Below are 144179 nucleotides of genomic sequence, written 5' to 3' on the forward strand. Positions count from 1 at the left end.
AGCCTTAAGAGTGTGCATATCATGAATGCTTGGTCTTGTTAGATTTGTGAGAATCTACTGAATCTACTGGTACCTTGTTTCCCATGTAACAGTAAGAAATATACTCAAAACCTGGATTAATCTTTTTAGTCACATAGCACTACTATTATTCTGAACACTACTGTATGTGGAATACTTACAAGTTGGAATTACAACTTCAGGGGCCTTTCCTGGGGGGTGCAACTGTGAAACTCTGACTTTAAATAAATGGAATTCACCATAAGGAAACTTGTCCAAGCGATCTTTGTGATTTCCTGTCTGAAAGGGAATCAAACTGATGATCTTCTGGTCTCAAGCCCACTGCTTTAACCTTTAGACCTGTGAAAACAAACTTTAAAATAATTTTTTTTAAGTAAAGCTGTGGAGTTAGATGATTTTAGTTTTTATAATTTTAATTTCAACCACATTTAACAGACCTGCATCCAGAGCATAATTTTGTTTTGTTTTATCCCCCTCTAAAAAGCATTTCCTATAACAAGGAAAAACCCAAGAGGGTGAGAACTATTCGTGAACGCTATATTTTTTTCAGCTGGCCAAGTCATGCAGTGTCTTCTGGGAAACCGTCAGGGAACAACCTCAATCGACTTTGTTCAGTATAATTGATGCTTATTTTGAAGCTGAAATGCTACAGATCTTCAAATGGAGGTCTGTGACATGGAAAGGGGTGAAGCTGGAGGTCTTCATCGGAGATTCCAGTGAAACACAAACACTACACGTCTCAGTCAATGTACAGCAGATGTGATCTTTGCTCCACAACTAACAGAACCTCATTTGTTTCAAAGACTTTTCTAACGTTTCCATTCAAATGAACCTAAACAGCTTTGAGAAATTGGAACATGACCACCGACACTCCACCGTGGTGACTTTTGCTCTTCACCTACTTGGCATTTCTCCAAAAAGCTCAACTATAGTACGTCCTTGACCGCTGCCGGAGCTAATGTCCAAACGCGAGTGCAGCCCACAGTTCCACCTACTTCAGCTGTTTTGGTGATCAAGTCCAATCAGCTGCTATCGTCTCTTTCCTGTTATGAGAAAGTGTCCGTCTCATCTGGAAAAATCCCCACAAACACACACAAGTGGAGTCTTGATCGATGGCCAATGGGTGGGGAGGCCTTTGGGGACATGTTCATGATTCTGGCTCGTCAGTGGAGGTACAGCGGCCAGACAATGTGCAAAGAGAAATGTTTGACCTCTTGAAAAGGAAAGAGGATACATTTCCTCAGAGACCTCTCTGCATGATACTTCCAAGGAGTTCACCTTCCGGAAGGAGTTTCTGCAAACATTCTTGACTTCTGGGTAACAAATATGTTTGGACACTTGGCATAAGCCCCACAAGGCAAAAGCATTTGACAGAAATGGAGAATACTAACTAACATATACACACCTCAGAGCAGAGAGAATCTCACGTTAGGACTACTTTCAACAAAGTAACATTCAGTAACCTCACATTGACCCAGTTTGACAACAGCCTAAGCAGTGGGCCACCCCTCTGAACCTGGTCTGCTTGAGATTTCTTCCTCATTATCACCACAGGGAGTTTCTCCTTACCACTGTCGCCTGCGATTTGGTGCTATATAAATAAATTGAAATGGAACATTTTATTCAAATCACAACATTTATTTGAAATCAAGTGTTTAGGAAAACAGAGGCACACAAAAGGTTTATTCAGCCAACATGGTGAAGAATGGAATACGCCGACACTTCTAGTTTGGTTTTCGCTCATTGAACTGAGCCTGCTACCCAGCAGTTTGTGCAGAAAGCCGGCTGAAAAAGGGCTCCATCACGCCTCCTTCACGTACGTCCTCACTGCAACCACATCGCCCATGATGCATTTCTGCAGAAAGACAGATCAGGTGATGTTAAGGCTACTTGATCTGGATCCAAAACAAATCCGATGTTGGTTACTATTTCCAAGACATATGGCAAATTGTTTTGTTGCATCCATCATGCATAATCTATAATGTAACTGTTTATCATTCAAATTAAAGCTCTTGGAGCCCAAAACATCTCATTTAAAGGCAATAAAATATTAAAAATGTGCAGGTTTCATATGGATTTCAAACAGTAAGATGAAGACTGATTCATCAAATGTGAAAAGGTAACCAAAAAAATTGTACAAAATACAAGATCAACACATTTAAAAACTTCAGGAGACCACTCATATGAGCAATATTCTTTATAGTTATTGTTTAAAAAGAATAAAAATCCTTACCGCTATCAATTTTCCATCTGTGATCTCCCTCTCGATACTTGTTTCTTTGCCATCCCAGCTCTGTTTCTGCACAAGTTTTCCATTTTCCAGAGTCATAACAGTCTGTAGGTCAAAGAACAGACAAACACTCATTCCAGCACGTAAAGAATTAAAAAAATAAAATAAAAAAGTGCATTTTTCTGACTAACCCTCGTCTTCCTGTCATCTGCTGTAGTTTCTTCAAACGGCTCATTGAGCTTGAATTTGATTTCAGTTGTTTTGAACGTGCTGTGAGTCTTGATGCAAACAATCCCTTGATCATCCACGGCCACTATCAGGTTGGGCTTGGTTCGATTCCCCACCTGCCGTGTTGCAAAGCCAACACCTGCAAAGATGAAGGCAGAGTGATCAAAACTCATCAGATGCACTCAACAATGCAAGTATCACAAGTACCAAAAACACAGCAGCAACCACACACACACGCCTACCGATTGCTTTCATGTAGTCATCAAAATGCTCACTGGTCACCATCTTCCACGTCCCGACAAACTTCTCAACCATGTTTGTAGCGTCTGAAGTGAAATCCTCAACAGTGGGGCCACTCTGATTCTGCAGCTTCACAGGCAAAGCAGGCTCACACAGCTTTTAAAGGACCAGTGCTGCAACCTGAGCCAATCACAGCCTGGAACATCGCACAGTCCCGCCCTCCACTCTATGATGTGAGGATCGAATTTTAAATGACAATATTAGAGCATACTGATTTTGTATAGAATGTTGGTGGGGGCTCAGCACGAGTCATTGGCACAGGAAGAGTGAGTGGGTCAGAGGCTACAGGACGTCAGCTGTCTGGGTGAAAAGTTCTTCCCTCTCCTCACTGTAGCTGGATGTAAAAATGTGCTGTGCCAAAACTCACATATGCAATTGCTAAAAAAAAAAAAAGGTTCATTTTTCTAAAAGAACCTTGAAGTGGTTTGAAAATCTGCATTTTTATCTATTCCTATTTTTTAGTTTGCGAACAGGGAAAAACAACCTCTTAACCCTGTGTTATTTGATCTATTTTGCAATCAGTGCACAGCAGCTTTATAAATCAAAGGTCACACCACCACTAACTCAGTTCAATGTTTTATTATCAACGTCAATGAAAATATACAGATAAATACAACTACATTCAACATGAAGGTTATTTGTTTGCTTCCTCTTTCACCCGTGGGTCCTTGCTGATGCAGCGGGACTGAAAAGCGCTAAACATCTCTTTGCAGGTCAGATATGCTCCCTTCATCACCAGCCTCTCTCCGTCTTCTGCAGCAAGCAAACAAACAAACAAACACAATCGTACCTTAAACAAGCAACAGAATATAAATCCACTGGTGACCATGCACAAAGACTGAGCTTTACGTGTGGAAAAAATAAAGTGAAGTGTCACATAAGTCACAACCACACGTCGGCATTTCTGCTTTTTCGTAGGCACTGCTGAGAATTTTTGTTGATTGAGCATTTATTGCTAGTACGAAGTAACAGGAAGTCTGGACTCATTTTTTGGTTATAAATGGACTGCATTTCTATCACGCTTTTCCATTTGAAGCAAATGCTCAAAGCACTTTACAATGATGCCTCACATTCACCTATTCATACATCAGTGTGCTGCTATGCAAGGCGTTCATCTGCACATTTGGTCTCAAGCCCATCGCTTTAACCTCTAGACAAGTGTTTCTCAAACTTTTTCAGACCACTTCCACTTAACCAATTCACAAATAAATTTAAATATCTCGTGGACCATTAAGCGCTCCAAATATCCAGAAACAATAGGTCTGTTAAACACTCCAACAGTTTGAGAAACATATTGAAGTTACAATATGAAATTAATTTAAAATGTGATATTTTACAAGATACTCATGGGCCACTAGGGGTCACTCACGGACCACCAGTGGACCACTCTGAAAAAGGCTGCTCCAGATCATCAGCTCATCTCATACTTTTTATACCTGGGAAAAATACTCATCAACTTATCCATGAAAAGTTATGAATCAGACCAGTTTTACATTGAATTAATGAATGAAATAAATAAATGAATGAATGAATCAATCAAGATGAAAAGGAACCTGACTCCTGCTGTATTTAATGAAACTAAAAAAAAAAAACTTATGGAATATTCTAATCAATATAAATTAACCAGTAACACCTGTTGATACATACATTTAAAAAGTGCCATGACTTTGATATGAACCCAATGTTAAACAGGTGTGTATGGGGACATAACCAACCCTTCTTTTAAGTGCAATTTGGTGCATTCCTAGTGCAATTTTACCAGGTTATTAAGGCTTTTTGTTAGGCACACCTTTTAATAAAAGTGAAGAAGCTGAAGGAAATAGCATACTGTTTGAACGTCAAATGAGATGACAGAGTCTGACTGATATGTTTTTTTTTTTTTGGTGCCGATATGATACCATTATTAGGTAGTAAAAAATTTACAATATTAATGTATCTGCAGCTATATGTATACAAAAAGGCAACGATTCCTAACATTTCACTATCAAACCCTTATGACAAAGAAATGTAACTGAAGCTTGATGTTTTGCAGCTTAAACACGAACTTCAATATAAATCACTAAGTAACCAAAAATAAATGACCAAAGGCGGTATAATGGCAGTGAGATCTATGTTGATTAGTTGATTGATTGTTGGTTAAACTAAGTATAACCATCAACCAACCAACATACATCAAGCTGACGTCATACCACCTTCACTTGGATTGGCATATTGCATCGTTCAGGATTGGCATAAAACAGACTTCTCGTCTATTTTGGCCCCTGCGTAGCTGACCACATAACAACTACTTATGTAAAAATTCCCACTCTGATGGAAAATGAACGGCAACTGGTCCACTTCAGAATCAGAATCGCCTTTATTGTCATTGTAATTTGCATTACAGCAAGATTTGAGTGCAACTCCAAAAAGGTGCTTTCCGTGGTGCGAGTAATTTTTAGCCAATATGAAAGACAGTGAAATTTAACGGTAAATTATTCAGAGTATATGTACAACTAATATAAACATAAGGTAAAATAAAATAAAATGTGGACCAAGTAAAATATAAAAAGAGAATTATATACAACTGTGGAATCATAATGCACGGGAAAACTGCACATGGTTTACAGATATTGCACACTCTTGTAATTAATAGGACCAAGGGGTGATGGGGTCCCAGCCATGATTGACAGCTTTGTAAACAATGCGGTCAGAATACCCTCTGCAAAAACTACATAATGACACCATTTACAACAGCAAGAGCTTTTCTGCACTCTTTGATTTTGGTAAAATAGAAGTTTTCATATCTGCAAAAATAATGCTCTCACTCACCTCTTTGTGAAAGGCTCATATCAGCCAATATATCATTCGGGCTCTACATGGCATCATATGGGCTCATCAGGTTATAAGATAAAGCATATGTTCCTTTTTTACCTAACCCTACAATAAACCTTAATTAAAAATGCAAAGCACATGACACCCCCATGCTTTGTGATTTTTGCGCCCCCCCCCCCCCCCACCCCCACCCCTAGGGATTTTAGCATAAATAAGACCTCTGCTGAGTACAGTTCAACAACACAAATTAGTCTCCAAAATGACATGAAAACAAAACACCTTTCTCACACGCACACACATATGTTTGAAAAATCAGAACACTATCACCTTATAGGGTACACTGCACTACTGTATTATACTTCATTAGGTTTATCTAAGTGTACCTATAAAATTGGGAAGTGAGTGTAAAAAGAACTGTACAGAATTAAAATTCAGTGTTTAGCATTTCCAATGAACTTCTGCTTTTTGTGTTAACAGACAGTTAGTGAATTGCAAGTGTCTGTGGGCACATCCTGTTTCATATTTAAAAAACATAATTACAAGCATTTTAAAAAGAGCAGAATGTGACCACTAATCCACAGGAACAAAGGGGGATAATATGATCAGAACATTAATCATTTCATAGAAATAAGATTTGTGCTGTTATAAAACAGAAGCTGATACATTACGGTGTAACTTGTCCCCGCCACAGATCTTGTGTCACATTACGACCAGGTGGTACTTACGGTACATAACGTCCACTACAGGCTCAGAGCGGTCATGTTTCACCGTGGTGATCACTTCACACTTTGTGTTGGTCATCCTGACTTTTTCTGAGCCCACCAAGTATAGAAACTCCCTATGAGCAAAAGACCACTTTTTTACTGTATATTACAGCACAGATTATACCAGTCAGCAGCCATAAAATGAAGTATCTGTATAACGGATTAATTCAGGAAATTTAGCAATTAAACACAGGCAAACTCTGTTTCCAGCTTCTGAAATGTGAGAAACCACTCACTTTCATGCCACTGAAAAATGAAAAAATGTGTTTTTTAATCTTGGTTAGACAAAGCAAGACACACTTGACAGCTTCAACTTGCTCTCTGTGAAAGTGCACTGAAAGTTTCTCACTGTTTCTCACACACAGATACTATGCTAAAAATATTAATATTAGGGTTTTTTTCCCCACTTTATCACTAGTTTTTTTCACTTGATATAATAGTTTCACTTCAAGATTCTATTCCCCATATCTACAAATAGAGGAGTTAAAATTATTCTGAAATCAAATTATAAAATTGTTTTCACTCGGGGTCGGCACAGCAAATCTGCGGTGGGCCTGCATGTCGATTTGGCACAAGCTTTACACAGGATACCCTTCATAACGCAACTCCACATTACATGGAGAAATGTGGCAGGGGTGGTGTTTGAACCAGGAACCTTCCACACTGAAACCAAGTGCCCTAGCCACTTGGCCACCACCCCTACCTAACTTTTAAGATCGGCTAAACTTATTTTTATCAGGTTACTTTACGAATTATGAGTGCATGGGCTTGTACCCATGTCCAGTGCCCATCAAGCAGTGCAACAGACCCTTACTGCTCTCCTTGTGTGTGGTAGGTCCACATGGAGGCCACAAGATCTTGCTTCTTTGGGCTGAACCTGACCGAGCCCTGTGGAATAGGGCCTTCCACCATAATAAGGTGTTTCAGGGAGGCCCACGTTCAAGGCCTCCATGTTGGGGCAGCTGCTCCGAGTTGTAGCCAGACGGCTAATGGTGCGTGTCACTGAGGCACTTGTGATGAGGCTAGCCATCAGGCTGAAGAAGGAGGCCTAATTGTTTTTATTAATTAGCACAGCGATCTCCAGAATCAGCGTAGATCTGGCTAGAAGGGCTGCAACCTTAGTGGTTGCAGAGATAAAAGGTTGGGAGATTGATAGACGGATTGGTTCTGCGCCTGAGGTCCTGTAGATGTGGTACTGGAATGTTGTGGTGACGAAAGAGCTGAGTCAGAAGGCAAGGCTCTCGATTTACCAGTCTTAACCTCACCTACGGTCAGGAGCTTTGACAAAGTGACAAAGTGACAAAGTTTTTAAATTCGGCACACAAAATATTCAAATAGAAAAAAATGAACAATTCCACAAACAAACACAGACAAAACTAGTGAGTCCGAAAGGGTGTGGGCTGAAGCAAAGCTTATTAGCGCCCACCCCTGCTAGTACAAGTCCAACAATTCTAATCAGTCATATTTACATAAATATAAATTCACTACTACATGTCGACACACAGACATACACATCAATATACTATTCACTTATAATTATATTTATATAGTACCAGATCATAAGAAAGTCAAATCAAGGCACTTTACGCCAGTAAGGACTAACCTTACCAACCCCCAGAGCAAGCACTAGGCAACTGTGGTGAGGAAAAACTCCCTATAAGGAAGAAACCTCAAGCAGACCAGGCTCTTGGGGGTGACCCTCTGCTTGGGCTGTGCCACATATACCTATATAGATACGTATATACTTTACAAACATAAATATATACATACATATACACAGTCACTTATATACATATACACCTACCCATATCTATATATCTACATACGCATATACATACCCACACATTCAAATATACAATAAGTCCCACTTATAAATTGAACATTCCATATAAATCAAATTATATTTGCTTCTTTATGATACTTAGACATAATGTTCTTTTTGAGTAGTTTGGGAAGTAACTGAAAGAAAAAGAACGCAGATACAAGCAGCAGGAATGGGATTCCTCCATGGGGCGTCTGGATTTGCACTCAGAGACAGGGTGAGAAGTTAGGAAGGAGCCAAGATAGTTTTGTTCCTCTGATGACCCCAGTCATCTCCCCAGAGACATCATCCAGGTACGTCCAACCCAGGGGAAGGGATTATTTTCCCCAACTGTCTTGGGAATCCTAAGGGATTCCACAGGAGGAATTGGAGGGCCTGGCCGGGGATAGGGAAGTGTGGGTAGAGCTGCTTGCTCTGCCGCCACCACAACCCGGACCCAGACAGAATATAAATGAATGTATGAATGATAGCGGGATGAATAGCAAACTAACACAACTTGCTGTTAAACACATTTTAAAATTTTTGATTTCAACCAGCTAGTTTTGACTGGTTCTCAACAACCAAATAAATAACTTTGGATTTTGGCGTGAGGCTAAAACAGGTCAGAATGTATCATAAAAAACATTATCAAACAGGCAAACATCGTTATGAAGCAATGTGCGACCAACGTTCCTTTAAGAAAATAGTGACGATTATATTTCACAACATTAAGGTGGTAATTAATCAAATAAAACCTAAATAAAATAAAGCATCCCAGCCATCCAACTATGCGGCCGCTTTTATGGCACTCTGCAGTTTTTCCTCCACAATACAGTGGAGTAGCAGACAACAGGTGAATATTTCTTACCGTGTAGAACGAGCATTAGACTCAAAAGGACAAAAACAAATCGACATTTTCATCACAGTCTTCAACACGACCCCCGCTTTCTTGGGCGCCGCCATGTTTGTTCCCTCGCCCCGCCCCGTTTTGTTTTTATCCTCGGCAGTGACGTCTTTACGTTCGCCACAAGAGGGCGCCAGAGGACAGATTGAGGATAGCTGTTCTACATTTAAGTGTGAATTAAATTTTTATGGACAGGAACAAAATTACTAATAGGCACACAGTGTGGGTGCAATTCGTGACCACTGGGACAGGCTCCTTAACTGGAAACTAAGAAGTGAATGGATTCACCAATATATTCATCAGTATATGCCAACACTAAACTATAGTTTATGTAATTAATTTATTGATATGGTGCAATCCAACACTATTTTGGCGACTGTACAATACAAATATTTACAACGTTACCCCTGACTGACTGAACATATCTGAACTTATAAGGTTTGACGTGCCAGAATGTCCTGTTGGACCTACTGCAGGACCATTCTCGATTTATGAGGTCTAACTTGATTTGTTCCAGAGACTCATGGGGCCTTTCAGATAAAAACAGGCTCAAACCAGTTCAAAGAACGAAAGCTCAAAGCTGTTGCTATAGCAACAAAATTAAACCAGCAACTTTACATTTTGTTAATGTTTATGTGAAATGATGGTAAGTAGTAACTTTTTCATTCTTTAGACATGTCTTTGAATGGCGGACAGAAACTTATACTGGCACTCTCTAAAAGTAAAATGTGATGTCTGTCTGTTTCCAAGCGGAGGATATAAACATTATGTTCTTTACCTAATAAATGCTGATCTTAAACAATGATTTTATCAATGTATGATAGACAGGCCAACATGTAAAGAGAGTATTTATTGTTGTAAATACTCAGCTATCGCCCACTAAGCTAACAATGTCCCCAGCATAGCCTAGCTTCATCACCACAGTGTTAGCGATAGACTGTAGAGTAAAATATAGACTACAGTGCATCTGGAAAGTATTCACAGTGCCTTACTTTTTCCACATTTTATGTTACACCCTTATTCCAAAATGGAGTAAATTAATTTTTCTCTTCAAAATTCTACTCACAACACCCCATAATGACGTAAAAAAGTTTTTTTGTTGGTTTTTTTTTGTTGTTGTTGTTTTGCTAATTTATTAAAACTAAAAACTAAGAAATCACATGTAGATAAGTATTCACAACCTTTGCCATGAAGCTCAAAATTGAGCTCTGGTGCATCATGTTTCCACTGATCATCCTTGAGACGTGTCTACAGCTTAATTGGAATCCACCTGGGGTAAATTCAGTTGATTGGACATGACTTAGAAAGACACACACCTGACTACATATAAGGTCCCACAGTTGACATGAGGAAAAAAATGAGTTTCATCCATTTTGGAATAAGACTGCAACATAATAAAATGTGCAAAAAGTAAAGCGCTGTGAATACTTTTCGGATGCACTGTATACCCATAGAAATTTTAGTAACACCTGAAAGATAGAGGTGGGCGGATCAATCCTAATATCGATAATATCAATACCAACGCTGGTATTGATATTGAATGATCCTCGTGTAAAAAGATCGATACTCAAGCTTTTTTTCTCTCCCGCACATACTGACTGCTGCGCACGCAGATTCATCAAAGTCTGCTCTCTGTAAGAGCAGCGCTGCGCTGTGTCACACAGCAAGGAGCAGCGCACCCTCCCTCTTCTGGTCTTTTGTTGTTGTGCCGTCACGTGGCTCAGCGGCGCCAGCCAACAACCATGCAGGTAGGCTCAGCCTGGCCTGCCCATTCAGCGCTCTCCTCGAGTCAGCTCTCTGCCTCAGGAGATTTTGTTTTAAGTTGTGTTGAGTGATATTTTTTTAAACAAAAATGTTGATTGTGGTAATAAAGTATTTTATCGTCACATACAATGTTTGGCGAAATTCTATCTTAGGTCTTTTGGATCCTTTGCATCTATGAAGCTTAAATATGAAAATATCGGTATCGGTATCGATATTGGCGATACTGGGCCTGTATTTACTTGGTATCGGATCAATACCAAAATTCCCGGTATCGCCCACCTCTATTGAAAGATACATATTGTTATGTCACACAGTCTAAATGGAATGTTATTAACCAGTATTTCATTTGGTTTTAACTGGTTCAGGAATGATAATTTTACCATGGAACCCCAAACTGGAAATTTTAAAATGTTGATTCTCGTCGGAACAAACTAACTGAAGCAAATAGGAGTGTCTTCTGGTTGACAACGCAGACAAGAAATCAGCTTTTACCAAAAATTGAAAGAGCATTACAGTCAAAAAGTCAGGGCAGAATACAGACTAATGCCTGGACTACAACACAAACATGTAAACTATTTGGAAAATATGATGGTTGAACTAGACAGCATTTATTAATAGAGAAAAGGGCTGCAGGTGTGGAATCCAGGTGTGCAGTAACAGGAAAGCATAAGGATACTTAGTGAAGTGATAGTTTTGAAATAAACAGAAAATACAAAGGAAGTTTGATATAAAACACCATTTAAACACCCACAACAATAATCCAGTTCTGCCCCATATTACAGTTTTATATGAGCATTCATAAAAGCACTCATACTACATAATGTTTTTGTTTATTTTGCTTAATGCATGTAGTATTGTATGGTAAACTTCATGCAGGCTCACTTACAGGTAAATCCATTGTGGCAACTTTTTGCAGTAATCTGACGCTGCAGAGCAGAATTGCTTTGCAAAGGATGAATAGAAGAGGATGTCAAGAACTAAGTCAATAAAAGAGGTGAGGTTCTGAAAACAGACAATCAGACACATCTCATAATCAAACAGACAGAAGACAGGAAATAATCCTCAGTTGCTGCTGCCTCCTATACTCAGAATATGAAAAAGGTCCCAAGCCTGTCAGGTTATAAATATATATATATATATATATATATATATATATATATATATATATATATATATATATATATATATATCAGAAATGGAAATTAATATTTTGTATGTGTGAGCACTGGATTTTCTTACTGAATGAATGGGTTTTGTGGCGTATATCTATATATATATGGAAAACACTTTACAGTAAAGGTACATTAGCTGCAGTAATAAATACTAACGAGCAGTTAATTAAGAGTCAAGTAATCATTTATTAATTGTGTTCATGTCAGTTCCTGCAGTAATAAACATTAACTAACAGTTAATTGAGAGATAACTCATGTGTTTTGTCTTTAAATATTAATAGTGTTCAGTATAAATTATTAAATAATATATAAATTACTTACTACTATTAGTACTACTACTATTACTTACTAAGACAAATTTTGGATCTCTGATCTGACAATAAAGAATTATCTTATCTTAGGTAACACAAACTCCCTTAATAAATGATTATTAAACACAGTTGAGTCTTAATTCACTGTAAGTTAAATCTTATTACTGCATTAATTAATGTCCCCCAATTGTTGTAAAGTTTTACCAATATAACAGAGGGGTTTGCACCAAAAACACCAAGTAATTATTTGGAATATATATATATATATATATATATATATATATATATATTTTTTTTATTTTTTGTTGTTGTTTTTTTTTTGGGGGGGGGGGGGTTGTTTTGTTTTTTTGTTTGGTAATCTGAAAAATACAAGTGCATATCTTCTCCTGTATCATCATTAAAAAAATAATGATACTAATGAACTGGCTCTCAAGTCACACCTATCATCGCTATGATTGGCCAGTTTGAATTATGGTTGGGCTGTGATTGGCCTGTTCAATTTCAGGTTTTAGGTAAGCACAAATCTGCTCCCTTCTGGTTAGGGTCATCAAAAAAACAAAAAAAAACAAACACATTGTAAAGTGGAAATGAGATGTGACCAAAAGAAAACAATATTTTTGAGTCAGAACATTAGGTTGACATGTTTTTTCCCCTTTTACACCTTATCAGTTCTGTAGTAGAAAACTGTATGCTAATCATATCATATACACATTTAGCACAGAGCTATAGCACTTTTAGCGCAGATGGATATTTATAGCCACACTGTTTTACGATGTGGAAAAGAACAAACGTGTTGTTCTCCAGTTCTCACTTCAGCACATCTCAAGTCTCTTTCCTGAACGTCCAACAATGTGACCCGGCCTGTAACGGTTGTATAGTCAAGGCCTCTAAATTTAGACATGCTGCCACTGAGAAGCAAAAGCATTTCCTTTCCTCTCCCCACGCCCATTTTACTCACCACTCGCGAACGGCAAACAGACCAACATACACATAACCGTGCTGTACAGTGTGCACTATATTGTCCTATGCTCTGAAACTGTATAGGCTCAAGGGACTGTCTGAACTCAAAGAAAAATAGAGGTTTGTCTTGGTTCAGGATTCATCTATCAACGTCTGTGTTGGAGAACAATAATACATTTCCAAAGATCCTTGTCATTGTGAGATAAATAATATCCCAGATATATTTACTATTTGTGCTTTTAGCCATCAATAATTAGTTTATACATTAGAGTGCAATTATTCCGTTGTTAAAAATGTGCAATTTGCTGTAAAAAAAAAAAATCTGATTAATGTCTACACAAGTAATACACTAACTACCCATAAAACAAGTAAGTTTGTTGGTCTGCTCAATCGCGGTCTCCACCGCAGACCTTCGCTTGATCTGCATGTTGATTTTGCACAAGTTTGACAAAGGTTGCCTTTTCTGATGCAACTCCACATCTCTGAGTTGCACATGAGGAACTCCAGAGACGAGTATGAAGAACATTTAATAAAATAAAATGACATGTTACATTTCACATGCTTTCCTCAGTTTGGAGTAGGGTTTGAGTAGGGTATGCACATGCCCAAAACATAGGTCAGGTATCTTGTGTAGCAGTCCACACAAGTCAAGTATTTCACAGACAGCGGCCTACCTCTTGCCACCCCAGCAAGCACGTTAGACGTGATGAGGTATTTTGCAGAGATCAAGCATTTTGCCTGACACATGGTTTGCTTCCGATGTGGTCTTTCCTGTGTGGAGTTTGCACTGTGGGTTCCTCCCACTTTCCAAAGATACACAGGTTAGGTGAATTGGTGACTATAAATTGACAGCAGGTGTGAGTGTGTGAATAATTTGGGTACTTTGTTTATATGATCTCTGCCACTGTTAAAATGGCCTAAGCAGTGGGTCATGCCTCTGAGTCTGGTCTGCTTAAGGTTTCTTCCTCAAAAACAAACAAAAAAAAAACCAGATGGTTTTTCATTACTAATGTCACCTATGTGTTTGCTCAGGAGGTTGGTAAGCACCTTAGGGTGATTTACATTGTGATTTGGTGCAATATAAATAAATTTAACTGCACTGAATGTGTTTGTCTGAAGACATATGTTGACCCTGTGATAGAATAGCGGCCTGTCCAGGGTGTATCTCGACTTTGGCTCAGTAACCGCTGGGCTAGGCTCCAGCTGCCCACCCTTAACTGGAATAAGTGGGTTTAGAAAATGAATAGATAGATAGATAGATAGATAGATAGATAGATAGATAGATAGATAGATAGATAGATAGATAGATAGATAGATAGATAGATAGATAGATAGATAGATAGATAGATAGATAGATAGATAGATAGATAGATAGACAGTAGAGGTGGGCGGATTGATCCTAATATCGATAATATCGATACCAACGCTGGTATTGATATTGAACGATCCTCATGTAAAAAGATCGATACTCAAGCTTTTTTTTCTCTCCCGCACGCACTGACTGCTGCGCACTACTCTCTGTCTGTAAGAGCAGCGCTGCGCTGTGTCACACAACATGGAGAAGCGCACCATTGTATTGTGGTTTGTCAGCCCTCTACCTCAGGAGATTTTGTTTTAAGTTGTGTTGAGTGATATTTTTTAAACAAAAATGTTGATTGTGACAATAAAATATTTTGTTGTCACATACAATGTTTGGCGAAATTCTATCCTAGTTCTTTTGGATCCTTTGGATCTATGATGCTTAAATATGAAAAAGTATCAGTATCGGTATCGAAATCAGCAATATTGGGCCTGTATTTACTTGGTATCGGATCAATACCAAAATTCCCGGTATTGCTCACCTCTAATCTATAGTGGTTTGCATGATGGTAGGCACAGTCTTAGGTGGTTGACATCATTGTGGAGTGGCCAGGATGTGTTGCTGATTGCCTCCTCAACTAGTCTGGCACTAGCCATTGGGCATCTAAGCTGTGGTGGTTCAATGTTAGCCAGAACTGATAGCCCACTGTATTGGAGTTGATTGCAATGTGCCAGATATGAGTTGCATGGTGGAATTAAGTTGTACAGAGAGATAGATGTGCAGCTGCCGTTGCTGCAGCGGTTCATCTGAATGAATGACTACATATCCCATGGTGCATAGCGCGGCTGCTCTGTGTGGCACTCCTGCTGCTGCTGTCAGCGTCCTCCGGAGCGCAGATCTGGGCAGACCGAACAGAACACCTCCGTGTTTCGACTCTCGGGTCCAGATATGTGCGCAGGCTGAGACACGCTGTCTGTGCGCCCACTTTGGTGCGTTTAACGCAGCGCCGCATGGATAAAAAGCGCACAGACCGTCAGTTTAGTCGCCGCTGAATGCTGATTCTTGAATAAAGCTCTGCGGTAAGTGATCGTTTCATATTCTGCACATTAAAGTTTTGCTTGAACACACATACACATCTGTGCGTAAATCCTGAAACTCAATCTGGCAGTGAAATGAAATCTGAGTGGCGGTGAGTGTGTCCGAGAAGGACTTGTTGCCTTCCAGAAAACATGTTAATATGAATCTGCTGCTGATGCGTTTATTTTTCTCCTTTTCTAAACACAGCTGCAGAGGAACCGCAATCCTCTCTGATTTAGTTATGGAAAGAAAACATGACCCAGTCACTGAAATAGGTAATTGCTTGCTTTGATTATTTAAAAAAAAAAGACGGGGGATTTTAATTTGTTCCATCTTCTCAAATTTATTTTATTTTTTATTTTATTTATTTATTTATTTTGCTTTATTAATAATAAAGTGGTTTAGACTTTTTCCCTTGTTATAAACTGCATTACATTTAAATAATAATAATAATAATAAAAATTTAAGTATGCAGCAAACTATTATTTTCATAACCAATCATCCACCCTTTTTCTATACCCACTTATACCAACACCAGTGTGTCACAGGGCCACATATAGACATTTACACACACCTGAGGACAATTTAAAGTTTTCAATCCACCTATCCTGCATGTCTTTGGAAGCCGGCGCACCCGGATGGAACCCACGCAGACACGGGGAGAACATGCAAACGCCACACAGAAAGGCCACAGGTGTGAATCAATCCCATGACCTCCTTGCTGTGAGGTAGCAGTGCTAATCATTATGTCACCATGCTGCTGTAACCAATAACCAATCAATCAAATATTTTCTTGATTAACTGATTGTTAGTGAGGTTGATAAAATGTCAACAAATGGTGAAAAATCTCAGTCGTAGTTTTCCAGAACCCAAGATGATGCCTTCCAATGTCTCATTTTATCCACAACCCAGATATTCAGTTTGCTGCCAGAAAACTAGCAAAATAAACCAGAAAATACTCGCATTTAAGGAGCTGAAATCAGAATTTGAATATTAAAAAAAGTCTCAAAACAATGAATCAGTTATCAAAATGGTTGCTGATTAATTTACACACAGTAACTGAGTGTGTTAAAAACACACACTTCACGTACACTGAGGTAAACTTCATGTCTGTTTCTGCATCTGTGGCTTTAAATAGAAACGAGCGTCTGCTGCTTGCCACGCCCTCTTGTCAAGGGGAGGCGGAGCAGCAGCGATTGATTGCAGAGTGTGTGGGTGGGTGTGTCATACACAGCGCAGATCAACTCAGTGGGCGTGTTCCACAGATGAAGCGGGAGTTTAAATATGGGCTTCTGTGACTTACGTCACAGATGTTTTACACAAGCTGTTTTAGACAGAAAATTTTGCTGATGTTATCTAGTTGTTGCATGGACAAGCAAAAAGAGCATTTATCACAAAGAGCTGGCAACATTTAACTGTGAAATAAAGATAAAAACTGATTTTTGCACAGTAAGAACCTTTTAAACAGGTTTTACACCAGTTTGTGTGCTTGTTGTGAACAGATCTAAAATAATGGTAAACTAGTTTTAAACCAGTTATTTACCCTCTCTGTTTCTCTTTTCCTGGAATTGGCTGGTTATCAAATGCACCAAATTTGCCACTATTTTAAAATGTATTTATTTGTTTGTTTGTTTGTTTGTATATTGACAAAGAATATAATTTAAATATTTTTTTAAATAATTTTAGTTCACATTTGTTTTTTCAACCTGGGCCAAAGACACGCCATGAGAAATTAGCAAGTAGCTCACAGTTCTTGGCCTCGGATTTGCTTTATTTTCACATATTTTGTAGATTATGGGCCCACTGTGAAAAATCCAGTCATACTCCAAATAGTTTTCCTTCTAGAAGAATCAGAAAAAGGGGGTGTGGCACTCTTTTTGGCACAAATGATTTTGGCCCACAGGTAGATGATATCAGGATCTAATCAAATTCAAGGTTTCATCCAAATTAATGCCTTTCTTCATGTTCCTACCCCCCTCCCCCCCAAAAGGGTATTTTGGAGATCAGACCCAGTCAAATTTTCTCCACATTATAAATCATTAGGGAAACTTATTTCTCCATTAAAGTGATGTCATCATATGATACTTTCAAAAACACTCCTTTTATTTCAACACAGGCTTGATGTGTCAGGCAAGAGACTCAGAAAATAGATTTTTGTTAAAAAAAAACAAAAACCAAAACCCTGTTCTTTTAACATCCATTAATTGAAAACTATATCACCAAAGAACCTCATTACCTCCACCAACGAAGTTGTGTTATGTTTTCACCTCGTTTTTTGTTTATTTTTTTGTGACTAGCCTGTAACCCACAATTTTTCATATATTGTTATGAAATTTCTACAGAGGATTCATATCCTGATTTATTTATTTATTTATTTATTTGGAACCCCATTAGCTTCCACAAAGTGGTTGCTAGTCTTCCTGGGGTCCAAAAACTTAAAATCACAATACAATTACATTTCCATCCATCCATTTTCTTCCGCTTTATCCGGAGTCGGGTCGCGGGGGCAGCAGCTCAAGCAAAGCCGCCCAGACCTCCCGATCCACACACACCTCCTCCAGCTCCTCTGGGGGAACCCCAAGGCGTTCCCAAGCCAGCCGAGAGATGTAGTCCCTCCAGCATGTCCTAGGTCTTCCCTGGGGCCTCCTCCCAGTGGGACGTGCCCGGAACACCTCTCCAGCGAGGCGTCCAGGGGGCATCAGGAAAAGATGCCCGAGCCACCTCAACTGACTCCTTTCGACGTGGAGGAGCAGCAGCTCGACTCCGAGCTCCTCCCGAGTGACCGAGCTCCTCACCCTATGTCTAAGGGAGCGCCCAGCCACCCTGCGGAGGAAACTCATCTCGGCCGCTTGTACTCGCGATCTCGTTCTTTCGCTCATGAGCCAAATGTCATGACCATAGGTGAGGATCGGAACGTAGATCGATCGGTAAATCGAGAGCTTTGCCCCCCTACTCAGCTCTCTCTTCACCACGACGGTCGGATACAGCGACCGCATCACTGCAGATGCTGCACCAATCCGTCTATCGATCTCACGCTCCATCCGTCCCTCACTCGTGAACAAGACCCCGAGATACTTAAACTCCTCCACTTGAGGCAAGGACACTCCACCGACCTGAAGAGGGCAAAGCACCTTTTTCCGGTCGAGAACCATGGCCTCGGATTTGGAGGTGCTGATTTTCATCCCGGACGCTTCACACTCGGCTTCACTCCCCCTCTAGCTGCCACCTTATCGTGGTGGGGGAGTTTGCGTACCCGGATGATCCTAGGAGCTATGTTGTCGGGGGCTTTGTGCTCCCTGTAGGGTCTCCCAAGGCAAACAGGTCCTAGGTGACAGGTCAGACTAAGGGCAGTTCAGAACCTCCATGACCAGTAAAGGATCAAGGACCGAGATGTCGCCCAGTATGGCGGAGCCGGGGTCCCACCCTGGAGCCAGGCCTGGGGTTGGGGCTCGCGCGCGAGCGCCTGGTGGTTGGGCCTTAGCCCATGGGGCCCGGCTGGGCTCAGCCCGAAAGAGTGATGTGGGCCCACCCTCCTGTGGGTTCACCACCTGCAGAGGGGGCCATGGGGGTCGGGTGCAGAGAGGATTGGGTGGTGGTTGAGGGCAGGTGGCCCGGCGGCCCGGTCCATGCTCACACCCCTGGCTGTTGGGACGTGGAATGTCACCTCGCTAGGGGGGAAGGAGCCTGAGCTTGTGCGGGAGGTTGAGAGATACCGACTAGAGATAGTCGGGCTCACCTCCACGCACAGCTTGGGCTCTGGTACCCAACTCCTGGAGAGGGGCTGGACGCTTCAATTACATTTCAACAATTAATAATACATACAATTAAAGTCACAACTACATTTCAACAATAAATAACCCATTCAGTTAACATTCAATTCATGATCCTTTACATTAAACTCAGTCCAAAGTCTATGCTTTTTTTCAGTTCATTCATACAATTTTGTTTTAAAATCTTTTTAAAATAATATCTACAGTTTATTTGCTGTATGCCGCCAGACAAATGGTTCCATGCTTCTGAGGATCTAAATAACACTGTTCTCCTCATACAGTTGGACTTTGAGAAAGGTACGATTAAATGACCAAAGCCGACCTGCTGAGTAACATGCTGATGACAGTAGCCACTGTACACCAATTTATCTACAAAGAAAGTTGGATACCCTTTAAATATAGCAGTGTGCATATGACATAGTATTGTTATATTTAACTTATCCTGTACCTTTAACCACTCTAAGGTGGTGTGCATCTCATTCACACATGTTCTATAAGAACAACCAAGGGCTACCTATACCCTGATAGGCAATAACTGATTAAATTTTCAAGATCATAGGTCAAAGTCAGGAAAAATCTTGGAAACTTGGAAAAATCTCTATCCTTTAACAATGAATGAATTTTCAAAAATTAATAACTCTGTCAAAAAAGATCACATTTCTTTCATATTTGAGAGCCTTATGTAGAATGGTATCTTTGAAATTCTAATATTTGAAAGAGAGGTGCAGACTGACACTCATCCAGATTGTGGATTTTGTGGACATTTGAATTTAATATTGAAAAGCCAGTTTAATATACATTTTGCATTATATCTCCAAGTGCTTCAATCCAGGTGCCAACTGGCACTCTCAATGAATAGGGCTGCTGGGTAAATTCAACGGCGATCACAAACACAAGACGAACACACGAAAAAGAAATAAATAAAAATAAAATCCCAAGCACTGTCATCATCTTCATCAAAAGTACTAAATTGCAGTCTTAGAAGTCACAGCTTATCTCTATATTATATATTTATAAAGCGTTATCTGAGCTATTGGCTCACCCATATTGCATTCACAAACATAAAACAAATGCACGAAAAATAAATAAATAAAAATAATGACTTTTGAGCTGCTCACGTATCATTTTTGTCCACAGTGTAACATCTTGTCTTCTTACCAGCACTTGTGTGTTTTTGCCTGTCAACTGGAAGTGTTAGCTAGCTCTCTGCGTTCATAAACGGGAACTAATATGTATGATTTTAGGGTTCACAGACGGTTTTGACCGTTAAATTTACTCACTTTAACAGGACAAAAAAAGTTAGCGGAATGAAAATTAGCAAAACTAAATTTAGTGGGAAGCTGATGGTTTTCAAAGTTAGCTGAAAAGATAATCTGCTAATGAAAACTTTAGCTTTGCTAATTAGCAGTTAGTGGATTTGCAGAACTGTGTGTGTGTGTGTGTGTGTGTGTGTGTGTATATATATATATATATATATATGATTCTTTAACTACGGGCACTATTGGCCTTGTAAATGTAATTTCCACCACACCATTGTCTTACAATATAAAGCGCCTTGGGGCAACTGTTTGTTGTGATTTGGCGCTATATACATGTGCTCTGATGTCACTGTTTATCTCCATAGAAACTACCCAAACAATCTTTCATACAAACTGTTTAAAGGGACATTACAGTGTTGTGGTGGAAATTACGGCAATAGTGTGGGACGACTACATTTTGTTTAAAAAAAATCACAACAGTTGTATGACATTGAATACCCCAATTATGTTTTGATTATTTTACTGATATTTTATTCAGAGATATTTTAAAACATTAGAAAAAACGTTTCTTTACCATTCATTTTTATCATTGAAGATCAAAAGTCTGGGTCTGGGGCAAGCACAAAACGGCAATATTTGCATATAATGATGCTGAAAAAAGGTGAAAAAGTCATCATAGACTACTAGAACAAATTTCTTAACACACTTTCATTGTAAAGATAACTATAAAAGTGTGAAAGTTCCCCTTTTTTCTGTTTTTCATACAATATGATCAAAGGACATAATAAGTGCCCATAGTCTAAGAATCACCCACATATATATATATATATATATATATATATATATATATATATATATATATATATATATATATATATACATCTTAATTTTTTGAAGAAGCCATTCCATTATACTTGTTATGAAGCTGTGACTCCCCCCCTGACGTGGCAGCAGTCCTTGTTTCAACCATGCAGACTGCATATAGAACGTATAGATGGTTTTTCGTTGGTAACACTGTTGTCAGAGGTTACACACAGCATCGACATGTGCGTTGCTTGTGTTTCCAGCATGAACGACTCACAGATGCGGACGAACATACTCGTTACGTGCATACGTGTTGAGCAAGCGCTCACATGTATGCCTCAAATGCATTTCTGTGCAGCTGTCAAAAGGCTTCCCTCTGTTGACCTGTCAAAAAATACATAACCCATCCTTTTTCACACTTTGTCAGCTCTGCTCATGTTCCTGTTTTTCCTCCAATTTCCACTCTGTCTCGACTCTCTCACATGAACAGAGAGAAACACCATCAATAATAATCTTCAGTCCTTTTATCTGTAATGATGTTCTGCCCTGCAGACGGTTGCTTTCAAGAAGTCATTGTGCATAAATGTACAATTTCTTGTTTCTTTTGGCTTCCCGTTCCTCCATCACTGTATTTCCTCATACTGTATGCTAATCATTAATGAAACTGACATGAATGTTGTATTGTATTCAGTTCAATTTATTTCATTTATATCGCACCAAATCACAACAAAGCTGCCGCAAGGTGCTTCACATAAATAAGGTCTAACCTTACCAACCACCAGAGCAAGCACACAGGTGACGGTGGTAAGGAAAAACTCCCTCTGATGATTTGAGATTTGAGGAAGAAACCTCAAGCAGACCAGATTCAAAGAGGTGACCCTCTGCTTGGGCCATGCTACCAACACAATTGACAATACAAATATAGATTTTTTTTTAAAAGACAGTAAGTGCATAATGCAGGGTTTCAGATGTAATTTAAGGGTATTTGCATCCTTATCAGGTGACCAGTATAGAAATTGTTATTGTGGTTTTTGTATGTGCGCCATACAATTGCATAACAGGGCCATTTGCTGCTGAGCTGAACAGCAGCAATGACAAGTGCGGTGATGATGGAAAAAACTTTTACACCAGTTGACCAACTCAAAAATACCCTTCAGGGTGTAGAGGTTTCTATGGTGAAGCTAATAAGCAAGAGAAGAAGTGAAACAGGGAAAGAATAGAGTGATTGCCACAAAATTTAAACCTTAAAACAGGAACCATCCTATGGACAAATGAGACAAAACCATTTTAAAGGCAAGAAGTTATGTTCTAGCTGATCTAGCTGTATTTCATTTGATGTTGGCCAAACACCCAAAGAAAAAGCAGAAAGTGAAGACAGCTGCTGTCAAAGCTTGGCAGAGTGTGACATTCATGGATCTGAGAGGTGAAAGTAGCTTAAACACTGGGCCCAGATGTTAGTATTCAAAATGTTATGGAAATGGATAGCACTATCCAGCAGTTAGCTCTGATTGCCAACAAAAACATCTCCACATACATTACAAAATTTACCCTGCTTGGTTGTTTTAAATGTTCTTGAAGGATAAATTACTACGCTGCAGATAATGGGACTGTCACAGAAAATCTCCATCAGCTGTGTTATGTACGAATATGGTGCATCTAGAAAGTATTCACAGCCCTTCACTTTTTCCACATTTTGTTAGGTTTCAGCCTTATTCTAAAATGGAGTAAACTTTTTCCTTCAAAATTCTACTCACAACACCCCATAATGACGACATGAAAAAGTTTTTTTTTCTTTTTCAAATTTATTAAAAATAAAAACTATGACACCACATATACGAGGTCTATTAGATAATAAACCGACCCTTTTATATATTTTTTTAACTATATGGATTTGAATGACGTGCGATTACACCAATCATGCTTGAACCCTCGTGCGCATGCGTGAGTTTTTCCACGCGTGTCGGTGACGTCATTTCCCTGTGGGCAGGCCTTGAGTGAGATGTGGTCCTGCCCTCTCGGCTAAATTCCTTAACACGCTGCTCGAGACGGCGCGCGTTGCTTTATCAAAATTTTTTCTGGACCTGTGAGGAATATCCGAGTGGACACTATTCGAGAAATTAAGATGGTTTTTGGTGAAAAGTTTAATGGCTGATGAGAGATTATGGGGTGTTTCTGTCGCTGTAAGGACTTCCCATGCAGCAGAACGTCGTGCAGCGCTTCCAGGTGCCGTTGTCGGCCTGTTTCGACCTGAAAACATCCTAATTTAAGGCTTAATTTACCCAGGACGTCGTGAGAGAACAGAGAAGATTCAGAAGAGGCCGGCATGAGAACTTTATGCGGACATTCCACTGTTTAAGGACATTTTTTAATGAAAGACGTGCGCGCAAATTCGCCGAGTCGTTTCCGTGACGACTCGGCGAATCTGTGTGCGCCGCGACAGGAAAAACACCTCCGTGTTGAAAACCATTTGTAAAATTCAGGCGGCTTTTGATGGCTTTCAACAAGTGAGTAACTGAGAAATTGTTTAACAGCTTCGGCATGTTCCAACTTGCCCGTTAAGGTTTCCAACGGAGGTGTTTTTCCTGTCGCGACCCCCCGCGGTTGGGTCCAGCCCGACATGCGACTCTGCCTGCACGTTCTTTCATTACAAAATGTCCGTTAACAATGGAATGTCTGAATAAACTCCTCATGCCGACTTCTTCTGAAAGTTCTCTGTTCTCTGATGACTTCCTGGGTCAACAGAGCCTGAAATGTGGAAGTTTTCAACTTGAAACGGTGAGACGCTGCTGCCTCGAAGCGCAGATCACTGTCAGGCGCCGTGGGCCGTCCTTACGGTGACACTACCAGACCAAAATCTCTCATCAGCCGTTAAAATGTTTACTGAAAACCAGCTGAATTTATCAAATGGTGTCCACTCAGTTGTGCCTTACAGTTTTGAAAAAAATTTGATCAAACAAAGCAGCAGTCTCTGAGCCATTCCTAAACAATGAAAAAATCGACGAGAGGGTGGGCCACTCCTCACTCAAAGACTGCCCACCGGCGAATGACGTAACCGACAGGCGTGAAAAAACTCTCGCATGCCCATGAGGGTTCAAGCATGTCTAATATAATCACACGTGATTCAAATCCATATGGTTTTTGAAAAAAATAATGTCGGATACTTTTCTAATAGTCCTCGTACATAAGTATTCACACCCTTTGCTAAATACTTTGTTGATGCACCTTTGGCAGCAATTACAGCCTCAAGTCTTCTTGAATATGATGCCACAAGCTTGGTGCACCTATCTTTGGGCAGTTTTGTCTATTCCTCTTTGCAGCACCTCAAGCGCCATCAGGTCCGTTGGGGAGTGTCGGTGCACAGCCATTTTCAGATCTCTCCAGAGATGTTAAATCAGATTCAGGTCTGGGCTCTGGCTGGGCCACTCAAGGACATTCACAGAGTTGTCCTGAAGCCACTCCTTTGATATTTTGACTGTGTGTTTAGGGTCATTGTACTGCTGAAAGATGAACTGTCACCCCAGTCTGAGGTCAAGAGCACTCTGGAGCAGGTTTTCATCCAGGATGTCTCTGTACATTGCTGCATTCATCTTTCCCTCAATCCTGACTAGTCTCCCAGTTCCTACCGCTCAAAACATCCTCACAGCATGATGCTGCCACCACCATGCTTCACTGTAGGGGTGGTGCTTGGTTTCTAACAAACATGACACCTGGTATTCACGCCAAAGAGTTCAGTCTTTGTCTCATCAGGCCAGAGAATTTTGTTTCTCATGATCTGAGAGTCCTTCAGGTGCCTTTTGGCAAACTCCAGGTGGACTGCCAAGTGCCTTTTACTAAGGAGTGGTTTCCATCTGGTCACTGTACCATACAGGTCTGATTGATGGATTGCTGCAGGGATGGTTGTCCTTCTGGAAGGTTCTCCTCTCTCCACAGAGGAATGCTGGAGCTCTGGAAGAGTGACCATCAGGTTCTTGGTCACCTTCCTGACTAAGACCCTTCTCCCCTGATCGCTCAGTTTAGACGGGCGGTCAGCTCTTGGAAGAGTCCTGGTTGCTTTTGCTTTGTTGCTATACAAGATTATCAAGGGCTTCTTAGTCAGACGTTGCATTACAATGATCCCATATATTCATGCACAGCCCACGATCACCGTTCACCATTTTCCAACAAACACAAATTGTACTTTTCTACAAATTCCATATGTCATATAATGCTGTACGAATTTAGGTGGCTATCAGACTTCCAAAACTATGACTTAACTTTCATAATATATTTATTTGTGGTGGCCTTCATGCCAATTATGGGATGTGTCCAAGAAAACATCCTTTTTGAATCACCCTTGGCAGAGCATCTCTTCGGGTGTGGTGATATCTTTGGGTGCCAGAAAAGAACAATTTTCAGAAAATGGTAATCTAGTTCCTTTGGTTGAGTTGACACACAGCCTTTTGTTCATGACCCCTTAACTGTTCTGAATCTGGCTCAAGTGTCCAGACAGTGTTGACCATAGAAACCCATTTGCATTGAGGAACTGTTCACTATTTATTAGGAACGAGAAGAACAACTGTTTCCTGTTCTGAGTATCTAAATCTTGTTTGGTCTGGTGGAGAATATAGTGATGGTGTTGTTGCTCGAAAGATAAACATATTGTGTCTGGCTGCTGTGAAAGTCGACTTTGATCACAGCCTGTCAAAGTGTCACTAAGAAGACCACACGCATTTCACACTCAGTTAAGTTTGAACAAGCAGGATCCTCGTCCCTGTCACTGATAGGCAGACAATAATGTGTCTGGCTCCACAACACAGATTTTGCAATTATTGCAAATGAGCAGTTTGACGTCTTTGTCCATCTGAGTCTGATGTCTTGGGGAATTAAGGCCGGGTTGAGGAAACACGCTGCTGTGACAGCTACAGCTTATTATCAAGGTATGTACCTTGAAGATGGAAAACACTGTGCATGCTCATATTTTTCTTCTCTCCCTCAGTTCAATTCAGTTTATTGAATTGAAGCGAAATGAGGCAAAGTTATTGCTTTTTTGCTTTGCTGACTCATATGCAGTTACATAACAGTTTTTATTTTTTTTAAATCAATTCTGAGACTGATATGCATTTCTATTTCCATGGTGGTTTTCGTATTGGGTGCCACATTTATTAGCAAATTTTATCTTTGCATTTCAGGAAAAAGGGCAACACTTGAAGCTTAGTAACAAAAGGATTGGCTTCACATGACTTTCAGATGTTTCAGACATGTTATGTTTAACATGTATTAGCTTCCAAAAGACATGAGATTTTAACTTTCTGATGTGTTTCTAACTGAGAAAACAATTTAAGAGCCTCACCTTTGCCTAGTTAACACTATGAAAGTGTGGGCAAGGGACTACAAATGTTAATTTCTGGGTTTAATCACCTAATTAAGACTGAGATTCCACCAAAAGAGGTTAAAAACAACAGCTTCTTCATATCCTTCTTACACGTAATTGTAATTATTAAAATGTATTTCATATTCATGCCTAGAATAAACTAGAACTACAATTGAAGAGTTCACATGCAAAGCTCAGTATCTCCAAAACCATAAATTTTTAGTTGAGGCCAATATGTACTTGGCTGTCAAGGGAACCATCAGTGTGCAAAATAAGAAAGAATTTCAACAAACTGTTTTCATTTTATTGATGAAAGTCTGTGCATTTCTGAATATGGTTTCCTTTAAATCTTCATTTTTAACTGCATTTTTCTCCATTAAAAAAAAAAACACTTAGGAGGTTTTGCATCTGAACTCTTCAATAAGTGGACCATACCACTTTTTAATGTTAGTTGTAGTTTTAAGTCTAAAGACAGTGTAGTAGGTAAATGTCAGCAACTACCTAGCTTCTTTAATACACTTTACTTTCTTACATTCAGAGGTTCTGAATTAGATTGACAAGTGTTTCCCAATAAATGCTAACATTAGCTGCTTTCTAAATTTTTCCTTAAGTTCGTTTAACAAACAAAATTTAGCTAGATAATGCTAAGGTTTTTCTAATCTGGGAATAGCTCGTGCTAATACTTTCTTGCTTTCTTAGGTTTGAATTACATTATGTTGTCAATGGAGGAATGCCTACATTAGCTAGTTTCTAATGTTTGACTTAACAAACAAAAGCTAGCTTGCTAAAGCTAATGTTTGCATTACCTAAAATTAGCTAAATAAGGCCCAGTGTCCATAAAATGCTGTTTTTCTGGGCAGCAACATCTTTTCTTAATTGCTGTAATCGAGAATGAAGTGCATGCTACCTCGTGTAGCAACCTCCAGTAAAATGCTGTGTCTTTTGTGTTTTTGTATGAGATCGCTCTGAGCTCTTTTAAATTGAAAAATGTATCAAAAACATTCAGAACAGAAAAAAACCAAAGCTAATGCTCTGGATAGAATAAAGTGCATTAAACATGTTCAAAATGTAAAAAAAAAAGTGAATGAAATATAAAGCTCGAGAGGGAATAAAATGCTTCAAACGTGTTCAAAATGTAAAAAAATAAATCAAAGCTGAAGCTCGGAAAGGATTATTTTTGCCAATTTGTCACTCATCTGTGATAGCAGATTGGACAGATGCTTGTTTCTGGCTGTGTAATTCGCACTCTGCATATAACCATAATTTAAGGGTTAGTTCATCTGATGGATAATTTTGATTCAGCCCTTTCGTTTAAAGTGACTGCATGTGGTCATGCTCATTTGTCTGTCTTTAATCTCACTCTGTTATTTGGAGATTAGCTGCTGAGAAATAATCATGAACAGCAACTGCCCCTAATTTGTCTGGTTGCTGTAAATGTCTGTTTTGCTTGTAAAGACCAGATTAGATGATGCAGAGTGATAACTGGGCAGGAAAAAAAAGATTCAAAAGCACACTGGCGAGAACAAGTACAGAAATAAGATATTAGATAGTGGATATGACAAGCGACAGGACTACAGTATGAGTGAACTGTTCTAATAATATCATAAAATATCGATTTACAGAACAGGGGATGGATCATTACTGCTGCTCCCCTCAGTCTCCTCAACACTGCTGACCCTCGTACTATTGATTTTTCATTTGTTCTCTACAGCGTAAAGTGCACTTGTTATGATTTTTAAAATTACATTTGTGATAGATATTAGAGTACCCAAAGTGTCTCATGTTTTGTACTGTGTGATCTTCAGTGTGTCCTTCAATGAATTTAATAGTCCCTAACAGGTTTCAAGCTGCATTTTGCTCAGAAGTGCAAATTTCTAAAGTAAAATCAGCAAAAAACAAACAAACAAAAAAAACAACAACAACAAAACTGCACTTTCAATAATTGATCAAGCTGTAATAAAGTCTCTGGTTATAAAAAGCACCATACAGACACATAATCTATGATCTTATTATGAAGGACTAGGTACTGGCACCTGTGGGAATGAAGATAGAGAGGGCTTTGGCAACCTGCACCCCAATAACACTGACCTTCACCTAAATGATTGGTGTGTGGCAGGGAAGCCAAAAATGGGAGAATAAGGAGAAGGATTCTAGGGGCCCATGATTGACAGGGGCCCAGAGAGGCCCCTAATACAATTATAATACTGACAAAATAATATGGTGGAGGAGGGGTGGCCCATAAAGATTTCTTTTCATGGGGCCCAAAATCCCTGGCGATGACCCTGGTGTGTGGTTTACCTTGCGAAGGCCCTAGGTCATGGGGGGGGAGCCAAAAAAGGACCTCTAACGTCAAAATAACCTGCTTGAATAACTTGTCAAAAATGCATATTTGTAAAAGCGTTATATAACATTTGAAAGCAGGGGTGCCGAAAAGGGGAGAATAAGGAGAAAGATTCTAGAGGCCCAGAGAGGCCCCTAATACAATTATAATACTGACAAAATAATGTGGGGGGCAGCCCATAAAGATTTCTTTCCATGGGGCCCAAAATCCCTGGCGGCACCCCCGGTGTATGGTTTACCTTGCAAAGGCCCTGGGTCATGGGGGGTGAGTGGGGGCAAAAAAGGCCCTCTAACGTCAAAATAACCTGCTTGCATAACTTGTCAAAAATGCATATTTGTGAAGGCATTATATAACATTTAAAAGTAGGGGTGCCGAAAAGGGGATAATAAGGAGAAAGATTCTAGAGGCCCAGAGAGGCCCCTAATACAATTATAATACTGACAAAATAATGTGGGGGGCAGCCCATAAAGATTTCTTTCCATGGGGCCCAAAATCCCTGGCGGCACCCCCGGTGTATGGTTTACCTTGCAAAGGCCCTGGGTCATGGGGGGTGAGTGGGGGCAAAAAAGGCCCTCTAACGTCAAAATAACCTGCTTGCATAACTTGTCAAAAATGCATATTTGTGAAGGCATTATATAACATTTAAAATTAGGGGTGCCGAAAAGGGGATAATAAGGAGAAAGATTTTAGAAGCCCAGAGAGGCCCCTAATATAATTAAAATACTGACAAAATAATATGGGTGGTGGCCCATAAAGATTTCTTTTCATGGGGCCCAAAATCCTTGGCGGCACCCCTGTTTGAAAGTCACGTAAAAGTGATTACTTTGTACAACTTTACTTAACATAGTGGTTGAAAACACTCTCCCTTAAATGTTACTGTAAAGTTAAAGCAATCTGGTAACACTGGTTGACTTCTCACGGGCAGGAAGCTGGTGGAGATGATCTCACACGTGATTTCACACAGTTCCATTATTTGTTTTTGGGTTTTTTAAATCTAAACAATAAGTTAACAGTTAAGTGAATCTTTGTTAAGTTTCCTGCCTGAGTGTTTCTGGTATATAGTGTCTCTTTAATGAGTTACCTGCTCAGGTGTCCCCATGTAAAAGTGTAACAAATTAAACCAGTTTTCCTTGACACTGAGTTCTTGCAGTCTAATAGTATCGGTAAATGGCAACACCTTTGGGCCATGAAACAGCTGAGCTCATTACGTCAGCATACCGATGTCTGGAATGCCAAAGGCTCGTGTGAGTATGTGCTTGGAAACAAGGCGACACATTTTGTTACAACCAGACTCGTTTGTTCTGACATACGGTGGCTGGAATCCTGCCTGATCCTGCCCAGAAACACAGATTAACCTGAATGTACACACGTTCCCGTAACAAACACACAGAAAACAGACACGTACAGTATATATTCATACACATCACTCTCTGCTTTGACATATTTTATGCATTTTTATCTCTGCTGTACGTATGTGCAGACACACTGTTATCTATAGTCCCGATGGCATGTAGCAATTTTGTGAAGGATAATGAAGTGTTTCACCTTGTGATCCGCTGTTCTGCTGCAGAGAGTTTGGTGCGTTCTGACTCTTCTGTCTCTGATGCAGTGCCGATGTGTGGGAGCAAGAAGCGTGTCGCGTTCAAGGCAAATAAACACTGCAGCTGCGGCAAACTGAAATTGCTTTCAGGAGACTCTAATAAGACGTCCTTCATCCCAAGTGTCACTCATTTTTTTTCTATTAGAATCCATGTGAATGAGAGCAGGCAAGGTTGAACAATTTCAAATTACTTAATTTCTGGCACATTGTTATCATTGTGTGTATGAGTGCATGGAAATAATAAATCATCCATATTACAAAAAAAAAGCACTTTCTGGTATGGAATGTGAGGTAATGAAATGTTTTTAAGATAATAGCTATAGAGGAAATTTGTTTAATTTAAAATGTTTAAAATTATTGCTTTTGACAAAGACCACATAATTAAAACCATACATGGTTGCACGTAAGGGTATTTTTTTATCCTGTGTGTCTGTGTGTGAACAACAACTACAACAAAAAAACTTGAGTTTTGATTTGATGTGGACGAAATTTAGTGGAATGTTTTCCTTATAATAATATAGGCCTGGCAGGCCACCAGGCCAGGAATATATTCTTGATAATGGCAACGAAATATAACTTAAATCAAATGAAGAAAAATAATGCAAAATATCCAGTAACTTGGAAATCAAAAATCATTTCAGCGCATCCACAGCACTTGCGTCAAAAGCCTGCTGTCCAGCATCAATTAACATGAGCAGCAAAAGCATTCAATTGAAGGTATCAGACAGCGGAATCTTTCTACTCGACAGATTCTGGAATGCCTCCTGGAATATATGTGGAGCTGCAGACATTTTTCTTCATGAAATATTCACTCAACGCAGTCTGTTGTTGCCTCTGAACAGCTGTTTCACAACAGATAGCTACATCGCTGAAAGCAAAGTGTCGTGAAAAAAAGGTATAAACGTTGTGAATCTTTTATGTGATCCGCGTGATGGTTTTGTCAGAGTGGCTCGCTGTGCATTGCCTGATTGAGGGCTGCTGATTTGCAGCCCACAGGTCACATTTGGTACAATTTCAATTCAGTTTCAATTTATTTCATTTATATAGTGCCAAATCAGAACAAAGCTTCACATGAGTAAGGTCTAACCTTACCAACCCCTAGAGCAAGCACACAGGAGACAGTGGTAAGGAAAAACTCCCTCTGATGATTTGAGGAAGAAACCTCAAGCAGACCAGACTCAGAGGGGTGACCCACTGCTTAGGCCATAGGTGTTCCAGAAAGGGCCACGAGGGTGCAGGTTTTCTTTGTAGCCACCAACTCCAGCAGGTGATTTCACGGATGAACTCTTCCCATCTGCTTAAAGTGATGTTAATCGGTGAAATCACCTGCTGGAGTTGGTGGCTACAAAGAAAACCTGCACCCTCTTGGCCCTTTCTGGAATCAGTTTGACACCTATGGCTTAGGCCATTCTAACAGTTACAAGGTTTTGCAAAATTTTACACAGCTGAAGAAAGAGAAAACAGGAAATCAAACAACATATTAATATAAAGAAGATGAGAAGTCCATGCAGGTGTCAGCACCACAGGCAGGGGTCATCCAGCATTCCTCACGCCATCAGTGGGCCTGTTCCCGTTACAGGATCACTTTCAAATGCAGACTGCAACATGCAGCACCTGCTTCAGGCCTTGTATGTCACAATCAGTCCGGCCCCTTGTGGTTTGGATCCATAAATTCTGTAATCCTATGTGATGTTCTTTGTACCTCGGACAGAGAGAAAAAGAGCAGAATCAGTCAGCTGGAAAAAACTACACCTAAGGTATAATTCATCAACAGTAAGTTGACATGAAAACAGAGAAATTACTAAGGTGAACGCCGGCCGCTAGCCCTAAGCTTCACTAACAGACCCCGAATTTAGATAAAGTTTAGGCCGAGACCTGTTCCATTGCAAGTAAAGTCTTTTCCAAACTTTTCTTTTGACCTGCTTTACTATGGTGCCTGGAGCTAAACTTTCAAGAAAAAAAGTTGACCACAGGAGAATAAATCGAAAGGGGAGATATGAAGTGGGGCACCAAGGAGGAAGAGAAGAGGGAGGGGCTTTGAGTAGTGAACTTGAAGATAAAGAAACAGGTTGTGTGTGTGTGTGTGTGTGTGTGTGTGTGTGTGTGTGTGTGTGTGTGTGTGTGTGTGTGTGTGTGTGTGTGTGTGTGTGTGTGTGTGTGTGTGTGTGTGTGTGTGTGTGTGTGTGAGGTGAATTGAGGTGAAGCTCAGCACTGCATGGATGAGTGAACAGAGTGTATACAGTCTGTCCCTTCTCTTTGGTGTAAAGTGCTGCTGATGCAGCAGACACACACTCGTGCACACACACATGCACACTGCAGGGGACTCTGCTGATGTCAGCCGACGGGATCACGGGAGCAAACCTTTTTCCTCAGTCTCATTAGATGCATTGAATAGTTTCCCTCTCAGCCTTTCTCAAGTGTTCATTCTGTTTCGGTTCTTGAACATTAACCACAAAAAAGGGGGAAACTGATGAATATATTTTTATTTGAGAGTGGACACTGTGCTCCAGCCTCATGATCCTCAGAGTGAGGGGGTACTGGTAATGGCGTGCGCATTGTTCTTTTGTGGTCAAAGTGCTTATTGAACTGTTCTAAAATGAACATGTACTTTATTTTAAACTTAACTAGATGCAACAAGACCTTCAACATCATGAACCTCAAACCGTATGTTAGCAGGAGACTAACGAAGAACACCTTTTAGAGCGTGATGTCTTTCCACAGAATGTCATGTGACCGTCACATGTAGTTTCTTTGGCTGCATGGACACATACCGTGTAACTGTCATGTCCTACATTTTTACTGCATGAAGCAAAAATCCCATTTTTGGTGGTGGTTCCATAAGGACCCATACTCATTCCTGAACTGTGGGGATGTGTCGGTTAGAGGAGCACGTTTCCTTACGCTTTCTGCAACTGAAATCAGCCTAGTGGGGGAGCCATCAGGTGAACTTGAACCGGCGACCTTCTAACCACTAATGCACCACTTGCCATCTGTGATGGTTCCATAGCGTAAAAAAAACAACAACTCCATTTTACAATAGAGATGCAAGAACTCATTTGGATTAAGATTAGGGTGAGATTAAGGTTAAGACCTGTGTCATCTCTTCCATTAGTCACTGACAGTTCATGTCTGTCTGGATTGTAGAAGTCCAATATTCACATAGTAAGGTGACATCGTGTGACTTTCTCCCTATTACAACCTTGTGACCTTAAGATTTATAAACATTGTTGCTTGTGCTTTTCTTTGTAATGTTTGTAATGGGTTTTGTGAAATGTGTAGAGTAGATAACTCTGTTAGATAAGGATTTGAGTTACCAATATTTACACCTTGGTTTGATCCCTAATCTCAGTCTACCCGGCTATAATTGGGCACCAGTCATAGCTGCGGAAGAAACTTGCATTGGACTTGTGTCTCGTCCATGAGGGGTCATAGACTCTCGACAATCCAGGCACCAGTGGACCTCAGGACCTACTATATAGGATTTATGTATTTTTGGTAACAACCAATATTGCCACATTTACTTTGAAAAAGTAATCCAGTTGCTGATTACTCCTTGAAAAAGTAACTTAGTTACTTTACTGAGTAGTCAGTTTTAAAAGTAAATAAGTTAGATTACTAGTTACTTTATTAGTTACTTTCAGCAGCTGCCGACAACAACCCCCCCGCCACCTCAGCATTGAAAATAATAACCCGTTTTGCCAAAACTCATTTTATAGTCACCCTTTCTTGATGTCAATGAACATGAATACTTGTTTTATTAAAAAAATAAAATAAACAAATTACCTCATTTTTAACTGTTGACAGTGCTGTAATGGTACAACTTACAATTTCTAACCTACATTGTTTATAAATGTAAGTATTAAATTCTTTCTAACATTTTTCTAACATTTAAATTCTTTCCAAACATTTTAGTTGTTGAAATTATTATTATTATTATTATTATTATTATAAGTAGTATTAGTAGTAGTAATGGTATGAAAAAATGTCTTTGAAAGTGGACCTTTAATCTAGGGCTGTTGTGGGGAGCTGCACCCCCCCCCCCATGCCCCCTTCCTCTGTGGATTCACCCCTGACTTACTGTTTGAGCAGAAGAATGAATAATGTTTATTTATGCAGAAAACATGACCTAATTGACAGGTAAGTTTTATCAGTGTCTTTTATGTCATGTCATCCTCAAAAAAGACTAGGTGCATTTGTATGGAAAAAAGAGTTAGTTGTAATGCATCGTGGATCAGCTGTTTTTAGCAAGGAGACACACAGTGGCTCAGAGTTTTCAAGAAAAAAAGCATAAAAATGTCTTTGCAAAACAATAGTTATGAGCGTCACCGTGCTTTGAGAGACATCTGTTTTTCAACTCAGAGCTGCTGCACAGTGGACCCGGCTCTGTGTTCGCAGCTTGCTGAAAGTGGGTGAAGTGCGCAGTAACTGAATGCAGACCTCCCCCTGTCCATGGGCCGATGTCGCAGACCAAACGGTCCACCCCTCAAAATTGGTCCACTCTGCCTCCACTGCGCATGTGCCATTTCGGAGCTGAGCCGCTCATCTAACACAGAGTCTCTTCACCCAAAGCAATCAAATGGATTAATGGGATTATTAACCTTCAGATGACAAGGTAAAACCTCTTAAATCATTCGAAAGTCAGGTTTAAGCAGAAACGAGGCTGTTTTAAGCAGAAACAAGGCAAAACTCAGTGATGCTATGAAACAACCGATGTGCAGTGAATGCATCAGCTAGCAGCTCATGTAGCTGTGGCTCTCTGATCGCTTGCTCTGTCTTTTATAATAAAATAATGCTGAATTTATGTGGAAAGCTTTTGTTGTGCAAAAGCTTCAGATATCTGTCGCTGAGACAAGTGATGACTGGAGTGCGGTTTTAAGCAGACTCGAGGTAATAATCTGTGAACTGCGGCTGATGACGCATGCGCACTGAAGGCAGGGCAGATCCATCTTTACGGGGGAATGTTCGGTCTGCGACACCGGATTTAATGCTGCAGTCGACTCACAATACAAAAATAATAGTAACTATAACTCATTTGGAAAGATTAACACGTTAGATTACTCGTTACTGGTCAGATTAGAGTAAGGCATTACTAAGTAAAACCTAACCGGCATCACCCAGTAAAGTGGAATATCTCACAACGTTGACAAAAGTGAAATGGATCATCTTTGGCTTTGGATCATCACCAACATTTATTATTGTTATTATTATTTTTTTTTTTTTTCTCGTTTCATTCCCCACCCTTGCACCAAGTTTCATCACATTCAGTCCATGATTATGTGAACAAACAACAGACGTGGTTAAACCATAACCTCTGTGGTAGAGGAGTTGAAATGTTTTCTTTGTAGGAGTTGAGCAGACATCGAGGATCTACAGTCCCTTATTTATAGAATGGGGCTTTTCCACAGCACACTGAGTCAGTGTTTTGCTAATGAGGTCATTATGTGTTTGTGAAGTCAGGTGATCAGCATCATGTGTTTAGAGAGAAATGGATTATCTGTTGATAGAAAGTTCAGGGACCCACCGACAAACCCTTCTGTCTCTAGTTTTCCTGTAACTGTTTTTCTTCTGTTTGCACCATTTTCTCTGTAATCTCCTTTTGCCCTTCTGCCATCTTTACATTCTTTTTTCAGTCTCTTGGTGTCAGAAATGTGTGCGTGCCCTGGCAATGGCATTGATCCTGAGCGGAGGCAGTCAGACGCACAAAGACAGTCTGTCCTGCTTTTAATTTCAGTGTACCTCCCTCTTCCCTTTTCTCCAAGTAGGCTCATAATAGGAAATGCCCCCTTTATCTCTACGGGCAGCGACTTATTAATAAAAGCCGCAGACAAACAAGGTGTGGTGCACCGCTGAGCCTGGACTTTGATCAAATGCAGCAATACTACACTGTGATTTTCTGCCATTATTCTGTTTGAGTCCGTCAGTCAGGTTGAAGTATCACTGCTGTATTTCTGCTTCTGTAGTATTGTTCCTCTGTCGGTTACATACTGGTAGGTACTTATGTTGTTGCTCATCATGTGACCAAATAGCTGAAGCAACGCATGTTGAGATGAGGGATGGGTCAATAATAATAATGCATTGCTATGGCATCTACGGTTGGTTGAAGTAACTTTTTTCGACTACTCGATTTAAATTTCTGTTTTCAAAAAACCCTCTAAAATATATATCTGCCAACATAATAATTATGAAATGAATTTTCACACTTTATTTGCAGAGCGGGTCACACAGAACTCTGACTTTAATATGAACAGAGAAGAAATTGCTCTTCTTTGAGTTTATTGGTGCCACACAGTGCATGAAGCCTTTATCTAGCGGGTTATTGTTGTTCGTTTTTTCCTGATTCCCTTTTGTCAGTTTGTCTTTAGCCTGATTGCAAATGGCTGTTTACGGCAATGACCGTGTTTCTTAATGGAATATTTATGCCCCATGAGAGCGTATTTGTGTGGATGGAGTGCGGAAAAGATTGAACACAACGGTTTGCAACACGGGAATTGTAGAAAAGCAAGAGAAGCGCGCACTTATCGACATTCAGTCTCTTTGCTCATATTTTCTCTGAGGGACTTCTTACATCTGCAGATCGTGGAGGGAATTTACTCTCGATGTGTTTTCCCTCCTTTATTGTTCCGTGGGTTCATTGAATAGGCCGCTTGTTGGTCAGCTGGTTATTGTACGTCCCCATCAAAATGAGACAGTGGTTGGTCAAGATGGGGAGATGGGGGAGATGAAAAATGGAGAAAGACAAAGAGAAGCAGTGAGTCTCTGAATGAATGAGTAAATACATTTGGAGAAAAGATGTTTGAGCCAAGTGGAAGAACAAAGAGGTGATTGTTGAGGTCAATGAGGGACATTTCTTTTCCTGGACAGTTGGTCCTTGAAATTGTTTCATCAGGGTTCATGTTGAGTTCATCACTAATGAAAGAGAGAAAAATACTAATTAAGACAGTTATTATTATTTAGCAGAAACAATAGAACTATTATTGACCAGGGTTAAGTGGACATTTTGAAGATGACACTCAGGTAATACTGGCTGTTATCAACAGTTGTGGTTGATCTGCAGATTGTACTTGTGCTGGCTTTTTGCACAGTCACGACTCCATTCCAGCAGCCTCTAATTTAGCTAATTATGAGTATGTTATGTGATTGACCAGACCTTCACAGTAACTGCTCAATGACATTTATGGCATCAAGATCATCCATCTGATCAAAGACTACAGGTCAAAGTCAAAGGTAAATGATCAGGATCAAAGAAGAATTAGGAGGATAAATTGTCAGTAAAAAGATCAACAATCAAAGATGAGACTTCAGGATCAAAGCTCAGACCCAAATATCTCAATTCATGTGATCAGGGCTCAGAGGCGAACATAAATAGTCAAAGATCACTGATCAGGTTGAAAGGTGAAAGCTCAGGGTTTAAAGGAGGCTGCAGAGCCATGCCCTCTGTGAATACCTTTCCAGTTATTTTTTTTACTATTGTGTTTGTACATTTTGCTCATTACATAAATGGATGGATTGCAGGTGCTACACACGCCAAGGGTGTTTTGTGTTTTGCTGTTGTCTTAACTCAAGTCAGAAGCTTTTAGAAGCTTAACTTTTTCTGGATGTAGAGGGACTGAGGGGCAATTCTGTGGTAACGGAATTACAACAGCAGCAAAATCTGGACATATGGCATCTAACCATGACAGATTAGCTCAGATTGTAATTCCGTTACCGTAGAATTGCCCTGAGAGTTTCTCATGAAATTGGAAAAAGTGAGAGCTAGATGAAAACAGTTTACTTTCCAGCTTTTGAGAAAGGAGATGACAGATGGACCTTCTTAAAAGCAAGAAAAACAGCGGGGAGCTGAGCTGAGCTACAGAGAACGATGACATGAAAAGGTCTGGAGCCTGCACCACCCAGAGGAACCGCAGAAAAAATGGAAAGGAAGCGATAAGAGGAGTTAAAGAAATAAAGGATTTGATATGAGGTGAAGATAAAAAGAGGTTGATGGGAGACGATGATAAGCGAAAAGAAGAAAAGACAGTGGAAATGGGATCCCTGGGTTGTGAAGTGAAGAAAAGTGCTTTACCATCTTCATTCCAGTAGACGGTTTAGGATGAAGCTTTGAGGATCATGAATAATTTGTAATGCAGAGAGACTTTCCATGATAATAATCTGCAAACACAGGAGCCAAGAGACAGAAATTCCAACACAAAGCTTTCCTTTGACCACACGAGATGACACTTGAACTCATTAAAAACTCAGCATTTATTGCTGACCTGAAAGAGTGCAGGAAGTGACAGTGAAAAGTCCAGGTTGTAACCAAGGGGAAAGCGCCTGTGCTGAAAAATGAAGCAAATGCAGAATTGCCAAAACCTGCAGTTCCTCGAATGGCCACTTGAGGGTGGCTAAAAAGACCCTCATTAGACTTAGGTTTATACTCGTTTTGATTGTCATTCAGTAAAAACATCACAGATGGTCACAGAATGAAATATCGATGCACTTCACGAATAGATAAAAACACAGAGTAAAGCACAGAATATCAGTCCAAGGTGTGTGATAGTGATCATTCTTTTTTTAACCTATCAATAACTCTGCATCGGTGTATACACAACATGCAATAATAAATAAAGGACACAGGATACTGCACATATGAAGATGCCACAAGGATAAAGTTGCAACCAGATGCTACCGTGTATTCTATATCCTACATTCTGTATTGCACAGTTTTTTTTGTACCATTTTGTATTTAACTGTCTTATGGCAGTTGGGTAAAAGTTGTCCCTGAATCTGCATGTTTTGCAATTCAGGCTACGGTACCATCTACCTGAGGGCAGGAGGCAAAACAGATTAAAGGGATGTGAAGTACCCCTGATTATCCTTCTTGCCCTGGACAAACAGTACTGTTCTGCCAGTTCACTAATTGTTGGCAGCCTGACCCTAATACTCTTCTCTGCTGCATGGTAAAATATCCAATTTTACATCAGAAATAAACATGTTTATAATGTAGTACCAAAAAAAACATATTACTATTTCATTTGTAGGTGAGCAAAGTTGGCACTTGTTAGCAAGTATTGATAACTAAGTAACATTACCACAGATATTGAGGCAATATGCCTGGCATAGCATTTCATACCTGCACTTAAGCCACCCGCTATAAAAACCACTCCCCAGTTTGCAAAAATACATGTTAACGAACCACCTGGTTAATATAGATTGTGTTAGCTAGCTCAGTAGCTAAACTTTAAGATAGGTGGCCATATTTGGACTTAATTTGTCCTGACCAGGTCATGCCAGTCTTGCCCACACTAGATGGAGTGGGGCACCGCCAAGATGACAGCATTCAAAACCAACACAACTGAGCTTCAGTCCTGCTCTTCAGAAACCTGTGGGTGATGTCACAGAGGGTTTGTTCATTATATATAGGGCCATAACAGAAGATAGGCTTCAGTTCAACTAAAAATGATTCTTACTAAGCCAGTTTGGCAAATCCACCTTTTATTCTGCTCTGTTACCAGTATAAACCAGCACAGTAAGGTCATTGCTGTTAAAGACATTTATTCCCCGTTTGTGTGTCATGTTTGACAAAGAACAAGCTGCAGCGTTTCTGCAGCACTTATGCAAGATGCACAGAGGAGGTGCAAACTCCACGACAGCTTCTATTTGTCAATTTGCACGTCTCACATCCCCACAAATTCACCTTTCCCCAAAGTTGTGGTGACACATAATCATACCCAGACTTAAAACACACACCCGGTCATAAACTGGGAAATTAAAAGCCTGACTCACAGCTCAGAACAAACGAAGCAGGGGGATTAGCTTCTTTTAAACCATGTTATGAGAGTTATTTTTAGGCTTTAGTTAACAATGCCTCATAAAAACAAAGCTGGAAGTAGGGGTAGCTCTCAGTGGGATTTTGTACTGCACTGATTTTGAATTGTAATTTGGTTTGTATTTTTATTTTTTGCATTTTGTTTGATTTTTAAGAGGTTTCATGTGAAAAGTGATATATTGGACATTTACGTTATTTGGGGCTGTCTTGCAGGAGTGAATGCAAGTTATTAAGTATGACCCTAAGTAAGCCCTTAATGTGTGTCATCGACTGTATGTAATGACAGACACAGTGAGTTGTGATATTGGTTGGTGATCATGTTTGGTCAGATGGGGGTTGTTGACCCCAAAATGTGAATCTGCTGCAAATTGTGAATATCCGCAAACCATTAATGAAATTTATGCAAACCGCGAATATCCGCAAACCGTTAATAATTTTGCTGCAACCCGTGAATGAAATATCCCACAAAATGTGAACACAGGTCTCGTAAAATTTAAGTCACAAAACGTGAATATCATTCATAATATACAGTGCTCTCCAAAAGTATTGGAACACTTTGTATTTCACACATTTTAATTGTTTTATGCCATTTCAAATACACAAAAAAGTACAAAAAATAAACATTTCTAAAATTATCTTACTTAAACCCAAACTCAAAGCAAATCTGTGCACCTTATTATAAATTAATTAAAAATATAAAAGCCAAGATGGTGGGTTGCATAAGTAATGGAACACTTTGGTATACCTGTAAATAATCAGTTTTATTGCCAGTTTTCTTCAGACAAGTCAGAGGATGGATACATGAGCATTTCCAAGTTACTGAATATGTCTTGGACTTTATTTACATCAATTATGAAGAAATACAATCAGCATGGAACTCTATGGTAAATCTGTATGGAGTAGACAGTTCTCAAAAACCGAGTGACTGCAAGAAGGAGACGAGTGAGGAAAGACACCACGACACCCAGACAACCCAGAAGTTATAGGCTTCCGTGGCTGTGATTGGAAAAATTGTGCATAGTGCAAGTTTTGCATTTTGTATCCCCAGTTATACAGCTTCACCAAAACATCAAATCTCGGCTTGCATCTCAGATGTACCTTCTGGCAAATTGTAGCTGAAATTTCCGGTCTTCTTTTTAAGAAAATCCTAAGTTACCACTGGGTTAGACCTTGGGAGTTGAAATCCACATTGTGTTTACATTTTCTTCACCACTTGACTGCTATATACCATAAATAACGTGTCTTTTCATTACACGTTATTATTTGTACTACTGTCTTGTTTTTGGCACTGCCATGATGCCATAGTGTTGTTGACCATGTTGTCTATTCACTATAATGCTACTAACTGCATTATGACGATGTGATTAATCCTTTGAAATGAATAGTATTTAAATGAAAATTTAAACATTTGTGGTCATGTCAAGGTAAATATCATGCGTGACTATGTAATGTCACAAAAAAACAATAAACAATGTCAGTTGTTTTTAATTCAAACTGGAAAGGTGTTGTGGTGAACTCGCAGTTTAACGCCACATGCTGCTCGGCTAGTGACCTAGCTAATAAAAGTAGCTAACTCAGCCACAAACCAAAGTTGTTACATTGAATCAAAATGCATTCAGCATTGCAACAGCTATAAGTATTGTAAGTATTGTTTACTTTTCAAACTTTATTTTTTGCACTTTTTATTACTCTAAATGTGTAAATGTGCACTGTTACATTGTTTTGCACTGTTATATTGTTTTGGATGATGCAAATTTTCAATTGTTTTTTTGTTAATTTACACAATTTTAAGTTAAGCAATAGCACTACAGAGAAAGATTTATTTTTAAAGAATTTTTTTTATTTTATGCTTTATTATTTTATGCTTTGAAGCAGGACAGAATGCTCATATTGAAATTGAGAGTGAAAATTTATTTTGCACTAAAAATAAATTGCTAAATAATAATTTGTTTTCCACGTGTTCATATCAGAACAAATGCATGTATGCATCTACTTAAATTCAGGGTCAAGTCAACAGTCAAATGGTTAAAAATCATTTCACACAGACGCTGGGAAGGGTGAAGGCAATGGTCGGTCGGCCCTGGCGGTGAGGTGTCCCTTATTTATTTTTCAGAGTTGGTAATTAGCTACAAGTGACCAGCTGCCATTTATTTTCAATCAGGAAGGGCATTTTGCAGCAACAGGAGGCAATGGTTGTTATGCTGCCAGCCAAATGGGGCCAAAATAGACAAGACGTCTGTTTTATGCAAATACTGACCAACGTGACATGGCGACATCAAGTCAGAGTAAAAAGATAGTGTGACATCGGCCAGCTGCTCGCTTGAAAAAAATAATCCAAGATGGCAGAAAAATGCTACAGAATAGCTGTATTTCTGTAAAAATCTGATATATTTGGCATTTTCTCATATATTTTGCAAAGATTGGTGAGAAAGAAACACTTCTAGATCTAAAAATGCTGTTTCTGTAACCGGATAGCACCCCTGAAGTGATTTATAAGACATCTTATGGAGATGTTAGCATGCTAGCTAGCGAGACAAGAACATCACTGTGAAAGATGTGGGACTGAAACAAATCAAGCAGTCTGGTTCTGTTAAGCCATCAAGCATAGAGTTAAAACTCATAGTAACAGTGTCGGTTTTTTCCATACTTTATAATCTGTCATTAAAGATTGTGTACATTAATGTCAAGCAACCATGAACTGGCCACACCCAAACAAACGCCAGCTGCTTGTTTCCCGTGACTGTAGGGTTACATTCTGAGGTTTACTTTGGTTTCATTTTTGGTTTTGGCAGTGGATGGTAGCACGGCATCCATGTATACATCCATACACACGTGGATGATATATTTGTGTATGATCACAGTTCTTGCTGTATTACATCAACAAACAGAAGATAGTCTTGGACTGTAACATAACCCCTTCCTGTGGTGGTTTCCCAACAACACCGTCACTGTTCCAGAAACTTCACCTCCCATTAGTTATGATGTTGCCCTTTCCGATTTACTTTGAGTTTTTGTTCCTGGCGGTTATTTCTGCGCTGTCCTCTTGCATCTACTGTTAGTTGTGAGGACTGTAGCCTGGTCATCTCTTTGAGCATTGTTATCCTGCTTGTGCTTCACCAACCTGACGTCGTCATCCATGCATGCATTGATTTAATCACACTGAATTCACAGGAAGGCAGATTGCAGTGCTGCCGAATACACATCTGTTGAACATGGAGGCGTTATGCGCAACTGCTTTTGTGGCGATTTCAGCAAATATTAATTTGAGTTTGAAAAATAATACAGTTGATGCAGCTGTATTTGAATATACAGTAGCATTTGATATGCTATTGATATGTACTGTATGTCGTTGCCTCTGTTGATGCATTGCTGCAGCTCATAATCTGTTTTTGAGCTTTTGTTGGTACTCTGTGTTGAATTGTCTTGCTGTTATCTTATGAGAAATTGCCTCGATATTATAACGGCATCAATTTCCATTTCTCAATGCGAGGTAGCATGTTGACCATCCAAGTAACTCGAGCAGAAGAGCTGCAGAGTGTGTTGCTGTGAATTCTGATGCATTCAGGCTTGTTTTTACCTTTTAACTGACGTAAGATTGTGATTTTGTGTGCAAATTTGAGATGCCCATGAATTCTCTGAATATATATATATATATGCAGAAGGCATGCTGTCATCTTGTTTTAAAGACCGTGTACATTGAAAAGTCTGCTTTACTATACTCTTGGCAGCAAGTAAATGGAGAAGCACAGAGTTTTGTCCCATTTCGTCATCCTCAAGACCTCATCTCCCAGGGTTACAGGGTTGCTAGGGGATGGATGGATGGACTAGCATCACCAATGTGCTGAACAGGCATGTAGTTGCTCCACATCCTGATTACCTACTCTTCGTTTTTCCTTAGCTCCATCCCTTTTCAGTTGTTGGACTTACACAATAAATAAAAATATATTAATTTATTTCTAAACATAAAGCCATAGAGTTTTGTGCTCCAAATCTCTGCAGTTGCTTTTGTAAAGGCAAAAATTTATGGCACATACTTGAAGATTGAGAGAATTTGTATACATGTTTATTATGGCACATTGGGAAAGTATTCGCAGCGCTTCACTTTTTCCACATTTTGTTATGTTGCAGCCTTATTCCAAAATGCAGTAAATTCTTTTTTCCCCTCAATATTCTACTCACAACACCCCATAATGTTGTTGTTTTCCTTTCGGCTGCTCCTGTTTTGTTTGGGGTCGCCACAGTGGATACAGCCAAATCCGCATTGGTATTTGTCACAGGTTTTATGCCGGATGCCCTTTCTGACGCAACTCCAGTGTAACCTGGAGAAACACACACAGCCGCTGGTGTTCCAAAGAGGTCTCCCATCTAAGTACTAACCAGGTCACTCACTGCTTAGCTTCTGAGATCTGACTTGATCAGGCTGATACAGAGCAGATCGGCTGCGCACCACAACATCCCATAATGACATGAAAAAAGGTTTTGTTTTTTTTTGCAAATTTATTAAAAAAACTAAGAAATCACACGTACATAAGTATTCACACCCTTCACTAAATACTTTGTTGATGCACCTTTGGCAACAATTACAGCCTCACATCTTCTTGAATATGATGCCACAAGCTTGGCTCACCTATGGGTAGTTTTGTCCATTCCTTTTTGCAGCACCTCTCAGGTTGGATGGGGAGCGTTGTTGTACAGCCATTTTCAGATCTCCCCAGAGATGTTCAATCAGATTCAGGTCTGGGCTCTGGCTGGGACACTCAAGTACATTCACAGGGTTGTCCTGAAGCCACTCCTTTGATATCCTGGCTGTGTGTTTAGGGTCATTGTCCTGCTGAAAGATGAACCATCACCCCAATCTGAGGTCAAGAGCGCTCTGGAGCAGGTTTTCATCCAGGATGTCTCTGTACATTGCTGCATTCATCTTTCCCTCAATCCTGACTAGTCTCCCAGTTCCTACCGCTGAAAACATCCTCACAGCATGATGCTGCCACCGCCATGCTTCACTGTAGGGATGGTGCCTGGTTTCCTCCAAACATGATGCCTGGCATTCATGCCAAAGAGTTCAATCTTTGTCTCATCAGACCAGAGAATTTTGTTTCTCATGGTCTGAGAGTCCTTCACGTGCATACTGGTAAATTCCAGGTGGGCTGCCATGTGCCTTTTACTAAGGAGTTGCTTCCATCTGGCCACTTTACCATACAGTCCTGATTGGTGGATTGCTGCGGAGATGATTGTCCTTCTGGAAGGTTCTCCTGTCTCTCAGAGGAATGTAACTGTGGCAGAGTGACCATCGGGTTCTTGGTCACCTCCCTGACTAAGGCCCTTCTTCCACGATCACTCAGTTTAGATGGGCGGCCCGTTAGGAAGAGTCCTGGTGGATCCGAACTTCTTCCATTTACAGATGATGGAGACCACTGTGCTTATCGGGACCTTCAAAGCAGTAGAAATGTTTCTGTGTACTTCCCCAGATTTGTGCCTAGAGACAATCTTGTCTTAGAGGTCTACAGACAATTCCTTTGACTTCATGCTTGGTTTCTGCGCTGACATGCACTGTCAACTGTGGGACCTTATATGTAGACAGGTGTGTGTCTATCCAAATCATGTCCAACCAATTGTATTTGCCCCAGGTGGAGTCCAGTTAAGCTGTAGAAACATTTCAAGGATGATCAGTGGAAACAGGATGCACCTGAGCTCAATTTTGAGCTGCATAGCAACGGCTGTGAATATGTATATGTGATTTCTTAGTTTTTTATTTTTAATAAATTTGCAAAGCTCTAAAAAACAACAACAACAAAAAAAACCCAACTTGTTTCGCGTTGTCATTATGGGGTACTGCGTGTGGAATTTTAAGTAAAAAAAAAAAAGAATTTCATCCATTTTGAAATAAGGTTGTAACATAACAAAATGTGGAAAAAGTGAAGCGATGTGAATACTTTCTGGATGCACTGCATAGTAGATGTTACTCAGACAAGGAAAACAATTCTATGTACTGAGTTTAATGCCAAACAACATGTAATTAAAGTGTTGATATAGTGCAAACCAGCTTTTCATTTACCTTTAACACTTAAATATAGTTAGGGATTACATGTTAAACACTATCAAACTGTTACAATTCAGTGTCTTAGCAGGGACAATGTACCCTGTTATGACCAATGCATAGCCTAAAACAGTTGATTTTAGCTTCCTGCATTATATGTCAAGAGGGCCATGTCTGGATTTAGCTTGCAACCATCCATGCAGAGAACCGGTCCATCCCCACCTCACAAAAGAAACCATCTCTCTGTCACAGCCGGTTGAAACATTGGTCTGACAGTTGATATTCTCCAGCCGTTGGAGTCCCCAACATGGAGGCACCTGTGTGCTGGATCATGCCCAGAGAAATGTGCAACATGGACTAGATGCCGTAGCTGATAGTAAGTCCCTTCGGCTGCTCCCTTGTTTGCACTCGGGGTCGCCACAGCAAATCCAAGGTGGATCTGCATGTTGAATTGGCACAGGTTTTACGCCGGATGCCCTTCCTGACGCAACTCCACATTACATGGAGAGATGCTGTAGCTGATGTTCCCTCACAACTGCATATGATATGCTTCATCTGATTCTCCCTGACACAAAGTCCTTCCAGTGGTACCCAAGGATCCCCTGAAGAGACTTGGTACCAAAGACGGGTAGTCGCTGCATATAAGGTTACTGGGAAGACAAATCCAGTATAAAATGATCCATAATATTTCTGTGGTTGAGTTTGTCTTTTTGCTGCTGCACTAACAGGGTCTATTCTGTCAAGCACAATGTTTCATCTTCCTCCTGCTGCTTAACCCAGCCCGACCGTTTCAATTTGATTACAATTAGCAGACAATGAGTCACACAATACCAACACAGTTCCTCTTTGTTTCCAATTATTGGGTTTATCCTGATGGACAAATCTGTTTCTTCTCACTCAGCGGTGGATTCCATTTACTAAAAGCTCAAATAATCATAATGCACCATGAGGACGAATGTTGTTTTTACTGTGCCTCACAGTGAGGAGGAGGAGGTGGTGTGAGACGCCGGCACAGAGGGCATGTCTGGGAGCTGTATTACTCTGCGTAGTAAAGGATTATAAGAGAATGACAGCACATGTGCTTAAAGGCCAGTGTTTGTACGTGTACGTGTTTTCATGGGTCTGTGCCGTGTTCGTCACTGGTGCTCGCCGTGACTCGCTGTTGTGGCATTCAGAACAGCTGCTGCTGCTGCTTTAGTCACCGTCTACCTGCAGACGTATTGCGTAGAACAGAAAAATCAAAACACTGAATTTACTGTATGTTCACACCTACAGCACTGTTTAAGTGGGAAATATTTTCAAGAACATTATTTTCACACATAATGTAAATGAGCTGTCATAGTCATATATACGTACATGTATAAAATGGCATCCTTTCTGGCAGAAATTCAAAATTCCTGTTGTTTTTCATCTGCATGCAGCCACGATCAAATTTATCTCATTTTAAGGCTGTGAAGCAGTTGGCTGCGCTGTCAGCTGTTCTTCACGGGTCAGCGGGCTAATTAACGCCACATGTAACACGCGTTGCATCTCAGCCTTTTCCTGTCGCCACCTGCAGCTTGTAAAACTCAGATCAGTTTTGAAAAGCACAGTCAGTCAGACAGGTTCGTCAATCATACATAAATGCAGCATCTGAGTCAGTGATGACCGTCTCTGTGCTCACTCATGAATGCACGCTTGCATCAGTTCTTAAATCTGCTGCACTATTGCGCATCCTGCGTTCTGACGGGACTAAATAAGAGATGGCTTCAAAAATTTTAAATAAAACATAACATTTACAATACACCATGCACGCCCTGTCTGTGCTTTCAAAGACATTGTGTCACAGTGCAAAACCCACTCACATTTATAAACTGATTTCATTTTACCAGCGTTGCAGGTTGCAGTGTTTGTGGTTGTGTCTGTCCATATGTGGGCAAAATAACCCAAAGAGGTTTGATCTGATTTAAGACAAACTTGGTGAAATCTTTGATGGTCATCCAAGAACAGTGTCATTTGACTCGGAGAAAAATTGGTTAAAATTCAAAGGACAAAATTTTGGACCACTGCTTATATCAAATCTGGGGATAAGCACCAGCACAAATAGGCCTCAGGGCCTATACAGGACTTACTTATTATATCAAAAGGATATTTATTAGAATGGGTATTTCAAGGACTAGAATAAAGATCCAGCTATTATTACTATTAAACACTAATATGGAGTCATATCACCTTTCTACGGGGTCCATGACCTTTGTCCTTGGTGATCTAGAAAGGTCAACCTCTTCTAGAATGGCTATTTTTGGAAAATGGGCATGTGTTTACAATTAAACACAACTATGACGTGACATCCCACTTAATTTTTTTATGATCTGTGACCTTGAAAGGTCTACTGGTCACATGACCTTTCTGCTTTGGGAGACAATTCGGGGTTTTCACGTATCCCATAATCCCTTGCGCGCCACAGAGTCGCTGCAGTCAAAACAACATAAAGAATCCACATGATGACAATTGTAAATTAATATTATGCTACAAAAATGTAATTTTTTATGCTTTTCGTCACGTTAATATTAGACTGCTGCATGATACCCTGAAAACTTGCTAAAACAATTATAACAAATAATCTGTGTCTGTTACGTTTAATCTGCGTGGAATTTAATAAACGCAAACTGAATTTCAGACATATTATATATATATATATATATATATATTAGTCTGGAACAAAGAGGACAAACAGTGTTGTAAAGAACAATAATCAAGACGTTAAAGAGCAAACTTCACTTTCCCCCAGAACGACATGATCAGGAAGCGATTGAAGCTCACAGCAGCTCCCATTCAAAATAACGGAGAGACAGCCTGTGATTTTCACATGTTTACATAAAACAAACACAATAACAACGTCTAAAAACCCAGAGAATATATTCACGAGAGTTTTAGATACAATATAAAAATAGTTTTATGTTGCGATGTTAATGCTGTTGTCCGTGTGCAGCGGTTAAAGTGCAGCGTGATCAGAGCGCCTCAATGCAGTTCTCAATGTTACTGAGATCTCGCAGCGCAGCGACCTCTCCGAGATTTTGCGGGATTTGAAACCTGAAAAGCCTCAATAATGATTAAACATGGTGGAATAGTTGTGTGTTAGTCAAAGATAAAGTGTTTCCATTTTGGACAGAATTGATCAAATGTTGAAGCTACATGAAACCAGTCGGGTCCAAAGGTGTTTGGACATTGGCGGTTTTTGTAATTGTTGCGTCTGTTCACTACCACCCCGGATTTGAAATGAGACAATCAAAATGTGTTTGTTGTGCAGACTTTCAGGTTTAATTCAAAGGATTTAACAAAAAAATATCACATGAACCATTTAGGAATTCCAGCTATTTTTATGCACAGTCTTTCCATTTCCAGAGCAAAGACGTAATTGGGCAAATTAAATGTAAGAATTATTGTTCGCACAAATTGTCACTTTTACAGCCAGTTTTGTACTGACTAGTTCCACAAATCTTTAAGACATACACACTGCATGGTAAAGCGTTCTGGAGTTGGTATAGTTCCCCAAAACTGGTGTCCGTGCAAGAAGGCGACTTGTGAGGAAAACCGCCAAGGCACCCGTGACAACTCTGACATCACAACAGTTACATTTTTCTACCACAAGACATTTATAGGCTTTTGTGGCTAATTGACGAAACTGTGCATGGTGCAATTTATTTATTTATTTATTTTTGGCTGTTGTACCACATCACAGCTTCATGGTGGCGTGGAACACAGTACAGACTAGAGACGTGATTACTGGCTTAAATTAGGCACTCAAACTTTCTGTTTCCTCCCAGTTAAACATTTTTATATAGCGGCTGAGTGGATCCTTTCATTTGATTGGTGTTTTGTATCTCACGTGACATGGATTATTCGTCCTATTTGTGTTGCATTGCATTTAGTGTGCAGTTTGGTTCCATTTACCGTGCAAATTTGGTTCCATACGTTTTGTACCCTTGTACGCTGCCTTTAGCTAAATATGATGGAGTTTGCTTTGCTGACGGACAGTGATTTGAAAGGGCTAATTGATGGTCCTAATTCACTAAAAAACAAAACAAAACCAAAAAAAAAACAAATCCACTATGCCGTAAGCCGTCTGGAAGCATTAAGAGCTGTTAGGGTGATGAGAATGAAGTTAGGGTGAAAAGATGGACTAACTTCTGACGTGATTTTTCGCTGGATTGAAGTCTTCTTTTTTTGGAAGTGCACAAAGTCAGTGCACGGCATCACGGACTACATCGTCTGAATTATTTTTGAACTATCTAACTGTTTTTCCAAGTTGACTGGGAACAATTTTGGACTCCTATTTAAAGTTCGTGTTGGTCTGTTGATGTCAGAGGACCAGTGAAGTACATAAAAATGTAAGTCCCTTTTCTGTTGTTTATAAGTTAATATAATATCAAATGACACACATCTATTTTAGCCATTATATAAAACAAATAATGAATGTTGACTAGAACATTCCAACTTTCACCTCATGAACTATTTGTACCATTGAGCTCATAAACATTCATTATTTGTATAATACTAGAAATGCATGGAAATTCCTGCTTTGACCTTTAACCTCGCTGAAATGACTCCTCTGTATCAATCTAACACAATGTAAAGAAAGAATTTTGTTCATCTGATGGTGATGTAATGCAGCAAAGAAATGTGTTTTGGTCATAATATGAAGAGGGTAAAAAAATCAACATGATACAACTAGTCCACAGTTATCTTTGTGTGTGTCATCAGATAGTGCACATGGTGAACAGATTTGCATAGTTAGGGCATTTTTTTAGTTCTACCCTTTTTTTCAGGAGGTTAAATCAATTCTCCCTCTCCGTTCAGTTCACACCTCCTGCTTCCTTTTCTTTGTATTGCTTTCATTTTTTTATGTAAATCTATAACCAAGAGATGGGGAAGTGGGGGGGGGGGGGGGGGGGTGAGGGGGTTGCACCAGCTTCAAACATCTGTTATAAACTTCCTGTACTGTTTTTGGAGGGGTCTTTACATGAACGTTTGTCAGTTTGAAACTTTATTTTATTGGTGTCTGGCAAGTTTAACAGCCCATCATATATCATACGGTGAGTTATGGGACCAAACTCTGGAATGTAGTAACATGAGAAAGCGTTTAATGTCATCACTTTGACTGTCTTAGTGCTTTCGTTTAAGGTTGGAAAAATCAATATGGAACCAAGTAATAAAACTAATGAGACAAGCTGTAAGCAATCTACTTGTATCAGCTTTCGGGCTGAGCTTAGTGCTGTCCTTCACATCATCAAACAGTTTGTTCCACTGTGTCCGCATTTTATTGGATTTTAGATTTGTGAGTCGCTTGTGTTTCTGCATTAAAATTTGTCAAGGCTGGTGATGGTTTGATACAAGAAACAGTAGGAGACCAATGCAAACTCGCAGACATGGTTGATTGTGGAGGATAAATAGCTTTATCTGATGACCAGGCAGTGGGTTTGGTACACGTGAAGTCAGACATACAGGCAGAGGTATCAGACATGGAACAGGCAGGGTCAGTGGCGGTCCTAGCGTGATTTACTCCCCGGGCGAAACCCCCTGCGTCCCCCCCACACACACACACACATACTAACATGGCCACCACCTCCGCCCCACCACCCATGAAAACACTAACTTCGTCCAGAACACCCACAATCCCACAAATTAACTCACAACAGCTATTTTCAAGAACAAATTTCCGGTTTTAATGACTACTGCAATAACAAACACAAAGATAAACAATAATTACTTCAATAAAGTTTTTGAACATAAAAAAAACAAAAACTCAACTATGTACACTACAGGTATTTAAGAAAGCACAACTGCACTACAGCACCACCCGATGGTCAAAATATTGCACGTCATTCAGTTTTACCAACAGAGTGCACTTTGCATTATCATAGAGTACCATTCACCATAATGAACAAGACTTAAACCTCCATTAAAGTCGCACCATATAAATAACAAAAGAAATTAAACAATCTGTATATTACAGAATACCATGAAATGACAAAAAAATGTACAAAAAACCCCTATACATTAAAGTGGCAAAAATGGTAAAGTGCAATCATGTATCATAAATAAATGAACTAACGACAGAGGTAAATTCTGTACCCACTACTGTACACATAAGAAGAAATAACAAACACTATTGTGTATCATAAGTAACAGGAAGCAACAAGTGAAGAAGTTAACACTCTTTAAAGGCAAAAATGGCAAACCACAATAATTTGTCATAAATAACAAGAAGTGCAAAAGAAGTAAGAGGAAAACAGTCTATATACAAAAGTTTGCAGAAGGGCATCATAATTGTTTGCCCCAGTGCTCACTATCTGTGATGTGAAATTCCATCGAGTAGCAGCATTTCTGGGCAACCTTGAGCAGCCTGCAGACTCAAGAAAAGACATCCTCTTTGTGGATTTTGAGAAAAATAGAAATAGAAAGCCTTTATTGTCATTATACACAGCAAACACAGTCTGCATAGTACAACAAGATTAGGGGGGCTGCTCCTTAAAAAGTGCACGCAGTGCAATACCAGACAATATAACATGAATAAACAACAATATCACATCAGGAAACACGTGAAGTCCTTTGCTGAAAAGTAAAATTGTGTAACATGTGGACAGTGTAAACTGTGTAGCAATTGAGAGAGTGCAAAAGGAAATGTAAAACTGTATGACAACTATAGGCAATATAATAAACAATGGAACAACTGAAAAATGTGCAAAAGTCCTGTGCTACAAATGAGATAGATATGGTGCGACTCAGTACCTAATATAGTCCATTTTGAGTGCTGATTATTGGGAACTGGGATGACAGTAGCGGATTTTAAGCAGGCTGGGATGAGGGCATGTTCTAGTGACAGGTTGAAAATGACAGTGAAGGCCTGTGCTAGCTGGTCAGCACATGCCTTGAGCACCTTCCCTGGTACTCCATCCGGGCCTGAAGCCTTCCTGGGGTTCACAGCCCGGAGCACTCGTCTCATGTCCTCATCCGCTAGGGTAAGTGGGGGGGGACTGGAGGCTGGAATGGGTTGTAGTGGGGGTTGGGGTGTTGTGGTTGAGTGCCGTGCCTGAGACTCAAAATGGGCATAGAAGCTGTTCAGTTCCTCTGCTAGTGCCAGATCTGAGTTCCCTGGTGTTGCATCACAGCCTCTGTAATTGGTGATCGACTGCATGCCCTGCCACACCTGTCGGGGGTTGTTAAGCTGGTCCTCTATCCTCCTCTTATGCTCCGCTTTGGCGGTCTTGATGCCTCTTCTCAGGTCAGCACGGGTGGCGTTGTATAGTGCTCTGTCTCTCAATCTGAAGGCTGCGTCCCGGTCCCGGAGGAGCGTGCGGACCTGGCTAGTCATCCATGGTTTTTGGTTTGGAAACACCAGAATGTTCGTTTCCTCAGTAACCATTTCAATGCAGTAGTTGATGTAGGACAGTACTGTGTCTGTGAATGTAGCCAAGTCTTCATGGTAAAAGACTACCCACTGTGTCTGGTCAAAGCAGTCCTGCAGACGGGTGAGGGCAGCATCAGGCCAGGTGTTAATGGTCAGCCGTTTAGGCAAACCCAGAGAGTGATGCAAAAAATATTCTGCACTCAGATAAGCATTTAGCCCCCTGAGACAGAACCAAATTCAGTCTGTGTGCATAGCAATGCACAAACATTGCACTGGGGGCTATTGCTTTAACTTTGGCCTGCAAACCATTGAGAGCTGAAGCCATGACAGCAGCCATGGCTTCTTCGTAAGGAAGACTATCAAATGGCTTCGCCAAAATCCGGTCCACAACATTCAAATTGTGTGCCATTATGTGCAGCTTGCTACCTAGCTAGCTCGCTGTCTGGGACTGGCGCGAGGCTAGTGTGAAGTTTGTCCGCCTGTGAGTGCTTTGTGACGGTGGAGGAGCTCAGCAGCACCCGCTGCTCGGTAGGGACAGAAACTGCGATAGAAGTCAGAGTGATAGAAATCAGTCTTCAAACACAAGGAGCTACAAAAAAAGAAAAACACCAGAAATAGAAGCTCGATTTGTTGCTAGTCGTTTTTAACAAAGAAAATGCCGCTAAGAGGATTAGGAAAGTCTCCGGTTCAACTCAAAACAGAATGAAAATTAAAAAATGCTCCCACGGATGTTTATACCAAAAGATCGCTGATTCGCTCATTTTGCTGTCAATCAAAAAGGGATTCAGCCTCAGACAAATCATCCAATCATCATGCAGTAGCTGAGCGTCCGGGCCAGCCGAGGCCAGCCCACTGCTCCATAGACCCCCAGACACGCTGAGCGTCCGATGGGCGGGACAAAGCCCAGCATTTATCCAATGACTCGTCTCGTTTTGCTGCACTCTTTGCTTCGCTATTGAACTCTGTGGACGCTCAGCGTCCACACTGTTTAAAGCACTGTGAAGCTGCGGGAATACATAAATCAATACATACCTTTTTCCTTTGCTCGTTTCTCCTCTTCTTCTTTCTTTTTCTTTCGAAATTGGGCACCTGATGGCTTTGATCGTTTCCTATCCATGATTATGTCTTACTCCGTTTCGACCACCTCCTCGACCAAACATTGAATGATTCCTCCCTCCCCCTGCACAAACTCTGCACTGTGCAGCGTTGCTCACCTAACGCGAGAGGTGAGACTGTTGCTGAACCATTTCAACTTGACCATTTGACCACCACGACCACCATAATCTTGGGAATTCCTTCGGTTCATCATACACAACACAGAATCAAACCTAATGGGAATGTAGAGAATTTTGAAACATTTATTTGAAATATTATACAATAATAGAGCAGAGTGTGATGACAGATGATGATGTGATCTGAGGACAGTGGATTGTACAGGTGCCAGATGCGCGCCTCCCACGATGGGACGGGGGGGGGGGGGGGAGATGGGGGCGCCGCTCTACCGTAACATAACCACGAATCCCCCCCCCCACCCCGTTTTTTTTTTTTTTTTTCCACACGGTCGTGCCGCTCCCCCGCGATGCCGCCCTGGGCAGCTGCCCGGTCGGCCTGCCTCCAGGACCGCCCCTGGGCAGGGTTGTATCCAAGAAACGAGCAGGGTTCGTACCAACGGCGTCAAGGAGTATAGCAGGCAGAGCGAAGGCAGAGTAAAAAAAAACGGGCAGAGTTCAGGGCTACGGCGAGGCAGAGGACGGAGTACACAAGCAAGGTCAAAAATACTAGAGAGCAAACTGGACAAGATGAGAGGCAAGAAAGTGATCAAAGTCAACAATCAGGCAGTGAGCTGTGGAACTGTGAGGGTTTTAAAGAGGAGCAAACTAATCAGGTTGATGTGACGCAGGTGTGTGGAAAGTTCAGGAAAGAGGCATGGTGAAGTGAACAAAGAAGAGAGAAGAAAGGCAAGAGAGTGCGAGAGGGCAAAACGTTCATTCATTCATTCATCTTCTACCGCTTAGTCCATTTAAGGGTCACGGGGGGCTGGAGCCTATCCCAGCAGCCATAGAGCGCAAGGCGGGGTACACCCAGGACAGGACACCAGTCTGTCGCAAGGCCACAAACAGACAAACAAACACAGACACACCCACACACACACACCTACGGACAATTTAAAGATCCCAATCCACCTAACCCGCATGTCTTTGGATGTGGGAGGAAACCGGAGCACCCGGAGGAAACCCACGCAAACATGGGGAGAACATGCAAACTCCACACAGAAAAGCCACGGGAATTGAACCCATGACCTTCTAGCTGTGAGGCAACAGTGCTAACCACTAAGCCACCGTGCTGCCCGAGGGCAAAACAAAGCAGTGCAAAACAAGAGAAGAGAGTGACAGAAAACTAACTGTGAGAAATATGACGTGCAAAAAAATGAATGTGAGCAAACCAAAAGGGGAAAATCTAAGCACTACCGTAACAAGAGGAAAACCAGAAAACTACTGCTTAAAACTAAAACTGGAATGGAACTGGTCCAATAAAAATGGCAGAACAAACTATGGAATGAACAAAAAAACAAAACAGGTGACAACTGAATAATACAATAAACAACAAATGGAAAGTAAACTGATAAGCAACATCAAAGATAAATAACAAAAACCTGTGACCGAGCATATACAATAAATGTGATAAACAAAACAAAACTAAAGAAACCTAAAGGACCATGACAAAACAAAACCAAAAAATGAACTATAGAATAAATAAATGTGAAACAAAATGATAATAAAGAATGTAACCAGTGACTACCTAGAAAGCAAAGCAAAGCATTAAACAACCACACTGAGATTTACAAGAGAAAGAATAAACAAATGAAAACAAAACTATAAAACCATAAAGGACATAGTGCCAAAATCAGGACCTAAACCTTGAGCCGGGGCCAAGCATGACAAAATTTGTAGTGACTATTGAAAATATCTTTTCCTGGAGTTGTCATAAAATTTGATACCATCTCTTTTGACTTTCATGTTGTTTCCTACACTCTTTCCTTCATTCATTTTTTTGGGGGGGAGCGTGGCCTATGAGGTCGAAAGGTGTCCAAGAAGAGATGATTGAGTAATGAGATTATTGGAGAGACGTTTTTGGTGATGCCGATGCCTTTGCAAGAGAGCGAAGGACCAGTCTTCAGGGTCCTCGTGCTTCCACTTTTATTGTAAGGTTGTGATATCTGAACTCTCACCAAACACCTCAGGTTAAGGTGAAAGTCCGACCCATAATATTGGCTAATATGAGTCTTTAATAAAGACATCGGCATCAACATTATTTAAACAATGCAGAAGAACACTTTGGCTGTTGGAAATGGTGTAATTATGTAGATGGTCCAGCAGTTGATAATCTGGTGACATTATTTTCAATGCTGTCAAGCATAGCTGGGACCCCATCACCCCTTGGTCACATTAGCTACAGGTGACAGAGGCAAAGTGACCTACCTGCCATTCATTTTCTATCAGAGTGGGCATTTTACAGCAACAAGGGACAAGTGGACACTATGCTGCCAGCTAGGCAAGGTCAAAATGGACGAGAATTCAGTTTGATGCAAATGTGATACGGCGATGAGCCGAATTAATGCAGCATGACGTATGTTAGGTATATTTGTAGGTATTTTGCAAAAACAATGTCGGACTCTGTAGTTTTCTCTGGGCCCCTCCCCAATCGGACCGGGAGTGACATGTTTAGCCGCATGTTCTCCTTGAATTGCTGGCTGTCTGAGTGGTGTCCAAAAAATGAGGTGGGTTTCATAGATAACTGGCAAAGCTTCTGGGGAAAACCTGGTCTTGTTAGGAGAGACGGCATCCATCCCACTTTGGATGGAGCAGCTCTCATTTCTAGAAATCTGGCCAATTTTCTTAAATCCTCCAAACCGTGACTATCCAGGGTTGGGACCAGGAAGCAGAGCTGTAGTCTTACACACACCTCTGCAGCTTCTCTCCCCCTGCCATCCCTCATTACCCCATCCCCGTAGAGACGGTGCCTGCTCCCAGACCACCAATAACCAGTAAAAATCTATTTAAGCATAAAAATTCAAAAAGAAAAAATAATATAGCACCTTCAGCTGCACCACAGACTAAAACAGTTAAATGTGGTCTATTAAACATTAGGTCTCTCTCTTCTAAGTCCCTGTTAGTAAATGATATAATAATTGATCAACATATTGATTTATTCTGCCTTACAGAAACCTGGTTACAGCAGGATGAATATGTTAGTTTAAATGAGTCAACACCCCCGAGTCACACTAACTGCCTGAACGCTCGTAGCACGGGCCGAGGCGGAGGATTAGCAGCAATCTTCCATTCCAGCTTATTAATTCATCAAAAACCCAGACAGAGCTTTAATTCATTTGAAAGCTTGACTCTTAGTCTTGTCCATCCAAATTGGAAGTCCCAAAAACCAGTTTTATTTGACTGAGTTGGCTTTGCTCAAAATGTAAATGAGTCCACCCACCACTTTAATCATATCTTAGATCTTGTTCTGACTTATGGTAAGGAAATTGAAGACTTAACAGTATTCTCTGAAAACTCCCTTCTGTCTGATCATTTCTTAATAACATTTACATTTACTCTGATGGACTACCCAGCAGTGGGGAATAAGTTTCATTACACTAGAAGTCTTTCAGAAAGCGCTGTAACTAGGTTTAAGGATATGATTCCTTCTTTATGTTCTCTAATGCCATATACCAACACAGTGCAGAGTAGCTACCTAAACTCTGTAAGTGAGATAGATTATCTCGTCAATAGTTTTATATCCTCATTGAGGACAACTTTGGATGCTGTAGCTCCTCTGAAAAAGAGAGCCTTAAATCAGAAGTGCCTGACTCCGTGGTGTAACTCACAAACTCGCAGCTTAAAGCAGATAACCCGTAAGTTGGAGAGGAAATGGCATCTTATTAATTTAGAAGATCTTCACTTAGCCTGGAAAAAGAGTCTGTTGCTCTATAAAAAAGCCCTCCGTAAAGCTAGGACATCTTACTACTCATCACTAATTGAAGAAAATAAGAACAACCCCAGGTTTCTTTTCAGCACTGTAGCCAGGCTGACAAAGAGTCAGAGCTCTATTGAGCCAAGTATTCCTTTAACTTTAACTAGTAATGACTTCATGACTTTCTTTGCTAATAAAATTTTAACTATTAGAGAAAAAAATTACTTATAACCATCCCAAACACGTATTGTTATCTTTGGCTGCTTTCAGTGATGCCAGTATTTGGTTAGACTCTTTGTCTCCGATTGTTCTGTCTGAGTTATTTTCATTAGTTACTTCCTTCAAATCATCAACATGTCTATTAGACCCCATTCCTACCAGGCTGCTCAAGGAAGCCCTACCATTAATTAATGCTTCGATCTTAAATATGATCAATCTATCTTTATTAGTTGGCTATGTACCACAGGCTTTTAAGGTGGCAGTAATTAAACCATTACATAAAAAGCCATCACTTGACCCAGCTATCTTAGCTAATTATAGGCCAATCTCCAACCTTCCTTTTCTCTCAAAAATTCTTGAAAGGGTAGTTGTAAAACACCTAACTGATCATCTGCAGAGGAATGGTCTATTTGAAGAGTTTCAGTCAGGTTTTAGAATTCATCATAGTACAGAAACAGCATTAGTGAAGGTTACAAATGATCTTCTTATGGCCTCAGACAGTGGACTCATCTCTGTGCTTGTTCTGTTAGACCTCAGTGCTGCTTTTGATACTGTTGACCATAAAATTTTATTACAGAGATTAGAGCATGCCATAGGTATTAAAGGCACTGCGCTGCGGTGGTTTGAATCATATTTATCTAATAGATTACAATTTGTTCATGTAAATGGGGAATCTTCTTCACAGACTAAGGTTAATTATGGAGTTCCACAAGGTTCTGTGCTAGGACCAATTTTATTCACTTTATACATGTTTCCCTTAGGCAGTATTATTAGACGGCATTGCTTAAATTTTCATTGTTACGCAGATGATACCCAGCTTTATCTATCCATGAAGCCAGAGGGGACACACCAATTAGCTAAACTGCAGGATTGTCTTACAGACATAAAGACATGGATGACCTCTAATTTCCTGCTTTTAAACTCAGATAAAACTGAAGTTATTGTACTTGGCCGCACAAATCGTAGAAACATGGTGTCTAACCAGATCCTTACTTTGGATGGCATTACCCTGATCTCTAGTAATACTGTGAGAAATCTTGGAGTCATTTTTGATCAGGATATGTCATTCAATGCACATATTAAACAAATATGTAGGACTGCTTTTTTGCATTTGCGCAATATCTCTAAAATTAGAAAGGTCTTGTCTCAGAGTGATGCTGAAAAACTAATTCATGCATTTATTTCCTCTAGGCTGGACTATTGTAATTCATTATTATCAGGTTGTCCTAAAAGTTCCCTGAAAAGCCTTCAGTTAATTCAAAATGCTGCAGCTAGAGTGCTAACAGGGACTAGAAGGAGAGAGCATATCTCACCCATATTGGCCTCTCTTCATTGGCTTCCTGTTAATTCTAGAATAGAATTTAAAATTTTTCTTCTTACTTATAAGGTTTTGAATAATCAGGTCCCATCTTATCTTAGGGACCTCATAGTACCATATCACCCCAATAGAGCGCTTCGCTCTCAGACTGCAGGCTTACTTGTAGTTCCTAGGGTTTGTAAGAGTAGAATGGGAGGCAGAGCCTTCAGCTTTCAGGCTCCTCTCCTGTGGAACCAGCTCCCAATTCAGATCAGGGAGACAGACACCCTCTCTACTTTTAAGATTAGGCTTAAAACTTTCCTTTTTGCTAAAGCTTATAGTTAGGGCTGGATCAGGTGACCCTGAACCATCCCTTAGTTATGCTGCTATAGACTTAGACTGCTGGGGGGTTCCCATGATGCACTGAGTGTTTCTTTCTTTTTTTGCTCTGTATGCACCACTCTGCATTTAATAATTAGTGATCGATCTCTGCTCTCTTCCACAGCATGTCTTTTTCCTGGTTCTCTCCCTCAGCCCCAACCAGTCCCAGCAGAAGACTGCCCCTCCCTGAGCCTGGTTCTGCTGGAGGTTTCTTCCTGTTAAAAGGGAGTTTTTCCTTCCCACTGTTGCCAGGTGCTTGCACACAGGGGGTCGTTTTGACCGTTGGGGTTTTTCCGTAATTATTGTATGGCCTTGCCTTACAATATAAGGCGCCTTGGGGCAACTGTTTGTTGTGATTTGGCGCTATATAAATAAAATTGATTTTGATTTGATTTATTTATTTTATATATATATATATATAATGGTCATTTTTTTTATCTCCCCAATATATGATTCGTATGGGCCCCTCAATGCTTCCATATTGATCGGGCTCTCATCATGATTGTGTGTCTTTGGTGTTAGGTTATGCTTGACCATGTGGCATGCTTAGCTGAGCATGTTCAATTAAGCGCATCACTGTTTTGGAACCCAACGACTGACAAAGGCCAAGACAGTGCCCACATTTCATTTTGCTGGTAGTCAGGAGGTTGGGACGAAGGTTCCAAAGTATAGTGGATGCTGTGACACATGGCACCAGCACATGCTCTCTGACCTGAACCTTAAGAGCTTTTCAGCAATTGTGCAGCCCATTTTGGAGACAAAACAGCCTATAAACAGGTTGAAAGCTTGTAAAAATAGCCCGTTCCACTGCTAAAGGAAAACTCTCTAACAATGGGAGTTTAACCGTTTAAATGAGGAAAAACTTCAAACGACTGTGGGCCATGTTTGTGGTTTGCTGCTCCACTGCAACCAACGGTTTATTAGTGACCTGTCAGTAAACAATAGCTGCAGGAGCCACATGCTGCATGAAGACAAACACTGCTAAGCTAAGCATCAAGGCCGACCGCAGGACAAGGCCAGGAGAAGCCAAAACACAGGAAACTCACTGCTGTTTACATTTGCGTGTCTAGACACATCCCTCATAATTAAGAGCTCTTGTGGGTTTTGGATCTGAAGGAGCCAAGCTGCAAAAGATGCCGCGTGTTTGCCCTGCTGTTGAGACAGAGCAGTTTCTGACCCATTTGTGCCCCCACCCCGGACACAGTGTTGCCACTTCAGTAATCCCCCCGCGACCCAGAAAGTCACTGCTAGAGCAGGTGTTTATGTGGGCCGCACGCCTCCAAACAATCCAGCCATCATATGGACGTGAAAGTGTGAATACCAGCAGGGTGTTGCTGTCATGATTTACATTATTGAAGTTATTATACTATAAATTTTTCATAAGTGGATGACATTTAGCCCACTCTGATTACCACCAAATCTGGCACACATATCTAGGTGGGTTCTAGAATTGTCCAGACAACATCAAATTTACCAAAAGTCAATCACTGAGGTCATGGTCATTGGGGTCAAAGGACAACATTTAAGTTTTTTTCACTCTAATTGCCATCATACTTGACACACATATTAAAGTGGGTTCTGGAATTGCCCCAAAATATCACATTTGCCAAAGGTCAGTCATTGGGGTCTTGGACATATCTGTTCATTGACCTATTACTCCTCCAATGTGCTTGTGCTGATTTCTACCAAGGTGCGTATGTTGATGAAGTTTGACCCAAAAATTGTCCTTAAAATATTAATGTTGGCAACCCAATTTGGACCAAGTGCGGTACAGACTTACATGGATTCCATCATTTCCCTGGAAAGGTAAACCAGATGTCAATCATTTTTGGTCAAGGTCAACGTCATTGGAGTTAAGTGTCACATTGATGTAGCCCCGACTGTCTTCATGCCAAAGGGCCTTATGGGGCAGCGCAGTCTCGTTTGAACTCCTGCATTATTGCGGGATTTGACCACGTCCGGGGACAGCCTGCCAGCGTGCAACACAAACACAGCATCACTTCACAAGGAAAGACGGTGTACTGTTTAGTTTTTTGGTTGCAATCACAAAAGCAGTCACAAAAACTGCAGGTTTTTTTCGGTTCTCAGTGGAGAAGGGAAGACAAGGCAAATGGGAGAGGTTGTGTCGGTAAGTTTAAATGAGATTTAATGTGAATAATGATAATGGGGCGTTCCTGAGAGTACAGTTTTTGCATCATATGCGCTTTCATTTAACCCCTTTATCGCCCATCCTCAAATGAGACTACGGTGCCCAATTACCTAGTTTCCCATTTTTGCTGTGGAGCATGCCGTTTCCCCACAAACTTTGAAGTGCTTGACTAGTTTTCATCCTCATCTTGCCTGGAAATGTGCATGTGTGGTATTTATAGACTCCTCTGGAGTAGAGGTGACCAGATTCATCTCCCAAACATGCACATCCTGATGGACTCTTTAACCTTGAAGAGGTGTTTGTAGCAGAATGGAAGTGAGAGTACAATGCACACGTGTTGCATAGCGTTCAGGTTAAAAATGACAAGCGCCTAAACTCATCCAGGTCCTCGGAGGTGTCTGTGCACCAATGGAACATTTGCTCAGCTCTGCTGTCACTGCGTGCACCACAAATATTTATGTGTGGCCATTCCTCAGCTTCTCCAATTTCCTCTCAGGATGATTTCGAGGAATACGTACCCAACGAATTTATCTTAGGGGATTGCAAATCTCATGTCGTGCCTAAGCGACTTAGATCAAAATCTCTAATCTCTTCTGTGGCTTGTTTAACGCTGAAGAGATATTTTTCACCCCCTTCCTTAGTTCTTTCATAATCTTCAAAAGCAACAACCACAGAAGGAACAGAAAGCCTTTATGTTGCTTTGGTAGTGAGAGAGAATGACTGAAAGGACAGCTGATGGAACTGAGAACTTCTCACAAAGATCAAGAGGCGGTTTTCTTCTCCCAACACATTCATTCTTTTTTAATTGGCTTTTTCCGCTGAAAATCCTTTGAGCTACACTGAACATCCTGTCTGACATGTGATACGTCACAAATCATTTTTAAGTCGGCGGGTTTTGTCCTTTTCCCCGTAATATGCTGTCATACATCGTATTAACGGGAAGAATCAGCATCAGCTCAACTCAGCATGCAAACAGTTGTTCGTACTCTGTAGATGATGAATCATTCTTTTGTAGGGAATAAAATGACTTGCTTTTCCAACCACCCACATTAATACCTGGTTTAAAACCCCTCTAAGGAGGAATTAAATTTAATTTTAAACATTATATCTTTAGTATAATTAAGATGCAAAGCTATTACCATCATGTGCACAAAAAAGAGAGCCACCACACAATGAAATCCTTTATTTTGCAGTCTTTTCAGAATATCCCCATATTAATAATGACTTAAGAACAACCATAAATATTTACAGTTCTGACTGTCTGTCAAAAATTTAAAAATATTCTGTAGAATAATGAATAGGTTCTTTGCCTTTAAAACTGAATATTTACTCTGAACTATTTTGTGATCTGTTTACTTTTCATTGTTTATTAGCCCCTCTTTGCGTCGTGAGCGCTAGGGGTAGTGCGTGGCATTTTAATTGCTCGAAGTGTGTGCCATAAATAACCCTGAAATACACAATCAGATTTTCAACCAACTTGGTTGGATTATTATTTGGGTGAGTTTCTCCAAATGATGAACTTTTGGAGCAGATGGATTCAAGGTCATCAAAAATGTAATCATAAAAACATTTTCCAGGATATCGCCACAACCAATAGGGCTAGAGAGATGATGTCAAGCTTATATGAATCAGTAATTTATTTGTGGTCAAATGCTATGAGTGATGATTTAATAACATAAAGACATCATTGAATTATGCCATAATTGTCTGAACAAATACACATTTTCCTGGCTATTGCTTCGACCAATAAGGTTAGAGGGATGACATCATTTAGCAAATCATCAAATTATGTCATTGTAGTTAGAAAAACATGTCAGTTAGATGCACACACCTGTAACATCTCTCCTCCAATGTGTTTTAATGTATTTGTGGAATTATGTGTTCTGCTGTATTAAGAATTCAGTTTATTTATGCAATGCCAAATCGCAACATAACAAGTAAGGTCAAACTTTCACCCCCTGAATAAGCACACTGGCAACAGTGATTGGAGAATGGGGGGGGGGGGGGGGGGTCTCAGGTATTTTTAGTTTTTTATTATTTTTTGTTTCTTGTTTTGTTTTTTTAACTCAAGTTCGAAATGTCAAGCAGACCAGGCTCAGTGGTGTGACTATCTGCTTTGGCCATATTAACAACAAAATAGCAAACAAAATAAAGCACAACAAAGAATTTTCACACATGCACAGACAGAAATGTTGCAGCTAAGCAACCATACACATATACAGTGGATCCAGAAAGTATTCACAGCACTTTACTTTTTCCACATTTTCTTATGTTACAGCCTTATTTCAAAACAGATTAAATAAATTTTTCCCTCTCAAATTTTTACACATAATACCCCATAATGACAATGTGAAAAAGTTTTGTTTTTTATATTTTTTGCAAATTTATTACAAATAAAAACAGAAATCACGTGTACGTAAGTATTCACAGCCTTTGCCATGAAGCTCAGAATTGAGCTCAGGTCCATTCTGTTTCCACTGATCTTCCTTCAGATGTTTCTTCAGCTTAACTGGAGTCCACCTGGGGTAAATTAAGTAGGTTGGACATGATTATATATGTAGTACTTAAAATAAATTGAATACTCTACAACAGGGGTGGGCAACTTGTTCCAGAAAGGGCCAAGAGGGTGCAGGTTTTCTTTGCAGCCCCTGGCTCCACCAGGTGATTTCACTAATTAACTGATTCCATCTGCTCAATGTGATATTAATCAGTGAAATCACCTGGTGGAGTCGGTGGCTGCAAAGAAAACCTGCACCCTCTTGGCCCTTTCTGGAACAAGTTGCCCACCCTTGCTCTGCAACATTAGAGTTTGTATTTATAGTGACAGCTGTTTGAGATTGTTTAAAACCGTTTTAAAGATTTTTTAAAGATAGTTTTTTTTGTTGTTTTTTTTTACCCAAAAACTCATTAACTGGTTTAAGCCAGTTTAAAACTGTTCAGAGTGTTCACAGGCTATTTGAACCCATTAAAAACAATTTATATAAAAAAAAAAACATTAAATGATCTGCTAGTCAGAATGTGTCAGTTTTTCTTGACAGCTGTTGATTTATCAATTGGTGTGAATGTACAGATCTTTGCTAGTGGGCTGATATGCATCAGCACGGTGGCGCAAGGTGCCGGTGCGATTGCAATGCCTCATTCTGGTTCTTGTATGTCTGGAGTTGCGTCAGGAAGGGCATCTGGTGCAAAACCTGTGCCAAATCAACATGCAGATTCAGACCGAATCTGCTGTAGTAAAACCAGGAGAAGCCAAAATAAATTACTTTATGTGCCAAAGCTGATTTAAATGGATTAGTTTAACCTCTACCAGAGAGTTCTGCTTCCTTTGGATGAGCCTGTGTTTGTACGTTTGCCTGCACGTGTGTGTCTGATGGCCACCAACAGGCATTCTGTTTGCTGCTCTGGTGCGCATTCATTTGCTTCATTTGGTTCACAGCTTCTCTCTTGGGACACTCTGAGCCACTCTCTCATTAACTGATTTGCAAGCCGCCTTTGCCTCTTTGAAAGTACAGATTCTGCTGTGTTCACTTTGTAACAGAATCAGAACTGAAATTTGGGCTGGAAGGAAAGAATGTGACCAAAAAGAAAGCAGAACTATATGAATGTAGTGGTTTTCCCATAGAGTGTGTGTGTGTATGTATGTATGTATGTATGCATTTATTTATTTCAGGATTTTCTTATAAAAACCTGAAAGTTCAGATACAGTTTGCCAGAAGGTACATCTGAAATGCAAGCCTAGATTTGATGTTTTGATGAAAAAAATCCTCCTTTGTACCACTTCATCATGAAGCTGTGTAACTGGGGATACAAAATGCAAAACATGTACTATGCACAATTTCTCCAATCACAGCCACAGAAGCCTATAACTTCTTCTGGGTTGCCTGGGTGTCTTGGTGGCTTCCCTCATTCTTCTCTTTCTTCCATAGTCACTCAGTTTTTGAGAACTGTCTAGTCCATACAGATTTACCATAGAGTGCCATACCGTTTGTATTTCTTCATAACTGGTGTAAATAAAGTCCAATAGATAGTCAGTGACTTGGGAATATTTATGTATCCATCCCCTGATTGGTCTGAAGAAAACTGGCAATAAAACTGATTATTTACAGGTATTATACCAAAGGGGCCCATTACTTATGCAACCCATCATCTTGGCTGTTATAGTTTTATTTCATTTATATCAAGTTGTAGAGATTTACTTTGATTTTGAGTTTAAGGAAGATAATTTTAGAAATGTATATGCTGTATTGAGAAGCCTGATTTACTTGTTGTGTTTGAAATGGCATAAACAAATTAAAATGCGTGTAATACAAACGGGCTGAATACTTTTGCAAGTCTCTCTCTCTCTCTCTCTCTCTCTCTCTCTCTCTCTCTCTATATATATATATATATATATATGCTGGACAAAACCCCTACATTCATACAGTTCAGCTTTGTTTTTGGTCACATTCCTTGTCCAGAGTGTTTTCAATCATGTTTAGTTGGATCAAATAATAATTTGGGTTCTGTGAGTCGTTTGAGCTCCAAATCTGCTCAAAATGTTTCCCACTCAAGCCTATACAAGCTTATAACTTAAGCCTGGACAACCAACGATTCCAGAATTTTGACAGATATGGACGGACTGGCGGTGCGCGACTTGTATTTAATTTACGTGTTAAATTATTTTCATTTTTGAATCCGTCCTTTTACTTTGTGGGGTTGGTGAATGAATCTGTTTTCTAAGATAAGACATTCCTTTATTAGTCGTGCGTGGTGAAATTTGAAAGGTCACAGTAGCTGTGGCAACAGTAATTGTGCAACAGTAGGGCAGAGCAAAACGCTGCACGAGTCGTACATCTTTTAGCTTCAGCTTTTGAAATTAAGGAAGAGGCAGAGTCGTGTCTGTTCAGGCATGCACCAGACAGATTTACCCAGAAATGTGCAGATTGTTGCTACAGCTTGCAGCATCGCTCCCCCTGACACCCCTTCTATGGCTCTCGAGTTTATCATGTTTGACTGCCTTTTTCCCTGTAGCCACCTCACACCATCCACCTCCCCCCAAAGTTGCAGGCTCTGATTGTAGATGTGCCCTTTGATTCCCTCCAGGCTTCCATATTTTACCATATGTTAGGGTCGAACATGCTTTGGTCTGGAGAGGGACGAGGCTGGAGGGAGTTCTGAGAGCGGAAGATGGAAATGAAAAAAAGCAATGAGAGGTCAATATGAAGGGACTGAGATTATAGAGGACAGATGTGGAAGCAAGGAAAGGACACCGGCTGGGCTAAATTGTTGGGAAGATGCAACAGAAAAGTGGTGGTTAATGACAAAGTGAGAGGCGGAGTGCCACGTGATGTCACACCGTTCCGGTCAGTGCAGGTCAGTCTGATAAATGATCGCAGGCTGAATGATCAGAGACCACAGCGGCACATCATCTCAGCCACCTCCTCTGCTTTGGCACTTCCCCCATTTCCTCCTCTCAAACATGCATGCACACAATCGAGTTCCTCACGATAGCCAAAAGTGTATCATAGCCCGACGATTCACATGGCGAAAGGGTCCGACCCCCTGCCAGTCGTCCTGTCTGCACTTTTCTAATAAACCCACCCCGTGCTGGGGCAAAGCCAATAAACACAGAGCACATCTCCATTTCACTTGCTGCTTTTGTCTGGAGCCTATCCCAGCAGGCATAGGGTGCAAGGTGGTGTACACCCTGGACAAGATGCCAGTCTGCCACAGGGCCACATACAGACAGACAAACACATTCACACCCGCACACACACCTACGGACAGTTTTAAAATTTCCACTCCACCTAACCTGCATGTCTTTGGAGGTGGGAGGAAGCCAGAGTACCTGGACGGAACCCACGCAAATACGGGGAGAACATACAGAAAGTCCAGAGGTGGGAATCAATCCCATGACCTTCTTGCTCTGAGGCAACAGTGCTAATCACTAAGCCACCATGCTGCCCTCAACGTGCTCCTGTTAGAATTAACAAAGTGCTGCGTGGCAGTTTTCTGTGATGTCTGGCATGAGTAAGCCTGGAAAGATGAGGGTGTTAAATTGGTGCCCGGCGATGCACAGAAAAAGAGTGTCACCTGTTTCATGCACAATGCCGCCTCACATCTCCAGGCATCTGTTGCATCTCATTAGCTGCTAGTAGAATAATTTGTCACAAATTTTCACATCCTTCACCCTATTCCATCCACCCTCATAATCCCTTTATCATGGCGACTATTCATCACATAAATGCCTCCGCCACTGAATAATGATGCTGTGTTATCCGTTTCTCCGCTGCTTATAATGCAAATTCTCATTTTTAGGTGACAATGATTGAGAAATTTTATGCATGCAGTCGTTCGATGCAAAATAAGTATGTGGTTAGCTTTTCAAGAACGTGTATCCATGTGGAGGAGGGAGACTTTAGTATCGGATGATCTGGAGATCACAAATCAAAATCATGCTTCAAATGTCCAAACAAGATGTGGATACTCAGTTCTGCACATATAAACACCCCTTTTGTTCACCAACCAGATACGGCTCCAGAGACTTTTTCTTGGTGGGGCTTGCTGGCAGTATGTTTATTTTTTAACGGATCATAGTTGATCCGTGATCCAGCCATTTCCCTGTGCCATCTTGTGCTTACTGGGCCAAGCGTGCGAGTTCACTGAGCTCCCTAATATAACTTTTATTTTAATTTAGTGTTTATTTAACCAGGTTAGTCCTGTTGAGATCGAGATCTCTTTTGCAAGGTAGACGTGGACAGTTATAAAGTATCCAATTTACCAAACCTGCATGTCTTTAAATGTGGGAAGAAACCAGAGCACCCGGAGGAAACTCATGCAAACAAGGGGAGAACATGCAAACTCCGCACAGGAAAGCCACAAGTGGGAATCGAACCCATGACCTTGCTGTGAGGCAACAGTGCTAACCACTAAGCCATGTTTAAAATGTTTAACAGTTACTCTTCTGACTGAACACCTGTGCAAAATTTTGATAATTTCAGCAAAACTACAAAACAAAAACGGAACAAAAGCAAAGCCACACAGCTAACGATAACACAAATGACACCATCAGGATGGAGGCTGCTCTCCTTTAGGTGGCGCTATTTCCTTTCACTCTTTCTGAATATTGAACTGCCATTTTCTCATTTCTCAGTTGCAACAGGTTCCTGATGTTGGGTGGAAATGGTTCATTTTTATTCATGCTAGCATGCAAAAACAAAGGAACTCCATCCATCCATTAATTTTGATTTTCTATACCCGTTTATCCCAGCAGCCACAGGGTTTGAGGTGGGGTACACCCTAGACAGGATGCCAGCCTATCACAGAGCAACAAAGGAAATGATTTTTAAAAAATTAGATATTGATCCCAATGCAGTGTGGAAACAATATATCTGGAGTGTGATGGAAACTTGGGGGGCTGTTGGACCAAATCATTTGGAGAATAGTGGTGAGAAAGTGAGACTGAAAGAGATTTTTGAGTGGCAAATGTCAGGTTTCGGGTGAGGTTATTTTTGAACTACTGAAATTCTTGTTGGTGGGGGGGGTTGACCCCACAATCAACTCAGCTCCACACCCCCCTCCTTGTAGACCCGCCTGTGTCACTGACACAAGTTTCAGCCCTGTCATGCATTTCGCCTCCAAACTCCCAGAGTTCAACAGTTTCATGGCCTCAAACTCCCTTATCGTTTATTAAGAAGGGCACATCCGACGTAACCGACAATCGCTGAAATCATGAGTGCAATCCAGCTATTTTCCTTCACGCTTTGTGCTTCCATTTACATATCTGAATGACATGCCTGGCCGGCTCGTTTAATTAGAAGAAATTGTTCGCCTGCACATTTAGCTCAAGTCTGTTGTGTTTTAACATTTTTTTTAGCTGAAGTGCAGCGTGGTCACAGAGTTAACCGCTTTTCCACATTGTTTGTTTGTACTGAGGAAAATAAAAGTGCTTTCACATGATGTGGTAACTAAAAATATATCCTGGACCTCAGTTTCAGATGTTTAAATTTCAATCGAACAGGTTAACCGTTAACACTGAGATGTTCAGCTGTGGTTTTGGGAGATGTCGTTTTTAAATCATTTAACGTTGTAACATCGACAATACCCAAATATACACTTAATCAGCACAGTTTGAATGTGTGACCAGCGTTTAATCATGTGCAAAAAAGACACAAATAAGGGAGCCTGAGAAATCACATTTTACATGAGAAAAAGAGTATGAAATAGGAAGAAGAGTGGAAGTGAAATATGCGGCTGTGGGAGGGAGAGGGAGCGCTTGTTTGGTTAAACCCTTTTTGCTGCACACAGATGCACACTGTTGAGCTGAGAATGAAGCCCTAATGATTTAAATGCAGAGCAGCAGCAGCCGTAAGCCTCGGCTTAAAGGCAGCGAGGAGGAGGAAGAAGGAAACCTGAAATAAAATAAAAATAAAAACCCAGGCATGTATTTCAGTTCATGTCACAAACCGGGTTTTAGATTGAATGCATGCATCAAAACCAGATGTGGTTTCAATGTTGGTGTCAAATTATTCCCAACATATAAACATCTGCAGTCGATCACTATGAGGTGAAATATTCAACTGTTGTTCTTTACATTCAGATAACCTCATATAAAAGTAATGTTTGATTACTGGCCCTGTTACTGAAATACACTGAAGGAGATCTTGGGTCAAACCAGGTATTTTTGTCCTTTTTTCGGTGGGGGGATATTGGACTAAAAATTAAACTATGGGTCAGTGAATATTTTAACCCCATGATCTGCTTTCTAACATCAGTGTCTCCTGAAATGTGGAAATGGTCCACTGGATCACATTGAAACTTTGGGTATTTTAGTGATTTAAGCCCAAGTTGGGCCAGATTCTGCTCTTTAGCCTCAGTAATTTTTGATATGGGTGGTTTCATTGGGGTCAAAGGTCTTCTTGCCAAAGGAATTGGTTAGGTCACATAGAAACCTGGGCACACTGTGTAATAGAAGTCTACAACCTGCTCTCTAGCATCAGTAGCTACTGAAATATAACAATGGCCGTTATGTGGGAGTTGATGTTCAAATCAGAAATTTTAGGGAAGATGCTCATTGGATCAAATATAAACTGGGGGTCTCTAAGTATACTCAACAAAAATATAAACGCAACACTTTTGGTTTTGCTCCCATTTTGTATGAGATGAACTCAAAGATCTAAAACTTTTTTCACATACACAATATCACCATTTCCCTCAAATATTGTTCACAAACCAGTCTAAATCTGTGATAGTGAGCACTTCTCCTTTGCTGAGATAATCCATCCCACCTCACAGGTGTGCCATACCAAGATGCTGATTAGACACCATGATTAGTGCACAGGTGTGCCTTAGACTGCCCACAATAAAAGGCCACTCTGAAAGGTGCAGTTTTATCACACAGCACAATGCCACAGATGTCGCAAGATTTGAGGGAGCGTGCAATTGGCATGCTGACAGCAGGAATGTCAACCAGAGCTGTTGCTTGTGTATTGAATGTTCATGTCTCTACCATAAGCCGTCTCCAAAGGCGTTTCAGAGAATTTGGCAGTACATCCAACCAGCCTCATAACCGCAGACCACGTGTAACCACACCAGCCCAGGACCTCCACATCCAGCATGTTCACCTCCAAGATCGTCTGAGACCAGCCACTCGGACAGCTGCTGAAACAATCGGTTTGCATAACCAAAGAATTTCTGCACAAACTGTCAGAAACCGTCTCAGGGAAGCTCGTCTGCATGCTCGACGTCCTCATCTGGGTCTCGACCTGACTCCAGTTCGTCGTCGTAACCGACTTGAGTGGGCAAATGCTCACATTCGCTGGCGTTTGGCACGTTGGAGAGGTGTTCTCTTCAACTTTATGCGAAAGAGATGTGTTGCACTGCATGAGGCAAATGGTGGTCACACCAGATACTGACTGGTATCCCCCCCCAATAAAACAAAACTGCACCTTTCAGAGTGGCCTTTTATTGTGGGCAGTCTAAGGCACACCTGTGCACTAATCATGGTGTCTAATCAGCATCTTGATATGGCACACCTGTGAGGTGGGATGGATTATCTCAGCAAAGGAGAAGTGCTCACTATCACAGATTTAGACTGGTTTGTGAACAATATTTGAGGGAAATGGTGATATTGTGTATGTGAAAAAAGTTTTAGATCTTTGAGTTCATCTCATACAAAATGGGAGCAAAACCAAAAGTGTTGCATTTATATTTTTGTTGAGTGTAATTTAAACCATAAATCTGCTCTCCAGCCTCAGTGGTTATTGATATACAGCAATGGACCATTTTGTGGGGGTCAGTGATCAAATCAAACATCTAAGGATAGTGTTCTACTGGGTCAAATATAAACGTTGGGTAACTGAATAATTTAAAGCCTATGACCTGCTTTCTAACAACAGTGGCTCTTGAATTGCAGCAGTAGGCCATTGGATCCAAGTTAAACTTTGGGTATTTTAGTAATATATAAGCCCAAGTTGTGCCCAAATCTGCTCTTCGCCTCTGTGATTACTGACATACAGTGATGGTGGGTGGGTTCATTGGGGTCAGAGGTCTTGTGTGCACAAAATGTTTGGTTGGATCAAACATTTTTCATTAAATGGGGGGTGGGGGTGTCAGTCAAATCAGACATTGAGAGATGATGTTCATTTGAATCAAATTGAAACTTGTGATGTTTGAGTAATTTAAGCTATAAATCTGATCTCTAGCATCAGTGGTTACTGAAATACAACAGTCATTGTGTCAGGGTCAAGGGTCAAGTCAGACATTTGGGGTAAATTAAAGGATTTTTTTTATTGTGTGTGATTGCCATCCTCTGCTGAAAGGGAACCAGCTTAAATTCAGTTCCAGCTTTGTGTTGATCCAATTCCAGTTGTGTGGCTTCATCCTTGTGAAAGAGTTCATGGTCACAAAGTCCTCAGAGACAGAGACAGGAAACACTTATTTCCCATGGTGCTGTGTGACATTAACTCGGGGCGGACACACATGAACACAGAGCATGTGGGCCGTAAGGGATTAAAGAGGTCAGTGCGGGACACGGAAGCGGTGTGGGAGTGTTTGTCATTATAACATAAGACACATGTTGCTGTTTCTGCAGCGCTGCAGCTGCGACAGATTCAGCAGCAGCGGAGATAATTAGTGTTTTTTTTTTTTTAAACCAGACCCTCTGGTTGACGTTGGGCCAGCTAATGCAGCGGATAACTGAAAAAACTTTCAAATGGTAATACCAGCACCGAATTTGGCACAAATACACCTTAGATGTTACCCTTTTGAAAAGGCAGAGTGGCCACTTGAATTTTCAATAGGCAGCCAGGTAGGGGTCAATTGAAAAATTACACAGGGGTCAGAAATAAAAGATGCTCTGGTCATATTGAAAACTATACCACATTATTTGTGTGATCACAGAGATTTCAAAAAGGTATAATTTGCACTATCTGTGACTGAATGTTTTGGAGTTATGGAGTAAAAACAGCAAGAATGGTGACAAAGGTAAGTTTCAGTTTGTACAGAAGTCACAAGTTAAGTTGCTCTAAAGCTAGAGAAAATTAATGCAAATTATTGGTTGAGTTAATAGGGTTTTAAAAAGGAATAGTTTGCATCATGTATCATGCTTAGTTATCATGTTACGGGGTAGCATACGTCACATGTCATAGAATCCAATGGACGCCAACATTGTTTGACCTTTACTTTGGAGACCAGACATTCAACACAGTTAAAACTATTCCATTTATTAATCCTATTAGCTCAACCAATAATTTGCACCACTTTCTACCAAGAGTGGAGCAACTTTAACTTTTGACCCCTGTACAAACTGAAATTGACCTTTGTCACCATTTTTTTGCTATTTTACCCCATAACTCCATAGAATTCAGTCACAGATAGTCCAAACTATACCTTTTTGGAATATTTATGATCAGACACATAATGTGGAATACCTTTCAATATGATTGGAGCATTTTTAGATTTTGATCCCAGTGTAATTGACTCCTACCTGGCTTCCTCTTAAAAATTCAAGTGGATACTCTGCTTTTTCAGAAGAGTAATGTCTAAGGAGTATTTGTGCCAAATTCAGTGCTTGCATCACCATTTGAAGGATTCCTCTAAATATTCTCTTATCTGCCGCACTAATCCGCTGTCCTGCAGAAAGCGTTTGGCTTGAACTGTAAAGGTTTTGGTGGGGATGTTGTTCACAGTTTACACAATCCTTTCATGGGTGGACAAAGCTGGGCTAAAAAAATGTGCAGTCATCCTGCACAGTGCGAATTTGAATGGTTGATTTTATCTCTTTAAAGCTACAGTGTGTAGGATTTAGGCTTTTATTTTTTAATTAACAGGCATGTAATATATCATTCATAACCATCTGTGCATTACTGTGTAATTTTCTTGCAACAAATTATTGTGCTCACATGAGCTTAGAATGAGCCTTTGATTTCTACATGGTAGCGGTGCTCCTTAAAGAGGCCGCTATATTGATACAGCAGCCCAGAAGGGACATATTTTACAACCCCAATTCCAATGAAGTTGGGACATTGTGTAAAATGTAAATAAAAACAGAATACAATGATTTGCAAATCCTCTTCAACCTATATTTGATTGAATACACCACAAAGACAAGATATTTAATGTTCAAACCTCAAATGGATGCCTGCAACACATTTAAAAAAAACTGGGACAGTGGTATCTGTTATGTTTCGGACGCGGTCGGAGCACCGACCCAGCGTTTGAAAGGACCCAGCATAAAATAAGCAGAGCACGGTTCAAAAGGTAACAGAATTGAATAAACATAACAGTGAGTGAAGTGCTAAACAACTAAAAAGTCCGCGGTCTGGTGAGGTGGAAACACGGCGCGCTCTCAACAGCGCAAACGGTCCGGAGCCACAACAGTTCGGACCCAGGGACCCCGCCGACACCCCCCAGGTGGCCGCGACAAACCAAGTCTGTGAAGAAAGAAAACATGGAGGTGAGTCCAACTCCACACAGAGAGACACAACTCAAAGGTGCACGCAATCAGCAAACACTTCCTGGCTTAAATCTATACATCAGCTTCTCACCCTGCAGGCACGGAACAATTCAGTTCAAATCTCCACCGCAGCAGAAGCTGATTAGACAATTAGCATAACGTGACAGCCCAATAACACAAGGTGTGAGGGACACCAAATCCACTGTCATTACTTCATAAAAGTCACCAAAACCAAATTACCTCAGGAAGTGTGCTGAAGAGCATGAGACCTCACCCAATCCTCCTTCACAGACTGTGGCATCAAACCTGGAGCGGTCTCTGCGTCCGTGATGGTGAGATTGTTCTCCTGACGTCGACCTCACACGTCTGCTCACAAGGTCGAGTCTCTGGCAATCACACACTGTGCATTCAAGGTTTAAATGCAACAATCTCTGATCAAGACAGAATACACCACAGCTGTGAGTCCTGATGACCTGCACATGAAAACAAGCCTCAGGTGTTCAGGGTGAGGTCCTAATGCTCAGCCACTCAGTCCTGAATGCATACCTGGTGGGAGAAACAGAAAACAAAAACCAAGCCAGCCAAACACCCCGGCCCACAACAGTATGTTTACCACTGTGTTACATCACCTTTCCTTCTAACAACACTCAATAAGTGTTTGGGAACTGAGGACACTAATTGTTGAAGCTTTGTTGTTCAACAGTCCGGGGTCTCTGTTGTCGTATTTTGCGCTTCATAATGCGCCACACATTTTCAATGGGCGACAGGTCTGGACTGCAGGCAGGCCAGTCTAGTACCCGCACTTTTTTACTACGAAGCCACGGTGTTGTAACACGTGCAGAATGTGGCTTGGCATTGTCTTGCTGAAATAAGCAGGGACGTCCCTGAAAAAGATGTTGCTTGGATGGCAGCATGTGTTGCTCCAAAACCTGGATATACCTTTCAGCATTGATTGTGCCATCACAGATGTGTAAGTTGCCCATGCCATGGGCACTAACACACCCCCATACCATCACAGATGCTGGCTTTTGAACTTAGCGCTGGTAAAAATCTGGATGGTCTTTTTCCTCTTTTGTCCAGAGGACACGACGGCCATGATTTCCAAAAACAATTTGAAATGTGGACTCATCAAACCACAGCACACTTTTCCACTTTGCGTCTGTCCATTTCAAATGAGCTTGGGCCCAGAGAAGGTGGCAGCATTTCTGGATGTTGTTGATGTATGGCTTTCGCTTTGCATGGTAGAGTTTTAACTTGCACTTGTAGATGTAGCGACAAACTGTGTTAACTGAGAATGGTCTTCTGAAGTGTTCCTGAGCCCACGCGGCAAGACCCTTTACACAATGATGTTGGTTTTAAATGCAGTGCCGCCTGAGGGATCGATGGCCATGGGCATTCAGTGTTAGTTTTCGGCCTTGCCGCTTACGTGTAGAAAGTTCTCCAGATTCTCTGAATCTTCTGATTATATTATGGACTGTAGATGATGGAATCCCTAAATTCCTTGCAATTGAATGTTGAGAAACATAGTTCTTAAACTGTTGGACTATTTTCTTATGCAGTTGTTCACAAAGTGGTGATCCTCGCCCCATCTTTGCTTGTGAATGGCTGAGACTTTTGGGGATGTTCCTTTTATACCCTATCATGACACTCACCTGTTTCCAATTAGGTGTTCTTTGAGCGTTCATCAACTTTCCCAGGCTTTTGTTGCCCCGTCCCAGCTTTTTTGAAATGTGTTGCAGGCATCCATTTAAAAATGAGCAAATATTTGCACAAAAACAATAAAGTTTATCAGTTTGAACATTAAATATCTTGTCTTTGTGGTGTATTCAATTGAATATAAGTTGAAGAGGATTTGCAAATCATTGCATTCTGCTTTTATTTACATTTTACACAACGTCCCAACTTCACTGGAATTGGGGTTGTACTCTGTCTTTTGCATTTTGCATCACGCTGAGAAATCTGAAGAAAACCAAAGAGGAATCAGCAGTTGCTTCCACACACATGCTGTGCAGGTTGCCAGTGCAGGCTAACAAGTTTGACAAGCTGCATTTCGAGGTTCACACATAATTGTTTATCACAAGAGAAGGCCAAGGAGCATGAATCTCTGTCAGCACAGAAGCGAAAATGTGAAGGGAAACAAAATCATGGCCAATGACGGAATGATGCAGTGTGCAACCTCACCAATAGATGACACTAAATCCTGCACACTGTAGCTTTAAATGATACTCTCTCTGAGTTTAATGTAAAGGTGCAAGCAGTGCACTGTCATTTATTTAGATTTTGATGAATCATGAAACATTTCGGTGACATAACTGTTGATCTGCCTGTCCAAAATGCTCCATATTCATATATAGATTTTCTGTGTCGGGGAATAAATGAGAACTCCGGCTGAATAATGCATTTTCAATTTCCTCATTTAAACTCGACAGATCAATTTCTCATACTGACACCATTAACCCGTAGGATGGGCAGTGTTACCATGGAAACACGGATCGTGTTCCTTCATCAGAAGCACCTGTTTTCATGCACATACTCGTAAACGACACAATGGGAAGATCGGCAGGATGAGATCTGCCTTCCTTCTTTGTCTCTTGCTGTCTTTTGCTGTCCTCCTTTTTCTGTACATCTTGATTGTCGTGCACACACACTTGCAGCCTCTGCACCATTCTTCCATCTCTCTTCACCCCTCCCCCATTTAACCCCCCCCCAACATCCAAATGGCCCTCCGGCCAGGACACAAGATGGCCAGTGCTGTGTGTTTTTTATGTGCATGTGGCTTTTATTTGCAAGCACTAAAGGTTTTCACAAAGGACACTTATGGTGAAAATCCTCCAAAAGCCTTTCAAGCTGCAGGGGGTTGAGTAGTTGTTCAGTGTCACAGAGCAATTAAAAATATACATGTGCACATCTCTGGTATCTAATCTGTGTGTCTGTAGGAATGCATGTCTTCTTATTCTGCGTGATTTGTGTGCGTTTGTTCATGTTTGCATCCACATTTCTGCATGTGCACCTCACCTGGAGCACTGATTGGCTTTGACCCCTAAAATAAAATAATACAGCGTTCCGATCAGCTGCCGGGCTGCATGTTGACTAAACGATGTTCTGTGGGAATAGAAAGTGACAGAAAGGAATAGAGAGCAGGAGAGGTGTGCATGTGAATGAGTGGATTCAACCCCCACGGTGGGGGAATTCTCCAGAAGGAAGGAACTAAAGCGAGCATTAGGAGGTGCCTGGTACACAGAGGATGCTCTAAGAGAAACAGGGGACTTGCTGCACAGTGACTAAGTATTTTACATAAGTTCTCCCCTCCTGTGGCAGGTCACTCCCAGTGATTAGTTGTCTGTAGATGCACATAGTGCCCTCCTGAGTTGGAAGTGGGCACTGCAACATATGAAAGAGCACGCTCACTGCTTTAAGTTGATCATCCGATTTGGTCCACGAGGTTGAAAGCATCGAAGTCCTGGGGTTGTGCTTGTAAATACACAATTTGGTGATATACTGTGCGAATAAAAGCCAAAAAAAATAAATAAATAAACCCATCCCATGATCTCTAGTCATGGGATTTTGTCAGATTTTTGAAGTGTTATGCAGCGCTCACCCACAGGATGACATCTTAGAGCTTCTGTGTGCTAAAAATGGATTATTTGTTTTTGTGGAAATGCCTCTGGCTCTGCTATGAGAAGCTTCATGAGAGTGAGTTCCCAGCCACCATGGGTCCCCTCGGTGCACCCTTACGCCCCTGCAGATGGAAGCGCCACAGAAGCATCTGCACAAAGTGAAACACTTCCCCAGACACACATGCACGTGTGATTGTGACTTGCTGGAGCGCTTCACTGCAGTGGCATGCAGGGTCTCTGGCAGGAAGGATTAGATTGGACTCCTTCATTCTTTGGCTTTAGGTTTTGTTGTTTCTCCAAAACATTTTGATTGAAACGTCTATTCCTGATTCATTTCCATGGCACAGTTGCTGGTGTCATTTTATGATCTTCTGTCTTCATTCCTCAAAGAAAGCACAAAGAACGGGAGGTCCATGTGCAGTTTTCCCACTGTTAAAAACACAGAGCTTTTAATTGTGTGGTTTATTTCGAAGTGACGAGATCTCACAGGGAGGAATATGTGGTTCACTTCTTTTTGATGCACTCAGCAGGGAAGAATGTCAGAAATGTTTCCCACAGCTGCCTCTGTGTACTTTACAGGTTCTTCATACTATTATTACCATGACAGTTTAGATGATGAGCATAAAATGTGCCACAAGGAAATTTTTGCAAAGAGCAGCCATCATACGAGACAACATGCATGTCGTGTTTCCAGAATAAACAATGAAATGTCAAGCGTTTTTTTGTTTTGTTTTGTTTTGTGGCAGTCTGTGACACCTCATAATTATGTGTAAATACCACAGTTGCACTGCTGCAATAATAACATATCAAACTATTAGAATAAGTAAACCCTGTATTTCCCCCTTTTTATTTCAAAATGGGCAAAATCCTAACATCCTTGATGGAAGCAATTACTATATATTACATTAAGGAAAAACAAAAATGTGGGGCATGGTTGCACCAAAAAGTCCTCAAATATACTGAAAAAAGAGAATAGTTGAACCAACTTAAAAAAGCGTTACAGTTGGTAAAACCTGAATGAATTAAGTTGTTTGAACTTAAGTTAGCACGTTAGATCCTCTAACTTACAAACTTAAATTCAAACAATTGTGTATGAAGTGTATGAAGACAAAAAGGTCAGACTTATTGCAGCTGACCTGTCATAAAAATAAACCAGGAAAACTGGCCCAACCTTATGTGACATCAAGGCTGCCATTGTGGTACCTGCAGGCTGCCACTGTGATGCCACAACCTGGCAGTGCCACCAGAAGGATCCTGGTGTCTCTCTCGTTTGGTTCAAAGTTTCAAGAAGTCTTTTTTCTCCCATCACTGTGTGGAATATTTTAGGTGGGCTTTAAACAATAGCAACACCTTTGCTGGGATGGGAATAGATTCCATTACTTGTTGACAGTGTGGTGGGAAAGTGTTTCATGTATTGACTCTACTCTACTGCCTCTACTGGTGGTTGGCTCTCACTGCGGTATTATATCACTTCCTGTTCCGGAGCACAGCGGTGTTTTGCTGTATCTGTTAGCTGTTTAATCTGCGCAGTTAGATTGATCTAGTTAACTAAATAATGATTTGTTTCACAGTGTAATCTTCACGTACCTTAACTAAAGCATGAATCTAAATTATTTACACATTATTCACTTTGTGTGTTTTTAGGAATCCGCTAGCTTAGCGCAGCTACTAGCTCTTAGCCGGTTTAGCATGGCGGCTTCTCCTGTCTCTCCCGCACTTTTCTGCTCTGGGTGTGAAATGTTTAGTTATTCCTCGGCCTCCTTTAGCAGTAATGGTACTTGTAATAAGTGTAGCTTATTCGTAGCTTTGGAGGCCAGGCTGGGCAAATTGGAGACTCGGCTCTGCACCTTGGAAAATCCTACAGCTAGCCAGGCCCCTGTAGTCTGTGCGGACCAAGGTAGCTTAGCCGCCGTTAGTTCCCCTCCAGCAGATCCCGAGCAGCCGGGAAAGCAGGCCGACTGGGTGACTGTGAGGAGGAAGCGTAGTCCTAAACAGAAGCCCCGTGTACACCGCCAACCCGTTCACATCTCTAACCGTTTTTCCCCACTCGGCGACACACCCGCCAAGGAACAAACTCTGGTTATTGGCAACTCTGTTTTGAGAAATGTGAAGTTAGCGACACCAGCAACCATAGTCAAATGTCTTCCGGGGGCCAGAGCAGGCGACATTGAAGGAAATTTGAAACTGCTGGCTAAGGCTAAGCGTAAATTTGGTAAGATTGTAATTCACGTCGGCAGTAATGACACCCAGGTACGCCAATCGGAGGTCACTAAAATTAATATTGAATCGGTGTGTAACTTTGCAAAAACAATGTCAGACTCTGTAGTTTTCTCTGGGCCCCTCCCCAATCGGACCGGGAGTGACATGTTTAGCCGCATGTTCTCCCTGAATTGCTGGCTGTCTGAGTGGTGTCCAAAAAATGAGGTGGGCTTCATAGATAATTGGCAAAGCTTCTGGGGAAAACCTGGTCTTGTTAGGAGAGACGGCATCCATCCCACTTTGGATGGAGCAGCTCTCATTTCTAGAAATCTGGCCAATTTTCTTAAATCCTCCAAATCGTGACTATCCAGGGTTGGGACCAGGAAGCAGAGTTGTAGTCTTACACACCTCTCTGCAGCTTCTCTCCCCCTGCCATCCCCTCATTACCCCATCCCCGTAGAGACGGTGCCTGCTCCCAGACCACCAGTAACCAGAAAAATCTATTTAAGCATAAAAATTCAAAAAGAAAAAATAATATAGCACCTTCAACTGCACCACAGACTAAAACAGTTAAATGTGGTCTATTAAACATTAGATCTCTCTCTTCTAAGTCCCTGTTAGTAAATGATATAATAATTGATCAACATTTTGATTTATTCTGCCTTACAGAAACCTGGTTACAGCAGGATGAATATGTTAGTTTAAATGAGTCAACACCCCCGAGTCACACTAACTGCCAGAACGCTCGTAGCACGGGCCGAGGTGGAGGATTAGCAGCAATCTTCCACTCCAGCTTATTAATTAATCAAAAACCCAGACAGAGCTTTAATTCATTTGAAAGCTTGACTCTTAGTCTTGTCCATCCAAATTGGAAGTCCCAAAAACCAGTTTTATTTGTTGTTATCTATCGTCCACCTGGTCGTTACTGTGAGTTTCTCTGTGAATTTTCGGACCTTTTGTCTGACTTAGTGCTTAGCTCAGATAAGATAATTATAGTGGGCGATTTTAACAACCACACAGATGCTGAGAATGACAGCCTCAACGCTGCATTTAATCTATTGTTAGACTCGATTGGCTTTGCTCAAAATGTAAATGAGTCCACCCACCACTTTAATCATACCTTAGATCTTGTTCTGACTTATGGTATGGAATTTGAAGACTTAACAGTATTCCCTGAAAACCCCCTTCTGTCTGATCATTTCTTAATAACATTTACATTTACTCTGATGGACTACCCAGCAGTGGGGAATAAGTTTCATTACAGTAGAAGTCTTTCAGAAAGTGCTGTAACTAGGTTTAAGGATATGATTCCTTCTTTATGTTCTCTAATGCCATATACCAACACAGGGCAGAGTAGCTACCTAAACTCTGTGAGTGAGATAGATTATCTCGTCAATAGTTTTATATCCTCATTGAGGACAACTTTGGATGCTGTAGCTCCTCTGAAAAAGAGAGCCTTAAATCAGAAGTGCCTGACTCCGTGGTGTAACTCACAAACTCGCAGCTTAAAGCAGATAACCCGTAAGTTGGAGAGGAAATGGCGTCTCACTAATTTAGAAGATCTTCACTTAGCCTGGAAAAAGAGTCTGTTGCTCTATAAAAAAGCCCTCCGTAAAGCTAGGACATCTTACTACTCATCACTAATTGAAGAAAATAAGAACAACCCCAGGTTTCTTTTCAGCACTGTAGCCAGGCTGACAAAGAGTCAGAGCTCTATTGAGCCAAGTATTCCTTTAACTTTAACTAGTAATGACTTCATGACTTTCTTTGCTAATAAAATTTTAACTATTAGAGAAAAAATTACTCATAACCATCCCAAAGACATATCATTCTCCTTGGCTGCTTTCAGTCAATCAATCAATCAACTTTTTTTCTTATATAGCACCAAATCACAACAAACAGTTGCCCCAAGGCGCTCCACATTGTAAGGCAAGGCCATACAATAATTATGAAAAACCCCAACGGTCAAAACGACCCCTATGAGCAAGCACTTGGCCACAGTGGGAAGGAAAAACTCCCTTTTAACAGGAAGAAACCTCCAGCAGAACCAAGCTCAGGGAGGGGCAGTCTTCTGCTGAGACTGGTTGGGGCTGAGGGAAAGAACCAGGAAAAAGACATGCCGAGAAGGGGGGCAGAGATCGATCACTAATGATTAAATGCAGAGTGATGCATACGGAGCAAAAAGAGAAAGAAACAGTGCATCATGGGAACCCCCCACAGTCTACGTCTAAAGCAACATAACCAAGGGATGGTCCAGGGTCACCCGATCCAGCCCTAACTATAAGCCTTAGCGAAAAGGAAAGTTTTAAGCCTAATCTTAAAAGTAGAGAGGGTATCTGTCTCCCTGATCTGAATTGGGAGCTGGTTCCACAGGAGAGGAGCCTGAAAGCTGAAGGCTCTGCCTCCCATTCTACTCTTACAAACCCTAGGAACCACAAGTAAGCCCGCAGTCTGAGAGCGAAGCGCTCTAATGGGGTAATATGGTACTACGAGGTCCCTAAGATAAGATGGGACCTGATTATTCAAAACCTTATAAGTAAGAAGAAGAATTTTAAATTCTATTCTAGAATTAACAGGAAGCCAATGAAGAGAGGCCAACACGGGTGAGATATGCTCTCTCCTGCTAGTCCCCGTCAGTACTCTAGCTGCAGCATTCTGAACCAACTGAAGGCTTTTTAGGGAACTTTTAGGACAACCTGATAATAATGAATTACAATAGTCCAGCCTAGAGGAAATAAATGCATGAATTAGTTTTTCAGCATCACTCTGAGACAAGACCTTTCTGATTTTAGAGATATTGCGTAAATGCAAAAGGCAGTCCTACATATTTGTTTAATATGCGCTTTGAATGACATATCCTGATCAAAAATGACTCCAAGATTTCTCACAGTATTACTAGAGATCAGGGAAATGCCATCCAGAGTAACGATCTGGTTAGACACCATGCTTCTAAGATTTGTGGGGCCAAGTACAATAACTTCAGTTTTATCTGAGTTTAAAAGCAGGAAATTAGAGGTCATCCATGTCTTTATGTCTGTAAGACAATCCTGCAGTTTAGCTAATTGGTGTGTATCCTCTGGCTTCATGGATAGATAAAACTGGGTATCATCTGCGTAACAATGAAAATTTAAGCAATACCGTCTAATAATACTGCCCAAGGGAAGCATGTACAAAGTGAACAAAATTGGTCCTAGCACAGAACCTTGTGGAACTCCATAATTAACTTCAGTCTGTGAAGAAGATTCCCCATTTACATGAACAAACTGTAATCTATTAGACAAATATGATTCAAACCACCGCAGCGCAGTGCCCTTAATACCTATGACATGCTCTAATCTCTGTAATAAAATTTTATGGTCAACAGTATCAAAAGCAGCACTGAGGTCTAACAGAACAAGCACAGAGATAAGTCCACTGTCCGAAGCCATAAGAAGATCATTTGTAACCTTCACTAATGCTGTTTCTGTACTATGATGAATTCTAAAACCTGACTGAAACTCTTCAAATAGACCATTCCTCTGCAGGTGATCAGTTAGCTGTTTTACAACTACCCTCTCAAGAATCTTTGAGAGAAAAGGAAGGTTGGAGATTGGCCTATAATTAGCTAAGATAGCTGGGTCAAGTGATGGCTTTTTAAGTAATGGTTTAATTACTGCCACCTTAAAGGCCTGTGGTACATAACCAACTAACAAAGATAGATTGATCATATTTAAGATTGAAGCATTAAATAATGGTAGGACTTCCTTGAGCAGCCTGGCAGGAATGGGGTCTAATAAACATGTTGATGGTTTGGATGAAGTAACTAATGAAAATAACTCAGACAGAACAATCGGAGAGAAAGAGTCTAACCAAATACCGGCATCACTGAAAGCAGCCAAAGATAACGATACATCTTTGGGATGGTTATGAGTATTTTTTTCTCTAATAGTCAAAATTTTGTTAGCAAAGAAAGTCATGAAGTCATTACTAGTTAAAGTTAATGGAATACTCAGCTCAATAGAGCTCTGACTCTTTGTCAGCCTGGCTACAGTGCTGAAAAGAAACCTGGGGTTGTTCTTATTTTCTTCAATTAGTGATGAGTAGAAAGATGTCCTAGCTTTATGGAGGGCTTTTTTATAGAGCAACAAACTCTTTTCCAGGCTAAGTGAAGATCTTCTAAATTAGTGAGACGCCATTTCCTCTCCAACTTACGGGTTATCTGCTTTAAGCTACGAGTTTGTGAGTTATACCACGGAGTCAGACACTTCTGATTTAAAGCTCTCTTTTTCAGAGGAGCTACAGCATCCAAAGTTGTCTTCAATGAGGATGTAAAACTATTGACGAGATACTCTAACTCCCTTACAGAGTTTAGGTAGCTACTCTGCTCTGTGTTGGTATATGACATTAGAGAACATAAAGAAGGAATCATATCCTTAAACCTAGTTACAGCGCTTTCTGAAAGACTTCTAGTGTAATGAAACTTATTCCCCACTGCAGGGTAGTCCAACAGGGTAAATGTAAATGTTATTAAAAAATGATCAGACAGAAGGGAGTTTTCAGGGAATACTGTTAAGTCTTCTATTTCCATACCATAAGTCAGAACAAGATCTAAAATATGATTAAAGTGGTGGGTGGACTCATTTACTTTTTGAGCAAAGCCGATAGAGTCTAATAATAGATTAATGCAGTGTTGAGGCTGTCATTCTCAGCATCTGTGTGGATGTTAAAATCGCCCACTATAATTATCTTATCTGAGCTAAGCACTAAGTCAGACAAAAGGTCTGAAAATTCACAGAGAAACTCACAGTAACAACCAGGTGGACGATAGATAATAACAAATAAAACTGGTTTTTGGGACTTCCAATTTGGATGGACAAGACTAAGAGACAAGCTTTCAAATGAATTAAAGCTCTGTCTAGGTTTTTGATTAATTAATAGGCTGGAATGGAAGATTGCTGCTAATCCTCCACCCCGGCCCGTGCTACGAGCATTCTGACAGTTAGTGTGACTCGGGGGTGTTGACTCATTTAAACTAACATATTCATCCTGCTGTAACCAGGTTTCTGTTAGGCAGAATAAATCAATACGTTGATCAATTATTATATCATTTACCAACAGGGACTTAGAAGAGAGAGACCTAATGTTTAATAAACCACATTTAACTGTTTTAGTCTGTGGTGCAATTGAAGGTGCTATATTATTTTTTCTTTTTGAATTTTTATGCTTAAATAGATTTTTGCTGGTTATTGGTGGTCTGGGAGCAGGCACCGTCTCTACGGGGATGGGGTAATGAGGGGATGGCAGGGGGAGAGAAGCTGCAGAGAGGTGTATAAGACCACAGCTCTGCCTCCTGGTCCCAACGCTAGACAGTCACAGTTTGGAGGATCCCAAAAAATTGGCCAGATTTCTAGAAATGAGAGCTGCTCCCTCTAAAGTGGGATGGATGTTGTCTCTCCTAACAAGACCAGGTTTTCCCCAGAAGCTTTGCCAGTTATCAATGAAGCCCACCTCATTTTTTGGACACCACTCAGACAGCCAGCAATTCAAGGAGAACATGCGGCTAAACATGTCACTCCCGGTCTGATTGGGGAGGGGCACAGAGAAAACAACAGAGTCCGACATTGTGGTGATGCCGGTATTTGGTTAGACTCTTTCTCTCCAATTGTTCTGAGTTATTTTCATTAGTTACTTCCTCCAAACCGTCAACATGTCTATTAGACCCCATTCCTACCAGGCTGCTCAAGGAAGCCCTACCATTAATTAATGCTTCAATCTTAAATATGATCAATCTATCTTTATTAGTTGGCTATGTACCACAGGTTTTTAAGGTGGCAGTAATTAAACCATTACTTAAAAAGACATCACTTGACCCAGCTATCTTAGCTAATTATAGGCCAATCTCCAACCTTCCTTTTCTCTCAAAAAGTCTTGAAAGGGTAGTTGTAAAACAGCTAACTGATCATCTGCAGAGGAATGGTCTATTTGAAGAGTTTCAGTCAGGGTTTAGAATTCATCATAGTACAGAAACAGCATTAGTGAAGGTTACAAATGATCTTCTTATGGCCTCAGACAGTGGACTCATCTCTGTGCTTGTTCTGTTAGACCTCAGTGCTGCTTTTGATACTGTTGACCATAAAATTTTATTACAGAGATTAGAGTTTGCCATGGGTATTAAAGGCACTGCGCTGCGGTGGTTTGAATCATATTTATCTAATAGATTACAATTTGTTCATGTAAATGGGGAATCTTCTTCACAGACTGAGGTTAATTATGGAGTTCCACAAGGTTCTATGCTAGGACCAATTTTATTCACTTTATACATGCTTCCCTTAGGCAGTATTATTAGACAGCATTGCTTAAATTTTCATTGTTACGCAGATGATACCCAGCTTTATCTATCCATGAAGCCAGAGGACACACACCAATTAGCTAAACTGCAGGATTGTCTTACAGACATAAAGAAATGGATGACCTCTAATTTCCTGCTTTTAAACTCAGATAAAACTGAAGTTATTGTACTTGGCCCCACAAATCTTAGAAACATGGTGTCTAACCAGATCCTTACTCTGGATGGCATTACCCTGACCTCTAGTAATACTGTGAGAAATCTTGGAGTCATTTTTGATCAGGATGTGTCATTCAATGTGCATATTAAACAAATATGTAGGACTGCTTTTTTGCATTTGCGCAATATCTCTAAAATTAGAAAGGTCTTTTCTCAGAGTGATGCTGAAAAACTAATTCATGCATTTATTTCCTCTAGGCTGGACTATTGTAATTCATTATTATCAGGTTGTCCTAAAAGGTCCCTGAAAAGCCTTCAGTTAATTCAAAATGCTGCAGCTAGAGTGCTGACAGGCACTAGAAGGAGAGAGCATATCTCACCCATATTGGCCTCTCTTCATCAGCTTCCTGTTAATTCTAGAATAGAATTTAAAATTCTTCTTCTTACTTATAAGGTTTTGAATAATCAGGTCCCATCTTATCTTAGGGACCTCATAGTACCATATCACCCCAATAGAGCACTTCGCTCTCAGACTGCAGGCTTACTTGTAGTTCCTAGGGTTTGTAAGAGTAGAATGGGAGGCAGAGCCTTCAGCTTTCAGGCTCCTCTCCTGTGGAACCAGCTCCCAATTCAGATCAGGGAGACAGACACCCTCTCTACTTTTAAGATTAGGCTTAAAACTTTCCTTTTTGCTAAAGCTTATAGTTAGGGCTGGATCAGGTGACCCTGAACCATCCCTTAGTTATGCTGCTATAGACTTAGACTGCTGGGGGGTTCCCATGATGCACTGAGTGTTTCTTTCTCTTTTTGCTCTGTATGCACCACTCTGCATTTAATCATTAGTGATTGATCTCTGCTCCCCTCCACAGCATGTCTTTTTCCTAGTTCTCTCCCTCAGCCCCAACCAGTCCCAGCAGGAGACTGCCCCTCCCTGAGCCTGGTTCTGCTGGAGGTTTCTTCCTGTTAAAAGAGAGTGTTTCCTTCCCACTGTCACCAAGTGCTTGCTCACAGGGGGTTGTTTTGACCGTTGGGGTTTTTCTGTAATTATTGTATGGCTTTGCCTTACAATATAAAGCGCCTTGGGGCAACTGTTTGTTGTGATTTGGCGCTATATAAATAAAATTGATTTGATTTGATTTGTTTGGTGCCCTTGCTTCTAAAGCAGAAGGTTCCTGGTTCAAGACCACCCGTACATGTAATGTGGAGTTGCATCTGGCAGCGTATCTGATGTAAAACTTGTGCCAAATCAATATGTAGATCTATATCACATCTGGTGTGGTGACCCAGAGTGAAAAAGGGAGAAGCCAGAAGAACTCAGTACTTAAAACAGATCCATGTAGTATATTCAGATTTTTAAGGAGCAGCCTGTTTCTGTGCTTGTTGATTTAAATGTAAAGAAGCTGTTGCTCACATGCTCTTTTGCTGCTGGGTAAGTGGGTGTGTCTCAGAGACACCCTACTCAAGAATTCAAAATATGGATTTCTATGACCTGTGTTACACAAGTCTAAAAATCTAGTGCAATGCTAAAATACCCTCTGCTGTATGAGAATTATTTCCTTTATAATTTGCAGTTGTTTAATTAATTATTAAGATCCTATTGTCTTACGTACAATGTTTATATGTTCAATAAAACCCCTCTGTCAATGAGCTTTTGACAAGAGCAGAAATTAGCTTTGACTTAGCGGACGTTAACGTGACGTCCACGAAATGTCTTGAAAATGACTCCAAAGGTGTTACTTGGTTCTAAAAACAGCGTTTTCAGTTTTATAAGTGTTTATTTCTTGCTAACATTTACATAATATATGAGAAAGATGTTATGTTTACACACAAACGAAACAGGGTTTTGCAGCTATCTAGACCAGCCACTGATGTTACCACGCTAACCTCCACAAAATGTCTTGTAAATAAGTTCAGAGGTGTTATTTGGATCTAAAAACAGCATTTTCAGTTTTATAAGTGTTTATTTCTTGCTAACATTTACATAATATATGAGAAAGATGTTATGTTTACACACAAACGAAACAGGGTTTTGCAGCTAGCTAGACCAGCCACTGATGTTACCATGCTAACCTCCGCAAAATGTCTTGTAAATAAGTTCAGAGGTGTTACTTGGTTCTAAAAACAGCGTTTTCAGTTTTATGTGTTTATTTCTTGCTATCATTTACATAATATATGAGAAAGATGTTATGTTTACACACAAACGAAACAGGGTTTTGCAGCTAGCTAGACCAGCCACTGATGTTAACCACGCTAACCTCCGCAAAATGTCTTGTAAATAAGTTCAGAGGTGTTACTTGGTTCTAAAAACAGCGTTTTCAGTTTTATAAGTGTTTATTTCTTGCTATCATTTACATAATATATGAGAAAGATGTTATGTTTACACACAAACGAAACAGGGTTCTGCAGCTAGCTAGACCAGCCACTGATGTTAACCACGCTAACCTCCGCAAAATGTCTTGTAAATAAGTTCAGAGGTGTTACTTGGTTCTAAAAACAGCGTTTTCAGTTTTATAAGTGTTTATTTCTTGCTAACGTTTACATAATATATGAGAAAGATGTTATGTTTACACACAAACGAAACAGGGTTTTGCAGCTAGCTAGACCAGCCACTGACGCCGCAAAATGTCTTGTAAATAAGTTCAGAGGTGTTACTTGGTTCTAAAAACAGCGTTTTCAGTTTTATAAGTGTTTATTTCTTGCTATCATTTACATAATATATGAGAAAGATGTTATGTTTACACACAAACGAAACAGGGTTTTGCAGCTAGCTAGACCAGCCACTGATGTTAACCACGCTAACCTCCGCAAAATGTCTTGTAAATAAGTTCAGAGGTGTTATTAGGTTCTAAAAACAGTGTTTTCAGTTTTATAAATGTTTATTTCTTGCTAGCATATATATATTTATATATATATATATAGAGACAAAGCCTTCGCAATACCTGATGGCCATATTTGATAGCCTCCGGTTATGATCCATTTCAGGCTGAACTTTCGCTTATATTAGAAGAATTTCTACAAGTACCATCATAGAATTGTGAGACTGTGAAGCTGTTTCACGTATTTGACTGTAAACCCCTTTAATGCAGTAATTCACCAAACGAACACAGCTGCCAGTGCAGGTTAATAATCCTCCATGTTTAAAAGATTTCTGTGGATTGTTTTCCCCCACTGTAAATAGTGCTGGCGAGCGGAGATGATGTTGCTATGGTGACACAGTGCTGTGGCAGCTGGTAATTATTCGGGTATAAGTGCCAGCAGAGAGACCGAGACGCTTGCTGGCACACAGTAGGAGGAACAGTGACATCTTGACACCAACCTTTCAGACGACGCTGCTGTCGGACCTGAGAGGGAATTCATAGGACGTTAATTAAGTGAAGGATGGATGACCTGATCGCATTGTGATGACACAAAGCCTTTGCGGTCAAGTGTTTTCATAATAAAACAGGAGCTCAACCATGGTGTCGCAAGGCGATACGCCACAGGTGATTTTTACAAATGTTATGGATGATGATGATGTCGGTGTGGAGGTTGCAGCACGTGTTGTTAGATGATGAGATTAAGAGGTGGTGAAATCCAGTTGTTAACCACTGTTGCACAAACAGAATGGTGAGAGAGAGAGAGAGAGAGAGAGAGAGAGAGAGAGAGAGAGAGAGAGAGAGAGAGAGCGAGCACCTCAGAGGGCTGAAGGTGTATGTGAATACACCAGTTATGTGCATCATAATACACAAATATACACACAATTCCCCTGACTGCCTCTCTCTCTCTCTCTCTCTCTCTCTCTCTCTCTCACACACACACACACATCCAGTAGATGGCAGTGTTCTATGCATTGTGACCCAAAATGCTTAGAACACATAAAAACAAAAGTGTTAAGAAATAATGTTTATGAATAAGTATTGAAACGATTATTGAAGTACAGGTCCAATACAGTACAGCAGCTTGTCACTTAGAGCTGTCAAAGTTGCTAAGCAACAGGGGAAGACAAGCTGCTGATGCAATTGCAAAATGTTCCTTGGATGAGACCATTTCATTTCAGAACAGGTGTTTTGGCCTCTGTTGATTCGAAAGGCCATATATTCGTAAAACACAACCCACAAAGGATACAGCCCCTCAACTGAGACACAGCCATTGCCTTCAGCCTGCTGCTTTTTTTGTGAAATGTAAATGACTATGAATATTGAAAATTCCTAAAAGGAAGGAGCACACTGTTGAGCTCAAGAAAATTAAAAGGCCTGAAAACCCAGAAATAAGTGCAGTGGATGACGGAGGCACTTTCCACCTTTTTGTAAGATCAAGAACACCCTGCAGGATGAAGGTCAACATCAACAACCAATTTAGTTATTCAATAACTTTGAAGCAGTCTGCACAGTTCTGAAAGCACATTGATGGATACGTGAGACAAAGAAGAATTAGTGCCTGATTTTTGACCATCTGAAGCAGGCCACTTCATTTAGACAGACTGCAAAAAAAAAAAAAAACTAGAACCTCGGCCAGGGCCATGGGGTCACTGAAGCCATAACATCTACACGCCGTGGAATCATTGAACCTAAAAAAGTCTAACAATGATGTTTGCTCAGTAGTAAAAAAAAGTTTCATCTGCTGTGACTGGATAGCATGTATCCTTAGCGCTTGGCATCACAGTTTATTGCAACTTGCACCTTTCCCAGAAGCTACTGTCATCTGAGCACTGATATTGATATTGCATGTGCTTATAGACAAAAACATATAAGAGACAAAATTCAATGTATTATTCAACTAAACTGCAAATATATGAATTTTTTAACATTTATGAAACACTTCTCTAAACAAGGCCATAGGGTCACTGACCCTAAAGAGATTCCCTCCTTGGCACAGTGATCTATTTCTTTTTGTCTTTCTCTAAAATTGTATATAATAATCATTAAATTATTAATATATAAACAAAACTAAATTTAAGAAATATTACAATTTGAAAACAAATGCACCCGAACGTGATCACAGCTGCAACTGCTTAATGCTAACTTTTAACATTGAAAATGCCGTAGACATGCTAACACGTTAGCATCGGGATCCGGATCGTGATCCGGATCACCACTAAAATTTAATCACTTGTTCCTCTTGTCATTTCCAACCACTCCACAAAATTTCAACAAAAATAAATTTAAGAAATATTACAATTTGAAAACAAATGCACCCGAACGTGATGACAGCTGCAACTGCTTAATGCTAACTTTTAACATTGAAAATGCCATAGACATGGTAATGTGTTAGCATTGGGATCCGGATCGTGATCCGGATCACCACTAAAATTTAATCACTTGTTCCTCTTGTCATTTCCAACCACTCCACAAAATTTCATCAAAATCGGTTCAAAACTTTTTGAGTTATCCTGCTGACAGACAGACAGACAAACAAACAAACGCGACCGAAAACATAACCTCCTTGGCGGAGGTAATAATGAACCTGAACATTCATCCAGGAATTCAAACGGATGAAGTATATTGTTTAACCATCTGATTTTCTGCAAAACTCTTCTTTCCATTATGCTTGGAGAAGACAAGCTGCTTTTCCAGCTCCCACACTCCCCAGTCACATGAGCATCACCGAGATGAGAGACACAGTAGAGTTTTTCATCACCAGCACAAAACACACATCTTCTGTATATACACACACATGCACACACCCGTGCGTGCACAATGCTCCAGAAAGGAGTTTGGCTGTTGCACACACTCCCAGTCATTACTGAGTCTGCTGCAGCAGGCTGTTGAGCTGACTGAAAGGAGGAACAAGATGCAAAAGAAGGGAGAGACACGGACAGGCGGAAAGAAAATACCCTCCTCACTCTGTGTATGTGTGTGTGTGTGTGTTTGAATCGTTGGCTGACACTTTCACTCCGGCCTTTATTCTCCACCTGATTATCTACCCTTGCTTGTCATTGCAGTGCTGGTTTGGGGGGGGGGCTCTCTAAGATGATCTGTGGATCTCCGGCATCATAAATCACCTTCATTTGCATCAGGAGGTTTCATCAGTTCAGTCAAACACAACTTTGGCTGTTAGAGAGGGACGTGATCAGATTACTTAGATTGTGCGCAGAGTCCTCACATCAGTTTTAGAGGCTTCAGTGTGTGTGTGTGTGTGTGTGTGTTTTGGGGGAACAACTGCAGCAGACTGATGCACAGTGCTGCAGTCTGATGTTGCTCTGTGCTGCCACCTGCTGGATAATAATAATTGAAAGCCCATAATATCCTCAGTGTGAAATGGTAAATGGACTGCATTTATATAGCGCTTTGTCCATCTGCATCAGATGCTCAAAGTGCTTTACAATAATGCCTCATATTCACCCCGATGTCAGGGTGCTGCCATACAAGGCGCTCACTACACAGCGGGAGCTACTAGGGGATCAAGGACCTTGCCCAAGGGCCCTTAATGATTTTCCATTCAAACTGGGATTTGAACCAAGGATCCTCTGGTCTCAAGCCCAATGCTTAACCACTAGATCATCACCCCCCATCATGCAAAATGCATGATGACAGTAATATGTGTCAAAAAACAAGTTTCCTTTAGTACTTTTTATGAATTATTGCTATCTGCACTTGCAGGTGGACAAACAATATATAGACAACTTTGGTGTCTGTTGGACATTTGATCTCCTTCGTCCCAGTCCATCCAGCTGTAACTGGTTACCAGTCTTCACTGTGGGACTAACTTGTGATGGACTGTCCTGGGAAGAGTTTTAGACTCTTATTTGCTTCACGCTGCAGTATCCATGGATACCATACGTTCCGACCCCATGGACCTCAGTGCCTGTATATGACTTTCTTTTACTTGGTGAGCTAAAATTGGCATTTTGAGATGTTAATGTTCAGTTTGGATGAAAATCAGTATATTTGTCTGACAGATCACGTCAGGTCCAGATGACAACAGGTCTGACTGTATCTATGAATAAACTGTTCATCCTCAGCAACAGTATCAGTAATTTATAGAGCCGGGGAGTGAAAACACGCACACAGTTATCCTGTGCATATTTAATTTCACTGCTAGAAGAAATAGTCCCATATAGGCTCTGAGGGCAGGTGCTTTTCCTCGCATCTCGTAGCGTGAAGCGTGTGAGAATCTAAAATCTCCCTGGATGGGACCCCAGTCCATCACATGTTACTTCTCCAGCCAAGGCTGGTACCCACTTATAGCCGGTTGGACTGAGATGGAGCAGATGAAATGGCTGTGGACAAAATACACCGGGAATCAAACATAGGCCTACATATTGGTAACCCAACTCCTATCCCACAGACCTACTTGCTCTGCAGTGTTTGGTAACACATACCTGCCAACATTTGAATTTACCTGTGTGGTACACCCACACATGGCCGCGAGCACCAAGGGCGTAAAGCGTAACTATGGGGTCCGGGGGCATGCCTGGACCCACACAAATGTGGGACTAATGGGCGTCCTGAACACATTCATGCAGGATGTGGGACACGGGGGTAAGTACTGGGACTGTCCCGCCCAATGTGGGACAGTTGGCAGCACTGGTAACGTATGATATCATATCAAACTGTGGTGTTTGTTCAAAGCTGGTCTGTTTTTTCAGTTTCTTCTCAGTAATTGCAAATTGATTGTTTTCTTTTTGTATATCCGCAGCGTGTACCTGTCCGATGGCGTCCCCTCACGCAGTGTGACACATCATGGCTCCGTTGCTGAGTGGAGTGTGGTGGGGGCCGGAGGCGGGCATCGCAGGCTCAAAGGTGGCCGCTGCTGGAGGCGCGGCGTCATGGGTGAACGGCGGGCAGTTGATCCTGGTTGGCACCCTCAGTGCCTTCACCGCTGTGCTGTTACTGTCTGTGGTGCTGCTGCTGTGCGCCAGCTGTCAGGGGTGAGAACTCACACCAAACCCTCAAGTATGTGGTAGACAGCTGTGCACAATGACACCCTTAAAAGCGCTGCAAAAGCACATCGTGTCAGAGAAGTGGTCAGCAATGCAGAATACACACAGCTACATAAAGGGAAATAAATATATAAAAGATTTCATTCATTAAATATGCATTTTCTGTAAAAGCTTGCACTGCAAATAAAAAAGCAGATTATAAGAACAATGCACCATCCTTTGATCATTTTCCCAGAACAGAGTGAAACTAAAGACACTTTAAAAGAAAACAAAATGTTATTTTAAAAATGTCTCAAATTAAAAACAAATAATAGAATTTTTTTAAGTATTTCCTATTTAATTATAATTCTATCTTTTTATTTAAATTTAACTATTTTTTTTAGTCTGAATTGATTTTAAATAGAAGTAAAGACACGTAAACCTATTCCAAATCTATTAATATTTTATACTGACCACATAATGGAACAATTTGATATAATCTCACTCACTCATCTTTAACCACTTACTCCAGTTAAGGGTCACAGCGCGGGGGGGGAACACATGCACACACAGGGAGAACATGCAAACTCCACACAGAAAGGCCACATGCAGGAATCGAACCCATGACCTTCTTGCTGTGAGGCAACAGTGCTAACCACTAAGCTACCTTGCTGCCCATGTGACATAAGCTAACAAATAAAATCAGAATGGTAATAATAAATCTAATGCCTAACTCATCATGATAATAAATGATTGAGCCAGTAAATTCATCATAATAATAATTAGTCAAACCAATCATTTCAGTAAAAAAATAAATAAAAATTATACCAATAATTTCAGTAAAAAATAGATAAAAATTATATATATATATATATATATATATATATATATATATATATATATGAATGTAAATTTCAGCAGGAACTGTATCTTATACAGCTTTTATTACAATATAAGTAATTATTCACCTTAATCATGTTTCTCTTCTCCAGATTTATCATTTTAAATTTAAAATGCAAACTGCCCGCTCTAATCTAAGGGCATTTAACCATATACATGTATAAAGGGTGTTTTCCTCCAAATATCAGAAAATGTTAAAAATGATGCATTATTATTATTATTATTATTATTATTCAGCCAATATGTATGTAAGCACCTCAAAACACCTTTACATCACAGCTACTATGGAGGTGTGTAGAAAACTGTCCAAATACTTATGATCTGAGCTTCTCTGAAACTGTTTCCTTTGGTTTTGAGCACGAGGCGGCACTTTTAGTTGAGCTTGAGGCTGATGATATGAAATTGCTGAGTCGAGGCTGACGCTCTCGACATCCCGCTCCATCATTCATCCTCACTGCTGACTCATCTCTCCATTCTGCTGTTTCCAGGCAGAAAAAAGCCGGCAGTGGACACCCAGCAGCAGACCACGAGAACCTCGTGAACGGAGTGAGTTGAAGTTTTCATCAGAATTACTATATTTTTATTTAATTGTGAAAAAAATGTTTCCAGATTTCGCTGCGTGAAGTGGATGAGAGTGTGACGTCTCCTGGGCGGGGCACCCGTTGAAAGCACGCAAAGATTTATTTCCTTTTTTTTCTTTCTTTGCCTCAAATGGAAGCAAGACTTGTTACGAAAGAAAAAAAAATTACATTCAGTTTTCCTCGTCCACTGAGAGATGCACTGTTTAGTGACGGATGTCAGAGGTCAGAGGTCAGCAGCATCAGGGATTAAAGGTCACTGATGAATTCAAATAAAACACCCACAGACTGTGACAAGTGTACGTACAGGAAGTTGCAAACAGTGCTGCTGCAAGTCGACAGCAAGCGGAGCCGCTAATAGCGCACATGCACACGCCTCTCTCCACCTTAATCACACACGTGCACGTCCTGTGACATTTGTTACTACACACATATTCAGCAAACCCGGCTGATTGAACCTCCCCTCATTAACTCAGTTGTTAGTTAGCTGGTAAAAGTCACTAGTTTCTGGTCATAAGAACTGGTGCTGCAGTCACGCCATGTGTGTTGTTATACTCACGTTGTTGCCAGATTAGAGAGACTCCTGATTCGTGGTCCCGCTGCACGGCTCCAATCAAACAGGGTCATTTTCGTTTATTAATGAGGAATGCGCTTTGGGTTTGTTTCTTCTCTTGTACAAGTAGTTAATCTTTTTTCAGCTGTTGCTTTTATAATTGATGTTCTCCCCGTGGCCTGTTTTACTGCTTATAACCTGCAGCGATGTGAGATACAGTGTCGTACTGAAGAACACTTCCACAGACAGTCAGGGATTGATCGGCTCACCTTTTGTTTAATGGACAATCCACTCTGTCACCTGGGCCGTGGTTGCACACAAAGTGCAAACGCACGCAGATTGATCATAACCAGATCTTTTTGTGACCATATTGTCCATATTGTTTTTTCCCTTGATTTTTATTATTATTATTGTTGTTGTTGTTGTTAATAGAGTAGTAATCTTATTATAGTATTTTAATATTCCTCAATGGTGTAGAAACATAAAAAAGGAAGTCTAGAATCAATATTTGAGTCTCTACCAAAATGGAATCACTTGTTCCCACTCATGAAGGTAGTAATTTGCAGTTGATAAGTTTATTATGCACTGCTTATTTTTGCCGTCTGCTGTTTTTTGTGGAGAACGTAATCGTGTATTTTCATCTGAAATTCATGTTCTAATATCTTGCTTTCTTGAAGAAAATATACAAAATCCTATGTATCCTTTGATTGATTTATTTGTTTTAAAAAATATGAAAAGAAACTGCATTTCTGCAGAAACAATAATACGTTCACTGTCGTACAGTATGTTTAAGAAAGTTAGAAAAAAAAACATGAGGAGGAGGCACTGCCAAGCATGCATTTATTTGTTTAGTGTTTATTGACATTAAAATTCTACATGCCTGCATTAGCTTTTAAAAAAACTATGTGAGATTAATGGATGATGTAAAAAAAAAAAATCTGCATTAAAATTTAACTTTTTTTCAAGGTCCAAGTTTCATTTAAAACGATCCATATGTTTTTGACAAACAAACATATCCTCCTTGGTGGAGGTAAATAATTCAGGAGATTAGTTTAACTGGCTTGCAAAGCAATTTTCAGAGGTCCATCGCAGCAGCCGGTGTTATGAGGTTTGATGGCCACTAGATGGAGGTGTAGAGCTTTTTCAAACTTGCACCACAGTGCAGCAGGAAGAAAAACAACAAACCTAAACAAAGAACATCCTGAGGGTGTCACTGCTGTGGATTATATATTTATCGATGGAAAAATGCTCACTAATTCATCCTTTATGCACGCTCTGTGTTAATTAGTGTTGATATTTAGTTATTTGTCGTTAACAAGTGCTGATTATTGGTAATCGAAGGCGCGCTCTCTTTAATTGGTGTTGATGTTGCCATGTGATGTAACAAAAAGGAAACCAGAACTCATTTGGAAAGCGCTCTTGAGCAAGGCTGAACTCCAGCCCGCTTCCTGCATGGGGGTGAAATGTAATGTTTAACATACTGTATGTTATTATCAGAATAAAGAGAACTGAATTATTTCTCCTTATAGAAATTCATTTCTTTAGTAATTATTTTAATAGATTTTTTTAAAGGCTCTATTTAATTCCAGATATACAGTTGTGTGCATACATATCAGTACTCATGGAAAAAAATTAAGAAATGTTTTTTTTTAATAATATGAAAATAAAATTTTAAATTCAAGCTTCTGTACAAAAACATAAGCGCCAACATGATCTAAATTAAATACGTTTTTTTTTTCAGTTTGAGATAAAAGAGCTTTTGCCAAAAGACACCATATTTATTTTCAAATTTCTGATTGCACCAACACAGTTATGAGATATTGCAAAGAGTGCTGTTCACCCAAGTGCTTACCATCATGATGGTGACCTTGATGTTATCAATAACAAAATTACACAACATGGAATGAACAAATACAAATTTTTACCATCAAAATGCAATGATTTTGATTGGCTAACACTTGTTGGTTTGTTAGTGTCTGACCTAAATGTGTCACTGATAAGCGTCTGTGTTGGGCAGATGTCAGAAAGAGAGACCATCAGCCAATCAGCAGACAGTCCAGGTACTGACATGGCTGTTAGCAGCTCTCACAACGGACCTCTAACCAGCGGTACAGGTCAGACAACCTTTACATGACATTTAAAGGACACGTTCCCTTGTTTCAACTTTTATTGTCCCTCCTCTGTACATCTCCAAACCATCTCAATCTCACCTCTCTGACTTTGTCTCCAAACCGTCCCACCTGAGCTGTCCCTCTGATATGTTCATTCCGAATCCTGTCCATTCTCGTCACTCCCAAAGAGAATTGCAACATCTTCAGCTCTGCGTTTGTCTTTTTGTTAGTGCCACTCACTGTCTCACTACTGTCTTGCAGACTTTCCCCTTCACTCTTGCAGATATTCTTTGGTCACAAATCACTCCTTCTCCACCCACTCCACCCTGCCTGCCCTCTCTTCTTTACCTCTCTACCAAACTCTCCATAAATTTGTAATGCACAACCTTGCTAATGCTGTAAAAAATTACAAGGTTTGTTAAAAAAAAGAACTAGTTTATCTTCCTTGTCAACTACATGATAATGAATTTCTTCTTTCTGGTAAAATATCTCATCTCCCCACTATGTTTATTTATTTATATTTCCATAGCTGCTGATTAGCTGTATTTTTTTTTTACATCAGTTATAAAATATTCAGTGTTGCCGAGTGTCATGGTTTGAGGTGGCTTGACCCTGTAGGTTGTAGGAGGCAAATGCAGACTCACAGACACAGGAGTTGGATTAAGAAAAATAGCTTTATCTGGTAAGCAGGCAATAGGTTCGGTACACAGGAAATCAGTCAACGAAGTGGAGGGACAGGCAGGTAGCGAGCTGAGGCAGAGTCCAAAAACAAGCACAGTTCTCAATACACGGCAACAGGAGTTCACAGGACTGAGGCAGAGGCAAAGTCAAAAAACGAGCAGAGTTCAGGGATAAGACGAGGTGGAGGTCGATAACGCAGGCAAGGTCAGAAATATTACAAGGCAAAACAAGACAAAGGTGCGAGGCTGGAAAGTGCAAAATGCAACAATCTGGCGAGGGACTGTAAGACTGTGAGGGCTTAAATACCAGTGGAAGAATCAGGGAGTGAAATGATGATCAGGTGTGCAGAAAGTGCTGGAAGGGGGCGTGACCGGGGAAGACAAAGGTGAGTGCAAGAGAGTGCTGTAAGACAAAAGCAAAGTGCACTGGGGCAACATAATTAAGTGACAGAAAACCCAATGGTGCAAAATGTGACGTGCTTGACTAGCCATAATAAAAACAAACAAGACAGAGGGGGCGAAACTAAAACTAAGGTGGCAATTCGAGGAGTGGAAAACCAGTGATAATAACTAAAGAGAGGACATGACACAGGAAAGTGAATACACTAAATATGACAAAACAAACTATTGACAGAATAGGAAATAAATGATGAACAAATCAAAACCAGGGACTAGGTAATGCAATGAATGACTAAACCATAAATAAATGATACACAGAAGAACACCAGTAACAAAAGCATTACACAAAGTAAAGAAACAAACAGAACCAAACCAAGACTTACATGACAACATATAATAATATGAAAAGTAAAACTGTAAAATCCTCAGTGGAAGCCTAGACCAAAATAGGGGGAAAACCCAGACATGAACCCTGGGCCAGAGCAGATCCTGACACCTAGTGCCACAAAAGGTTAGATGGCTTGGAAAACTTAAATTGTCCATAGGTGTGTCTGTGTGTGGGTGTGAATGTGTCTGTTTGTTGTCCATTTGCGTCCACTACACTGTTGCGTGGTTGAAGATGGGTGAGAGTGTAAAAAAAATAAAAGTGCTTAAAAAAGTACTGTGCAGGAAGTGAAAAATAAATATTGTGTCTTTTACCCCACTAGTTCTTACAGACACACAGGACATCAGTCCACAACCTTCAGAGGACATGCTGTCCAGCCAGTCAGAGCTCAGATCCTCAAAATGTCCTCAGGACCGCGAGCTGCCCAGCATCCCCGCCAACAATGGCCTCATCGTGGACGGGCCCCCGCCTTCAGGGGACAGCACATACGAGGTCAAAACTTTATGATGTTACAAGGATCTATTTTAAAAACAGTATGATTTCACTATTTACAGATCTGTCTCTGTATGTGATGCCAAGGTGGTGAAGGAGATCGCGGTGGCGTCCCGTGATGTCAGCGTTGAGGACTCACTGTATGAGACGGTCAAAGAGCTCAAAGAGCTGCCCGTGCAGCACAATGTCCCCAAAGGCTTTGTGCAGCTGAGCCCCGATGACCGGCCCCATCATCATCCTCCTGCCCTCCTCAACGGCCACCTGAGCCCCTGCACCCCTGAGCGCCTGCCCCTGAGTGCCGCGGTGGAGTATGCCTCTGTGGATCTGAATAAAAAGAGCCGCCACAGCGCTGACATGGAGGCCAAAAGGCACACAGATGGTGCCAGTGTTTCTTCTGACAGGCCTATGGAGGAATGTGAGGAGGACCTACCTCCGCCGGTACCAGAGAAGGTTATGGATGAAAGTGACAACCAGCCAGTGGTGATGAATGGGCTGGCGGGGGCCAGCCTTCACAATGGAGAGGTGAGGGCACACATTTTTATATTTTACATGCTTAAAGGGGAATTTTGTCATTTTTACACCTGAGGTCTATTTTGTATATTGTATGGAGAAAGCTAGAAACACCACTCGGAGTAAACCAGTTGTTTTTGCAACTGAACAAGTGAAAATGTCATTAGAAGAGGCTGGTAGCATGGAGAAGATCCCTACGGAGGTAAGCACAGGCATTTACCTCAATAAATGGAAATAAACTTTTTAAGACGATTGATTATACAGTTAGCCGCTTACCTTACCCTCCAGTCCATTTGGTGGTGCTGCGTTCCACTGAAGCATTTTTGCCTGTTCAGTGTTTTTAACTTGTCTCGTACATTAACATTATGGAGCTGGTTAGTCTGTGACTGTAAAATCAGTATGTAATGCACCGATTAAGTTCCTCAGTGAAATATCTCAAATGATTGGTGGTCCGTATTGAAGAAAATACTGACTATGGACACACTTATCATTGGTGACACTAATGATTAACTTTATTCATCTGTCGTTAATTTCATCACCAAACTTGACAATGTGGTAATTCACAGAATCCACTGGTCTTATAATGAGTATTGATAACAGAAACCTGTAACACTGACTTAAAATCATATGTATTCAGATCCTCAGCAAGTATCCTCTTTATTCTCCGTATTGACTGCATTTGTATTTTTGGGGAACCAAAATTGCTCTTAATATAAACCAATATTTTAATTGCAATAGTTTTTAATCATTAGTGATGATTAATGAATCATCTCCAGGACTTTTCTTCTATTCTGGTCCTTAGGCGCCACCAGTTACGGATGGGCCAAAGGCAAAAGTGCCTGTGACTTATACTTTGAGTTAGTTTGCCTGTTTCATAACTAGAGCTGGTTTCTTAGAGATGCTATTGAACCAAATTTAAGATTGTGGTGGCCCAACAGAAGTCGCTTAGTATTTATTAAGTGAATTCATTGTTCGTCTGCCTTTTGTCTTCTAGGGTACCAGGCAGGTAACAACATCTACGTAGACAACTTGAACTGGAACCATTGCTGGGTATTTTAATGGTCACTTTGGGTGTCATCTGGAATACCTGGACTGAAGACAGCTTTTAATTTTTGGGAACATGTGTTTTTGGAGTTGTCTCAGGAACCTCAAAAAGTTGGTTTGGCTTAGTACTACAAGAGGTGCAAAGGGGGTGGTCCGAGCTCCTCTACTACATGCACCAGTCGCTTGTATGTTGCTGTAAATGAGTCAAAGTCACATGCGATAAAACAATCTCTTCTGTCTGAGGATCAGTAGTTTGCATTCCTCACCCAGGCTGCAGGAAAGCAAGGAAGAAGAAGGTGACAAAACAGGGTCAAAGGAAGAGAATAGCAGCTTGAGTGTCAACCGCAGGAGATGGCAACAGATAGATGACAAAGGGAAAAAGAGACGATGGGAGGGTAACACTCAAAAAACACTGGCTGGATGAGCAAGCGTAGAGGACAGAGATGCCGAAGGACGAAAGAATCCCCGTGGCATACAAATGAAGCACCTGTAGGGGAGAGGAGCAAGGTAGGAGATGAGAATGGGATGGCAGAGGGGAGTGAGAGAGGAGAACAGGAATAGAAGAAGGGAGCAAGCAAGTAGATGAGAACAGGGTGGCAGAGGGAAGACAGGCTGTAAAATGTAACTAAAGGGAGAGTGATGTGGAGTTCTGCTCTCTGTGTGTGTTGTCTTCCACATGATCATTCAGAGAAGCACAAAACAAACAACACACAGCTCTGGAAAGGATTACATCAGATGTTTAGTAGCTGACGTAATAGGATGGAAAGGTTAGACCTTACCCATGTGAAGCACCTTCAGGCAACTTTGTTGAGATTTGCTGCTTTATAAATAAACTGAATTGAACTGGATTGATAACATCACAAACATTACAGTCAGTCAGCGGATCTGTATCACTTTACATTATACCTCGTTAATTCCTCTTCATATCACTTTTGTTTTATGTTATTACATACCTATCCGCATTTTTAACACACGGAAAAAAAACACAGCTTCCTTGTTGTTCTTTCTGTCCCCCGCTCTGCAGATGGGGGGACAGTAAAATGCTTACGTGCATACATCAAACCCCTTGTCGATTATGAGGATGCTGAGGAAACTGCTCAGCATCCTGGACAACACCTTCCACCCCCTGCATGCCACACTGACGTCCTCATAGACTGAGACCACTGAGGTGCACCACAGAATGCCACAGGAGGTCTTTCCTACCTGTGGAAATCCGACTGTATAATTCCTCCCCCTTCTGCAGGATGAATACATAATGATCAGAGTTATTCAGTTACTCAGAATTATGTGCAATATTATTGAACATGTTGTGCAAATGTCTTCCAGTCATTTCATATAAACTGGTTGTACTTATTGTAAAAAAACAAACATTGCTCACTATTTACTGTTTCGGTAAGCTGACAAAATAATTTCCTTCGGGATAAATAAAGTTTATCTTATCTTATCTTATAATTCATAAACACTTCCAGGTCACATTTATAACAGGTTCACATGCTGTCAGGACCAAAATCTTTGACAGGTTTGCATGTGACCGCTGTGTGACACTTGTGACCTAGTTAAAAGTCAATCACGGTAAAACCTTGTTGTTGCACTACGTCATAGTTTCCAGGCATCACTTTTACATGGGATACGAGGTCTGTCCGTAAAGTATAGGTCCTTTTTATTTTTTTCAAAAACTTTATAGATTTCATTCATATGTTTTTACGTCAGACATGCTTGAACCCTCGTGCGCATGCGTGAGTTTTTCCACGCCTGTCGGTGACGTCATTCGCCTGTGAGCACTCCTTGTGGGAGGAGTCGTCCAGCCCCTCGTCGGAATTCCTTTGAGAAGTTGCTGAGAGACTGGCGCTTTGTTTGATCAAAATTTTTTCTAAACCTGTGAGACACATCGAAGTGGACATGGTTCGAAAAATTAAGCTGGTTTTCAGTGAAAATTTTAACAGCTGATGAGAGATTTTGAGGTGATTCTGTCGCTTTAAGGACTTTTCACAGTGCGAGACGTCGCGCAGCGCTCTCAGGCAGCGTCATCAGCCTGTTTCAAGCTTAAAACCTCCACATTTCAGGCTCTATTGATCCAGGACGTCGTGAGAGAACAGAGACGTTTCAGAAGAAGTCGGTTTCAGCATTTTATCCGGATATTCCACTGTTAAAGGAGATTTTTTTAATGAAAGACGTGCGGGCGGATTGCAGCGTCGGCTCGCAGCCGCCGCGACGCTCCGTCACAGGAAAAACACCTCTGCTGGAAGCCTTAAGGACAAGTTGGAACATCTCCAGCTGATAAACAATTTCTCATATACTCACTCCACTGAAAGCCATCAAAAGCCAACTGGATTTTAACAAATGGTTATCAACACGGAGGTGTTTTTCCTGTGCCGCCGCGCTGCGTCGGCTGCGTCCCGACGCGCGGACCCATCCGCACGTCTTTCATTAAAAAAATCTCCTTTAACAGTGGAATATCCGGATAAAATGCTGAAACCGACTTCTTCTGAAACGTCTCTGTTCTCTCACGACGTCCTGGATCAATAGAGCCTGAAATGTGGAGGTTTTAAGCTTGAAACAGGCTGACGACGCTGCCTGAGAGCGCAGCGCGACGTCTCGCACCGTGAAAAGTCCTTAAAGCGACAGAATCACCTCAAAATCTCTCATCAGCTGTTAAAATTTTCACTGAAAACCATCTTAATTTTTCAAACCGTGTCCACTTCGATGTGTCTCACAGGTTTAGAAAAAATTTTGATCAAACAAAGCGCCAGTCTCTCAGCAACTTCTCAGACAAAGGAATTCCGACGAGGCGCTGGACGACTCCTCCCACAAGGAGTGCTCACAGGCGAATGACGTCACCGACAGGCGTGGAAAAACTCACGCATGCGCACGAGGGTTCAAGCATGTCTGACGTAAAAACATATGAATGAAATCCATATAGTTTTTGAAAAAAATAAAAAGGACCTATACTTTACAGACAGACCTCGTACATGTGTGTTGTGACGTCTGTGAGTGTAGGACATGGTTAGAATATTGTCGTCATCATAAGTCAAAATGTCATCATGAGCCCCAGTGCACCGCCAAGTCACCCACAATCCACCTTGCCGACACACCTAGTCAGCATGAAATCAGCATTTCTTCCCCCCCCCCCCCGATTACTTCCCTGTAGTTACATTCATTCTGCTCCACATTACCTACCTGAGGCTAATTTAAAATTAACCCTGTTTGTTACGGACTCCTCGTGTATGATTTGTCATGTCAGACCCGAGTGTGTGTGTGTGTGTGTGTGTGTGTGTGTGTGTGTGTGTGTGTGTGTGTGTGTGTGTGTGTGTGTGTGTGTGTGTGTGTGTGTGTGTGTGTGTCTGAGCTTAGTGAGCACCAGCTGGCCACCATCACGATATGACAGTTTGTCTGGAATTATGATGGATGACAGCGGCTCGAAAAACTCTCCTATTCACGCGCATCTATGCATACAACAATGCGGTGGAATCCCCTCAGGAACAGTCCGCTCGTGCACGTGCACAGCCCTGGTCTCAGCTTTATCGTTCAGTACAGTATAAACACACGCGTTCAGCTTTTACAGGCCCCATCATTCACAGCGTCTCTGGCTCCATGGAGTTATGGAGCCGTCACAAACTACTCTGCAGTGGTTGTGCATCGCCTGTGGGCTTTTTGTGTAAGGTGGAGGTAATAAATTAGACCCATCTGACTGGGATGCAGGGATATATGTGGACACGGTCCAGGTAATCTTGGGTATTCAACATGTCAGTACATTTATGCCACCTGTAGTTAAAGGAAATTACATTAAAGCTGAAGGATTTGTGCTTGTTTCAGTGCAATTATTGATTATGTTCATTGGACAGGGATGGTTTCGATATCTTATGTAGCTCTTAAGATATGGTCATTGATATATTTTAGATGATGACCTCTGATTTGACCTTGACTTTAGATTTATGAATTTGAAGACCTCTGTGAGATATTGGTACAGTGCATCCGGAAAGTATTCACAGAACTTCACACTTTCCACATTTTGTGATGTTACAGTCTTATTCCAAAATGGATGAAATTATTTTTTTTTCTCAAAATTCTACACACAGTACCCCATAATTACTTTTTTAAAAGATTTTTGCATATTTATTAAAAAAACAAAGGCATTGCATGTACATAAGTATTCACAGCCTTTGCCATGAAGCTCAAAATTGTGCTCAGGTGCCTCCTGTTTCCACTGATCATCAATCACTCAGTTGATTGGTCATGATTTGGAAAGGCATATACCTGTCTACATATAAGGTCCCACAGTTGATAGTGCATGTCAGAGCACAAACCAAGCATGAAGTCAAAGGAATTGTCTGTAGACCTCGGAGACAGGATTGTGCCAATGCACAAATCTCAGAAAGGGTACAGAAACATTTCTGCTGCTTTGAAGGTCCGGATGAACACAGTGGCCTCCATTATTTGTAAATGGAAGAAGTTCAGGTCCACCGGGACTCTTCCTAGAGCTGGCCGCCCGTCTGAACTGAGCTAACTGTAAACTGAGGGGAGAAGGGCCTTAATCAGGGAGGCGACCAAGAACCCATTGGTCACTCTGTCAGAGCTCCAACATTCTCTGTGGAGAGAGGAGAACCTTCCAGAAGGACAACCATCTCTGCAGCAATCCACCAATCAGGTCTGTATGGTAGAGTGGCCAGACAGAAGCCACACCTTAGTAAAAGGCACATGGCAGCCCACCTGGAGTTTACCAAAAGGCACCTGAAGGACTTTCAGAATGAGAAACAAAATTCTCTGATGACACAAAGATTGAACTCTGGCGTGAATGCCAGGAAACCAGGCACCATCCCTACAGTGAAGCATGAGGGTGCCAGCATCATGCTGTGGGGATGTTTGTCAGCAGCAGGAACTGGGAGACTAGTCAGGATTGAGGGAAAGATGAATGAAGCAATGTACAGAGACATCCTGGATGAAAACCTGCTCCAGAGCGCTCTTGACCTCAGACTGGGGTGACGACTCATCTTTCAGTAGGACAATGACTCTAAGCACACAGCCAAGATATCAAAGGAGTGGCTTCAGGACAACTCTGTGAATGTCCTTGAGTGGCCCAGCCAGAGTACAGACCTGAATCTGATTGAACATTTCTGAAGAGATCTGAAAATGGTTGTGCACCGACGCTCCCCATACAACCTGATGGAGCTTGAGAGGTGCTGCAAAGAGGAATGGACAAAACTGCCCATAGATAGGGGTGCCAAGCTTGTGACATCATATTCAAGAAGACTTGAGGCTGTAATTGTTGCAAAAGATGCATCAACAAAGTAATGAGCAAAATTTAAATTTTTCATCTTGTCATTATGGGGTGTCGTGAGTCGAACTTTGAGGGGAAAAAAAAAAATAATTTACTACATTTTGGAATAAGGATGGAACATAACAAAATGTGGAAAACGCTGTGAATACTTTCTGGATGCATCGTATATTGAGTTTCTCCACCAAGTTTGATTGAAATTGTTCTTTGTGTTATAAAGATATTGCTGCAGACACAAACAAACATGACCTTTCTGCTTCGAAGCGAGTCTAACCAAAAAATAGTATTTATTTATTATCCTTTGGTAATTTTTCTATTGGGGTAGAAGAAGATAACATAAATCCTATAAAAATCCTGAGGCCCACATGTGTTGGTGCTTACCCTTATATTCCGTAATGTGGAGTGGATAAGAACCTATAACTCTCCTGGACAGGATGACAGTCCATTGCAGTTTACTTCCCAAGCCAAGGCCAGTGCACAATTACAGCTGTAGAGATTGAAACAATGCAGATTATGTTTTCTATAAGGACACGGGCAGGTAGCATGGCCAAGAATCAAACCCAGGCCTACATATTGGTAGCCCAAGTCCTTATTCTACTGAGCTACCTGCTATTGGATGTTCTTTATGTATAATTTTGACCCTGTTTTCTGAAAACCAAAATTAGATGGCAATTTCTGCAACAGATTTTTGTGACTTTTCTGTGTAAATAAATGTATTGCACAATTATTCTGCCCTAGTAAAATAAGACTTCACAGGAATCTATGACGTCCCGTTATTGTCTTTCATGGCCACAAGTGCCTGTAAATTTACAACCAAAACTGCATATCAAAACCTTTGCTTGTACAGATCACAGGATCAGCAAATAAACCATTTTTTGCAGTGTCGTGGCTGGGTCAAGGCACCTGCGTGAACATTTTACCCTCCGGCATGACCAAAAGGCATCTTCTGCGTCCCGCATTCTGATGGAATTATTAACGTAATCGTGTCTCCAAACATGAATTATCCTAAAAGTAATTGCATTGATTTACACTCTTTGAGGTAAAAGCCAGGGAAGTGTGTACATGCGTGAGGCGCAGCTGGGGTGAGTGCTTTGATGGATGAGGTCAGTTTTCACTCAGAACATAAGTGCATGGCGTGTTTGGAGGTACATCGCACCCTTGACGAGCACAAGCACTGAGCCTCAGCACAATTATAACTTTTGGTTTTTTTGTTCATATGAATCAACGCTGACCTCTTAGTAAATCTGAATTTATTCATTGCATCAAGTAAGCCGTTTTTTTGTTCTCAGTTCCGTCTAAACATTTAATGTGATAGAAGGTGTTTTTACTCTTTGCCAGTAGGAATATTGAGGTTCTTGTTAGACTCTAGAGATGTTTTGGCTGCTTGAACCGTCACGCTCTCTAATATAAACTGATAATTGTTTTAATGAACTAGCAGTTAAATGTAACACCAGCATATGCTTCAGAGAGAGCTTGTTTCTCTTTTCTTGGTAATACTACATTATTGATCAGAGTCTGCTGTCAGACATTCAAATATAGATTTTCCACTGATGTTAATATTCTGGAGAACTTATCAATGTAGTTAAGGTTTTTTTTTTTTTCTGAAAAAGAAGATATTTCAGCTGCAGTATGCCAGAAGGCCCATGGGAAACTCTTCTGTTCCTGGGCAATTGTACACTAACGGAATTACAACAGCAGCTATATTAAGCAGCTATTAAAGCAGCAGCTATTAAAAATGTGCTCCAACTGTAATTCCGTTAACGTAGAATTACCCTTATTTGGTCCACCCAAGCAGTGTTTTGTTTTTTAATCTCCAACCACATGAAAAAACAAAACACATTTTCCACTGCTGTTAAGAGCATGCCAAAGCAACAGGTGGCAATATAACCTAAACCGTATAGCCATGCTGACCAATCAGAAGCTTGGGAGGGAGACAAAAACTCTATTATCCTTATATACACGTAAACCAGAGATGTTAACACTGATACTGAGTTTCTGAAAATCTTCACCTTGGATGATGATTTACAAAAGCTCTAATTACAACTTAGCAATTTTTATTTATTTATTTTTTTTGAAAATGCCTTTTTTTTACAAATAAAAAAATGGAATATTTTACAAAAGCACATTTATCTGTAAACGCCAACACACGACACACCTCACATTAATGTGTTGGTTTATATAATGAATGAGTCAACCAATCAGTGTTAGCGGAGGCACATTTTACCCAGAATCCTTTGTGATCTGTCTGTGTTTGTTACAGAACTTCAGAATTAGTGCATTATTCAACATTAAAAGATATATGTTATATTTTAACTTTGTACAAATCACAGAATTGACATTAATGGAATTATTCTATCAGTATTCATTTTATTTATACACCAAACCATAACTCGGCACTGCTTTATTTTTCAAGACCTCCGCCTGATGGCAGCATTGTGATTGAGTAGAGTTGAGCTTCGTGGCTCCTCTCAACTTGCTTCTGTGCTGGAAGCCATGTACTAAACAAGAGCTTCCAGCATGGGGCAGGATGTTCAAAGACAGAAGTGCTGACTCATTGTTTGGGTCTGTTGCCGCTTTTGATGCTACCAGAAGCGATCGTGGTGTTAAAACTCAAAATCAGCTTGTTAGTAGTTGTAAGTGTACTGGAGACAATACTGGAATTTATCGGTTATCTGTAACTTCAGATACATTTTTGTGTGGTTTATCGGTTTAGCTTTATAAAAGATAACTTTTCAGTTATCTGATTACCTGTTATTGAAGTTAATTTTTTGGTTATCTGTGCCCACCACTGTGTGTGGACAGGGCCATAACCCCATAAGCCATCACAGTTGTCATGGATGTCATGATGGCTTCTCTCATGAGACACGTTCTTGCATGGTCACTCATTTTTGAGAGCTGCCTCCTTTAGCAAGAACTTATTTGACTATATAAAAGCACTTTTAACATCATCAGTAGAGGCATACACTCTTGTAATTTCCTTGGTCTGTAACTCTGTGGACTCTTGTGTATTGTTCTGAACATGACTCCCCCTGCCCGAGGCATATTATTGGAAAAAGATTTTCTGAATTCTTTCTGAAGTGTTCTTGTTTATAATGAGAATGCTTTTTAAAATAACGCTAATAATAAAAGCACATTTTATGACCAACCGCTCATTCCTTTTTTAATCACGTACTGACACATTGCCACTTTTAGCTCCACAGTAAGCTGTTCTGATTCTTAAGATGGTCCTATGGGTTCACCATCGCCTAACATTACACTCACACCATATTTCTTGGCTGTTTGTGAGTTGGTTGATGACTCACCACAAGCTCAGAGTTTCCATCACAGCTACTCTTCAGTTGCTGACTTACTTAACTGATTTCTGAGGCACTCTCATTTTAGTGCAATTTCTGTGTTACGCCATCATTTAACACTGTAATTTAGTTAGTAGAATAGGTGCTTCACTTCTGGGAGGCATACTTGCTTCACAGGTATTTGGCATTGCAGTTGTGTATGGCATGTAAAAGTCAAGACCCTGAATCTAAGGGCCCTGTCCCACTGGCACTTAGGAGGATTTGCGGATGGAATGCCCACAAAAGTGGCCCACATCTGCCAAACAACCGCAATAACCGTGTAACATTCCTGTATGAGTCGGCCGCCATCTGAACACGTCCGTGATCATCCGCAGAGGAACGCATGTCCGCAGCCAGGATTTTTGAGCGGCTCAAAAATCCTGCTGCGGATGAGATCTGCATCACTGCCTGAACACATACTGAAGACATACGCAGGACATACACAACCAACGCGCCGCATATCCCCTGTCATCCGCTGATATCCGCAACCGACGGGTTGGCGCGGCTTGGCGATGGACCAGGACAGCGTGCAAAACAGATATGACGCGTGCCCAGCACGGCCACATCAGGGTCGCAAATGGTATGTCGCGCATGCAGACAGAGTGGGCACGGATGAAGCGAGTGCATCACGGCCGCTGTGCCCCTCATGGGGGCGCCTCCGCGGTCGCCTTTGCTTCTGTTCCCTGTTATATCCGCTTTTCTTCCTCATGTATTCGCTGATCCACCCCGGGACATTTGTCATTTCCGCCTACCTTTGTTGCAGACGCTTTGTCTCCTCATTTCATGCGCAAATCCTCCTAAACGCCAGTGGGACAGGGTCCTAAGATGATCCATTTTTTCAGCTGTACTTCGAAAAAAAAAAAACCCACCATCGTATATTTTCAAGATATCTTAAGAATGACTAACTCTATTTTATTCAAACTTGTCAGCTACATTGGGTCTATGAATTGGAAGAACATATTTTGTGTTGGTTAGAAATGGTCAGCAATCATGGTCAGAGGTCAAGGTCAAATTTCAGATACCTTGCTATAGGAAAATGGGTAGGTTTATGGAAATGAGTGCAGATACTCTGTTGTTTCTGAATGTGACTGTTTTAAAGCCCATGTGCCATTTTTGCTTCATGTCTGATACTTTGAAATGTGGTTGTGGCATTTTTTTGCTTTGGAGAACAGGTGTCTCCTATGTCATAGAATTTTATATGTAGACTTATAGAAGTTCAAATTAGCTCTTTCAGGTCTATATTTTGGCTTATAGCAGGATAATTTCTACATGGACAACCATACAATTATATAAGTTATTTGGATGGTTAACTTGAAACCCCCAAAATGTTTAAAAGTATGGAAGATTAAAAAAAAAAGTTTTGTACAGTATTACCCATTTAAACATTTGACTGTGCATCAGCTGCAATGTCTCTTACCTTTTGGATCTTTTCTGCTCCAGGTACAGTCCCCTTTATCTCATGCACCAGAGATCAACAACCACATTCTATCAGACAATGAGGTAAGCGTGTGTTCATCTCCCATATTCCCAAAGCTATCATCCCCAGTCCCAAGGTGCCACCACTTTACTCTGCAGAAGTCAATGCCTTCAACCCAAATAACCCCCATAAAGCAAGTGTCACATTAAATACTTTGCCGATCATTTGCTAGAAATATGTAATATGTGGACTCCATTTTTAAGACTTATCATCCACAGTAAAATACATGGGGAGGGGGGGGTCACATAAATGATGTGCCTTTGCTCTGTCCTTCAGGCGGCAGTCTATTCTACAGTCAACAAAACAAACTGTTGTGGTGCTGCAAACGAAGAAGACAAGGAGCACGACTATAGCAGCATTGCAGAGATCAAAGGTCTCATTCCTGCATCCTCTTCCAACGACCTCTACGCCACCGTACGAGACGTATACAACCAGCCAGACGCCCCCCACCCAGGGGAAGACCCCAACCCGGACAGCACAGACCCTGGCTATGAGGCAATTCGCATCCCTAAGACTGGTAGCTCTGAGAACGGCCACAGGGCTGGGTGGGGACCAGAGGGCCCTGATGGTGCTAAGGCGGAGCCTGACTATGCCAGTGTTGGAGAATTGGGTCTGAGCCGGGAAACATCTCGCCTCTGACTTTTTCCCCACCGTTCATCTTCATCAGCGGCGGTTAGGAAAACCAAGCTAACCAGTGCACTTTCTCTGCTTTGAATATACCCATCATGTTTTTGATGCATGACTTGGAGAAATGGCTCAGCACAGCATTCATTGTCATTCATTGAGTGATGGCTTCACAGCTTGGGTACGGTTTGTCATATCTGAACTTGGCTCCTTTGAATTAACTGTGGCAAAGGTGTCAATGACGCTGGTACTGCTTTTAGTTTCAGTACCTCAGTCACTTGAGGGATACCAAGAGGAAGAATGAATTTTGGACAGTTTCTGCTGGAAAAACACAAAGAGTATCAAATCATCCAGCATTTCAAGGTTTGATATAATCAGTGTTTGTGATTGAGAACAACAACAAAGCACTCAGTGCCATATTGTCATGAGTTCATGCACTTACCGTAGGTTGAAGTTGACATTATCCAGATGCCTCTTCTCCAGCTGCTAGTGTCTTTCTATCCTCTTCCAACTAAATATCATGTTTTACTGAGGTGTTAGAAAGTATAGTTCAAGTCTGTTCTTAGTCAGGTTGGCAGTACCTCCACTGTGCATCCACTGCTAGAAATACATATAAAAGGAGTTCTTGGAATGCCAGTGTGCACATAATGCAAAATGCTTTGCCCATCATATTTGTGCATCTTGCATTGTGATTGGTTTCTCTAAATCTGCCTATAATGTTGAGACATTCTCATGCAAATGTCTACATTTAAATGTAGAATTCTATATCTAAATTATTAGTCATTTGCTTAAACAAAAGGTAGAACAGGTAGTTTCATGATAAGGAGTTGAACTCCCAATATGTAGACCTGGGTTCTGTTGTGAGTCATGCTACTGGTCTTTTTTGTTGGACAAGACAGCACTTCATCTGCAATGTCCCAGTCCACACAGCTGTAAATGGGTAGCAGACCCGGCTGAGGAAGTAACCTGTGTTGAACCAGGAGGAGTTGTAGACTCTCATCTGCTTCAACCCTACAGAATCTGGGGATAAGCAAGGACACCAATTGGTCTCAGGGCTTGTGTAGGACTTACTTCTTCTCAACAAATGACAGGGTGAAAGTGTGGTCAGGTAGCGATTTCACAGTGCATTTGTAAATGTTTTTACAATCCTTCCCAATTTTTTTTGTGAACTCATATTTATTTGATGACATGTTTTGCTGCATAATTGTGAAATTTTAAAAAGTATGTCTGTGAGAGCAATGCCCATGGGGTTTTATAGCAGTTTCTAGCTTCTTCTTTTTTTAAGATAAGTGAAAATGGTTACTTGTGAGGACAGTGACATCTATAAAGGTACGTTTAGGCTTTTTTTTTTTTTTTTAAAGATTTTTTGCTTTAAAAAGACAAATGTTGCTATGATGAGACCATATTTACATTGCATGTCATATTTCTGATAATGTGCTTTTGTAGACATTTGGAACAAGTCAAAACAAGACATGTAATATGCATTTTTTAAAAAGAGCAGCAATTTTGCATTTATTTATTAATCATCTATATTTTTGGCTGATTTTTGACAAGTCTACTCTCGGTACAATGCACAGTCCTCAGTTGGCATTGCTTAATAAATTTTTAGCTAAAGCACAACATTTAATATTAGGGTACTGCATTCACGTGCATCTTATTGAAAGCATAATCTGTGCACAATCTGAACATCTAATGCTTTTTAAACTTTCTAGTCGCACTCAGATAACAGTTTTTCTTGTATGTAGCTTGTACCAGCGACACGCTGTGTGTGAGGCTTGTATATTATCAGTCGTTTGAAACAGCTCGTTGCTGGAGTATTATGTAAGTTTTTATTAGTCTGTCCAAAAAAGTGGATAATTATTGTTTTAAAATAAGTCTGTTTTAGAAATTTTATATATGTCTGACATGTTTTAGGGAAACTGCATCCCTGTTGTTCAGTAGCCTTTACCTTGTATTATAACACAAGGTTGTTAAATAGCTTTTGAGTAGTAACTAATCAAATATTAGAAATATGGTACAAAGTTCTGGTACGTGCCTTTAGCAAACAGTAAATGTGGTACTTTAAAAAGCAGAATTAATGTTGATTAATGTTTAGTTTCAACAGTGGTGGACGCAGTTGACCTAGAAGGTGGCTTTGATAACCACTAAACCACGAAATGAAAGTTTAACTGTGATACACAAAACTGATAAACCTCTTTAAAAAAAAATTGCTGACGCTACTGCTAACTGAAACTAACTACCTTGCTAACTTTTATCATATGAATTTAGCTTTGTTGTTGATTTTTAAGCTTACTTCCCCACTCTAAAAGCCAAAAAATTGATGTAAAGAGCTGAAATTTTAATATGTGTAAGTGTAAACATGGAGGTTCCCACAAAGGTTTAGCTTGCTAAGTTGATGATCAAAATGCACATAAAAAATTAAATGAGCACATGAAATTAAACAGTAGTTGCCAGTTAACATACAGTTTACTCACAGCACAGAAAGCATTAAATGAATAATAAGTTTGAAATATTACTGCATTAGTATACAACTTTCCACATGAACAAATGTATGATTTTTAGGGTTTACAAATGTTTTTGACTGTTAAACATTATAAAAGCAAACAAACAAAAAACTTTTAGCTGATTTCAAGTTAGCGGAACTAAATTCACTGGAAGCTAATTGGTCCAAAGTTAGCTGAAAAGCTAATAGGCTACTGAAAACCTTAGCTTTGCTAATTAGCTGTTAGCTGAATATTTGAACTGTGCCCACCACTGAATTTCATATTAACAAGGCAGATGTAAATATGTTTTGACCTTGCAGAAATGTCAGGTCGTTGGTGTCTGTGTTCCAGCCGTATCATATGTTTATTTCTGCAGCTGTTGTTCATGTTTGATTAGACACGTCAGTGCTTGTTTTTTGGGCTGAGTGCTATTACATCCACAAGTGATACTAGTCTGTGGGCCAACATGGGTATATGTGTGCGCCCCCCCCCCCCCCCAACTCTACAAACCTATATTTTTCTGAAGCCTTAGAGTGTCCCATTAATGAAATTGAATGTTAACATTGAAAATTTTGGTCCTCACTACCTGTTTTCACACAACAAATAGACTTACCCTATAATTGCCATTTTTCGTAAGGCAAAGATACCAAAATTCTTCACTGGGGTATAAAGGGTTACAGGTTATGCAAATGTTGTATTTCAGATAAAATAGCACAACAGAAATTAAAGTATTTTGAGTGTAAAACAATGTTAAAATGTTGAACTATTTCAATATAGTACCTCTTTTTATGAAACAAATAGAGGCACTCCATAATTGTCTGGTTTGTACAGTTTCAGATATTTTTGTGATGTTGACAATCTAGCAATTTGCAATTTATTTTTTATATTCAGACAGTTAAGACTTCAAATAATAGTTTAACTAGGTATTAAATAGACTGTTAACTATATGCTTTGTTTTTTTCCAGATTGCCATGGGAATGTTTTTCTTTGTTATAACCATGGGAATGAGGGTTTATAGTATATTGTAATATATGAAACATGAAAAGTGCCAATAATATAAAATATATATTATATTTGTTACTAATAGAGAGAAAAACATCTTATTATTTCTAGATCTTTTGTTTTTAATAAATAAGTCATCTCTAACATTTTTATTTGACACACATCAATAAACCTCTTTTTATATGTTAATTTGGACTTGTTGATTTTCTTTATTAATTATTTATATCTCTTCTGTGATGAAAAAGATAAGAAATTTCATACCATGAATTCTGATGTATGTTATACATATTTGTGGGAGTTGTAGGCCTATGTTTCTACATAAGGAAAACTATATTGATAAGTATGAAACTGGACAATTAAGGGGTACTTCTGTTTCAACATTTTAACATAGTTTTACACTCAAAATACTTTAGACATTGCTATTGGGCTATTTTCTCTGAAATAAAACAATATTTGCATAACCTGTAACCTTTTATGCCTCAGTGAAGAATTTTGGTGTTTCTGCCTTATGAAAAATGGCATATAGGGTATGTCTATATGCCATGTGCTATATGCAAAATAGGGTATGTCTTTGTTGTGTGAAAACAGGTAGTGAGGATCAAAATTTTCAATGTCAACATTCGATTTCATTAATGGGACATTCTAAGGCTTCAGAAAAATATAGGTTCGTAGAGTTGTGGCGGGGGATGCACGTATACCCATGTTGGCTCATGGACTATATCAGTTTGATTTTAATCCCAGTTGTTCCAAGTGTTTTTTGGACAAAGGCGGCAAGACCTGCAGTAGACTTGATGCATATCTGCAGAGAATTAACCTTTTTTTCTTATTTACACTCACAGAAATAAATGACCCTTTTGGAAAGTTGTTCCTAAACAAGTGATGTGGTTCTGTGTCCGGCTGTTGCTGTGTTCACAGAAAACCATAAATGAGCTCTAAGGAAATGATCTATTGGTGAGGATGTTTTAGTGCCAAATTTAATCAGGACAGCACACACACAGACACTTAATGGAGACCTAAAAACACTTACTCTTGCTCAGTGTCTGTCTTGCTCACACAGTTACATGCACACGCACACACACACACACACCCCTCAGCAGTATGTCCAACTGAAGTAGATACTCCCTCGTTGGGTCTCCTCTGCTCCTCTCATAATGAGACTGTTTGTCCCCCTTACAAGCAGCAGACAGCTTGATGTGACACTCGCCTTTGATCACATGGTGAAGTCTGTGTTGGCAGTCCTGGTCACATCTGTCACTCCAGTTTGTCCACTTTCAAGTCCGCATATAAATATTTAATGAAATGAGTTGTTCCATTAAAATACATCTGTAATAAAGAGGTTGCTATGGTGTTGTCATTTCTCAGGGTGCTGCTGTCATGGACAGAGATACTCCATGCATATAGGAATTTTTTTTAAGCATGTTTGATGTTAATTGTTATGTGATGTCAGGATGAGTAAAAGGTTACACTTTTTGAAAAAGCCATTTAGAATACAAACTTAAATTGTGAACTTAAAGGTGTTATGAATAATGGTTTAAATTGTAACTGAACGGCCAGCAACTGTTTTTGATACAAATAGTGGTTTAATGGCAACACCCCATCTGGGCTCTGAGCTTTTCCATCCCGTTTACATTTTCAACCCGGCCACATCAGCAAGAGTACCTGCCTGCAAAAAATTTGCCCTTCCCCCGAATATAAGGTGACTGCATAGTGGCAAAAAAACCAAAAAAAAACATAGCACTTTTAAAGGGGTTAATGTGTGAACATATTTTATATACCATTTTCAGATAAATGAGATTCACTATTAAGCATTCATTAAGTCCTAAAAGTCTGTACATGTAGAATTTCCCATTCTGCAAGAAAACATCATGCCTGACACAGCCTGATATCATGCCTGACACAGCTAACTTTATGCTTCTGTGGCATATGTCACGAAAGGCCATATCTTATGTTAACACCATGACACACCCACTAAGCTGGTCTTCAATGCAACCACATGGTGTGTGTGAGAGAGATTCCCTTTCCATTACTACATGTGATTATTATGAAAATAATAGGATTTTTAAAAGTATGTAATCTCCTACAGAGACATTAGCAAGCTAACTAGTGAGTGATACAGGAATGTCACCATGATCCACTGATCTGAAACAAATCAATCGAACTTTGGCTCTGCGAAGTCAAGCATGGAGGAAAAGCTTTGTTTGATGAGGGGCAATGGACATGGTTTGTATGTGCTTGTGTAGTGTAAGTGATAATGTTTTATTCCAGGCCCTATAGATTATTATTGCCTTCCATCTATGGTTTGCAGCTAATGAAACTGTGGGCCAATAATCAACTATAGCGCCCTCCAAAATCATGTTATTGTAAATTGATCAAATTTGCTGTTTCACAGTAGTGAATCTCGTCTCGCAGTCCGTGACTCACGCGAGAGGTCTGTTTCAACAGAGTTCCAGTTTAGGGCACAGTGTAAACACACCTCATGAAGTATGGACAACAAGACAACATGGAGACACAGGAGAAGTTCACCACAGGTGCTACACCTCTTCAACTTGAGTGAACATATCATCATGATCGCTCGGAAATTCGCTGAATCGGCACCATCCACATCCCTGCTAGCAATTGTTTATATGGCTTTGCAACGCCAGAACTCTGCTGGTGCTGTGGTGCATATTCTGGGAAGCACAGGGGGATTATGTGAAATGTTAAAGTTCCAAATGACAGCAACAACTGACAAAATGAACGTCTGTTCCTAGGTGCTACAAATGACGGAGAGAAGCTGTTGGTTTTGCCACTTGATGGGCGTTCCCAGGGCGTGCACCCAACATATCTGTGTATGATGTCTTGCAAATTACTTCAAAGGTGTTGTCTGGTTACAAAAGTGTTTTGGGATTTAGAAGTATTTATTTCTCATTAACATTTATAAAATATATGAGAAACAGATTCATACAGAAATAAGCCATTTTGGATTGCATGCTGTCATACTGCATTATTTTGATTTAGCGAGCCAGCTGACATCACGTTGCCTATTCACTTGGATTGGCTGTCCCCATGTCACGTCGCTCAGTATTTGCATAAAATAGACTCTGGGTCTATTTCGACCCCACCTAGCTGGCGGCAGAGCGACTGTTGTCTCTTACCGCTGCAAAACGGCCACTGTGATTGAAAATTAATGGCAAGTTTTGCCTATGTAGCTTGCAGCTAATGTGACCGTAGTGTTAGCCAACCAGGCAGCGCACTCTGGAAAAATCAGATGTAGCTTTGTTACGGGGACTGTTTAGGCTATAAGTTTTATAACATTTTTAATGAGTTTGTTACTGGAGATGGAGGCAAAAACCTATACAGAATCCTAAACTTGTATTTTATTTTGTCCATATTTGCAAAATTAGCATCAGTACGCTCTTTGTTTGTTTTACATAAAGCAAACAGCAGTACAATTCATTTCAAACTAGTTTATAGTTGCACAGTTGTCCCATGACATGAAAATTAGGTTATAAGACCCTGGTAACTGGGTTACAGCATAAAACCTGTCTTGTCTGTCGAACTTTTCCTTCCTTTAGCCTAAATCCCTTCTTCCTTCTTTCTCTCTGCTATAGCCCCTCCCTTCCCGTTTGGACTCCAGCGTTGCGTCATTGTTTTGAATGGAGCGCGGCTATCACCACCCCCCCCCTCCCCCCGCCCCAGCTCGCGTCGCCTTCTGTGGGCGGAGAACGGGGAGGAGCGGGAGGCAGTGGAGGCGTGTGCTGCACTGACCAATGACAGGGCTGCTCGTCCGCCGGACCGCACATGTTTACAGGCAGCATTCCGCCGGTAGAGCCGCCGCGCGGTCGGTGGCGCGTGCGGACTGGATGTCAAGCTAAGTGGATCAGGAGTCGGCGAGCGGACGTATTTTCATCCTCGTTTCGCATTTGCGAAGGTATGACGATTTCTCACATTAGTTTTAGGTGAAATAATTCGACGTTAGCGCAACATATAACCGTTCCTTTCAGCTTTTCGACGCGGTTTAGCCGCCGCTGTGAAAATCGTGCCCGAGTGTCGAGGCGGCTCCTTGCGGCGGAGGCGCCTCCGCGTTTTCCCGCCGCCTCGTCAGTTCGCAGGGAGCAGTGGTGAAAACAAACAGGTCGACCACAGAGGAAGATTGGGTAGCCGGTTGGACGTGGAGGTTGTTTGGCGGCGGTTTTCGCGTCGTCGGTGCTATTTCGGACTTCCGCGGAGCTTTGCCATTTGCGCTTCCCGAGGAGTATGTTGCCGCTTTGCCGCGTCTGGATGCAGGCGCGTGTCTACCCGATGCGGTTTTGTTTCCGTCCCCACGTTGTTTAGCGGTTATAATTCGACGTTTAATGGTCTAAAATCAGCCGGTTGCACGGTTGTTACACTTTTCGACATGCACACGAGGCGTTTAGTGAAGCGCTCGATCCTCGGTAGCCGCGTCTATGCGCCCAGCCCGACGGGAGACGGCGCGCCGGTGAGCGGGGTGGTCCAGGCTGTCAAGCAGGAAAACAGAGATGTGTCGGCCGTTGGAGCCCGGCGCAGCAGCGTCTACACCGTGCTCATGCAGGACGGCAGCCTGAAGGAGTTCTCCGAGGAGGAGCTCGCCGCCGGCTTCAACCACACTGCGACCAAAGCACCGCTCAAGTCCAGCCTGAAGGTGCGTGTAAAAAGTGCGCCCGGACAGCCCGGCGGCGCTCTGCTTGTTTTTGTCGTGCGGTGTTTATGTTGCGTTTAACCGCTTCCTGCGCCGAGCGGATTTCGACTTGCAGCTGATGGCACAGTCACCACCAGCATGTTTCACAGTGGGCGGTTAAATTGCATCTTCTTTGCACGTTGCATGAAATGACAGGCTGTCATGACATTTGGAGACATCACATATTTGGGACAAAGGGCTTGACGGGCCTGCGCCTGTTTGTGTTCTCGTGGGTGGGAAACAAACACGCTGTGACTGCAGCGATTTGGACTCATCCAAATAGCAACAGCCATGGGTTTTTTTTTTGTTTGTTTAGTTTTTTTGCACAAATGTTTATGGCATTTTGATGTTCACGTGAAAAGATGCAGCTTGCATTACATAGTTTTTATGTTCACTGTGCTGCACAAGTCCATTGTGGTGTAAACGCTGTTTAGAAGTGGACAGTGTGCTTTTTCTGACTCGCCGACCTCATTTTTCAGATGCAACTAGATGCCACATGGACTCAAAGATTGTGAGGAATTTCAGATGGATGGAAATACTTGTGTGTTGCATTTGTGCATTCTTTTATTTTTTTTTTTGTAGTGACTGAGAAATGTGTGTTTATGTGTTCATTGACTTGTTTACAGTCTGATTTTGATTTGTGTGATTTTTGTCTTTTCCCTCTTTGGTTTTCTTTCATGAAGTTCAAGCCGACCGACATATCAGTTTGCCGATGATATCTCCTGGTATGTGTCTTTCACAAACATATAGGTATCTGCATTATTTTTGCTGATATGAAAACTTTATTTTACTCAATAAATAATGCAGAAAAACACGTTCTCTGTTGAAAAATGTGTCATTTTGTAGTTTGTGCGGGAGAGGGTTCTCTTATGGCATTGCTTACAATGCTGCCAAGCATGGCTGGGACCCTCATCAACCCTTGGTCACATTAGCTACAAGAGTCAGAGGCAAAGTGATCAACTGTCATTCATTTTCATTCAGAGTGTGCATTTTACAGCAACAAGTGGGCAGGGTGAAAATAAATGAGAAGTCTTTTTCTTTTTTTGGAAATGTTGAGCAATGCGACATGTGACTGAGAATTTGAGTTAAAGCTGCGTGGCAGCAGTGTCACATACGTTGGTTATTTGTTGGTTATAGATAAAGTTCATGTTTAAACTGTCAATCACCAAACCTCAGTTGCATTTGGTTATCATAAGGGTTAAATGTTAGGAGTCACTGCCATTTTTTATGTCCAGATGAATAATATAAATTTTTTACTTCCACATTGGCTGTATTCTCATCTTAAGTAATTCAAACTGTTGGCAAACATCCTGGATTGTTCAAACTTTAGAATTTAATTGCAGGAACAACCCACAAAGCTTTAGTGCAGAATGTTTTGTTGCAAACACAGGCTTTGTATTGTTACATACTGTAATCTCTTTTTGTACAGAGTTTCAGAATTGTGTCTATGCGTTTATGCAGTGCTCTGTTAATAAAAGCTGTTGCACAATGCTGGTGCAATCGCCAGTGTAGGCTGGAGTGCTGCAGCTGTCAGCACAAAGATCGAGTCTCTTTCAGCACGACTCTTTTCCCACTGAGGACAAAAACAAGCCATAAAATGAGGCGGAGGGGTCTCCTGTGGGTATCCATGCTAGTTTTTGCACATGGAGTGTGTAAAAAGCACATGGATGTGTGTTTTCACACATGCATTGGTACATTTTGTGAGTGAGAGCTGAGTGTTTTTAATATTTGGCACAGGTGGGCATGTGAGCACCCTTGAGCAGCTGCTGTCCAGTCAAGCTAACAAAAAGCTGGCACATTCATGTTGGCAACATGCTCCAAAGAATCTGAAGGCTTGGCATCCTGCCTGGGATGCCAAATATGCCCACCCGTTCTGCAAAGCAACAACAGGAGAGACACAGTGCCACTTGTTGACTTGTCACTGTTTGCAAATGTGTATTGCAGTGTAGATTTCTTGATATTGGTGTGTTTTTTTTTTTTTTTTTTTTTTTTTAGCAGTTGTTCATTTTGATGTTGCACCGGTGTGTGACTCAGTGAAGCAAGCTTAAGTTAAGTGGTGATCATATGGATCAATTCTAGCATTCTTCATTGGCTCTCTGAGCAGTAGCATCATGAAGGCATCAGTACACTGGCCGCAGGGTCAAATCTGGATTCTACCGTCCCTGTGATGTTGGATTTTTAATTCTTCACATGTCATGTGTGCCGTGAATAGACAAACACTCCATCAATAAATGCCCAACTTTAGAGTTTTCATTAAAGAAGGAAATGGGTGCTAGAATGAAAAAAGTAACTGTTGCACACTTTTTCTGTTTACCTGCAGGGGGCCTTCCCTGAGAAGAATTTTGAATTTCTATGCATTTTTAGATGCAAACTTCTGCTACCTTATCACAACCAAAATAAGAATGAATATGCCATTATATTTCACTTTTAAGTTACAATAATATTGTATAGTTATTACTAGTGAGAATCTCAGATGGTAGTTTTTACTTTTACATCTTCTTATGTTATTTAAAGTAGACCTGCATTGAAATAAATGCAGTCAGATCTTTGGACCAAAAAATGACTTATATTTACACATAAGATCCTTCTGAATGTAGTAAAGTAAATCTGCAAGCCCAGATCTGTCATTCAACAGAGAAATCTTCATTTAAAAATGAGAAATTTACAGCTAAAATTTAGCCCACCGCAAAACTGTCATCACATCCGGGACGCTGCCGAGACGTGAGGGAGAAGACCCTATCCCAGCATGCATTGCACGCGCCAACTGTAATTTGTGGATTTACGTCAGTTTGCATCTGCACCTTTTTATTGTCTTATACGGAAAGATCTACTTTTTTAAAACTTCATATTGTCTTGCGGCACGTTTGGTGAGTACACATTTCTTTTATTTGTGCTTGAAAATTATTTTTGGGGACTTTTTCATACGCCCGTTTGATTGAGTGGTGTCGCTTTGAAAATCTACCGTCTTTAGTCTCCGGTGTTACCGTTGCGGGGTACGGAGGCGGGACCCGCAAAGAATTCAAGTCATTAAAAAGATATAAACCTCTCTCAGCGGCCATGGAGCTCTGCGGCTCCGATTACCGAGACGTGCGGCGCTGCGGATTTTGCAGCAAGAAGTCTGTCCTTGCGAGCAGCAGGTGTCTCTGGGCGCTCCGCATCAAAATGGCGAGCGTAGTCTCTGGACTTGTGCCAAGTTGGCTGCACCTCCATTCAGTAGACAGAGCTGTGTCTGCGGCTGCACAGCAGACATGGGGGTGTGAGTGGCCCGCGGCAGCATTTAACGAGCGCATGCACTCGGTAAATGCATCGGAGGCAGTGAGAGTGAGGCATCGGGGAAGAACGGCCGCCGCTGATCTGAGCATGCAGAGCTGTATCTCACATTCATTGCAGCTTACTTTTGGATGTTGAAACCAGGATGTGTATAACAGTAACATTACTAACAGATAAAATCAATTTCAGTGCGGAATCGGACTGAAGGCGGGAGCGCGTCGTCTTGTCCCCGACGTCATGGAAATGATCCGGATGTAAAAACTGTTTTCGCGGAGGGCTAAATTTTAGCTGCAAATTTGTCATTTTTAAATGAAGATTTAGCTGCTGAATTACAAATTTGGGCTTACAGATTTACTTTACTGCATTCATAAGGGTCTTATAAGTACATATCAGCTATTTCTTTCTGAAATCTGACCACATTTGTTTCAGTGCAGGTCTACTTTAAATACTCCATCACTATCAAAATTTTCCAGTCCTGCCTTTGAAAACTTGCATTTATGTTGTGACTTTCTGTAGCACATGCACAATTATTAGACAAGTGAGTATTCTGACCGTATCACTTTATGCCTATTTTCCAACTCCATGCTATATAAATCTGAATGCCAACTGAATTTAAGCACTCAGACAGATGATATGTAGAGCCTGACCGATATATCGGCCGATATAAGCCGTTTTCAGAGTACTCACTATCGGCCGAAATTCCGCCAATAGAATGCCGATAATTTCTCATAAATAGAACAGTTACTGAAATAATGTTTTTGTCGGCAATGTAAAATGTCCTTGCACCGTTTGTCCAGTAGATGGAGCTCTGACTCCATTCAACTCTGAGCTGCTTACACCTCTGCTTAAATGTGTTCATCACCGGCCCCCGTAGTTCGCTGTCACACTGCACTGATCGGCTGACAAAAGCATATAAGTAAGTTGTTTGTAATAGCTTTGCGATTACATTCACCCCACATTTCTCCCGTTTCAGTTCAACTCAGTTGGGTTAACTCAGTTTATGTAGTAATGTGTCAAATGTGCTTCATTGCATCGGTCACGCTTTTTATTAAGCCCACATTGTGTAGACCTTATTTCTAGCATGAAAAACTTTCGTTTACTGCTAAGAGGTTGAAACATTCAGATTCACTGGTCGTCTGGAAGGGTTCTGGGAATTACTGCCGTTTGCCATTAACCCTCTGAGGCCGATGCTGTCGTATACAACGGCTAGGACCAAGCTTTACTAAATTGTAAATAACTTTTTAATGATATGAGATAGAAAGTTACTTTTTTTTTTTTTTTTTTTTGCTGAAAAGTTAACTCCGCAGGCTTTCGAGCCACCATTGGCCATCTTGGTACTCCTCATAGAAGATGTGTGATGACGTGCGCAATGTGATTGTCCAATCGGAATTGGTTCTCTGTCACATGGTTTTCCAAAATCCAATCGTTGGGCAGATTTACCTCGTGATATGGCAAAGATCATTTTCAGGAGTGATATCTTACTAGTTGGCCCGTTTGAATAGCCCCCTAACTGCTCCAGTTGCATTTTTGCATTTTTTTTAACTTGAAAGTTCTTCTCTGTTATAAAGTTATTCAAGGACAAAGCTTCAGCTTTTAGCTCATACCTTTTTTGTTAAGGGTCTAAAAAGGAACATTTTATTCATTTAAAAAAATATATCGGCTGATTTATCGGCTATCGGCAAATCAGCCGATTTATTGATTATCTGCATTTTTTTCATCCAAATATCGTTATCGGCATCGGCCTCAAAAAATCCATATAGGTCGGGCTCTAATGATATGTATTTGTGTAATGAGGGAGGGTGTGGCCTAAATTGATTAACGCCCCATATCAAGCAAAACCTCAGGCAAAATGGGCAAAAAAAAGGGCGGGGATACACACTGAAAGTTAAAAAAAAAAATTGTAAAATGCCTTTCAGAGGTATACAGTACTCTAAATAGCTAAGCCACTGATGTGGAAAAACCAAACAATTAAATGACTTGGAGCAAACTGTCAACAAGGTCACAGTAAAACCGGTGGGAAAGAAATGGAGGAAATTAACTGTAAAAGTCAAGTCTGGCTGCATGCGTACTGCGATTCGTCGCATCCACGACACCATATAATCGCCTTAGGTCCTGGAAGGCAACTACCCAAGCAATTCCCACATCTCTAAAATAACCATCTGTCTGCTACAGCCAGGTAAAGTGTGCGTGTCCTTTGCCACGTGTGTCCTCAGCACTCATACATCTTATGTGTTTGATCATTCACAGGGAAACATGCTACATGGGAAAAAATGTTGAAGCAGACGCTTACTCACAATGCAAGTGAGAGATTGTCAGCTCCCTAAGTAACCACTCTTTTGATTAAATCATTCCAGAGGTACACAAGAATCCTCTGAAAGGACCTAGTACCAAAGACACCCAGTTGTCCTTTTAGGTCACTGTTTAACTCCAAAGTCCCACAACCATACAAGCAGCACCCGCACTCAAAACAACTGGACCTTTGTTCTGCAAAGATATTGACATCATCAAATACCCCCATCCAGCAACCTCATGACTCCATAACCTCTTCCAAGAAAAAAAAAAACTGAGAAGAATTAAACCTAACAGAACCAGGAACCCATTATCCTTCAGAGCCACCATATTCCAGAACTGCAACCTACCTGGAGTGTCCAGAAGTACAAGGTGTTCACTGCTCAGACACATGGCTAAGGTAAGGAGGGCTGAAACACGACCACCACTAAACAAGTTGAAACATTAAGATTGGGCCAAGAAATATCTGAAGACAGATTTTTCAAAGGTTTTAGATGAAATTAGAGAGCCTCGTGGTGGGCTAGATGAACCTTTTCTCGTTGAAGATGGACTTAAAATCAGCTCCCAAACCTAATTCCACTTTTTAGAAGATGCATTCTGCCTAAGCCTGCGACGACAATGCTGCATCACATGTATGCAAGTACTCTGCTTGGTGGGCCAACAAAGGTCTCAAAGATGGCCCCCCCTTCCTCACCTGACTTAATCCCTATTGAGAGCTTGCGGACCCTTTTTAAATAAGAGATAGACAGTGAAGGGAAATAATACAACCCCTGGCAAAAATTATGGAATCACCGGCCTCGGAGGATGTTCATTCAGTTGTTTAATTTTGTAGAAAAAAAGCAGATCACAGACATGACACAAAACTAAAGTCATTTCAAATGGCAACTTTCTGGCTTTAAGAAACACTATAAGAAATCAGGAAAAAAAATTGTGGCAGTCAGTAACGGTTACTTTTTTAGACCAAGCAGAGGGGGATAAAAATATGGAGTCACTCAATTCTGAGGAAAAAATTATGGAATCATGAAAAACAAAAGAACGCTCCAACACATCACTAGCATTTTGTTGCACCACCTCTGGCTTTTATAACAGCTTGCAGTCTCTGAGGCATGGACTTAATGAGTGACAAACAGTACGCTTCATCAATCTGGCTCCAACTTTCTCTGATCGCTGTTGCCAGATCAGCTTTGCAGGTTGGAGCCTTGTCATGGACCATTTTCTTCAACTTCCACCAAAGATTTTCAATTGGATTAAGATCCGGACTATTTGCAGGCCATGACATTGACCCTATGTGTCTTTTTGCAAGGAATGTTTTCACAGTTTTTGCTCTGTGGCAAGATGCATTATCATCTTGAAAAATGATTTCATCATCCCCAAATATCCTTTCAATGGATGGGATAAGAAAAGTGTCCTAAATATCAACGTAAACTTGTGCATTTATTGATGATGTAATGACAGCCATCTCCCCAGTGCCTTTACCTGACATGCAGCCCCATATCATCAATGACTGTGGAAATTTACATGTTCTCTTCAGGCAGTCATCTTTATAAATCTCATTGGAACGGCACCATACAAAAGTTCCAGCATCATCACCTTGCCGAATGCAGATTCGAGATTCATCACTGAATATGACTTTCATCCAGTCATCCACAGTCCACGATTGCTTTTCCTTAGCCCATTGTAACCTTGTTTTTTCTGTTTAGGTGTTAATGATGGCTTTCGTTTAGCTTTTCTGTATGTAAATTCCATTTCCTTTAGGCGGTTTCTTACAGTTCGGTCACAGACGTTGACTCCAGTTTCCTCCCATTCGTTCCTCTTTTGTTTGGTTGTGCATTTTCGATTTTTGAGACATATTGCTTTAAGTTTTCTGTCTTGATGCTTTAATGTCTTCCTTGGTGTACCAGTATGTTTGCCTTTAACAACCTTCCCATGTTGTTTGTATTTGGTCCAGAGTTTAGACACAGCTGACTGTGAACAACCAACATCTTTTGCAACATTGAGTGATGATTTACCCTCTTTTAAGAGTTTGATAATCCTCTCCTTTGTTTCAATTGACATCTCTCGTGTTGGAGCCATGATTCATTTCTCATGATCCACTTGGTGCAACAGCTCTCCAAGGTGTGATCACTCCTTTTTATATGCAGACTAACAAGCAGATCTGATTTGATGCAGGTGTTAGTTTTGGGGATGAAAATTTACAGGGTGATTCCATAATTTATTCCTCAGAATTGAGTGAGTCCATTTTTTTCCCCCCTGTTTGGTTTAAAAAAGTAACCGTTACTGACTGCCACAATTATTTTTCCTGATTTCTTATAGTGTTGAACACTTCTTTGAACAGCATTTGGGAAGCTGTTGTTGCTGCTGCATGAAAAGTTGATTGTCAGCAGATCAAGTAACTGACAGACTCTGTGGATGGAAGACTCATGGCAGTTATTGAAAAGAAGGGTGATGATATGGGTCACTGAACATTTTCACAGCTGACTCTGTGATCGTTTCAAAAGCATATTCCCCATCACATCAAATACTCATCAGTTCTGGACTCCCCTCCGTGGCTACTCACCCTGTGTTGTCTCATTTAAAGATAATTTTTTTTTTTTTAATATATGTACTACAACAATAATGGATGTATTTTGAGCAACTAAAATGTCATTTACTCACTATTACAGTCCTGCTTTTACTACTACAATTCAGCACTAAATGGAATTGATGAGGCATAAATAAAATCTGTTAATTAAATTTTTCATAAATAAATCATTTTATCGGATCGGGACTCTGTATCAGCAGATACTCAAATGATTCACATCAGGATTGGGAGCAATAAAACAAAAAAACTGATCGGGATATCCCCAGTTAAACAAAGCAAAATTTTTGTAAATTGTGTTGGTGGCATTGTTCAAGCAGAGCATCACCCCTTTGAGTCTGGTCTAATTGAGGTTTTTTCCTCAAATCATCAGAGGGAGTTTTTCCTTACCACTGTCATCTGTGTGCTTGTTCTGAGGGATGGTAAGGTTAAACCTTATTTGTGTGAAGTGCCTTGAGTCAACTTTGTTGTGGTTTGGCACTATAGAGATGAAAGTAAATTTGAACAAAACATTTGAAGACATCACATTTGAGTGTATTTTTCATGATTTTCCTACATTTTTAAAGAATAAACAATTGAATAGTAGTTGTCAGTTAAGACTGATAATTGAAAACAAAATTATTGTAAGGCTCATCTCTACTACAAACATCCTTAAAACCAAGTGTTAATTACAACATTCAACAATAAGAGGTGAAAGACACAATTCGTTATCCATGGAATTCAATTTGTGGGGACGGCTTTTTTTTTGCTGTGACCTTTGACCTACATATTTGCAGGAATGTTTATGCTTGAAAAACCTGTTTTATTTTTGTTGTTTTTTTATAAAGTAGGTTATACTGTTTCTTTGTCAGTGTATTGAAGGGAGAAAGTTAAAAATAAAGAGGGGAGGGGGGTTATGAGAGACACTTGGGTTTGTGTTCTCCTCACTTGCACACACAGACACAGCGCACATTTCATGGCCAGAATAGCACACGTCTTAATTTCCAGGTTCCTTGAAATGCCATCATCCCTATGACAAGCAAGGGGAAGTAGCCGCGGTTTGTTTTACCAAAGGAGTGCACGTCATACACATAACACCAAATCTTTGTTGAGCCCATGTAATCCATCTTGTTGTTTCACTGGAGTCTGTTTACACAGCCATGTGTGCACCGCAATGCCTTCACGGAACCAGGCTCTGTTGTGACACCCAATACACTTTCAGATCTCATTAATAGACTGTAAGTGAATTGTGCTTTCTGGGTGTTTGTGTGGAAAGTGCTGTGTTGCTTTCTCCATGGCCGAGCTTTAATGTGTTACAATGCTTTGATGAAATCTAGATCACACGCTTAATGGCCAGCATGTCAACGCTGTAGTTTGCTAACATGATACGCCGCATATCTTACTCGGATTTCAGGTTGGCCTTTGTTATTGTGTTTCTAAGCGCCTGTTGACCTACAGAGATGTGCGAGTGTCTGCAAACAGGAGTTGCAGCTCGGTACTTTCGTAGTTGATGACGAGAAATACTTTTCTTTTACAAGTCCCAGCTAGTAGTTTTTAGGTTCTGCATGTTGTGCAGTAGGGATGTGTTGTATGCTGTAATCTTTACGGTGTTGTGAAATCTGCACACACACACACACACACACACACACATATATAATATAATATACACAGTGCATCTACAACCCCAATTCCAATGAAGTTGGGACGTTGTGTAAAATGTAAATAAAAACAGACTGTTCAACAGTCCGCGGCCTCCGTTGTCGTATTTTGCGCTTCATAATGCGCCACACATTTTCAGTGAGCGACAGGTCTGGACTGCAGGCAGGCCAGTCTAGGGATGTCCCGAACCGATCACGTGGTTTCAGACTTGATCGAAATCGGACGTTGCATCCTGATGAGGGATCCGATATAGATCTTATCCTCATTATTTTGATCAGCACTATTTCAAGCTCATTATTGCAGATTAATGGGCCTTTCATGCGTTGGAAGCATCAGAGGCGTCAAGAATTGGTGTTGTTGTTGTTCGTTCGGCTGTTCCTGGTTACGTTCGGGGTCGCCACAGTGGATACAACCAGATTCAACTTGTGCCAATTACCAATGAACGCCGGATGCCCTTCCTGACGCAACACCAGTCTTACCTGGAGAAACATACACAGCCGCTGGTGTTCCAAAGAGGTCTCCCATCCAAGTACTAACCAGATCCTGCTCTGCTTAGCTTCCAAGATCTAACGGGATCAGGCTGACACAGAGCAGACCGGCTGCGCGTAAAGAATCGGTGTAAAAAGCATTATTTTCAATGAGACGTGTTGCTTTTTAGAAGCATCGCATCAAAAGCTGAGCTAAAGTGACGCTTCTGACAGGAACGCGCATTGCCGCTTGTCGGCAGGCTGACGCGGTCAAAGTTCAACCCAATTTTTTTTTTTTTTTGAACAAAAGAAAAAAACAAGTTAAATCCAATCCAACTTTCGACGCTCTGAGCTGTGACGTAGCTTCCCCCTGTCAAATAGGAACGACGCGTTGGGCCAAAACACGGAAGACTAGTGGCAGAAACCACTGATCTCTACAATGCAGATCGGTGCAGAAACCACTGATCTGCTCATTTATAGAGCAGTTTCCTGAAGAAAAATCCTTGGAAATGTTTTTTGTTGTTGTTTGTTACCTCAAAATTTCTGATTACTGTTTAAAAAAAGTTTAGAACACTTGTAATTAAAATAGCTAAATCAATAAATGGTTCTTTAGAAGCCTTTCATCTGTAAATTAAAATCACCTGTTATTTCAGATTAGATAATTTCTTGTTTAACATAAGGAACCTTGGACACTTATTTTTAGACAAATAAAATAACATGGAAATTTGTCCATTTTTTAAGTCTGGTAGATTATTACTTGATTGTTCAAGCTACCTCAAGGAGAAGTGCACTGTTTAAGTGATAAATAATAAAATAAGGTGATTAAAATGAAAATATTATGTATTTAGCAGTGCATGATGGCCTCCACCAGGGCTGCCCTTTGTCACTGGTTCTGTTCATTATCTTTATGGACAGAATTTCTAGGTGCAGCCAGGGTGTAGAGGTGGTCTGGTTTGGGAACCACAGAATCTCGTCTCTGCTGTTTGGGGACGATGTGGTTCTGTTGGCTTCGTCAAATCAGGACCTTCAGCATGCACTGGGCGGTTTGCAGCAGAGTGTGAAGCATCCTGGATGAAAATCAGCACCTCTAAATACGAGGCCATGGTTCTCGACCAGAAAAAGGTGCTTTGCCCTCTTCAGGTCAGTGATAGTGTCCTTGCCTCAACAGCCATCCATTTTTCCCCCAATTTTGAGGGGGGAAAAATTGATGCACTCAATTTGGGAATAAGGCTGTAACATAACAAAATGAGGAGAAAGTGAAGTGTTGTGAATACCTCCAGGACGCACTATATGTGTAATATAATTTTGTGTGTGTTGTGTATTTTAAATCTAATGAAGCCTTCTTTAGCCCTTTGTTGTCCATTCTACTTGATGAGGTATCTTGCTGTCAAGAGCCCCCCCCCCCCCCAAAAAAAAAAACAACAGGGGAGGTGATGGTCTAGTGGTTAAGGCGTTGGGCTTGAGACCAGAAGATCCTCGGAAAATCACTAAGGGGCCTTGAGCAACGTCTTTAATCCCCTATTGCTCCCGGTGTGTATTGAGCGCCTGGTATGGCAGCACCCTCACATTGGGGGTGAATGTGAGGCATTATTGTAAAGCACTTTGAGCGTCTGATGCAGATGGAAAAGCGCTATATAAATGCAGTCTATTTAACAACAAAAATGTGTCCTTTTGGCCTCCAGCTCCTTCTTGAAGCAGTCTGCTTTGGCTTCGAGTTCTTAGTGAAATTGTTCCTTCTGGGCCATAGGTCTTTCTTGTTCCTTGGTCTTCAGCTCCATCTTAAGCCAGTTATTCTTGGCTTCAAGCTCATTCTGAAAGTCTAACTTGTGAGCGGCCAGCTCTTTTTTTTTTTTTTTTTTTTTTTTTTGAAGTGGGGAAATTGTATCTTCTAGCTCTCTTTCTTTTTTCTGTGTAAATCTGTCTTCTTTTTCTCTGAAAATGTTCTAGTATTTTATTGTGGTGATCTGCCTGGGTCATCTTGTCTTTGTTAAATTGTTCTTCCAGGGCATCCATCTCATTTGCGAAAAATTTTTTTTTTTTTTTCATCTGTTTTTTTGTAATTTTGTTCTTTTTCCTGCATTCGCTTTTCCTTCTCTATCTTCTTTTTTTTCATCTTCCAGTTCCTTTAACAGAGCTTTTGCACCTGTAGTTTAGGGGACTAAATAATTCCGGGGTTTTCTCCAAACTGTTGAGCCCTTTGTCCCTGCCTTGCGTCCACTTTGTCAACTGGTGGATTGTTTTAATCAAGTATCGCAGTGTTTTCCAATCCTGGTCCTCAGGACCCAAAGTACTGCACATTTTCCATTTCTCCCTGCCCATAATGAAGCCACACCAGGTGTGTTAAGCTTGGGTCCCACCGAATAATGAAGGATGAAGAAGGAGCCATGCATGGGTGTGTCACGATTATTCGAAGAATGACCCACGTTTTCATCTATCACATATCCTCTATGAAGGTGCCACTATGTGCCTCTCTGTACCCCGCATGTGCCACGTAGCAGCCTTTAGTGAGCCACGACCGACCTGTCATTACAGCCTCAAATGGCTTGCATCAGCCACACTAAGCCACGTAGTGCCATGATAACGCCATGTTGGCGCACATTTAGGCATGAGTTTGGTCCAAACCTCCAGCCCTCCCACACCTGGTCCCTTCAAAGTGTGGGTTTTCAATTCACAGAGTCACAGCAGCATTTAAAGATGTCCCTTCTTTTTTTTTTTAAACGCAGTTCAAAAATAGACACTCCATCACAGTTCCGCAGTTGTGCGCTGTGTGCCAGGCTGCTGTCCACCTGTAATGCACCAGAGCAGCTAGACCCGAACCACGGGTTCCTGGAGAGCCGCCTCTATGCTCCTCACTGGCTCCATGGCTCTCTGGCTTTTCTTCTGCGGCTTTAAACACACAAAACTTTGTTGGTCCGATTATTTCTGCAAAATTGCTCTTTTGCTGCTGTTGTCCTTTCATGGACAGCCGCCTCTGTGCTCTTTCTAAGTGGCTTCCTTTCCATCCGTGGCTTGCTGCTTTTTTTTCCCTGGCTTTAAACACAATCATTTTTACAACGTGAATCCACTTTTAACTTTGTGTTTGTCTGTTTATTTCTGCAAAAGCGCTCTTTTGCGCACGGTGCCGTTCTGCATACAGAATGAGGTGGCCGTTTTATTATATACACCTGTGGATCATTTTATATATATATATATATATACACACTCAACAAAAATAAACGCAACACTTTTGGTTTTGCTCCCATTTTGTATGAGATGAACTCAAAGATCTAAAACTTTTTCCACATACACAATATCACCATTTCCCTCAAATATTGTTCACAAACCAGTCTAAATCTGTGATAGTGAGCACTTCTCCTTTGCTGAGATAATCCATCCCACCTCACAGGTGTGCCATATCAAGATGCTGATTAGACACCATGATTAGTGCACAGGTGTGCCTTAGACTGCCCACAATAAAAGGCCACTCTGAAAGGTGCAGTTTTATCACACAGCGCAATGCCACAGATGTCGCAAGATTTGAGGGAGCGTGCAATTGGCATGCTGACAGCAGGAATGTCAACCAGAGCTGTTGCTCGTGTATTGAATGTTCATTCCTCTACCATAAGCCGTCTCCAAAGGTGTTTCAGAGAATTTGGCAGTACATCCAACCAGCCTCACAACCGCAGACCACGTGTAACCACACCAGCCCAGGACCTCCACATCCAGCGTGTTCACCTCCAAGATCATCTGAGACCAGCCACTCGGACAGCTGCTGAAACAATCGGTTTGCATAACCAAAGAATTATTGCACAAACTGTCAGAAACCGTCTCAGGGAAGCTGATCTGCATGCTCGTCGTCCTCATCGGGGTCTCGACCTGACTCCACTTCGTCGTCGTAACCGACTTGAGTGGGCAAATGCTCACATTCGCTGGCGTTTGGCACGTTGGAGAGGTGTTCTCTTCACGGATGAATCCTGGTTCACACTGTCCAGGGCAGATGGCAGACAGCGTGTGTGGCATCGTGTGGGTGAGCGGTTTTCTGATGTCAATGTTGTGGATCGAGTGGCCCATGGTGGCGGTGGGGTTATGGTATGGGCAGGCGTCTGTTATGGACGAAGAACACAGGTGCATTTTATTGATGGCATTTTGAATGCACAGAGATACCGTGACGAGATCCTGAGGCCCATTGTTGTGCCATACATCCAAGAACATCACCTCATGTTGCAGCAGGATAATGCACGGCCCCATGTTGCAAGGATCTGCACACAATTCTTGGAAGCTGAAAATGTCCCAGTTCTTGCATGGCCGGCATACTCACCGGACATGTCACCCATTGAGCATGTTTGGGATGCTCTGGACCGGTGTATACGACAGCGTGTACCAGTTCCTGCCGATATCCAGCAACTTCGCACAGCCATTGAAGAGGAGTGGACCAACATTCCACAGGCCACAATTGACAACCTGATCAACTCTATGCGAAGGAGATGTGTTGCATGAGGCAAATGGTGGTCACATCAGATACTGACTGGTATCCCCCCCCCAATAAAACAAAACTGCACCTTTCAGAGTGGCCTTTTATTGTGGACAGTCTAAGGCACACCTGTGCACTAATCATGGTGTCTAATCAGCATCTTGATATGGCACACCTGTGAGGTGGGATGGATTATCTCAGCAAAGGAGAAGTGCTCACTATCACAGATTTAGACTGGTTTGTGAACAATATTTGAGGGAAATGGTGGTATTGTGTATGTGGAAAAAGTTTTAGATCTTTGAGTTCATCTCATACAAAATGGGAGCAAAACCAAAAGTGTTACGTTTATATTTTTGTTGAGTGTGTGTGTGTGTGTGTGTGTGTGTGTGTGTGTGTATGTATGTATATATATATATATATATTTATTTCTTCCGCAGCTTACAAGTCACCATGATACAACTTTTAACTTTGTGTTATGTCTTCAAAATCGGTCTTTTGCGCGCTCTCCACCTGTGCTGCCGCACAGCTCTTAGCTGCTCCACTGGAGTTATCTTCCATGGCTTTAAACACACATCCACTTTCACGCAGTCACCCAAATTTTAACTTTGTGTTCGTCCAATATTGACTGAAATATCACTATTTTGTGAGCTGGCGTTCTGCCTAAATGGTCGTTTGAAGCGTGATGATGAGTCACTGCCTCAGTGCGCACACACAACAGAGCTCATGTGATCCATTAATTCCAGAAGTGATTAGAGGTGTTTTCAGCATCCAAGGTTTGACAGAAAATGGTTAATCTGCTACAAAATAATTATTTTATATAGAGTCCAGCGCACAGAGCAGGTGGAATTGTGTGCGCAAGAGAGCTGCTCCAAAAATAGCCTCTCAGGTCCTGCCTCAGTGCGCACACATAGCGGAGGTCATGTGATCCATTAACAAGATATTAAATCAACATACTTTTACATACAACAGACATCAACATACAGACATACGTTTACAGCTAGGAACTGTTTTAACAAGCTATAAAAAAACATTAAAAATAGATGCCTTAAGCTGTTCAAAATACATTCCACATGGAGCAGGAAAGAGAGGGGAAAAAAGTGTGCAGATGCAACAGTCCTCTGTGATTCCAGAATTGATTAGAGGTGTTTTCAGCATCCAAGGTTTGGCAGAAAATGATTAATCCGCTACAAAATAATTATTTTATATAGAGTCCAGCGCACAGAGCAGGTGGAATTGTGTGCGCAAGAGGAGAGCCGCTCCAAAAATATCCTCTCAGGTCCTGCTAAGGTGCCAGGCGCACGGATAATGGACTTTTTGCAGACTCGCTAGGACCATGCAAATACCTCTAAGCTGTCGCAGTAACTCGAACACAAACTGCGCCACGCTGTTGTTGCTAAATTTTGAACTTCTTGAAATTAGCGCCATGCTCAGAGAGGAGCCTCATTAACTGAAGATAATACCTCTAAGAGCCACTCAGAGCCATGAAACTCCCACGATAGTTGAAGAAACCCTCTCGTAGCAAAGAAAACATGCTGCGTGGCTCCTTCTTCATCCTTCATTATTCGGTGGGACCTAGGCTTTACATTATTCATCCAGCTGTTGATTGGCTAAACACACCCGACTGAGTTGATCTGGTCTCAGCAGATTGGCAAAAAATTGAAAATGTGGAGTGATTTGCATCTTGAGGACCAGTACTGAGAAGCACTGCAGTGACTGATAGCCCATATCTACACAATACTGCAGCATGCAACAGCTGACCTGCACTTCTGTGCTGTGGCTTTTGAGGAGATGCCACATTGAACTTGTGTACCTTTTGAGCACCACAAACAGTGTTTGTATTTATGTGTTTCATGTATTTTTTTTTCATTTTATGGAGATCATTTTATTCAAACGCAAAACAGTGCCTTGCATGTGAAGCCTGAAAATTTTATATTTTGAAAAATGCCTACATGGAATAGAATTGCCCAAAATGCAGTTTTGAGTTTACCCTATTGGTTTTGGAGGGGCTTTTTAAAGACCCAAGAGGTTGGAAAAATGTCTCAAGTTATTTCGGACCGTGTAATCCATCATTTGAAATCAAAACAAGTTATGCTTTGAGATGGACGCTTTTAACATGACTTAAAAGAACACATTCAAAACCAGTTGGTGATGCTTCCTGAAGCTAGACATAGACTTTGTATTGTGGGAGGAATATATACACACACACACACACAAGCATAAAAATGGAAAGCAATATGCAAAACGATGGATGCATTTTCTGAAACCAGCAAAAAAAAAAAAGAAAGTACAATAGGGCTGCAAGAAATGATTATATGCATAACCGGTTAATCGAGAAAATAATTGAATTGATTAATTGTTCTCACCATAAAATGTCTGAAATGTGTTTTCTACAGCCCAAGATGTCTTGTTTTGTACATAACCCAAATATATTCAATTTACTGCCACAGAAGAGTAAAGAAACTACTAAAACAAACAAAGAAGCTGAAAATCAAAGAACTGAGAAAGAGGATTAATCTATTATCAGAATTTGTCAATTAATTGAATAATTGCAGCTGTAATGTACCATATCATGTTTTGTTTTGTTTTCTTGTGTTCCTGTAATATTCAGTTCTCATTACAGGTGATATTTTTTAGTTTACTGGTCATATTTTGTAGATTGTTTGAACAGACTACTTCATTACTTTAATTGTTGCAGGAAGCATGAGCCTTTCATTCAATTCCAGCAGAAGGATAGGTAACCTAACATCAATATTTCTTATGCTTCAGCAGAAGTAGAACAGGTAGCTGAGTGGGACAGTGATGTGGGTTTGATTCAGGTCATGCTACCTGACTGTGTTCTTGTACATGACACTTGTTATCCATATTGTCTCAGTCCACCCAACTGTAAATGTGTATCAGTCTTGGCTGGGGAAGTCATCTGCTTCCGACAGAGGAGCCTTAAGACTCGGTCCCACCGAATAATGAAGGCTGAAGAAGGAACCACGCATGGGTGTGGGGTGATTATTTGAAGAATGACCCACGTTTTCATCTATCACGTATCCACTATGAAGGTGCCACTATGTGCCTCTCTGTACCCCGCATGTGCCGCATAGCAGCCTCTAGTGAGCCACGACCGACCTGTCATTACAGCCTCGAATGGCTCGCATCAGCCACACTAAGCCACGTAGTGCCATGATAGCGCCATGATAACGCCATGTTGGCGCACGTTTAGGCATGAGTTTGGTCCAAACCTCCAGCATTTAAAGATGTCCCTTCTTCTTTTTTTTTTAAAACGCAGTCCAAAAATAGACACTCCATCACAGTTCCGCAGTTGTGCGCTGTGCGCCAGGCTGCAGTCCACCTGTAATGCACCAGACCAGCTAGACCCGAACCACGGGTTCCTGGAGAGCTGCCTCTGTGCTCCTCGCTGGCTCCGCGGCTCTCTGGCTTTTTGTTTTTTATGTTTGTCTGTTTATTTCTGCAAAATCGCTCTTTTGGTGGTCTTTCTGGCTTCCTTACCATCCGTGACTTACTGGCTTTATTTTTTCCCTGGCTTTAAGCACAATCATTTTTACAGCGTGAATCCACTTTAACTTTGTGTTCGTCCATTTATTTCTGCAAAAGCGCTCTTTTGCGAGCGGTGCCATTCTGCATACAGAATGAGGTGGCCATTTTATTATATACATATATATGAGGTGGGCTTCATAGATAATTGGCAAAGCTTCTGGGGAAAACCTGGTCTTGTTAGGAGAGACGGCATCCATCCCACTTTGGATGGAGCAGCTCTCATTTCTAGAAATCTGGCCAATTTTCTTAAATCCTCCAAACCGTGACTATCCAGGGTTGGGACCAGGAAGCAGAGTTGTAGTCTTACACACCTCTCTGCGGCTTCTCTCCCCCTGCCATCCCCTCATTACCCCATCCCCGTAGAGACGGTGCCTGCTCCCAGACCACCAATAACCAGCAAAAATCTATTTAAGCATAAAAATTCAAAAAGAAAAAATAATATAGCACCTTCAACTGCACCACAGACTAAAACAGTTAAATGTGGTCTATTAAACATTAGGTCTCTCTCTTCTAAGTGCCTGTTAGTAAATGATATAATAATTGATCAACATATTGATTTATTCTGCCTTACAGAAACCTGGTTACAGCAGGATGAATATGTTAGTTTAAATGAGTCAACACCTCCGAGTCACACTAACTGCCAGAACGCTCGTAGCACGGGCGGAGGATTAGCAGCAATCTTCCATTCCAGCTTATTAATTAATCAAAAACCCAGACAGAGCTTTAATTCATTTGAAAGCTTGACTCTTAGTCTTGTCCATCCAAATTGGAAGTCCCAAAAACCAGTTTTATTTATCTATCGTCCTCCTGGTCATTGCTGTGAGTTTCTCTGTGAATTTTCAGACCTTTTGTCTGACTTAGTGCTTAGCTCAGATAAGATAATTATAGTGGGCGATTTTAACATCCACACAGATGCTGAGAATGACAGCCTCAACACTGCATTTAATCTATTATTAGACTCAGTTGGCTTTGCTCAAAATGTAAATGAGTCCAACCACCACTTTAATCATATCTTAGATCTTGTTCTGACTTATGGTATGGAAATAGAAGACTTAACAGTATTCCCTGAAAACTCCCTTCTGTCTGATCATTTCTTAATAACATTTACATTTACTCTGATGGACTACCCAGCAGTGGGGAATAAGTTTCATTACACTAGAAGTCTTTCAGAAAGCGCTGTAACTAGGTTTAAGGATATGATTCCTTCTTTATGTTCTCTAATGCCATATACCAACACAGTGCAGAGTAGCTACCTAAACTCTGTAAGTGAGATAGAGTATCTCATCAATAGTTTTACATCCTCATTGAAGACAACTTTGGATGCTGTAGCTCCTCTGAAAAAGAGAGCTTTAAATCAGAAGTGCCTGACTCCGTGGTATAACTCACAAACTCGCAGCTTAAAGCAGATAACCCGTAAGTTGGAGAGGAAATGGCGTCTCACTAATTTAGAAGATCTTCACTTAGCCTGGAAAAAGAGTCTGTTGCTCTATAAAAAAGCCCTCCGTAAAGCTAGGACATCTTACTACTCATCACTAATTGAAGAAAATAAGAACAACCCCAGGTTTCTTTTCAGCACTGTAGCCAGGCTGACAAAGAGTCAGAGCTCTATTGAGCCAGGTATTCCTTTAACTTTAACTAGTAATGACTTCATGACTTTCTTTGCTAATAAAATTTTAACTATTAGAGAAAAAAATTACTCATAACCATCCCAAAGACGTATCGTTATCTTTGGCTGCTTTCAGTGATGCCGGTATTTGGTTAGACTCTTTCTCTCCGATTGTTCTGTCTGAGTTATTTTCATTAGTTACTTCATCTAAACCATCAACATGTCTATTAGACCCCATTCCTAAAAGGCTGCTCAAGGAAGCCCTACCATTATTTAATGCTTCGATCTTAAATATGATCAATCTATCTTTATTAGTTGGCTATGTACCACAGGCTTTTAAGGTGGCAGTAATTAAACCATTACTTAAAAAGCCATCACTTGACCCAGCTATCTTAGCTAATTATAGGCCAATCTCCAACCTTCCTTTTCTCTCAAAAATTCTTGAAAGGGTAGTTGTAAAACAGCTACTTGCTGCTTTTGATACTGTTGACTATAAAATTTTATTACAGAGATTAGAGCATGCCATAGGTATTAACGGCACTGCGCTGCGGTGGTTTGAATCATATTTATCTAATAGATTACAATTTGTTCATGTAAATGGGGAATCTTCTTCACAGACTAAGGTTAATTATGGAGTTCCACAAGGTTCTGTGCTAGGACCAATTTTATTCACTTTATACATGCTTCCCTTAGGCAGAATTATTAGACGGCATTGCTTAAATTTTCATTGTTACGCAGATGATACCCAGCTTTATCTATCCATGAAGCCAGAGGACACACACCAATTAGCTAAACTGCAGGATTGTCTTAAAGACAAAGACATGGATGACCTCTAATTTCTTGCTTTTAAACTCAGATAAAACTGAAGTTATTGTACTTGGCCCCACAAATCTTAGAAACATGGTGTCTAACCAGATCCTTACTCTGGATGGCATTACCCTGACCTCTAGTAATACTGTGAGAAATCTTGGAGTCATTTTTGATCAGGATATGTCATTCAAAGCGCATATTAAACAAATATGTAGGACTGCTTTTTTGCATTTACGCAATATCTCTAAAATTAGAAAGGTCTTGTCTCAGAGTGATGCTGAAAAACTAATTCATGCATTTATTTCCTCTAGGCTGGACTATTGTAATTCATTATTATCAGGTTGTCCTAAAAGTTCCCTGAAAAGCCTTCAGTTAATTCAAAATGCTGTAGCTAGAGTACTAACGGGGACTAGAAGGAGAGAGCATATCTCACCCATATTGGCCTCTCTTCATTGGCTTCCTGTTAATTCTAGAATAGAATTTAAAATTCTTCTTCTTACTTATAAGGTTTTGAATAATCAGGTCCCATCTTATCTTAGGGACCTCATATCACCCCAATAGAGCGCTTCACTCTCAGACTGCAGGCTTACTTCCTAGGGTTTGTAAGAGTAGAATGGGAGGCAGAGCCTTCAGCTTTCAGGCTCCTCTCCTGTGGAACCAGCTCCCAATTCGGATCAGGGAGACAGACACCCTCTCTACTTTTAAGATTAGCCTTAAAACTTTCCTTTTTGCTAAAGCTTATAGTTAGGGCTGGATCAGGTGACCCTGAACCATCCCTTAGTTATGCTGCTATAGACTTAGACTGCTGGGGGGTTCCCATGATGCACTGAGTGTTTCTTTCTCTTTTTGCTCTGTATGCACCACTCTGCATTTAATCATTAGTGATTGATCTCTGCTCCCCTCCACAGCATGTCTTTTTCCTGG

General features: G+C 40.8%; 4 protein-coding genes and 1 long non-coding RNA gene across 6 annotated transcripts in view; 3 read left to right on the forward strand and 2 right to left on the reverse strand.

Moving 5' to 3' along the window:
- Window positions 1-1633: 1633 nt before the first annotated feature.
- fabp4a (fatty acid binding protein 4a) lies at window positions 1634-2928 on the reverse strand. The gene is made up of 5 exons (XM_034160472.1): window positions 2719-2928; window positions 2440-2615; window positions 2252-2353; window positions 1762-1873; window positions 1634-1725 (listed from the first exon to the last, which is right to left on the reverse strand). The coding sequence occupies exons 1-4, from the start codon at window positions 2789-2791 to the stop codon at window positions 1820-1822; spliced, it is 405 nt and encodes a 134-aa protein (XP_034016363.1). The 5' UTR covers window positions 2792-2928; the 3' UTR covers window positions 1634-1725; window positions 1762-1819.
- LOC117501568 lies at window positions 2885-14655 on the forward strand. Its single transcript, XR_004558041.1, has 3 exons — window positions 2885-2994; window positions 3884-3885; window positions 14611-14655. It is a non-coding gene; the product is annotated as an uncharacterized LOC117501568 (long non-coding RNA).
- mrpl53 (mitochondrial ribosomal protein L53) lies at window positions 3341-9148 on the reverse strand. The gene is made up of 3 exons (XM_034160473.1): window positions 9021-9148; window positions 6313-6425; window positions 3341-3529 (listed from the first exon to the last, which is right to left on the reverse strand). The coding sequence occupies exons 1-3, from the start codon at window positions 9113-9115 to the stop codon at window positions 3411-3413; spliced, it is 327 nt and encodes a 108-aa protein (XP_034016364.1). The 5' UTR covers window positions 9116-9148; the 3' UTR covers window positions 3341-3410.
- A 785-nt stretch (window positions 14656-15440) lies between the features above and the next one.
- On the forward strand, window positions 15441-116590 carry pag1 (phosphoprotein membrane anchor with glycosphingolipid microdomains 1). The gene is made up of 8 exons (XM_034160470.1): window positions 15441-15642; window positions 95859-96090; window positions 97470-97527; window positions 100130-100226; window positions 102010-102179; window positions 102267-102701; window positions 113778-113837; window positions 114091-116590. The coding sequence occupies exons 2-8, from the start codon at window positions 95903-95905 to the stop codon at window positions 114451-114453; spliced, it is 1371 nt and encodes a 456-aa protein (XP_034016361.1). The 5' UTR covers window positions 15441-15642; window positions 95859-95902; the 3' UTR covers window positions 114454-116590.
- Window positions 116591-121704: 5114 nt separating this feature from the next.
- Window positions 121705-144179, forward strand: part of znf704 (zinc finger protein 704) — a 117966-nt gene continuing 95491 nt past the window's right edge. For both annotated transcript variants that reach the window (XR_004558040.1, XM_034160469.1), the window contains exon 1: window positions 121705-122565. Coding sequence is in view for 1 of the 2 variants with exons in the window: in XM_034160469.1 (XP_034016360.1) it covers window positions 122302-122565 (264 nt within the window). In the remaining variant the exon portion in view is untranslated. The remainder of the gene's footprint in view (window positions 122566-144179) is intronic.

Source organism: Thalassophryne amazonica, chromosome 20 (genome assembly GCF_902500255.1).
Source record: "Thalassophryne amazonica chromosome 20, fThaAma1.1, whole genome shotgun sequence".
Classification (NCBI taxonomy): Eukaryota; Metazoa; Chordata; class Actinopteri; order Batrachoidiformes; family Batrachoididae; genus Thalassophryne; species Thalassophryne amazonica.

Excerpts from the sequence above, each read along its gene's own strand:
- fabp4a (XM_034160472.1), bottom strand. The coding sequence starts at position 2,791 with ATGGTTGAGAAGTTTGTCGGGACGTGGAAGATGGTGACCAGTGAGCAT. Across the intron at positions 2,616-2,718 it reads TGACTACATGAAAGCAATCG|GTGTTGGCTTTGCAACACGG; the intron begins GTAGGCGTGTGT and ends TCATCTTTGCAG. Across the intron at positions 1,874-2,251 it reads CAGATGGAAAATTGATAGCG|AAATGCATCATGGGCGATGT; the intron begins GTAAGGATTTTT and ends GTCTTTCTGCAG.
- mrpl53 (XM_034160473.1), bottom strand. The coding sequence starts at position 9,115 with ATGGCGGCGCCCAAGAAAGCGGGGGTCGTGTTGAAGACTGTGATGAAA. Across the intron at positions 6,426-9,020 it reads TCTAATGCTCGTTCTACACG|GGAGTTTCTATACTTGGTGG; the intron begins GTAAGAAATATT and ends TTTTGCTCATAG. Across the intron at positions 3,530-6,312 it reads TGTAGTGGACGTTATGTACC|AAGACGGAGAGAGGCTGGTG; the intron begins GTAAGTACCACC and ends TGCTTGCTGCAG.
- pag1 (XM_034160470.1), top strand. The coding sequence starts at position 95,903 with ATGGCTCCGTTGCTGAGTGGAGTGTGGTGGGGGCCGGAGGCGGGCATC. Across the intron at positions 102,702-113,777 it reads CCAGCCTTCACAATGGAGAG|GTACAGTCCCCTTTATCTCA; the intron begins GTGAGGGCACAC and ends TTTCTGCTCCAG. Across the intron at positions 113,838-114,090 it reads ACATTCTATCAGACAATGAG|GCGGCAGTCTATTCTACAGT; the intron begins GTAAGCGTGTGT and ends TCTGTCCTTCAG.